Below are 139,606 nucleotides of genomic sequence, written 5' to 3' on the forward strand. Positions count from 1 at the left end.
TGTTTTCTTTTGAAGTTCGGAAGGTTTTACTGGGATTTTGTGGGGATTTTGTGGGATCCTCTGGAATTATTTCTGGGGTTTATTTAGGGGATTTGGAGGCATTTTATTGGAATTGTGGGGGCATTTAGTGGGATTCTTTGGGGATTTGGGTTTTTTAGGAATTTTAGTGGGGATTTGGGGGGGGGTTGTGGGTTTTTTTGGGTGTTGCCAAGATTTCTTTGGGTCTCGTGAGGATTTTGTGGGGCTTCTTGTGGTTTTGGAGACATTTTTGGGGGGGGGGTTGTGGGGTTTAATTGGGATTTTGTGAGCTTTTATTGGGATTCGAGGGTGTTCTAATGGGAATTTGTGAAATTTAATTGCGATTTCATGGGGTTTATTGGGACTTTCAGGGGTTTAAAGCAGATTTTGGTGCCTCTCGGCCCTTCCCCACACCCTGGGACAACTCCAAAGCCACCCAGAATTCCTCTAAAACCCCCCCAAAATCCCCCAAAAATCCCAATAAAAAACTCCTAAACACCAAAGAATCCCACAAAATCCCAGTGGAACACACCAAAATTAAAACAAAAAAAAAAAAAACTCCCAAAAATTTCAATGAACCCCCCAAGAAATAACCACCCCAAAACCCTAAAAAAATCCCCAAAATCCAAAATCATCAAATCCCACAAAACCCCCATAACCCCACAAACCCAGTAATTCTCTCCAAAATCCAATAATTCCCCCTAATCTCCCAACAAAATCCCCCAAAGCCCATAAATGCCGCCAAAATCCCCCCAAAATCCCCCCTGAGCCCCCCAGACTCACCGGGGGCCGTCCTGGATCAGGGGGCACCAGCCGGTGGAACAGGAGCCACTTCAGGGGGCCCGCGGAGCTTTTTGGGGAGGGGGCACCATGGGAGACCCCCCAAAAACGGGGGAGGGGAGCCCCTGTGGTACCCCCTCCCCAGAAAGCCCCCTCCCCCGGTTCAGGAATAGCCAAACTCAAGAAAATGTAAACCAGGCTTGACTTTCCAGAAATTATTTTTGGCCGGGTTTAGCTGCATCCTCCAGGCTCAGGATCACCGGTGTATTTGCAGGTTTTGCTCTGCATCATCAGCCTGCCCAGACTCTGCTCGGTGTTTCACAAATGGAGAAGACAATGGACATTGTGCCAAGCTTCCTTGCAAACAGCAACACCTGCATCAGCATGACAGAAAAGAAGGAAAAAAAAAAAAAAAGAAAATATTCACCGGTTAGAACAGAGCCAGTGTCCCACCATCTTCCCCTCCACTGTTATTATAGAGGCAAACCTGGGCCTAAAGCTTCCACCTCTCAGTTCCTGATGCTGTTTGACTTCAGCCTTGACTCCCCCTGATCTACCTGACTGCTGTCCAAGTGGGGCTGGGGATGCTCAGCCTGGAAAGAGGAGACACTGGGGAGGCCTCACTGCAGCTCTGCAGGACTGGAAGGGTCCCACAGGAAAGACGGGGACAGTGTTCAGCCGGGCCCGTGGCAACAGGACAAGGGGGGATGGCTTTCAACTGCAGGAGGCTGATTGAAGTTGGATCTGAGGAAGCTGCTCTTTTACACTGAGGCTGCTGAGGCACTGGCCCAGGCTGTGGATGCCCCATCCTTGGCAACAGGGCTGTGAGCAGCATGGGCTGGGAAAGATTGCTCAGCTCGGAACAAGATGCTCTTTAGATCCACTGTGATGTCACAGATGTGATGTTCCAGATGGAACCTCCAGCGTCCAGCAATAAGCACAACACAACCACTGGCCCTTGTGTCAGCCCACCCTGTGCCAGCCCTCGTACCAGCTCACCCTTCACCATGCTCCCTGTCACCCTTCTCGTCACCTGCGCCCTGATGCTCCCATCAGTCCTGAAAGCTCTCTGTTGCCTGGATTTTGTCATCCGTCCCTGCAGGATGCTCACATTTGTCCTGAGGAAGGTACGGTGCCATTCCATGGAGGTGGACACCCCCCAGCTGCCCGGCTGGGCTGGAGTTCTGTGGGGATGGGGTGGGACAGGGACCCCACTCTGAGGTGTTGCTACCTCTGCAGGCTGTCACAGACAGAGAGGACGAGATGGAGGTGGACATGCAGGCTGATAGAGAGGAGGACATGGAAGTGGATGGGGAAGAGAGTGGAGAGGAAGAGATGGAGGTGGACATGGAGATTGATACTGAGGAGGAGATGGAAGTGGATGGAGAAGAGAGTGGAGAGGAAGAGATGGAGGTGGACATGGAGATCGATACCGAGGAGGAGATGGAAGTGGATGGGGAAGAGAGTGGAGACGAAGAGATGGAGGTGGACATGGAGATTGATACCGAGGAGGAGATGGAAGTGGATGGAGAAGAGAGTGGAGAGGAAGAGATGGAGGTGGACATGCAGATGGATACAGAGGAGGAGATGGAAGTGGATGGAGAAGAGAGTGGTGAAGAAGAGATGGAGGTAGATGTGGAAGAGGAGATGGACGTGGAAATGGAAGAGTACCTTGAGGACATGGACATTGATGAGAAAGATGAGGAAGAGGCCATGATCTTGGGATGAAGACCAATCCCTGCAGCAGGACAGGCATGTGGTCCCCACAGGCAGAGCGGGTCCCCTGCTGCCAGGCTGGGACTGGGCTGGGTGGTCCCTGCTCAGGGATGTGGGACCCGGTGCATTGGGTTCTGGTGGCCATCCCCAGCCTGTGCTGCGCTTGCTGGGCCAGCCTGGGGGCACATGGAAGAGCCCTCTCTGCCTGATTGGAGTGACTGTGCCTCTTGCTTTTCCTCAAGGATGATGGAGATCCCGGACAGAGATGCCACCCTTTTGTACATACGTTGTGGAGTTTGTTGTTGTCTTTAGGCTATAGGTTTTAGGGCTTCTTTTTGGCTTCTGTAAATACGTTTCATAGACTTTTGTTAGATATGTTCTTGGGTATATATGTTCCATAGATAGTTGTTGTTACAAATATTCTTACAATGTAAATGTGTTCTGTGTTTTCTTTGCTGTTTTTCTGAAAAGAAACAAGCTTTATTTTTCACACCCCAGTTCTCTTTCCATTTGCTAAAGGCACAGGTAGCATTTGCAAAGTTGTGGTTTCCGCTTGCTCCAGGTTCCCAGGGCTGGAGGTCGGTGGGGGCGCTGGTACAGCCACAACCATGTGCTGCTACCCAAACCAGGGTAAGCTGGACCACATGGTGTCGCTTAACGAGGTTTCTATAGCAGCACACAAAAATTAGGTTCCTCAAGAACTGTTATTCCCTTTTCCTCTCGATGCCCTCGGGCTGCAGGTTGGGCACCAAAATCTGTCTTGGTTTGAAAAGACAGGTGTCTGCTAAGGAAGGCAGGAGCCTTCCTGGAAATGGAAAATGTAAACCCCCTCCCTCCAAATTATTATAATTTTGAAATTAAAAGGCTCTCAGGCAAAGATATGGGAATAGGTATAACAGTTCTTTACTAGAAAAACTTAAAAGATAACTGCAATAATACAAACAAACAAAAAAACCAAACTGCTGACAGAGTCAGAACACGACCTGACACCCTGTGGGTCAGGGTGTTGGTAGCAGCACCCCAAACCCAGCTGGGGGAGCGGAGGTTTGGGGGGAACAATTGGAGAGGGGGCACAGGGGGAGGTGGGACCCACTGAGACTCCCCCAGGTCACCCCAGGACCCCCAAGCCCCGTCCCAGGCCCCCCAGTTCCCTCCGCAGCCCCGGCTGAGGGGGGCTCAGCCCAGGAGCCGCCGTCGTTCGGGGCTCCCCCGAGGGCAGCCAACGGGAGAGCTCCCGGCTCAGAGAGGCCCCAGCAGAGGAGGGGATCTTGTCCCTCCTCGAGGGCCCTGAAGGGTCTTCAGGCCCCTCTGAAGAGGAGTTTTTCTCTTTTTAAGGATTTTTGGGGGGACCTCACCATTTCAAGGGTGTTTTTTCCTCCCCATTTTCAGGTGTTTGTGGGGCCACAGCCCCACAAGCCCCTTTTCAGGGGCGATCATGACGGCTTTAAGTGACATTTTTCTGGGGGACTCACTCCAAGCCGCTGTAGGGGATGTTTTGCCCCCCAGGGTGGATTTTTGGGGTTTAAGGGCCCCCGCTCTGGTCGGGTCCCACTCTAACTCCCCTGAAGAGGCCAACACCACTCCTGCTGATTCCGGCAGCGGAGCCCGGGGAGGGTTGGGAGTCCTGGGAGGATTTAGGGGTACCTGGGAGGGTTTGGGGGTCCCAGGAGGGTTTGGGAGTCCCGAGAGGATCTGGGGGTACCCGGGTGATGCCGATGATGGTGATGGGGACCCCGTGCTGAGTATAAACTTCCCTGAAGAATTCCTGGGGGGGTTTTGTCTATCTCCAGGGTTTTTCGGGTCCTGGTGGATTTTGGGGGGATTCCCAGGGGGGTTTTAGGGATTCCCAAAGGGGGGGATTGGGCAATCCCAGGGCGAACCCAAGGCTGGTTTGGGGTACCTGCTGGTGACAGAGATGGGGAACCCCTGCCAGGACCGAACCTTCTCAGGGGGGTCTGGGGCGTGCTGGGAGGTCTTGTGGGAATTTTGATGTCCTGGGAGGGTTTGGGGGGTGTCTGTGTGGGGTTTTTGCGGTCTTGGGGAGTTTTTGGACGGCCCAGGGATGGTTTTGGGGTCCCGGGGAGGTCGGGGTGTCCCGGGGGGTTTGGGGGTCCCAGGAGGGTTTGGGGGTTCCTGGGCGATGCCGGTGACAGAGCTGGGACCCCGTGCCGGGTATGAATCTTCTCACTGCGCATGGGCAGTGTCAGCGTGTTCAGGGAGATCCTGGGGGGCCCGGGGGTCACCCCAAAACCCAGGGGACCCCAAATGCTCAGGGACCCCCCCAAACTCCCCTCACCGTTGGATCTGCTGCAGGCAGGGGGGCACCAGCACTCGGCCCCCACCCCCACCATCACAGGGGGCTGTGGAAGAAATCTGGGGGTGCACGGACAGGTCGGGGGGACCCCCAAAGTCCTGGGAAAGGGTAAACACAGGGGAACTCCCAGGAATCCCCACTGGGGGCTTAGGGGAGATCCAGGAGGAGTTTGGGCGAGCTTAATTGTGTCACTATCGTCAGCAAAGGGGACTGCAAGGGTCCCCGGTGTCCCCATTCCCAGCAAAAGGTGGGAAAACCCAGGCTGGCTGGGAATAGGGGTCCCAGATGTCCTCGGTGTTGAGGAAAGGAAGGGCTGGGCGCTAGGAAAAACAGGAATAGGGGTCCAGGGGGTCTCTGGGTGAAGGAAAAGGGGGCTCTGGGTGCCTGGAGGGCCGGCATGGCCAGGAAAGGGGTGCAGGGCTCCCGGGGCCGCCAGGGGCTGCTCCCAGCAGGAGCCCAGTTGCTGCCAGTCACTCCCCATTATGATACAATTTGCCCCCAGCGCTGTCCCCGTTGTTCCCAGTGCCATCCAGTGTTTTCCCAGTTCTCCCAGTTGCCCCTAAATTAGTCCCAGTCACTCCCAGTACGATCCCTGTATGAGTCCTGTATGATCCCAGTCTCTCCCAGCAGGGCCCCAATCACTCACCCTTGTCCCCAGTTGCCCCCAGCGTGGTCCCAGTTACCCCCAGCACATTTCCAGTGGCTCCCAGTGTGTCCCAGCCCTAGTGCCTGTTCTGGTGCTTTCCATGAACTGACTGAACTCTTGATTTATGAACCAATGCACTAGATGTGGAATCCTCTACACTGAACTCAGAAACAAATGCCCTCTGTCAGAGCATTTTCATCTTCTAGATCACTTTCAAGATGCCCATGGGGATGTTGCAATGATTATCACACAGCTCTCCATTTCTGGCTGCAGGCTCTGCAGATTCTTTCTCTGCATTCAGTCCGGCTTGCATTCCCTGACAATTCCTGGTACCCCCTCATGGTTTCTTAGGGTAAAACAGTAACAATGAAAACCTTACCAATGGCACAACTGCCCAGCCCACAAGGAAAAGAAAGAACAAGCTGTCAAATCCTTCAAACATTTGCCCTGCTATGCTGCAAGAGTTGAGCTGCACACACGTTGTGGAAAGCCAAGAGAAAGTGCAGCTGGTGGTACATCTTGTGACAGAAGCTGCACCTCGTTCTCCAGGAAAGGTTCTTGGAAAGAGCAAACAGGAGTGTGGAGAAGATTCTGGGAAAACTGAAACAGCTTTTAAGAAATGAAATGAAAATGGCAAGAAACAACTGAAGATGTTTTTCTCTGTTTTTTTTATGCTCCTCTTTTCCATCTTGAACTACTGCTCCATCCCCTTAATCCAAATAGATCTCATCTCTAAGATTCATTACTTGGCGAATTTTAGACCCTGTAAAATACCATGAGCTACACACAGTTTCACAGTTTGCCTTCCCCATTTTCGTTTTCTTTTTTTTGGGTTTTCTTTGGGTTTTTTTGTTTTCTTTTGGGTTTTTTTTGGTTTTTTTTGTTTTTTTAATCATTGCTGGAGAGGTAAGTGCAGTGCCTGGGTAAGGTACAAATTCTGCATTCAGGGAATGTGCTCCGATAGGGTTTGATCCTCAGCGGGGACAAGGCACAGCAGCGCTCAAGGGGATACCTATGCCCCTGTGCAGGAGTCCAGACTCTGGGTCTGGGCTGAACAGGGCAAAGTTCCCGTGTTTGGACAGGCTCAGGGGCTGCCCCTGGGGAGCGGGGGGCTGGGCGCGGGGGCGAGCGGGCAACGGAAAAACGGACACGGGGACAAACGGCCCCGGAGCTTCAGTTGCAGCGGCAGCAGCAGCGGCAGCAGCAGCGGCAGCAGCGGCAGCAGCGAAAGCAGATAGTCTATCGACCCCCTCGCACTCCTCTCCCTCTCCCGCTGTCCCGCACCCTCTCCTGCTCTCCCTTTCACGGTGTCCCCTCCTCTCCCAGTCTCCCTCTCCCCTGCTGGCCTGGGCCATGTCCCCAGCCCGTCACCGGCCCCGTCCCCGCCCCGGTTCCTGTCCCCGTCCCCGGCCGTCCCGCCGGGGTCTCGCCTCCGCCCGGCTCTGGGCGTGCTGGCGGTGGCGCTGCTGGGCGGGCATCAGTGCCTGGGGCTGGGGCGGCATCGCCGCCCTCTGGCTCCGCCTGGCCCAAGCCCGGCCCCGGCCCCGACGTGGGCTCCAGTCCCGGCCCCGGCCCCGGCTCCTCCCGGGCCCCGCGGAGGACACACGCGGCGCGGCCGCTCCCGCCGCCCCCGCTGCGGCTTCCCCGGCCCGAGCTCCGCCGCTCGGCACCGCGGTCGCCGGCCCCGAGCCCCCGCCGTCCCGTTCCAGGGACAGAACGCCTCGGAGGGGTCGGCCCAGGGCGCTCGGGGGGTGCTCGGGGGCCGCTCCTGGCCCCGGGCCGAGGGCTGACAGCCGCGTCCCGCCCGCAGGGAAGGCGCAGCAGGGCCTGAAGGAGCGGTACCGGCTGGGTTCGCTGCTGGGCAGAGGCGGCTTCGGCAGCGTCTTCGCAGCCACGCGGCTCTCGGACGGCGCCCCGGTGAGCGGCGGGGCCGGCGGCGGGCACAGGAGGAGGGGGCGGAGGAGGAGGAGGAGGAGGAGGTGGAGGAGGAAGGGAAGGAGGGGGAGGAGGAGGAGAAGGAGGAAGGAAAGGAAGAGGAGGGGGAGGGGTAGGAGGGGAAGAAGGAGGAGGAGGAGGTGGAGGAGGAGGGAAGGAGGGGGAGCATGGGGCTGGGCAGGGCAGGTGGCGAGCTCAGCCCGCTGCTGCTCTTGGCTTGCAGGTGGCCATCAAAAGGGTGCCAAGGAACCGCGTCCGGCACTGGGGCGAGCTGGTGAGTGAGCGGGGCCAGCGGCAGAAGCTGGGCGGGGATGAGCCGAGGCCCGGCAGGGTGGAAGCCACCAGGACACCTCGAGGGAGAGCAGGCGTGGGGCCAGCGCAAGGCGCAGAGCATCCCGGGCCGGGTGAGGGGTTCCCGACCCCCGGCACGGCATCAGCCCCACTGACGGCATCGCGCTCCTCCTGCAGCCCGACGGCACCAGCGCACCCCTGGAGGTCGTGCTGCTGGCCAAGGTGTCCACTGGCTTCCCCGGTGTCATCCAGCTGCTGGAGTGGAAGGAGCTCCCCAGTGACGTCTTGATGGTGCTGGAACGCCCGGAGAGGTGCCAGGACCTGCACCATTTCATTCAGGAACGGGGGTTCCTGTCTGAGGAGTTGGCGCGGGAGCTGTTCCGCCAGGTGCTGGAGGCCGTGCGGCACTGCACCAGCTGCGGGGTCCTGCACAGAGACATCAAACCAGAGAACATCCTGGTTGACCTGGCCACCGGGCAGGCCAAACTGATTGACTTTGGCTGCGGCACCTACCTGCAAGACACAGCCTACACTCGTTTTGCAGGTGAGCCCACGCAGGGGTGTGCTCTCAGTCCCGTCATCTCATGGCCCAACACCTCACAGCCCAAGCTGGGTGTGGCAGCGGGGATTCTCCCTTTTGCTGCCCTTCATGGCACTGAGATTTCAGCTGAGTTGCTTTTGAGCAGGGCTGGGTGGGGAGCCAGCTTCCAGCCCTGCTGGCAGCCTTTGCCCACCACTCTGCCCAGGACTGGGGCTGGGGCTGGGGCAGCAAGCCTGACAAAACACCCGTGGGTGGGGGTAGCAGAGAGGGGGGCCGGAACCTGTGTCCCAGCCGGTTTGGTGTGCAGGTGACAAAGGGCTTGGACTGCTCCACTCACCTGGTTTGGTTTGGATTCATAATGTTTTTGGGGCAGTGCAGGCAGGGAGGATGAGGGCATGGTTTTCCCAAGCAATGAGTGGGTTTTTTCCCGTCATGGTCGGGCCTTGACAGGACTTCTGCTGCCCTCTTCCAGCACCAGTGGCTTCTTTTCCATCCCCGAGTCTGTACACAAGTCCCAGGTGCTGGCGAGAGGGCAGCGGTCACCCCGTGTGCCACTGGGGCAGCCCCCACACACCCAGGGATGCTGGGGCCAGGCTCAGGGAGCAGCAGCGTCCCCCTGATGAACCCCATCTGTATTCCATAGGAACACGGTCATACAGCCCACCAGAATGGACCCAATTTGGCTGGTACTACGGCAAGCCAGCTACCATCTGGTCCCTGGGCATCCTGCTGCACCAGATGGTCTGCGGGGAGCACCCTTTCAGGAGGAGCCAGAACATCAGCTGGGACCATCAACTCTCGCTGCCACAACGGCTCTCTCAAGGTGGATCCTCATCTCTGGCCACGGGGGCAATACCAGTGCTGGGAGACAGCAGCAGCTCGTCAGCATCCCGCTCTGGCAGCTGCTGAGGAGGTGGCACATGTCCTGCTCTCCTGCTCTCCTCCAAAACAGGGAATTGATGGGGACGTTTAGGCCCAGCTCTGAGCACATCCAGCATGGCCTGGGCACGGGAATAGTGGGGCAAAGCCAACAGGAGCCTTCTCCAGCTGACCGGCGGTTTCTGGTTTCTCTGCCCAGAGTGCCAAGATCTGATCAGGCGGTGTTTATCCATGCTGGACTTGGACAGGCCCTCTTTAGAAGAGCTGTTCTGTGATCCCTGGCTGCAGGATATTGATCTGCCCTAGAAGAAGGGAGAGAGCCACAGGCACGCTTTGATGCAAGGCCCTGGTAAGTTACAGCTCCACACATGCCTTGGCAATCAGAAGCAAAGGAACCCAGACATTTTGTCCTGCCTGTGTCACTGCCCAGGGGTCATCAGATGGGAACACGCAGCCCTTGTGCTGGAGCTCAGCTGCTCTGCCCAGCACTGGTGGCCACCATCCGAGCTGGTTTTGCTTGTCCTGGTTCCCTGACAGCTGGGGCCCTGGGCAGAACCCTGACAGCCTGGGCTCACCCCAGGGAAGGAGAAGGAGCCCCTGGAGAAGCTGTACCAGGTGGGGCTGCTGCTGCTGGGGACATGGAGGATGACATCAAGGATGACAACCTCTTCCTCCACCTGGTCACCGGCAGCTGAGGATGATGGACTTTGATTCTGGCACCTTCTCCAAAGCCAGGCTGCACAGGGAATGTGCAGATGAGTCCACACGCAGGGGGATGCTCCCAGATTTGGGCATTGCACAGCCTGGCCAGGAACCAAAGGTTCCCCCCTTTGCTGGGGCGGATGCAGCTGATCCTTCAGTCAGCTGCCAGGCTGCTTTTGGCAGGGCTGTGGGGATGGGCTGGGGTGCTGATGAAATGGGAGTGGGCTCCTGGCCCTGCCAACAGCCCCAGCACCCACCCTGCCCCGGGCTGGGGCTGGGGCAGCCAGCCCGACACAAACAAACCCCCATGGTGGGAGCAGAGGTGGGACTCCAGAACCTGTGCAGGGGCTGCTTTGCTTTGCAGGCAAGGAAGGGCTTGGGCTGCTCCACTGCCCCTGTTTGCTTGGGATCACCGTTATTTTGGGGGGCAGTGCAGGGGGGAAGGGAGGAAAGCCTGGGCTTCCCTCACCTGTGGGTGGGTTTTTCCCTGGCATGCAGGGGTTGGGCCTTCCTCAAGCCCCTGACAGAGATAAGATTTTTGACCTTTTTTCTTGTTCCCGTTTTTGTCTGTAATCTATTTCCAATAATTTGTTGTGTGTTTTTCTAGAGGAAGCGTTCCAGGTGGGGTCCAGTCTGGATGGGGAAGTGCTTGGGAGCAGCTGTGGCGTGGATGGGCCGTGCCCTTGGAGAAGGCTGAGGACATCGTTTGGGACCAGCTTTTCTTCCAGCGTGATGTGGGTCTTGTCTGCTTGGCATGGTGGGATCAGAGCTTTGGGGAGATGGCAGCGAGCACAGGAGCATCCTGCTCTGGGCAGCTGCTGAGGGCTGGATGTGCCGTGGCCAGCTGCAGGCTGGGCACATGTCCTGCCCTCCTGCTCTGCTCCCAAAGGCAGCAGGGATGGGCAGCTCTGGGCACAGCTCTGGGCACGGCCAGCATGGCCTGGGCACCGCGGGCGGCTGGGACAAGGGGACAGGAGCCTTCAGCTGACGGGCGCTTTCTGGTTTCTCTCCTTGCAGCCGGGCTCTGCGGGTGCTGAGGCTGCTCTGGGCTCTGCCAGGGCTCTTCTGGAGCTCAGCACCGGGCTGCAATCAGCCAAAGAAGAAATGGGGTGACCTGCAGCACAGACCTGCTGGAGCATTTCAGCATCACAGCTCAAGTGTGCAGAGTGTACACCTCCAAGGGCAAACATGACACCACCCAAAAATTAAACTTGTTCAATAACTTCTGAAATGAAATCAATCTGGGATGGCCCCAAATGACATTTTGCAGCTTGCTCAAGCTGTAGCTCAGCCCTTCTCTGAACTGTTCTCTCCCCCACCTGCCGTTTACTTCCCAACTGCTCCCTCTTGTCCCCCAGTGAGTTCCCAGCCCATGGCAGTCTCCATCACACTGTCGCCTTCCTTGGTGCCCCTCACCATGAGGAAGGCCGAGCCCCAGGCTTAGGGACTCATCCTGTCACTGGCTGAGGAGCAGCAATGTCTCAGAGCTCCAGTGGGATTTTAGTGTCATTCAGAGCTGCTCTCCAGCCCTCAGCTCTCCTCACTGCTGAGTTCCCACTCCCTTTTCCTCGTCCTTGCAGGAGGATGAGCTCAGTGAGACCCCTTGAGCCTCCCCACTCTTCCCAGCCCACGCACCCACCTCAGTTATGCTGAAGCTGCAGCTTCTCTGTCTCCTGTGGCACACCAGTCCAGTCCCCTGTGCGGGGAGCCCCAGCCCCAGAGCACAGCACTCAGCAGTGCACTCCGGGCTGGAGCAGCTCCCTGCCAGCCCCAGCCCAGGGACCCCTCCAGCCCCGGGGCTTGGGGCACCGTCAGCACCCGCTGCTGCAGCCACCGCTTCTGCTGGCCCTGACAGCAACACCCAAAGTGGGGCTGATCCCGAGGGAGCAGCAGCAGGGCTTGGATCTGATCCCTGGATCTTCGGCTCGGCTTTGGAGCCCTGCCAGCTCCAAACATCCCCCCAAAAAAATCCCAAACTCAGGCACCCCCCAGGATATTTGGGCCGAGCTCCCCCTCCCCGGGCACCTGCGGGATGGGGGCGATGCTCCCGGGGTGCTGCGAGCTCAGGCAGCGCCAGGGCCACGCGATTCCTTCCCTCCTCTCCTCCGGCTGCTCCCTGCTGCCGCTGCGCCTCTTCCTCCCTCCCTCCTCCTCCTCCCCCGCTCCCAGATCCTGAACCGTGAGGGGAAAGGAGCGAGGAAAGGGCGGAACCGTGAGGGGAAAGGGCCGGGGCCAAGGGGACGCACTGTCCTAAAAAAGCCCGGTTTGACCCAAAATCACCCAAAAGGGCATCAAATGCAGCCTACATCCACATGGTTCGGCCTGACATCAACCAAATGGGATTAAAAGTATCCAAAGGGCTCTAAAATCCAACCCAAGGGGCTTAAAACTGCCCCAGGTGTTTTATAACCCTCAAGAAATGGCTTAACATCACCCGTAAATCTTTCAAATGTGACTAAAATCCACCCTGAAAGTATCTGGTCCAGCCTAAAATCATCCAAAGGTATCTAAAATCACCAAAATGTCCCTGACACCAACACAAGAAGACCTAAAATCACCCTAAAAAGGCTTGGTTCAAACTAAAATTGCCCAAAGAAGCAAAAAACCCTACTTAAACGGGCCCAAAACACCCAAAAAAGGGACCTAAAATCACCCACACAGGATTAGGATTCACCCATATGGGCCCAGTTTTTCCTAAACTCACCCAAATGGGCCCCAGCCCCACCCCCATGGGCCTAAAATCATCCAAAGGGGTCTGAAATCCCCCCTAAACCCCACCAGATTCGGCCTCAAATCAGCCACAGGGGCTGAAAATCCACCCGAAAAAGCTCGGGATCCCCGCAAGGGATCTGAAGCCCACCCTAACCCTGCCCGGTTCGGCCCAAAATCCCCCAAAGGGGCCGAGCCCGAGGCCGAGCCCGGGATCGGCTCCGGGGTCGCTCCGGGACCTCCGCTCTCGCTCCGGGCAGTTTTGGCCGCGGCCCCGGACGGGCCTGGGCGGGACCGGGAGGGACCAGGCAGGGCTCGGGAGGGGTTTGGGCATTTGGGGCTTTTTTGGGCTTTGGGGAATCGTGTTGGGAGTTTACAGGGAATTGTTGGGGTTTTTGGGGAGAGTTATTGGGTTTGGAGGCAGTTGGGGGATTTTGGGGAGTTTGGATTTTGAGGGGTTTTATTGGTGCTTTGAGTGAGAAGTTGTTTTCCTGGGGGTATTTGGGGGTTAATTGAAATTTTTTGTGTTTTCTTTAGAATTTTGGAAGGTTTTACTGGGATTTTGTGGGGATTTTGTGGGATTCTCTGGAATTATTTCTGGGTTTTATTGGGATTTTTAGGGGATTTGGAGAAAATTTATTGGATTTGTGGGGGCATTTAGTGGGATTCTTTGGGGATTTGGGTTTGTTAGGAATTTTAGTGGGGATTTGGATGGGGTTTGTGGGTTTTTTTGGGTGTTGCCAAGATTTCTTTGGGTCTCGTGAGGATTTTGTGGGGCTTCTTGTGGTTTTGGAGATATTTTAGGGGGGGGATTTGTGGGGTTTAATTGGGATTTTGTGAGCTTTTATTGGGATTCGAGGGTGTTCTAATGGGAATTTGTGAAATTTAATTGCGATTTCATGGGGTTTATTGGGACTTTCAGGGGTTTAAAGCAGATTTTGGTGCCTCTCGGCCCTTCCCCACACCCTGGGACAACTCCAAAGCCCCGCAGAATTCCTCTAAAACCCCCCCAAAATCCCCCAAAAATCCCAATAAAAAACTCCTAAACACCAAAGAATCCCACAAAATCCCAGTGGAACACACCAAAATTAAAAAAAAAAAAAAAAAAAAACCTCCCAAAAATTTCAATAAACCCCCCAAGAAATAACCACCCCAAAACCCTAAAAAAATCCCCAAAATCCAAAATCATCAAATCCCACAAAACCCCCATAACCCCACAAACCCAGTAATTCTCTCCAAAATCCAATAATTCCCCCTAATCTCCCAACAAAATCCCCCAAAGCCCATAAATGCCGCCAAAATCCCCCCAAAATCCCCCCTGAGCCCCCCAGACTCACCGGGGGCCGTCCTGGATCAGGGGGCACCAGCCGGTGGAACAGGAGCCACTTCAGGGGGCCCGCGGAGCTTTTTGGGGAGGGGGCACCATGGGAGACCCCCCAAAAACGGGGGAGGGGAACCCCTGTGGTACCCCCTCCCCAGAAAGCCCCCTCCCCCGGTTCAGGAATAGCCAAACTCAAGAAAATGTAAACCAGGCTTGACTTTCCAGAAATTATTTTTGGCCGGGTTTAGCTGCATCCTCCAGGCTCAGGATCACCGGTGTATTTGCAGGTTTTGCTCTGCATCATCAGCCTGGCCAGACTCTGCTCGGTGTTTCACAAATGGAGAAGACAATGGACATTGTGCCAAGCTTCCTTGCAAACAGCAACACCTGCATCAGCATGACAGAAAAGAAGGGAAAAAAAAAAAAAAAGAAAATATTCACCGGTTAGAACAGAGCCAGTGTCCCACCATCTTCCCCTCCACTGTTATTATAGAGGCAAACCTGGGCCTAAAGCTTCCACCTCTCAGTTCCTGATGCTATTTGACTTCAGCCTTGACTCCCCCTGATCTACCTGACTGCTGTCCAAGTGGGGCTGGGGATGCTCAGCCTGGAAAGAGGAGACACTGGGGAGGCCTCACTGCAGCTCTGCAGGACTGGAAGGGTCCCACAGGAAAGACGGGGACAGTGTTCAGCCGGGCCCGTGGCAACAGGACAAGGGGGGATGGCTTTCAACTGCAGGAGGCTGATTGAAGTTGGATCTGAGGAAGCTGCTCTTTTACACTGAGGCTGCTGAGGCACTGGCCCAGGCTGTGGATGCCCCATCCTTGGCAACAGGGCTGTGAGCAGCATGGGCTGGGAAAGATTGCTCAGCTCGGAACAAGATGCTCTTTAGATCCACTGTGATGTCACAGATGTGATGTTCCAGATGGAACCTCCAGCGTCCAGCAAAGAGCACAACACAACCACTGGCCCTTGTGTCAACCCACCCTGTGCCAGCCCTCGTGCCAGCTCACCCTTCACCATGCTCCCTGTCACTCTTCTCGTCACCTGCGCCCTGATGCTCCCATCAGTCCTGAAAGCTCTCTGTTGCCTGGATTTTGTCATCCGTCCCTGCAGGATGCTCACATTTGTCCTGAGGAAGGTACGGTGCCATTCCATGGAGGTGGACACCCCCCAGCTGCCCGGCTGGGCTGGAGTTCTGTGGGGATGGGGTGGGACAGGGACCCCACTCTGAGGTGTTGCTATCTCTGCAGGCTGTCACAGAGAGAGAGGACGAGATGGAGGTGGACATGCAGGCTGATAGAGAGGAGGAGATGGAAGTGGATGGGGAAGAGAGTGGAGACGAAGAGATGGAGGTGGACATGGAGATTGATACCGAGGAGGAGATGGAAGTGGATGGAGAAGAGAGTGGAGACGAAGAGATGGAGGTGGACATGGAGATTGATACCGAGGAGGAGATGGAAGTGGATGGGGAAGAGAGTGGAGACGAAGAGATGGAGGTGGACATGGAGATTGATACCGAGGAGGAGATGGAAGTGGATGGAGAAGAGACTGGAGAGGAAGAGATGGAGGTGGACATGCAGATGGATACAGAGGAGGAGATGGAAGTGGATGGAGAAGAGAGTGGTGAAGAAGAGATGGAGGTAGATGTGGAAGAGGAGATGGACGTGGAAATGGAAGAGTACCTTGAGGACATGGACATTGATGAGAAAGATGAGGAAGAGGCCATGATCTTGGGATGAAGACCAATACCAGCAGCAGGACAGGCATGTGGTCCCCACAGGCAGAGTGGGTCCCCTGCTGCCAGGCTGGGACTGGGCTGGGTGGTCCCTGCTCAGGGATGTGGGACCCGGTGCATTGGGTTCTGGTGGCCATCCCCAGCCTGTGCTGCGCTTGCTGGGCCAGCCTGGGGGCACATGGAAGAGCCCTCTCTGCCTGATTGGAGTGACTGTGCCTCTTGCTTTTCCTCAAGGACCGATGGAGATCCCGGACAGAGATGCCACCCTTTTGTACATACGTTGTAGAGTTTGTTGTTGTCTTTAGGCTATAGGTTTTAGGGCTTCTTTTTGGCTTCTGTAAATACGTTTCATAGACTTTTGTTAGATATGTTCTTGGGTATATACGTTCCATAGATAGTTGTTGTTACAAATATTCTTACAATGTAAATGTGTTCTGTGTTTTCTTTGCTGTTTTTCTGAAAATAAACAAGCTTTATTTTTCACACCCCAGTTCTCTTTCCATTTGCTAAAGGCACAGGTAGCATTTGCAAAGTTGTGGTTTCCGCTTGCTCCAGGTTCCCAGGGCTGGAGGTCGGTGGGGGCGCTGGCACAACCACAACCATGTGCTGCTACCCAAACCAGGGTAAGCTGGACCACATGGTGTCGCTTAACGAGGTTTCTATAGCAGCACACAAAAATTAGGTTCCTCAAGAACTGTTATTCCCTTTTCCTCTCAATGCCCTCGGGCTGCAAGTTGGGCACCAAAATCTGTCTTGGTTTGAAAAGACAGGTGTCTGCTAAGGAAGGCAGGAGCCTTCCTGGAAATGGAAAATGTAAACCCCCTCCCTCCAAATTATTATAATTTTGAAAGTAAAAGGCTCTCAGGCAAAGATATGGGAATAGGAATAACAGTTCTTTACTAGAAAAACTTAAAAGATAACTGCAATAATACAAACAAACAAAAAAACCAAACTGCTGACAGAGTCAGAACACGACCTGACACGCTGTGGGTCAGGGTGTTGGTAGCAGCACCCCAAACCCAGCTGGGGGAGCGGAGGTTTGGGGGGAACAATTGGAAGGGGGTGGGAGAGGGGGCACAGGGGGAGGTGGGACCCACTGAGGCTCCCCCAGGTCACCCCAGGACCCCCAGGCCCCGTCCCAGCCCCCCCAGTTCCCTCCGCAGCCCCGGCTGAGGGGGGCTCAGCCCAGGAGCCGCCGTCGTTCGGGGCTCCCCCGAGGGCAGCCAACGGGAGAGCTCCCGGCTCAGAGAGGCCCCAGCAGAGGAGGGGATCTTGTCCCTCCTCGAGGGCCCTGAAGGGTCTTCAGGCCCCTCTGAAGAGGAGTTTTTCTCTTTTTAAGGATTTTTGGGGGGACCTCACCATTTCAAGGGTGTTTTTTTCCTCCCCATTTTCAGGTGTTTGTGGGGCCACAGCCCCACAAGCCCCTTTTCAGGGGTGATCATGACGGCTTTAAGTGACATTTTTCTGGGGGACTCACTCCAAGCCGCTGTAGGGGACGTTTTGCCCCCCAGGGTGGATTTTTGGGGTTTAAGGGCGCCCGCTCTGGTCGGGTCCCACTCTAACTCCCCTGAAGAGGCCAACACCACTCCTGCTGATTCTGGCAGCGGAGCCCGGGGAGGGTTGGGAGTCCTGGGAGGATTTAGGGGTACCTGGGAGGGTTTGGGGGTCCCAGGAGGGTTTGGGAGTCCCGAGAGGATCTGGGGGTACCCGGGTGATGCCAATGATGGTGATGGGGACCCCGTGCTGAGTATAAACTTCCCTGAAGAATTCCTGGGGGGGTTTTGTCTATCTCCAGGGTTTTCGGGTCCTGGTGGATTTTGGGGGGATTCCCAGGGGGGTTTTAGGGATTCCCAAAGGGGGGGATTGGGCAATCCCAGGGCGAACCCAAGGCTGGTTTGGGGTACCTGCTGGTGACAGAGATGGGGAACCCCTGCCAGGACCGAACCTTCTCAGGGGGGTCTGGGGCGTGCTGGGAGGTCTTGTGGGAATTTTGATGTCCTGGGAGGGTTTGGGGGGTGTCTGTGTGGGGTTTTTGCAGTCTTGGGGAGTTTTTGGACGGCCCAGGGATGGTTTTGGGGTCCCGGGGAGGTCGAGGTGTCCCGGGGGGTTTGGGGGTCCCAGGAGGGTTTGGGGGTTCCTGGGCGATGCCGGTGACTGAGCTGGGACCCCGTGCCGGGTATGAACCTTCTCACTGCGCACGGGCAGTGTCAGCGTGTTCAGGGAGATCCTGGGGGGCCCGGGGGTCACCCCAAAACCCAGGGGACCCCAAATGCTCAGGGACCCCCCCAAACTCCCCTCACCGTTGGATCTGCTGCAGGCAGGGGGGCACCAGCACTCGGCTCCCACCCCCACCATCACAGGGGGCTGTGGAAGAAATCTGGGGGTGCACGGACAGGTCGGGGGGACCCCCAAAGTCCTGGGAAAGGGTAAACACAGGGGAACTCCCAGGAATCCCCACTGGGGGCTTAGGGGAGATCCAGGAGGAGTTTGGGTGAGCTTAATTGTGTCACTATCGTCAGGAAAGGGGACTCCAAGGGTCCCCGGTGTCCCCATTCCCAGCAAAAGGTGGGAAAACCCAGGCTGGCTGGGAATAGGGGTCCCGGATGTCCTCGGTGTTGAGGAAAGGAGGGGCTGGGCGCTAGGAAAGGCAGGAATAGGGGTCCAGGGGGTCTCTGGGTGAAGGAAAAGGGGGCTCTTGGGCCTGGAGGGCCGGCATGGCCAGGAAAGGGGTGCAGGGCTCCCGGGGCCGCCAGGGGCTGCTCCCAGCAGGAGCCCAGTTGCTGCCAGTCACTCCCCATTATGATACAATTTGCCCCCAGCGCTGTCCCCGTTGTTCCCAGTGCCATCCAGTGTTTTCCCAGTTCTCCCAGTTGCCCCTAAATTAGTCCCAGTCACTCCCAGTACGATCCCTGTATGAGTCCTGTATGATCCCAGTCTCTCCCAGCAGGGCCCCAGTCACTCACCCTTGTCCCCAGCTGCCCCCAGCGTGGTCCCAGTTACCCCCAGCACATTTCCAGTGGCTCCCAGTGTGTCCCAGTCCTAGTGCTTGTTCTGGTGCTTTCCATGAACTGACTGAACTCTTGATTTATGAACCAATGCACTAGATGTGGAATCCTCTACACTGAACTCAGAAACAAATGCCCTCTGTCAGAGCATTTTCATCTTCTAGATCACTTTCAAGATGCCCATGGGGATGTTGCAATGATTATCACACAGCTCTCCATTTCTGGCTGCAGGCTCTGCAGATTCTTTCTCTGCATTCAGTCCGGCTTGCATTCCCTGACAATTCCTGGTAGCCCCTCATGGTTTCTTAGGGTAAAACAGTAACAATGAAAACCTTACCAATGGCACAACTGCCCAGCCCACAAGGAAAAGAAAGAACAAGCTGTCAAATCCTTCAAACATTTGCCCTGCTATGCTGCAAGAGTTGAGCTGCACACACGTTGTGGAAAGCCAAGAGAAAGTGCAGCTGGTGGCACATCTTGTGACAGAAGCTGCACCTCGTTCTCCAGGAAAGGTTCTTGGAAAGAGCAAACAGGAGTGTGGAGAAGATTCTGGGAAAACTGAAACAGCTTTTAAGGAATGAAATGAAAATGGCAAGAAACAACTGAAGATGTTTTTCTCTGTTTTTTTTATGCTCCTCTTTTCCATCTTGAACTACTGCTCCATCCCCTTAATCCAAATAGATCTCATCTCTAAGATTCATTACTTGGCGAATTTTAGACCCTGTAAAATACCATGAGCTACACACAGTTTCACAGTTTGCCTTCCCCATTTTTGTTTTGGTTTTTTTGGGTTTTCTTTGGGTTTTTTTTTTTGTTTGTTTGTTTTTTTTGTTTTTTTTTTTTTTTGTTTTGTTTTGTTTACTTTTGGGTTTTTTTTTGTTTTTTTTGATTTTTTAATCATTGCTGGAGAGGTAAGTGCAGTGCCTGGGTAAGGTACAAATTCTGCATTCAGGGAATGTGCTCCGATAGGGTTTGATCCTCAGCAGGGACAAGGCACAGCAGCGCTCAAGGGGATACCTATGCCCCTGTGCAGGAGTCCAGACTCTGGGTCTGGGCTGAACAGGGCAAAGTTCCCGTGTTTGGACAGGCTCAGGGGCTGCCCCTGGGGAGCAGGGGGCTGGGCGCGGGGGCGAGCGGGCAACGGAAAAACGAACACGGGGACAAACGGCCCTGGAGCTTCAGTTGCAGCGGCAGCAGCAGCGGCAGCAGCAGCGGCAGCAGCGGCAGCAGCGAAAGCAGATACACTATCGACCCCCTCGCATCTCCTCTCCCTCTCCCGCTGTCCCGCACCCTCTCCTGCTCTCCCTTTCACGGTGTCCCCTCCTCTCCCAGTCTCCCTCTCCCCTGCTGGCCTGGGCCATGTCCCCAGCCCGTCACCGGCCCCGTCCCCGCCCCGGTTCCCGTCCCCGTCCCCGTCCCCGGCCGTCCCGCCGGGGTCTCGCTTCCGCCCGGCTCTGGGCGTGCTGGCGGTGGCGCTGCTGGGCGGGCATCAGTGCCTGGGGCTGGGGCGGCATCACCGCCCTCTGGCTCCGCCTGGCCCGAGCCCGGCCCCGGCCCCGACGTAGGCTCCAGTCCCGGCCCCGGCCCCGGCTCCTCCCGGGCCCCGCGGAGGGCACACGCGGCGCGGCCGCTCCCGCCACCCCCGCTGCAGCTTCCCCGGCCCGAGCTCCGCCGCTCGGCACCGCAGCCGCCGGCCCCGAGCCGCCGCTGTCCCGTTCCAGGGACAGAACGCCTCGGGGGGGCCGGCCCGGGGCGCTCGGGGGTGCTCGGGGGCCGCTCCTGGCCCCGGGCCGAGCGCTGACAGCCGCGTCCCGCCCGCAGGGAAGGCGCAGCAGGGCCTGAAGGAGCGGTACCGGCTGGGTTCGCTGCTGGGCAGAGGCGGCTTCGGCAGCGTCTTCGCAGCCACGCGGCTCTCGGACGGCGCCCCGGTGAGCGGCGGGGCCGGCGGCGGGCACAGGAGGAGGGGGCGGAGGAGGAGGAGGAGGAGGTGGAGGAGGAAGGGAAGGAGGGGGAGGAGGAGGAGAAGGAGGGGAAGAAGGAGGAGGAGGAGGTGGAGGAGGAGGGAAGGAGGGGGAGGATGGGGCTGGGCAGGGCAGGTGGCGAGCTCAGCCCGCTGCTGCTCTTGGCTTGCAGGTGGCCATCAAAAGGGTGCCAAGGAACCGCGTCCGGCACTGGGGCAAGCTGGTGAGTGAGCGGGGCCAGCGGCAGAAGCTGGGCGGGGATGAGCCGAGGCCCGGCAGGCTGGAAGCCACCAGGACACCTCGAGGGAGAGCAGGCTTGGGGCCAGCGCAAGGCGCAGAGCATCCCGGGCCGGGTGAGGGGTTCCCGACCCCCGGCACGGCATCAGCCCCACTGACGGCATCGCGCTCCTCCTGCAGCCCGACGGCACCAGCGCACCCCTGGAGGTCGTGCTGCTGGCCAAGGTGTCCACTGGCTTCCCCGGTGTCGTCCAGCTGCTGGAGTGGAAGGAGCTCCCCAGTGACGTCTTGATGGTGCTGGAACACCCGGAGAGCTGCCAGGACCTGCACCATTTCATTCAGGAACGGGGGTTCCTGTCTGAGGAGTTGGCGCGGGAGCTGTTCCGCCAGGTGCTGGAGGCCGTGCGGCACTGCACCAGCTGCGGGGTCCTGCACAGAGACATCAAACCAGAGAACATCCTGGTTGACCTGGCCACCGGGCAGGCCAAACTGATTGACTTTGGCTGCGGCACCTACCTGCAAGACACAGCCTACACTCGTTTTGCAGGTGAGCCCACGCAGGGGTGTGCTCTCAGTCCCGGCATCTCATGGCCCAACACCTCACAGCCCAAGCTGGGTGTGGCAGCGGGGATTCTCCCTTTTGCTGCCCTTCATGGCACTGAGATTTCAGCTGCGTTGCTTTTGAGCAGGGCTGGGTGGGGAGCCAGCTTCCAGCCCTGCTGGCAGCCTTTGCCCACCACTCTGCCCAGGACTGGGGCTGGGGCTGGGGCAGCCAGCCTGACAAAACACCCGTGGGTGGGGGTAGCAGAGAGCGGGGCCGGAACCTGTGTCCCAGCCGGTTTGGTGTGCAGGTGACAAAGGGCTTGGACTGCTCCACTCACCTGGTTTGGTTTGGATTCATAATGTTTTTGGGGCAGTGCAGGCAGGGAGGATGAGGGCATGGTTTTCCCAAGCAATGAGTGGGTTTTTTCCTGTCATGGTCGGGCCTTGACAGGACTTCTGCTGCCCTCTTCCAGCACCAGTGGCTTCTTTTCCATCCCCGACTCTGTACACAAGTCCCAGGTGCTGGCGAGAGGGCAGCGGTCACCCCGTGTGCCACTGGGGCAGCCCCCACACACCCAGGGATGCTGGGGCCAGGCTCAGGGAGCAGCAGCGTCCCCCTGATGAACCCCATCTGTATTCCATAGGAACACGGTCATACAGCCCACCAGAATGGACCCAATTTGGCTGGTACTACGGCAAGCCAGCTACCATCTGGTCCCTGGGCATCCTGCTGCACCAGATGGTCTGCGGGGAGCACCCTTTCAGGAGGAGCCAGAACATCAGCTGGGACCATCAACTCTCGCTGCCACAACGTCTCTCTCAAGGTGGATCCTCATCTCTGGCCACGGGGGCAATACCAGTGCTGGGAGACAGCAGCAGCTCGTCAGCATCCCGCTCTGGCAGCTGCTGAGGAGGTGGCACATGTCCTGCTCTCCTGCTCTCCTCCAAAACAGGGAATTGATGGGGACGTTTAGGCCCAGCTCTGAGCACATCCAGCATGGCCTGGGCACGGGAATAGTGGGGCAAAGCCAACAGGAGCCTTCTCCAACTGACCGGCGGTTTCTGGTTTCTCTGCCCAGAGTGCCAAGATCTGATCAGGCGGTGTTTATCCATGCTGGACTTGGACAGACCCTCTTTAGAAGAGCTGTTCTGTGATCCCTGGCTGCAGGATATTGATCTGCCCTAGAAGAAGGGAGAGAGCCACAGGCACGCTTTGATGCAAGGCCCTGGTAAGTTACAGCTCCACACATGCCTTGGCAATGAGAAGCAAAGGAACGCAGACATTTTGTCCTGCCTGTGTCACTGCCCAGGGGTCATCAGATGGGAACACGCAGCCCTTGTGCTGGAGCTCAGCTGCTCTGCCTAGCACTGGTGGCCACCATCCGAGCTGGTTTTGCTTGTCCTGGTTCCCTGACAGCTGGGGCCCTGGGCAGAACCCTGACAGCCTGGGCTCACCCCAGGGAAGGAGAAGGAGCCCCTGGAGAAGCTGTACCAGGTGGGGCTGCTGCTGCTGGGGACACGGAAGATGACATCAAGGATGACAACCTCTTCCTCCACCTGGTCACCGGCAGCTGAGGATGATGGACTTTGATTCTGGCACCTTCTCCAAAGCCAGGCTGCACAGGGAATGTGCAGATGAGTCCACACGCAGGGGGATGCTCCCAGATTTGGGCATTGCACAGCCTGGCCAGGAACCAAAGGTTCCCCCCTTTGCTGGGGCGGATGCAGCTGATCCTTCAGTCGGCTGCCAGGCTGCTTTTGGCAGGGCTGGGGGGATGGGCTGGGGTGCTGATGAAATGGGAGTGGGCTCCTGGCCCTGCCAACAGCCCCAGGACCCACCGTGCCCCGGGCTGGGGCTGGGGCAGCCAGCCCGACACAAACAAACCCCCATGGTGGGAGCAGAGGTGGGACTCCAGAACCTGTGCAGGGGCTGCTTTGCTTTGCAGGCAAGGAAGGGCTTGGGCTGCTCCACTGCCCCTGTTTGCTTGGGATCACCGTTATTTTAGGGGGCAGTGCAGGGGGGAAGGGAGCAAGCCTGGGCTTCCCTCACCTGTGGGTGGGTTTTTCCCTGGCATGCAGGGGTTGGGCCTTCCTCAAGCCCCTGACTGAGATAAGATTTTTGACCTTTTTTCTTGTTCCCCTTTTTGTCTGTAATCTATTTTCAATCATTTGTTGTGTGTTTTTCTAGAGGAAGCTTTCCAGGTGGGGTCCAGTCTGGATGGGGAAGTGCTTGGGAGCAGCTGTGGCGTGGATGGGCCGTGCCCTTGGAGAAGGCTGAGGACATCGTTTGGGACCAGCTTTTCTTCCAGCGTGATGTGGGTCTTGTCTGCTTGGCATGGTGGGATCAGAGCTTTGGGGAGATGGCAGCGAGCACAGGAGCATCCTGCTCTGGGCAGCTGCTGAGGGCTGGATGTGCCGCGGCTGGCTGCAGGCTGGGCACATGTCCTGCCCTCCTGCTCTGCTCCCAAAGGCAGCAGGGATGGGCAGCTCTGGGCACAGCTCTGGGCACGGCCAGCATGGCCTGGGCACCGCGGGCGGCTGGGACAAGGGGACAGGAGCCTTCAGCTGACGGGCGCTTTCTGGTTTCTCTCCTTGCAGCCGGGCTCTGCGGGTGCTGAGGCTGCTCTGGGCTCTGCCAGGGCTCTGCTGGAGCTCAGCACCGGGCCGCAATCAGCCAAAGAAGAAATGGGGTGACCTGCAGCACAGACCTGCTGGAGCATTTCAGCAACACAGCTCAAGTGTGCAGAGTGTACACCTCCAAGGGCAAACATGACACCACCCAAAAATTAAACTTGTTCAATAACTTCTGAAATGAAATCAATCTGGGATGACCCCAAATGACATTTTGCAGCTTGCTCAAGCTGTAGCTCAGCCCTTCTCTGAACTGTTCTCTCCCCCACCTGCCTTTTACTTCCCAACTGCTCCCTCTTGTCCCCCAGTGAGTTCCCAGCCCATGGCAGTCTCCATCACACTGTCGCCTTCCTTGGTGCCCCTCACCATGAGGAAGGCCGAGCCCCAGGCTTAGGGACTCATCCTGTCACTGGCTGAGGAGCAGCAATGTCTCAGAGCTCCAGTGGGATTTTAGTGTCATTCAGAGCTGCTCTCCAGCCCTCAGCTCTCCTCACTGCTGAGTTCCCACTCCCTTTTCCTCGTCCTTGCAGGAGGATGAGCTCAGTGAATCCCCTTGAGCCTCCCCACTCTTCCCAGCCCACGCACCCACCTCAGTTATGCTGAAGCTGCAGCTTCTCTGTCTCCTGTGGCACACCAGTCCAGTCCCCTGTGCGGGGAGCCCCAGCCCCAGAGCACAGCACTCAGCAGTGCACTCCGGGCTGGAGCAGCTCCCTGCCAGCCCCAGCCCAGGGACCCCTCCAGCCCCGGGGCTTGGGGCACCGTCAGCACCCGCTGCTCCAGCCACCGCTTCTGCTGGCCCTGACAGCAACACCCAAAGTGGGGCTGATCCCGAGGGAGCAGCAGCAGGGCCTGGATCTGATCCCTGGATCTTCGGCTCGGCTTTGGAGCCCTGCCAGCTCCAAACATCCCCCCAAAAAAATCCCAAACTCAGGCACCCCCCAGGATATTTGGGCCGAGCTCCCCCTCCCCGGGCACCTGCGGGATGGGGGCGATGCTCCCGGGGTGCTGCGAGCTCAGGCAGCGCCAGGGCCACGCGATTCCTTCCCTCCTCTCCTCCGGCTGCTCCCTGCTGCCGCTGCGCCTCTTCCTCCCTCCCTCCTCCTCCTCCCCCGCTCCCAGATCCTGAACCGTGAGGGGAAAGGAGCGAGGAAAGGGCGGAACCGTGAGGGGAAAGGGCCGGGGCCAAGGGGACGCACTGTCCTAAAAAAGCCCGGTTTGACCCAAAATCACCCAAAAGGGCATCAAATGCAGCCTACATCCACATGGTTCGGCCTGACATCAACCAAATGGGATTAAAAGTATCCAAAGGGCTCTAAAATCCAACCCAAGGGGCTTAAAACTGCCCCAGGTGTTTTATAACCCTCAAGAAATGGCTTAACATCACCCGTAAATCTTTCAAATGTGACTAAAATCCACCCTGAAAGTATCTGGTCCAGCCTAAAATCATCCAAAGGTATCTAAAATCACCAAAATGTCCCTGACACCAACACAAGAAGACCTAAAATCACCCTAAAAAGGCTTGGTTCAAACTAAAATTGCCCAAAGAAGCAAAAAACCCTACTTAAACGGGCCCAAAACACCCAAAAAAGGGACCTAAAATCACCCACACAGGATTAGGATTCACCCATATGGGCCCAGTTTTTCCTAAACTCACCCAAATGGGCCCCAGCCCCACCCCCATGGGCCTAAAATCATCCAAAGGGGTCTGAAATCCCCCCTAAACCCCACCAGATTCGGCCTCAAATCAGCCACAGGGGCTGAAAATCCACCCGAAAAAGCTCGGGATCCCCGCAAGGGATCTGAAGCCCACCCTAACCCTGCCCGGTTCGGCCCAAAATCCCCCAAAGGGGCCGAGCCCGAGGCCGAGCCCGGGATCGGCTCCGGGGTCGCTCCGGGACCTCCGCTCTCGCTCCGGGCAGTTTTGGCCGCGGCCCCGGACGGGCCTGGGCGGGACCGGGAGGGACCAGGCAGGGCTCGGGAGGGGTTTGGGCATTTGGGGCTTTTTTGGGCTTTGGGGAATCGTGTTGGGAGTTTACAGGGAATTGTTGGGGTTTTTGGGGAGAGTTATTGGGTTTGGAGGCAGTTGGGGGATTTTGGGGAGTTTGGATTTTGAGGGGTTTTATTGGTGCTTTGAGTGAGAAGTTGTTTTCCTGGGGGTATTTGGGGGTTAATTGAAATTTTTTGTGTTTTCTTTAGAATTTTGGAAGGTTTTACTGGGATTTTGTGGGGATTTTGTGGGATTCTCTGGAATTATTTCTGGGTTTTATTGGGATTTTTAGGGGATTTGGAGAAAATTTATTGGATTTGTGGGGGCATTTAGTGGGATTCTTTGGGGATTTGGGTTTGTTAGGAATTTTAGTGGGGATTTGGATGGGGTTTGTGGGTTTTTTTGGGTGTTGCCAAGATTTCTTTGGGTCTCGTGAGGATTTTGTGGGGCTTCTTGTGGTTTTGGAGATATTTTAGGGGGGGGATTTGTGGGGTTTAATTGGGATTTTGTGAGCTTTTATTGGGATTCGAGGGTGTTCTAATGGGAATTTGTGAAATTTAATTGCGATTTCATGGGGTTTATTGGGACTTTCAGGGGTTTAAAGCAGATTTTGGTGCCTCTCGGCCCTTCCCCACACCCTGGGACAACTCCAAAGCCCCGCAGAATTCCTCTAAAACCCCCCCAAAATCCCCCAAAAATCCCAATAAAAAACTCCTAAACACCAAAGAATCCCACAAAATCCCAGTGGAACACACCAAAATTAAAAAAAAAAAAAAAAAAAAACCTCCCAAAAATTTCAATAAACCCCCCAAGAAATAACCACCCCAAAACCCTAAAAAAATCCCCAAAATCCAAAATCATCAAATCCCACAAAACCCCCATAACCCCACAAACCCAGTAATTCTCTCCAAAATCCAATAATTCCCCCTAATCTCCCAACAAAATCCCCCAAAGCCCATAAATGCCGCCAAAATCCCCCCAAAATCCCCCCTGAGCCCCCCAGACTCACCGGGGGCCGTCCTGGATCAGGGGGCACCAGCCGGTGGAACAGGAGCCACTTCAGGGGGCCCGCGGAGCTTTTTGGGGAGGGGGCACCATGGGAGACCCCCCAAAAACGGGGGAGGGGAACCCCTGTGGTACCCCCTCCCCAGAAAGCCCCCTCCCCCGGTTCAGGAATAGCCAAACTCAAGAAAATGTAAACCAGGCTTGACTTTCCAGAAATTATTTTTGGCCGGGTTTAGCTGCATCCTCCAGGCTCAGGATCACCGGTGTATTTGCAGGTTTTGCTCTGCATCATCAGCCTGGCCAGACTCTGCTCGGTGTTTCACAAATGGAGAAGACAATGGACATTGTGCCAAGCTTCCTTGCAAACAGCAACACCTGCATCAGCATGACAGAAAAGAAGGGAAAAAAAAAAAAAAAGAAAATATTCACCGGTTAGAACAGAGCCAGTGTCCCGCTATCTTCCCCTCCACTGTTATTATAGAGGCAAACCTGGGCCTAAAGCTTCCATCTCTCAGTTCCTGATGCTATTTGACTTCAGCCTTGACTCCCCCTGATCTACCTGACTGCTGTCCAAGTGGGGCTGGGGATGCTCAGCCTGGAAAGAGGAGACACTGGGGAGGCCTCACTGCAGCTCTGCAGGACTGGAAGGGTCCCACAGGAAAGATGGGGACAGTGTTCAGCCGGGCCTGTGGCAACAGGACAAGGGGGGATGGCTTTCAACTGCAGGAGGCTGACTGAAGTTGGATCTGAGGAAGCTGCTCTTTTACACTGAGGCTGCTGAGGCACTGGCCCAGGCTGTGGATGCCCCATCCTTGGCAACAGGGCTGTGAGCAGCATGGGCTGGGGAAGATTGCTCAGCTCGGAACAAGATGCTCTTTAGATCCACTGTGATGTCACAGGTGTGATGTTCCAGATGGAACCTCCAGCGTCCAGCAAAGAGCACAACACAACCACTGGCCCTTGTGTCAGCCCACCCTGTGCCAGCCCTCGTGCCAGCTCACCCTTCACCATGCTCCCTGTCACCCTTCTCGTCACCTGCGCCCTGATACTCCCATCAGTCCTGAAAGCTCTCTGTTGCCTGGATTTTGTCATCCGTCCCTGCAGGATGCTCACATTTGTCCTGAGGAAGGTACGGTGTCATTCCATGGAGGTGGACACCCCCCAGCTGCCCGGCTGGGCTGGAGTTCTGTGGGGATGGGGTGGGACAGGGACCCCACTCTGAGGTGTTGCTATCTCTGCAGGCTGTCACAGACAGAGAGGACGAGATGGAGGTGGACATGCAGGCTGATAGAGAGGAGGACATGGAAGTGGATGGAGAAGAGAGTGGAGATGAAGAGATGGAGGTGGACATGGAGATTGATACCGAGGAGGAGATGGAAGTGGATGGGGAAGAGAGTGGAGACGAAGAGATGGAGGTGGACATGGAGATTGATACCGAGGAGGAGATGGAAGTGGATGGAGAAGAGAGTGGAGAGGAAGAGATGGAGGTGGACATGGAGATGGATACAGAGGAGGAGATGGAAGTGGATGGAGAAGAGAGTGGTGAAGAAGAGATGGAGGTAGATGTGGAAGAGGAGATGGACGTGGAAATGGAAGAGTACCTTGAGGACATGGACATTGATGAGAAAGATGAGGAAGAGGCCATGATCTTGGGATGAAGAGCAATACCAGCAGCAGGACAGGCATGTGGTCCCCACAGGCAGAGCGGGTCCCCTGCTGCCAGGCTGGGACTGGGCTGGGTGGTCCCTGCTCAGGGATGTGGGACCCGGTGCATTGGGTTCTGGTGGCCATCCCCAGCCTGTGCTGCGCTTGCTGGGCCAGCCTGGGGGCACATGGAAGAGCCCTCTCTGCCTGATTGGAGTGACTGTGCCTCTTGCTTTTCCTCAAGGATGATGGAGATCCCGGACAGAGATGCCACCCTTTTGTACATACGTTGTGGAGTTTGTTGTTGTCTTTAGGCTATAGGTTTTAGGGCTTCTTTTTGGCTTCTGTAAATACGTTTCATAGACTTTTGTTAGATATGTTCTTGGGTATATACGTTCCATAGATAGTTGTTGTTACAAATATTCTTACAATGTAAATGTGTTCTGTGTTTTCTTTGCTGTTTTTCTGAAAATAAACAAGCTTTATTTTTCACACCCCAGTTCTCTTTCCATTTGCTTCAGGCACAGGTAGCATTTGCAAAGTTGTGGTTTCCGCTTGCTCCAGGTTCCCAGGGCTGGAGGTCGGTGGGGGCGCTGGCACAGCCACAACCATGTGCTGCTACCCAAACCAGGGTAAGCTGGACCACATGGTGTCGCTTAACGAGGTTTCTATAGCAGCACACAAAAATTAGGTTCCTCCAGAACTGTTATTCCCTTTTCCTCTCGATGCCCTCGGGCTGCAGGTTGGGCACCAAAATCTGTCTTGGTTTGCAAAGACAGGTGTCTGCTAAGGAAGGCAGGAGCCTTCCTGGAAATGGAAAATGTAAACCCCCTCCCTCCAAATTATTATAATTTTGAAAGTAAAAGGCTCTCAGGCAAAGATATGGGAATAGGAATAACAGTTCTTTACTAGAAAAACTTAAAAGATAACTGCAATAATACAAACAAACAAAAAACCCAAACTGCTGACAGAGTCAGAACACGACCTGACACCCTGTGGGTCAGGGTGTTGGTAGCAGCACCCCAAACCCAGCTGGGGGAGCGGAGGTTTGGGGGGAACAATTGGAAGGGGGTGGGAGAGGGGGCACAGGGAGAGGTGGGACCCACTGAGGCTCCCCCAGGTCACCCCAGGACCCCCAGGCCCCGTCCCAGGCCCCCCAGTTCCCTCCGCAGCCCCGGCTGAGGGGGGCTCAGCCCAGGAGCCGCCGTCGTTCGGGGCTACCCCAAGGGCAGCCAACGGGAGAGCTCCCGGCTCAGAGAGGCCCCAGCAGAGGAGGGGATCTTGTCCCTCCTCGAGGGCCCTGAAGGGTCTTCAGGCCCCTCTGAAGAGGAGTTTTTCTCTTTTTAAGGATTTTTGGGGGGACCTCACCACTCCAAGGGTGTTTTTTCCTCCCCATTTTCAGGTGTTTGTGGGGCCACAGCCCCACAAGCCCCTTTTCAGGGGTGATCATGACGGCTTTAAGTGACATTTTTCTGGGGGACTCACTCCAAGCCGCTGTAGGGGATGTTTTGCCCCCCAAGGTGGATTTTTGGGGTTTAAGGGCGCCCGCTTTGGTCGGGTCCCACTCTAACTCCCCTGAAGAGGCCAACACCACTCCTGCTGATTCTGGCAGCGGAGCCCGGGGAGGGTTGGGAGTCCTGGGAGGATTTAGGGGTACCTGGGAGGGTTTGGGGGTCCCAGGAGGTTTTGGGAGTCCCGAGAGGATCTGGGGGTACCCGGGTGATGCCAATGATGGTGATGGGGACCCCGTGCTGAGTATAAACTTCCCTGAAGAATTCCTGGGGGGGTTTTGTCTATCTCCAGGGTTTTTCGGGTCCTGGTGGATTTTGGGGGGATTCCCAGGGGGGTTTTAGGGATTCCCAAAGGTGGGGATTGGGCAATCCCAGGGCGAACCCAAGGCTGGTTTGGGGTACCTGCTGGTGACAGAGATGGGGAACCCCTGCCAGGACCGAACCTTCTCAGGGGGGTCTGGGGGTGCTGGGAGGTCTTGTGGGAATTTTGATGTCCTGGGAGGGTTTGGGGGGTGTCTGTGTGGGGTTTTTGCGGTCTTGGGGAGTTTTTGGACGGCCCAGGGATGGTTTTGGGGTCCCGGGGGAGGTCGAGGTGTCCCGGGGGGTTTGGGGGGTCCCAGGAGGGTTTGGGGGTTCCTGGGCGATGCCGGTGACTGAGCTGGGACCCCGTGCCGGGTATGAACCTTCTCACTGCGCACGGGCAGTGTCAGCGTGTTCAGGGAGATCCTGGGGGGCCCGGGGGTCACCCCAAAACCCAGGGGACCCCAAATGCTCAGGGACCCCCCCAAACTCCCCTCACCGTTGGATCTGCTGCAGGCAGGGGGGCACCAGCACTCGGCTCCCACCCCCACCATCACAGGGGGCTGTGGAAGAAATCTGGGGGTGCACGGACAGGTCAGGGGGACCCCCAAAGTCCTGGGAATCAGGGAACACAGGGGAACTCCCAGGAATCCCCACTGGGGGCTTAGGGGAGATCCAGGAGGAGTTTGGGCGAGCTTAATTGTGTCACTATCGTCAGCAAAGAGGACTGCAAGGGTCCCCGGTGTCCCCATTCCCAGCAAAAGGTGGGAAAACCCAGGCTGGCTGGGAATAGGGGTCTCAGATGTCCTCGGTGTTGAGGAAAGGAGGGGCTGGGCGCTAGGAAAGGCAGGAATAGGGGTCCAGGGGGTTCTGGGTGAAGGAAAAGGGGGCTCTGGGTGCCTGGAGGGCCGGCATGGCCAGGAAAGGGGTGCAGGGCTCCCGGAGCCGCCAGGGGCTGCTCCCAGCAGGAGCCCAGTTGCTGCCAGTCTCTCCCCATTATGATACAATTTGCCCCCAGCGCTGTCCCCATTGTTCCCAGTGCCATCCAGTGTTTTCCCAGTTCTCCCAGTTGCCCCTAAATTAGTCCCAGTCACTCCCAGTACGATCCCTGTATGAGTCCTGTATGATCCCAGTCTCTCCCAGCAGGGCCCCAGTCACTCACCCTTGTCCCCAGTTGCCCCCAGCGTGGTCCCAGTTACCCCCAGCACATTTCCAGTGTCTCCCAGTGTGTCCCAGTCCTAGTGCTTGTTCTGGTGCTTTCCATGAACTGACTGAACTCTTGATTTATGAACCAATGCACTAGGTGTGGAATCCTCTACACTGAACTCAGAAACAAATGCCCTCTGTCAGAGCATTTTCATCTTCTAGATCACTTTCAAGATGCCCATGGGGATGTTGCAATGATTATCACACAGCTCTCCATTTCTGGCTGCAGGCTCTGCAGATTCTTTCTCTGCATTCAGTCCGGCTTGCATTCCCTGACAATTCCTGGTAGCCCCTCATGGTTTCTTAGGGTAAAACAGTAACAATGAAAACCTTACCAATGGCACAACTGCCCAGCCCACAAGGAAAAGAAAGAACAAGCTGTCAAATCCTTCAAACATTTGCCCTGCTATGCTGCAAGAGTTGAGCTGCACACACGTTGTGGAAAGCCAAGAGAAAGTGCAGCTGGTGGCACATCTTGTGACAGAAGCTGCACCTCGTTCTCCAGGAAAGGTTCTTGGAAAGAGCAAACAGGAGTGTGGAGAAGATTCTGGGAAAACTGAAACAGCTTTTAAGAAATGAAATGAAAATGGCAAGAAACAACTGAAGATGTTTTTCTCTGTTTTTTTTTTGCTCCTCTTTTCCATCTTGAACTACTGCTCCATCCCCTTAATCCAAATAGATCCCATCTCTAAGATTCATTACTTGGCGAATTTTAGACCCTGTAAAATACCATGAGCTACACACAGTTTCACAGTTTGCCTTCCCCATTTTCGTTTTGTTTTTTTTGGGTTTTTTTTGGGTTTTTTTTTTTTTTTGTGGTTTTTTTTTTATGTTTTCTTTTGGGTTTTTTTTGGGTTTTTTTTGTTTTTTTAATCATTGCTGGAGAGGTAAGTGCAGTGCCTGGGTAAGGTACAAATTCTGCATTCAGGGAATGTGCTCCGATAGGGTTTGATCCTCAGCGGGGACAAGGCACAGCAGCGCTCAAGGGGATACCTATGCCCCTGTGCAGGAGTCCAGACTCTGGGTCTGGGCTGAACAGGGCAAAGTTCCCGTGTTTGGACAGGCTCAGGGGCTGCCCCTGGGGAGCGGGGGGGCTGGGCGCGGGGGCGAGCGGGCAACGGAAAAACGGACACGGGGACAAACGGCCCCGGAGCTTCAGTTTGCAGTGGCAGCAGCAGCGGCAGCAGCAGCGGCAGCAGCGAAAGCAGATAGTCTATCGACCCCCTCGCACTCCTCTCCCTCTCCCCGCTGTCCCGCACCCTCTCCTGCTCTCCCTTTCACGGTGTCCCCTCCTCTCCCAGTCTCCCTCTCCCCTGCTGGCCTGGCCATGTCCCCAGCCCGTCACCGGCCCCGTCCCCGCCCCGGTTCCCGTCCCCGTCCCCGGCCGTCCCGCCGGGGTCTCGCCTCTGCCCGACTCTGGGCGTGCTGGCGGTGGCGCTGCTGGGCGGGGCATCAGTGCCTGGGGCTGGGGCGGCATCGCCGCCCTCTGGCTCCGCCTGGCCCGAGCCCGGCCCCGGCCCCGACGTGGGCTCCAGTCCCGGCCCCGGCCCCGGCTCCTCCCGGGCCCCCGCGGAGGACACATGCGGCGCGGCCCGCTCCCGCCGCCCCCCGCTGCGGCTCCCCCGGCCCGAGCTCCGCCGCTCGGCACCGCGGCCGCCGGCCCCGAGCCACCGCTGTCCCGTTCCAGGGACAGAACGCCTTGGGGGGGCCGGCCCGGGGCGCTCGGGGGGTGCTCGGGGGCTGCTCCTGGCCCCGGGCCGAGCGCTGACAGCCGCGTCCCGCCCGCAGGGAAGGCGCAGCAGGGCCTGAAGGAGCGGTACCGGCTGGGTTCGCTGCTGGGCAGAGGCGGCTTCGGCAGCATTTTCGCAGACACGCGGCTCTCGGACGGCGCCCCGGTGAGCGGCGGGGCCAGCGGCGGGCACAGGAGGAGGGGGCGGAGGAGGAGGAGGAGGAGGTGGAGGAGGAAGGAAAGGAGGAGGAGGAGGAGGGGTAGGAGGGGAAGAAGGAGGAGGAGGAGGTGGAGGAGGAGGGAAGGAGGGGGAGGATGGGGCTGGGCAGGGCAGGTGGCGAGCTCAGCCCGCTGCTGCTCTTGGCTTGCAGGTGGCCATCAAAAGGGTGCCAAGGAACCGCGTCCGGCACTGGGGCGAGCTGGTGAGTGAGCGGGGCCAGCGGCAGAAGCTGGGCGGGGATGAGCTGAGGCCCAGCAGGGTGGAAGCCACCAGGACACCTCGAGGGAGAGCAGGCGTGGGGCCAGCGCAAGGCGCAGAGCATCCCGGGCCAGGTGAGGGGTTCCCGACCCCCGGCACGGCATCAGCCCCACTGACGGCATCGTGCTCCTCCTGCAGCCCGACGGCACCAGCGCACCCCTGGAGGTCGTGCTGCTGGCCAAGGTGTCCACTGGCTTCCCCCGGTGTCGTCCAGCTGCTGGAGTGGAAGGAGCTCCCCAGTGACGTCTTGATGGTGCTGGAACGCCCGGAGAGGTGCCAGGACCTGCACCATTTCATTCAGGAACGGGGGCTCCTGTCTGAGGAGTTGGCGCGGGAGCTGTTCCGCCAGGTGCTGGAGGCCGTGCGGCACTGCACCAGCTGCGGGGTCCTGCACAGAGACATCAAACCAGAGAACATCCTGGTTGACCTGGCCACCGGGCAGGCCAAACTGATTGACTTTGGCTGCGGCACCTACCTGCAAGACACAGCCTACACTCGTTTTGCAGGTGAGCCCACGCAGGGGTGTGCTCTCAGTCCCGTCATCTCATGGCCCAACACCTCACAGCCCAAGATGGGTGTGGCAGCGGGGATTCTCCCTTTTGCTGCCCTTCATGGCACTGAGATTTCAGCTGCGTTGCTTTTGAGCAGGGCTGGGTGGGGAGCCAGCTTCCAGCCCTGCTGGCAGCCTTTGCCCACCACTCTGCCCAGGACTGGGGCTGGGGCTGGGGCAGCCAGCCTGACAAAACACCCGTGGGTGGGGGTAGCAGAGAGGGGGGCCGGAACCTGTGTCCCAGCCGGTTTGGTGTGCAGGTGACAAAGGGCTTGGACTGCTCCACTCACCTGGTTTGGTTTGGATTCATAATGTTTTTGGGGCAGTGCAGGCAGGGAGGATGAGGGCATGGTTTTCCCAAGCAATGAGTGGGTTTGTTCCCGTCATGGTCGACAGGACTTCTGCTGCCCTCTTCCAGCACCAGTGGCTTCTTTTCCATCCCCGAGTCTGTACACAAGTCCCAGGTGCTGGCGAGAGGGCAGCGGTCACCCCGTGTGCCACTGGGGCAGCCCCCACACACCCAGGGATGCTGGGGCCAGGCTCAGGGAGCAGCAGCGTCCCCCTGATGAACCCCATCTGTATTCCATAGGAACACGGTCATACAGCCCACCAGAATGGACCCAATTTGGCTGGTACTACGGCAAGCCAGCTACCATCTGGTCCCTGGGCATCCTGCTGCACCAGATGGTCTGCGGGGAGCACCCTTTCAGGAGGAGCCAGAACATCAGCTGGGACCATCAACTCTCGCTGCCACAACGGCTCTCTCAAGGTGGATCCTCATCTCTGGCCACGGGGGCAATACCAGTGCTGGGAGACAGCAGCAGCTCGTCAGCATCCCGCTCTGGCAGCTGCTGAGGAGGTGGCACATGTCCTGCTCTCCTGCTCTCCTCCAAAACAGGGAATTGATGGGGACGTTTAGGCCCAGCTCTGAGCACATCCAGCATGGCCTGGGCTCGGGAATAGCGGGGCAAAGCCAACAGGAGCCTTCTCCAACTGACCGGCGGTTTCTGGTTTCTCTGCCCAGAGTGCCAAGATCTGATCAGGTGGTGTTTATCCATGCTGGACTTGGACAGGCCCTCTTTAGAAGAGCTGTTCTGTGATCCCTGGCTGCAGGATATTGATCTGCCCTAGAAGAAGGGAGAGAGCCACAGACACGCTTTGATGCAAGGCCCTGGTAAGTTACAGCTCCACACATGCCTTGGCAATGAGAAGCAAAGGAACCCAGACATTTTGTCCTGCCTGTGTCACTGCCCAGGGGTCATTAGATGGGAACACGCAGCCCTTGTGCTGGAGCTCAGCTGCTCTGCCTAGCACTGGTGGCCACCATCCGAGCTGGTTTTGCTTGTCCTGGTTCCCTGACAGCTGGGGCCCTGGGCAGAACCCTGGACAGCCTGGGCTCACCCCAGGGAAGGAGAAGGAGCCCCTGGAGAAGCTGTACCAGGTGGGGCTGCTGCTGCTGGGGACACGGAGGATGACATCAAGGGTGACAACCTCTTCCTCCACCTGGTCACCAGCAGCTGAGGATGATGGACTTCGATTCTGGCACCTTCTCCAAAGCCAGGCTGCACAGGGAATGTGCAGATGAGTCCACACACAGGGGGATGCTCCCAGATTTGGGCATTGCACAGCCTGGCCAGGAACCAAAGGTTCCCCCCTTTGCTGGGGCGGATGCAGCTGATCCTTCAGTCGGCTGCCAGGCTGCTTTTGGCAGGGCTGGGGGGATGGGCTGGGGTGCTGATGAAATGGGAGTGGGCTCCTGGCCCTGCCAACAGCCCCAGCACCCACCCTGCCCCGGGCTGGGGCTGGGGCAGCCAGCCCGACACAAACAAACGCCCATGGTGGGAGCAGAGGTGGGACTCCAGAACCTGTGCAGGGGCTGCTTTGCTTTGCAGGCAAGGAAGGGCTTGGGCTGCTCCACTGCCCCTGTTTGCTTGGGATCACCGTTATTTTGGGGGGCAGTGCAGGGGGGAAGGGAGCAAGCCTGGGCTTCCCTCACCTGTGGGTGGGTTTTTCCCTGGCATGCAGGGGTTGGGCCTTCCTCAAGCCCCTGACAGAGATAAGATTTTTGACCTTTTTTCTTGTTCCCCTTTTTGTCTGTAATCTATTTTCAATAATTTGTTGTGTGTTTTTCTAGAGGAAGCTTTCCAGGTGGGGTCCAGTCTGGATGGGGAAGTGCTTGGGAGCAGCTGTGGCGTGGATGGGCCGTGCCCTTGGAGAAGGCTGAGGACATCGTTTGGGACCAGCTTTTCTTCCAGCGTGATGTGGGTCTTGTCTGCTTGGCATGGTGGGATCAGAGCTTTGGGGAGATGGCAGCGAGCACAGGAGCATCCTGCTCTGGGCAGCTGCTGAGGGCTGGATGTGCCGTGGCTGGCTGCAGGCTGGGCACATGTCCTGCCCTCCTGCTCTGCTCCCAAAGGCAGCAGGGATGGGCAGCTCTGGGCACAGCTCTGGGCACGGCCAGCATGGCCTGGGCACCACGGGCGGCTGGGACAAGGGGACAGGAGCCTTCAGCTGACGGGCGCTTTCTGGTTTCTCTCCTTGCAGCCGGGCTCTGCGGGTGCTGAGGCTGCTCTGGGCTCTGCCAGGGCTCTGCTGGAGCTCAGCACCGGGCTGCAATCAGCCAAAGAAGAAATGGGGTGACCTGCAGCATAGACCTGCTGGAGCATTTCAGCAACACAGCTCAAGTGTGCAGAGTGTACACCTCCAAGGGCAAACATGACACCACCCAAAAATTAAACTTGTTCAATAACTTCTGAAATGAAATCAATCTGGGATGACCCCAAATGACATTTTGCAGCTTGCTCAAGCTGTAGCTCAGCCCTTCCCTGAACTGTTCTCTCCCCCACCTGCCTTTTACTTCCCAACTGCTCCCTCTTGTCCCCCAGTGAGTTCCCAGCCCATGGCAGTCTCCATCACACTGTCGCCTTCCTTGGTGCCCCTCACCATGAGGAAGGCCGAGCCCCAGGCTTAGGGACTCATCCTGTCACTGGCTGAGGAGCAGCAATGTCTCAGAGCTCCAGTGGGATTTTAGTGTCATTCAGAGCTGCTCTCCAGCCCTCAGCTCTCCTCACTGCTGAGTTCCCACTCCCTTTTCCTCGTCCTTGCAGGAGGATGAGCTCAGTGAATCCCCTTGAGCCTCCCCACTCTTCCCAGCCCACGCACCCACCTCACTTAGGCTGAAGCTGCAGCTTCTCTGTCTCCTGTGGCACACCAGTCCAGTCCCCTGTGCGGGGAGCCCCAGCCCCAGAGCACAGCACTCAGCAGTGCACTCCGGGCTGGAGCAGCTCCCTGCCAGCCCCAGCCCAGGGACCCCTCCAGCCCCGGGGCTTGGGGCACCGTCAGCACCCGCTGCTCCAGCCACCGCTTCTGCTGGCCCTGACAGCAACACCCAAAGTGGGGCTGATCCCGAGGGAGCAGCAGCAGGGCCTGGATCTGATCCCTGGATCTTCGGCTCGGCTTTGGAGCCCTACCAGCTCCAAACATCTCCCCAAAAAAATCCCAAACTCAGGCACCCCCCAGGATATTTGGGCCGAGCTCCCCCTCCCCGGGCACCTGCGGGATGGGGGCGATGCTCCCGGGGTGCTGCGAGCTCAGGCAGCGCCAGGGCCACGCGATTCCTTCCCTCCTCCTCTCCTCCGGCTGCTCCCTGCTGCCGCTGCGCCTCTTCCTCCCTCCCTCCTCCTCCTCCCCCGCTCCCGGATCCTGAACCGTGAGGGGAAAGGGGGCGAGGAAAGGGCGGAACCGTGAGGGGAAAGGAGCGAGGAAAGGGCGGAACCGTGAGGGGAAAGGGCCGGGGCCAAGGGGACGCACTGTCCTAAAAAAGCCCGGTTTGACCCAAAATCACCCAAAAGGGCATCAAATGCAGCCTACATCCACATGGTTTGGCCTGACATCAACCAAATGGGATTAAAAGTATCCAAAGGGCTCTAAAATCCAACCAAAGGGGCTTAAAACTGCCCCAGGTGTTTTATAACCCTCAAGAAATGGCTTAACATCACCCATAAATCTTTCAAATGTGACTAAAATCCACCCTGAAAGTATCTGGTCCAGCCTAAAATCATCCAAAGGTATCTAAAATCACCAAAATGTCCCTGACACCAACACAAGAAGACCTAAAATCACCCTAAAAAGGCTTGGTTCAACCTAAAATTGCCCAAAGAAGCAAAAAACCCTACTTAAACGGGCCCAAAACACCCAAAAAAGGGACCTAAAATCACCCACACAGGATTAGGATTCACCCATATGGGCCCAGTTTTTCCTAAACTCACCCAAATGGGCCCCAGCCCCACCCCCATGGGCCTAAAATCATCCAAAGGGGTCTGAAATCCCCCCTAAACCCCACCAGATTCGGCCTCAAATCAGCCACAGGGGCTGAAAATCCACCCGAAAAGGCTCGGGATCCCCGCAAGGGATCTGAAGCCCACCCTAAACCTGCCCGGTTCGGCCCAAAATCCCCCAAAGGGGCCGAGCCCGAGGCCGAGCCCGGGATCGGCTCCGGGGTCGCTCCGGGACCTCCGCTCTCGCTCCGGGCAGTTTTGGCCGCGGCCCCGGACGGGCCTGGGCGGGACCGGGAGGGACCAGGGAGGGCTCGGGAGGGGTTTGGGCATTTGGGGCTTTTTTGGGCTTTGGGGAATTGTGTTGGGAGTTTACAGGGAATTGTTGGGGTTTTGGGGGAGAGTTATTGGGTTTGGAGGCAGTTGGGGGATTTTGGGGAGTTTGGATTTTGAGGGGCTTTATTGGTGCTTTGAGTGGGAAGTTGTTTTCCTGGGGGTATTTGGGGGTTAATTGGAATTTTTTGTGTTTTCTTTTTAAGTTCGGAAGGTTTTACTGGGATTTTGTGGGGATTTTGTGGGATCCTCTGGAATTATTTCTGGGTTTTATTGGGATTTTAGGGGATTTGGAGGCAATTTATTGGAATTGTGGGGGCATTTAGTGGGATTCTTTGGGGATTTGGGTTTTTTATGAATTTTAGTGGGGATTTGGGGGGGGTTTGTGAGTTTTTTTGGGTGTTGCCAAGATTTCTTTGGGTCTCGTGAGGATTTTGTGGGGCTTCTTGTGGTTTTGGAGACATTTTTGCGGGGATATGTGGGGTTTAATTGGGATTTTGTGGGCTTTTATTGGGATTCGAGGGTGTTCTAATGGGAATTTGTGAAATTTAATTGTGATTTCATGGGGTTTATTGGGACTTCCAGGGGTTTAAAGCAGATTTTGGTGCCTCTCGGCCCTTCCCCACACCCTGGGACAACTCCAAAGCCCCCCAGAATTCCTCTAAAACCCCCCCAAAATCCCCCAAAAATCCCAATAAAAAACTCCTAAACACCAAAGAATCCCACAAAATCCCAGTGGAACACACCAAAATTAAAAAAAAAAAAAAAAAAAAAAAAAAAACACTCCCAAAAATTTCAATAAACCCCCCAAGAAATAACCACCCCAAAACCCTAAAAAAATCCCCAAAATCCAAAATCATCAAATCCCACAAAACCCCCATAACCCCACAAACCCAGTAATTCTCTCCAAAATCCAATAATTCCCCCTAATCTCCCAACAAAATCCCCCAAAGCCCATAAATGCCGCCAAAATCCCCCCAAAATCCCCCCTGAGCCCCCCAGACTCACCGGGGGCCGTCCTGGATCAGGGGGCACCAGCCGGTGGAACAGGAGCCGCTTCAGGGGGCCCGCGGAGCTTTTTGGGGAGGGGGCACCATGGGAGACCCCCCAAAAACGGGGGAGGGGAACCCCTGTGGTACCCCCTCCCCAGAAAGCCCCCTCCCCCGGTTCAGGAATAGCCAAACTCAAGAAAATGTAAACCAGGCTTGACTTCCCAGAAATTATTTTTGGCCGGGTTTAGCTGCATCCTCCAGGCTCAGGATCACCGGTGTATTTGCAGGTTTTGCTCTGCATCATCAGCGTGCCCAGACTCTGCTCGGTGTTTCACAAATGGAGAAGACAATGGACATTGTGCCAAGCTTCCTTGCAAACAGCAACACCTGCATCAGCATGACAGAAAAGAAGGAAAAAAAAAAAAGAAAATATTCACCGGTTAGAACAGAGCCAGTGTCCCGCTATCTTCCCCTCCACTGTTATTATAGAGGCAAACCTGGGCCTAAAGCTTCCATCTCTCAGTTCCTGATGCTATTTGACTTCAGCCTTTACTCCCCCTGATCTACCTGACTGCTGTCCAAGTGGGGCTGGGGATGCTCAGCCTGGAAAGAGGAGACACTGGGGAGGCCTCACTGCAGCTCTGCAGGACTGGAAGGGTCCCACAGGAAAGATGGGGACAGTGTTCAGCCGGGCCCGTGGCAACAGGACAAGGGGGGATGGCTTTCAACTGCAGGAGGCTGACTGAAGTTGGATCTGAGGAAGCTGCTCTTTTACACTGAGGCTGCTGAGGCACTGGCCCAGGCTGTGGATGCCCCATCCTTGGCAACAGGGCTGTGAGCAGCATGGGCTGGGGAAGATTGCTCAGCTTGGGACAAGATGCTCTTTAGATCCACTGTGATGTCACAGATGTGATGTTCCAGATGGAACCTCCAGCGTCCAGCAAAGAGCACAACACAACCACTGGCCCTTGTGTCAGCCCACCCTGTGCCAGCCCTCGTGCCAGCTCACCCTTCACCATGCTCCCTGTCACCCTTCTCGTCACCTGCGCCCTGATACTCCCATCAGTCCTGAAAGCTTTCTGTTGCCTGGATTTTGTCATCCATCCCTGCAGGATGCTCACATTTGTCCTGAGGAAGGTACAGTGCCATTCCATGGAGGTGGACACCCCCCGGCTGCCCGGCGGGGCTGGAGTTCTGTGGGGATGGGGTGGGACAGGGACCCCACTCTGAGGTGTAGCTATCTCTGCAGGCTGTCACAGACAGAGAGGACGAGATGGAGGTGGACATGCAGGCTGATAGAGAGGAGAAGATGGAAGTGGATGGAGAAGAGAGTGGAGACGATGCAATGGAAGTGGACATGGAGATTGATACAGAGGAGAAGATGGAAGTGGATGGAGAAGAGAGTGGAGAGGAAGAGATGGAGGTGGACATGCAGATGGATACGGAGGAGGATATGGAAGTGGATGAAGAAGAGACTGGAGAGGAAGAGATGGAGGTAGATGTGGAAGAGGAGATGGACGTGGAAATGGAAGAGTACCTTGAGGACATGGACATTGATGAGAAAGATGAGGAAGAGGCCATGATCTTGGGATGAAGAGCAATACCAGCAGCAGGACAGGCATGTGGTCCCCACAGGCAGAGTGGGTCCCCTGCTGCCAGGCTGGGACTGGGCTGGGTGGTCCCTGCTCAGGGATGTGGGACCCGGTGCATTGGGTTCTGGTGGCCATCCCCAGCCTGTGCTGCGCTTGCTGGGCCAGCCTGGGGGCACATGGAAGAGCCCTCTCTGCCTGATTGGAGTCACTGTGCCTCTTGCTTTTCCTCAAGGACCGATGGAGATCCCGGACAGAGACGCCACCCTTTTGTACATACGTTGTAGAGTTTGTTGTTGTCTTTAGGCCATAGGTTTCAGGGCTTCTTTTTGTCTTCTGTAAATACGTTTCATTGACTTTTGTTGGATATGCTGTTGTGGTTTGACATGGAAGTGAATTCTTTCAGGAAGTTGGGTCAAACCAATCAGTAGTCAAGTTTGGATATTGGCACCTTAAGTGGCCACTAAAGGTGTGGATACGCCTCTGAGAACACAGGGGGTTAAAAGCAGGAACTCCCAAGAGCTCGCTCTCTTTGGTTCCGGTCAGGGTGCAGTGCAGATCTCCCCTGCCCAGCCATGGGGCTGGGTGGGGGAGGGGAAGCCATGCGGTCTGGTCGAGGTGAGCCGAGGGGGCTAAAGGACTGGAACCGAGCCAGCTCCTGTGGATGGAAGGGTGGAGAGAAGCAGAGATGCCTTTGTCGTTCCCCCCACCAAGAGGGAAGAGACAGAGAGTCCAGACGGCACCTGTAACATTGTCGGCGCGGAGGAGAAGGAGGGGGGGGGAATGCACCCAGCCTTGGCCTTGGGAATCGGCTGCTGGGCAGAGATATCAGCTGTCCAGGGAGTCTGAGCTTTTAACCCTTTCCTGAGAAATGAAGGCTTTGTAAAATATTACTCCTCCTTGATTTGAAGTAGAAGAGAGACAGTCTGGGATCCGAGATGATGGAAGAAGAAATTCTTGAGTTGGAAGGAGATGATGGAGTGGCTTGTGGCTGGACTTTTCTTGTTAGCCATAGACTGAACCAAATTCTCCTGACAGAAGCTGCACTTAGGGGGGTGCCTTGGTGAGCCAAGAGACTTGTATTAGTGATTACCAGCAGAGGATTAGAGAGAACAGAGGAGAATTGGAGGAGAAAGTGTGGAGAAGCCCTCTATCTTCAAGGAAGAAGAGGAGAAGAAGACCTCTGTTCTTGGACCCTCAGCCCCAGGGGAAAATGGGGGGGACTGTAGTCCCGCAATGAGAAACTGAACTGTTGTCTCTTTTGGTCCATGGCAAAGCATCCTTAAAGGAGCCCTATGAGCAGTCTGTCCATGCACGGTGGTGAGAGCACTGTGACATGGAGAGGAGAGTTTCACCACGGCAGATTTTCTCTGGGCAGTTGCCATGTGTGACATGGAAACACAAGGGTGGCAATTGTGTTTCCTGGGGGGTCTGTGGCACAGGGGAGACTCCTGTCTCCCTTGAAAGATTGAGTATTTGAATATCTGAAGGGTGGCAACTTGATCAGGATCCCGGGTGGTGTCTCACTGTGGTTCCATTTGGAAATTAGGTGGGAATTAGTTGGGAGGAGGAAGAGTGTTTTGGAAGGTCTTCGTCCAGGATTGAGTGTCTGTGTTTTTATAGTAGTAGTAGTTTAATAAAGTTCTTTTCTTTGTTATTAAGCTTGAGCCTGCTCTGCTCTGTTCCTGATCACATCTCACAGCAATTATTTTAAAAAGTGCATTTTCATGGGAGCGCTGGCATCGCGCCAGCGTCAAACCATAACATATGTTCTTAGGTATATACGTTCTATAGATTGTTGTTGTTACAAATATTCTTACAATGTAAATGTGTTCTGTGTTTTCATTGCTGTTTTTCTGAAAAGAAACAAGCTTTATTTTTCACACCCCAGTTCTCTTTCCATTTGCATCAGGCACAGGATCCCGAGAGGATCTGGGGGTACCCAGGTGATGCCGATGATGGTGATGGGGATCCCGTGCTGGGTATAAACTTCATGATGAATTCCTGGGGGGGGGTTTGTCTATATCCAGGGTTTTTGCGGTCCCGGTGGATTTTTGGGGGTTCCCAGGGGGGTTTTCAGGATTCCCAAAGGGGGGGATCGGGCGATCCTAGGGGGAACCCAAGGCTGGTTTGGGGTACCTGCCGGTGACAGAGATGGGGACCCTCTGCCATGTAAGAACCTTCTCAGGGGCATCTGGGGGTGCTGGGAGATCTTGTGGGAATTTTGATGTCCTGGGATGGTTTGGGGGGTGTCTGTGTGGGGTTTTTGTGGTCCTGGGGAGTTTTTGGAGTGCCCAGGGATGATTTTGGGGTCCTGGGGAGGTCGGGGTGTCCCGGGGGATTTGGGGGTTCCCGGGAGGGTTTGGGGGTTCATGGGCAATGCTGATGAGAGAGCTGGGACCCCGTGCCGGGTATGAACCTTCTCACTACGCACGGGCAGCGTCAGCGTGTTCAGGGAGATCCTGGGGGGCCCGGGGGTCACCCCAAAACCCAGGGGACCCCAAATGCTCAGGGACCCCCCCAAACTCCCCTCACCGTTGGATCTGCTGCAGGCAGGGGGGCGCCAGCACTCGGCCCCTACCCCCACCATCACAGGGGGCTGTGGAAGAAATCTGGGGGTGCACGGACAGGTCGGGGGGACCCCCAAAGTCCTGGGAAAGGGGGAACACAGGGGAACTCCCAGGAATCCCCACTGGGGGCTTAGGGGAGATCAAAGAGGAGTTTGGGTCAGCTTGATTGTGTCACTATCGTCAGGAAAGAGGACTCCAAGGGTCCCCGGTGTCCCCATTCCCTGCAAAAGGTGGGAAAACCCGGGCTGGCTGGGAATAGGGGTCCCAGGTGTCCTCGGTGTTGAGGAAAGGAGGGTCTGGGCGCTGGGAAAGGCAGGAATAGGGGTCCAGGGGGTCTCTGCGTGAAAGAAAAGGGGGCTCTGGGGGTTGGGAGAGGCGGCATGGCCGGGAAAGGGGTGCAGGGGTTGCCGGTGCCGGATAAAGGGGGTGCGGGGTGGAATCCCGGCCGGGAATGGGGGTGTGTGGGGGGATGGTGGTGCCCGGGAATGGGGGTTCAGGGGCCCCTCAGTGCTCCGGAATGGGCGACCAAAGAGTCCCGGTGCCGGGGTTCCCCCTCACCTCTCGCTGCCCCCCCGGGGCCCCAGGAGCGCCCCCAGCCCCAGCGCTGGAGCCATCGCGCTGCTCCTCCTCACTCCCAGTACGATCCCAGTATGATCCCAGTAGAACTCGGTCACCCAGGAGCCGCTCCCAGTATGATCCCAGGACAGCCCAGGCACTGCCACTCCTGGCATCCCCCCCAGCCCTCTCTGCGTTCCGACCTGTCCCAGCTCCATCCCCGCCCCTCCCGCGGCTTCGGGGGCTTCGGGAGCAGGGGAGGAGGAGGAGGGAGGGAGGAAGAGGCGCAGCGGCAGCAGGGAGCAGCCGGAGGAGAGGAGAGAAGGAATCGCGTGGCCCTGGCGCTGCCTGAGCTCGCAGCACCCCGGGAGCATCGCCCCCATCCCGCAGGTGCCCGGGGAGGGGGACCTCGGCCCAAATATCCCGGGGCTCCCTGGGTTTGGGTTTTTTTGGGGGGGATGTTTGGAGCTGGTAGGGCTCCAAAGCCGAGCCGCAGCTGGCCCTCGGGGGGACATCGGTGGATCCCCGGGAGGTGTTTTCCGGGGGAACCGGTGGGCGGTGAGGGCAGCAGAGCCCCGGCGGGGAGACACCGGTTTTGGGGAGCCCCAGGAGAGCCGCGGCTGCCCTGAGCGGGAGTCCAGAGAGAGAAGAGCCCCAGAAGCCCCAGCGGGGACCCCGAGAGGGGGGGACCCCTGGCAGTGCCGGCACCCCGGCAATGGGGGGTGCCGGGGCTGGAGGGGCGGCATGGCCGGGAAAGGGGTGCGGGGCTCCCGGGGCCGCCAGGGGCTGCTCCCAGCAGGAGCCCAGTTGCTGCCAGTCACTCCCCGTTATGATACAATTTGCACGAGCACAGTCCCTGTTGCTCCCACTTTCATCCAGTGTGTTCCCAGTTGCTCCCAGTCACACCCAGTATGGGGGATGATGTGCCTGGTGTGTTCCCAGTCACTCTCAGACACTCCCAATATTAGTCCAGTCCTTCCCAGTATGGTCTAGAGATGAGACCAGTGTGCTCCCAGTCACTGCCAGTATGAACCAGTTGTGCCCCACATGGTTCCAGTTGCTCCCTTTCACCCTCACTTTTGTTCCAGTCCCTCCCAGTCTCTCCCAGTGTACCCCAGTTCCTTCCAGCATACTCCCAGTCACTCCCAGTTCCTTCCAGCATGATCCCATTTGTTCACAACCACTCCCAGTCAGTCTCAGTGTAGTTGCACTCACTGCCAATATGATCCCTGTCACCTCCAGCATGATCCCAGTTGATCCCAGTAAAAGCCCAGTTGTTTCCAGTCACCCCCAGCATGCACCCAGTGACTCCCAGTTCCTCCCACTTGCTCATAGCATGATCCCAGTTGCTCCCAGTTGCTCCCAGTCAAACTCAGAATGATCCCAGTCATTCCCCGTGTATCCTATTTGCGCCAGCATGGTCTCAATTGCCCGCTGCAGGCTCCTACTCTGTCCCAGTGTGATCCCAGTATGATCCCAATATGATCCCAGTCTCCCTCGGTGTGACCGCAGTCTGCCCCAGCATGGGCCCAGCTGCTCCCAGTATGATCCCTGTAGGATCCCAGTATAACAAAGTGACTCCCAGTGCTGCCATTCCTGGGATCCCCCAGCCCTCTCTGCATTCCCCCCTCCCAGATCTCCCGAGAGGAGCCCCAAGGGCTGGCAGTCCCCTGGCAGGGTCCCCAGCAAGGCCCAGTTTGGATGTGCAGCCCCCAGTTTTCCCAGTTTGCCTCTCCTTTTGCCCGGGCCGGGTTCCCCCCGCCCCCAGCGGGTGGGAGCAGCCGAGAGCCCTGCGCTGCCCATCCCGACCTGTCCCGGCTCCATCCCCGCTCCTGCCGCGGGCTGCCAGGGCTACGGGAACGGGGCACCAAGGGTGTCGCTGCTCCTGGGGAAGGAGGAGGAGGGAGGGAAGAGGAGGCATGGGACGAAGAGGAAGAGGAGGGACAAATGAGGATCAGGGAAAAAAAAAGGAACCATGAGCTGGAGCCCTCCCTGAATTCACAGCCCTGCTGGGACCATCACCCCCTCATCCCATGGGTGACCGGGGATGGGGAGCTCGGCCCAGATATCCTGTGGGGGTCCCTGGGTTGGGTTTTTTGGGGGGATGTTTGGAGAATGAAGAACTGCAAAGCTGAGTGGAAAAGGCCCCTTGGGGGGACACTGGGGGGTCCCAGTGGCAGCTGACAGCAGACGCAGCCTGGAGGAGCAGAGCCCTGTGTCCCCCAGGAGCCCAAAGTGGGGAGCCCAGAGAGGGGGGAGCGATACCATTGTCGGGACCCTCAACAGCCTGGAGAGGGGCAGGGGGGACTCCTTGGAGCCCCTGCAGCCCAAAGCAGAGAAGGAGGGGAGAAGGGACCCTGGGAGCCCAAAAAGCCCTGGCATCCTGTGCCAGGAAGGTGGACAGAGCTTCAGCCAGAGCTCGGAGCTGGTGGGCCATGAGCAGGTTCACCATGGGGAGAAGCCCTAAAAGTGCTTGGAGTGTGGGAAGAGCTTCAGGCAGAGCTCCCACCTGATCCAGCACCAGATGATCCACACCGGGGAATGGCCCTAGAAGGGTGGGGAGTGTGGGAAGGGCTTCAGCTGCAGCTCCCACCTCGTCACCCACCAAGGCATGCACACTGGGGAGAGGCCCTACGAGTGTCCCGAGTGTCAGAAGAGGTTTCAGACCAGCTCCAGTCTCCTCAGGTACCAGCGGATTCACACGGAGGAGAGGCCTTTCCGCTGCCCCAACTGCGGGAAGGGGTTCAAACAAAAGTCCCACCTCGTCACCCACCAGCGCATCCACACTGGGGAGAGGCCCTACGAGTGTCCCCAGTGTGGGAAGAGCTTCTCCAGGAGCTCTACCTTGACCCAACACCAACGGAGGCACCGGTAAGGGAAGCCCTGCAAATGCCTCAGCTGTGGGAAGAGCTTCGTGCCCTGCTCCAACTCCATCCCCCATGGGAGGACCCACTTTGGTCAGAGCCCTGGTGACCCACATTCCCAGTGATCCCTGCTGAGAAGACACCTGGAAGGTGGTCTCCACGTCCTCCTGGATCCCCATAGGCACCTGTATGAACACAGGGGCAGGAACATCCATCAGGACTCTGATCTAAACTGGAAATTCACTGGCAGAAAGCGATTTGTTGACCTTACACCCCAAAGAAATTTCACCCGCTCTGTCCAGTTATTTCTTCTGGTGGCATCAAGCAGTGCTGCATGATCTTGGAGGTCTTTTCCATTTCAGTAATTTCTTTCCTCACACTGTCTAAACAACAAAAACTGGGGTGAAAATAAAGAGATTGAGCAAAGAGATCTAAAGCTGCACCATCTACCTGGATTTGGGGGTGAATTTGGGGTTGGTTCAATAGAATATTTGGGAGGATTTGGGTGTTCTGAAGCTATCAAAGGCAGGGGACATGTCCACAATCTCATAGGTGTGCCGGCAAAAGGTGTCCACCTGAGCCCGCCTGTTCTCCAAGAATTCTAATTGTCTGTCCCAGTCCCTGGCCTGGCTCTCCCTATCCGGGATGTTCCCCCAAAGTGCCCAAATCACTGCTGAAGTGCCCGAGCTGATCCTGGCTGTAAATGTTCCTGTCCACCAAGCTCTCCTGGTCAGTGCCATGGGAGGTGGGAGTTTTGGGGCTCCTGGGCGGACTGGGAAGGGCTTCTGTCAATCCTGTGGGCATTTGTGGCGCTGGCAGGGCGCTTGGCAGGGTCTGTGAGGGAGATTTGTGTCCCTGAAAGGGCTGTGTGGCTTGCAGAGAATTTGGGTGGGTCCTGGGGAAGATGGAAACGGGTTTTGGTGGTTCTTGGGGTCATTTATCTTGCAGGGAGTAGTTGGGGGGGGGTCCTGTCTGGGAGCTGTGGGGTGGTTTGAGGAGTCTGGGAGTGGCTGTGGGGCTGGGAGGGCGTTTTTGGGTGGTTGTGACTCCCCCAGACTCCCAAAGCTGCCACCAGACCCCACCCCCCAAGATACTGCCAGAGGTCAGTGGCTCCATGGTGGGGTTCATCGTCCTGGCTCTGCAGAAGATATGGGGGGGTCCCCGGGGCCGTGTGTGTTCCCTCAGAGCGTGTGTGACACCCCCCATCCCATTGTCACCCCCTTGTCCCTCCCCACAGGGCTCCAGCCCCAGCTCCTGCTCCCCCAGAGGGAATTTGGGGAGGGGGCAGGGGGGTGTGTAGCCCCCGCCGGGGGATGGCCCCGGCCCAGCCCCTTTGTTCAGCACCAAGCTGGGCTCGGGGCCGCAGGAGGAAGAGGCCGGTGGGAAGCAGATCCTGCAGCTGGGACAGTGCTGGGGCTCAGGGCAAGGGCCTGCCCTGCACACCTGGCTCAGGTGTGACCCTGCCCCGGCAAGGGAGCGGGACATTCCCATCCCCAGGGATCAGGGCTGGGAGCAGCACTTGCGGCACGGACATGGAAACACTGGGAGCGACTGGGAGCACACTGAGGGCGTGAATTATTCCCCCGCCTCCACCTTCTCCGGCCGCCCTGCCAGCTGAGAAATGCTCGCTGGGCCTCGGCCTTGGCCAACAGCCCCTGGGCTCAGCTCCTTGGAGCTCATCACAAACACTGTCTGCTCCAGGCACTGCTGCTGCCCAACCAGCTCCTGGCTGCTTTAGGAGCAGCCCCGGGAAGTGTTTTTGTTCCCTCGGTGGCACAACAGCCCTGTTCTCACCCTGCCAAAGAAAGCTGTGGATGCCAAGTGCGGCCAGGATGAAACATTGCTGGCACTGAAGCCCCTCTCTTGGGGCCCTACAGACAGCGCTCCAAAAGGAGCCCCTTGGAGCTCTCCTGGGCCAGCGACTCCCTCGGAGTGGGGCCTCTCCGAGCCGGGAACTCTCCCGTTTGCTGCACTCGGGGATCCCCAACAATGAGGGAGCCTGGGCCGATCCCCCCACTCCTCCAGGCTCAGCCCTTCCCCCGCTGGGGAGATGCCAAAGCATCGGCAGGGAGCATTTCCCTGCCCTCAGGGGAATTTCTCACAGGTGCCTTGCACTGACTCTTTGTGTCTGTGTGCACACAGGAGTGCCTGTGCTCGGGAAATGTGGCAGAAATGCTGCTCTCTGAGGGGTCTGAGTGCCTTGGATAGCTGAGCCAGTCAGGCCTGTCAGTAGGGTTAAATCACAAGGTCTAAGCTAAGTTAAATTGTGCTAAGAGTTGTTCTTTGCTAAGTTGTTACATTTAATATATAAGTCAAGGTGAATATTGTTAAATGTTATTTCTCAGTGAAATTGCAAAGTCATAGGTTATAAGTTAGGTTAAATACTGTAAAGTGCTGCTCTTTAGCTAAATTGTGAAGTTGAAGGTGGAAGTTAAGGTTAAGGTATAAGTTAAGTTCTGTTAAGTTTGAGCTCTGTAAGCTCTTGGGCCTGTATTCCTTTTATCCTTGCCCTCATTTCCTTGTGTCTCACACTCACACAGGGACAGTTCTTGGTTCATTTCTGGTTTGATTGCCTGGATTCTGTTTGGTTTTGTTGTTGCTTTGTTTCCTTGGTGTGCCTGAAGTGTCCAGTCAGGAGCAGAGTGACTCTTGCCAAGGAACTTTGTGGTGCTGTTGCTCAATATTAAATCTGGTTTTTGCTGCTCCCTTGCCGGGGATTTTTTCAGTGCTCTCAAGCCCTCGTTGGTAACAGGGTGAAGGAGCCATGGGCCAGGCTCTGGCCCTGGGGGACCCGGGGACACTGCCGGGGGGTCCCTGTCCCCTGTCCCACCCCCCATGGCCCTGTGTCAGGCTCTGGGCTCGATCTCGTGGAACATCCTCTGGGGGAGGCTGCGGCGCTGGGGGCGGGGGGACCCGGTGGACAGGGGACCCCGCTGTGCACGAGCAGCGTTGGACTTCTCTGGGGGAACTGGGAGGGGGGTCTGGGGCAGAGTCACCTCCCCAGTGACCTCACACAGCCCCTGTGATGTCACACAGACCCTGTGATGTCATACAACCTCCTGTGATGTCACACAGACCCTGTGATGTCACAGAGACAACTCTGAGATGTCACCCTGTGATGTCAGACAGCTGCTCTGTGATCTCACAGAAGACTCTGAGATGTCACCCTGCAATGTCACTGTTTGTTCTTTGATGTGTTGGTACAAAGGCAAAGAGAATAAATGCTTCCAAACTACCATGAATCTCTACTATGTATGGCAAGAAGTAAATCATATTTTGTTTAGCTGCATCTCACCATGGGTAAAGCTGTGCATGGAAAGTGGCTCTCACTGCTAGACAATATTATATAGGCCTGGTGGAAAAGGTTATATTAATAGACCAGCAGGGCCTCTCCGAAAGGACACAGATAACCAGGAATAGAGAAATGAGAAAAACAGAAAAATTACTTTCTACTGTCACAATTTTGTGCCAAAACCTTGGTTATGAGAAGACAAAAAAAGATGTATTGAACCACATGTTTTGCAGTTAGGGACTTCTCTGACTTCAACTCTTCAGACTGAATTGTTCCCCAGGAGCATATAGAAGTGACTGTGTGAAGAAAACTTTTCCAAATATTCCTAAAAATTCAGGAGTACTCTGCTGCAAAATTTCAGGCACTTCAGGGCATTTTCACTTCAAGCTTCAAGCGTTTCTATGGAAATGCTTGAGAGACAGCATACTTCATATATCCAACATCTCTGTTTGCAAAAAGTTTTTATTTCAGATAGGGGTATAGGAAGGACATTCTCTAAATACAGAGGGTTAAATGCAAAGAATGACACATTTCAGGCAATTTGAGAAACTTATTTTCTTTTATTAATTTCTCAAACATAGATATTCAAATATTATTTAAAAGCAGACAAGCAACTACAGTAGGGTATTTCTCTACACTAAGGGTAACTTTGCAGAATAGTTATACACTCACGAGACTAAAGGGCATCTGGAAGGAATGCTAAGAAACTAGTCTAATTAAAGCTACAGCTCATTAAATGACTACACTAAGTCCCTAACAGACTAGGTTGCTGTCTTTGAGATATTTCAAGCAACCTCCATCAACTGCACTGTTCTTCTGTGAGGATGTGCAGGTGGAGCCAGTTTCTGCCTCATAGACTTAGGCAACAGCACTGTGGTAACTGGAAGGTGAAGGGCAAGGCCACTCAGAGATGTGTCTGCACAACGAATCCATGTGCTGCAGCATCTTCCTTCCGCAGGAGCAGGAAAGCGGCTTCAGGATTGCCAGTGACAAATGCAACAATTATGCAGCGTTCACGTGGCTGCCATCGGGTGTGACCCCCCCAGCACAGCTCTGTGCAGGGAACTCCTCTCAGTGGCTGGAGAGCAGCGTTCGGAGGCGAAATCGCAGCCGACCATAAGCTTTCAGTGCCTCTAGGTGGGCAGCAGGATCTCGGGCCAGGTGCTCAAAGAGGTTAGGTGGCTGAAGCCTTTGCATTGGTGGCGGCAAGCTGATCTCTGCAGGAAGCCTCCCGTTGCCTAGCACAAAGTGCTCCAGGTGTTTCAAGTGCAGGCAGCGGCGCAGGTACGCCATGACGTCCCACAACCGCTGTGCAAATTCCCTCCTGCGCCACCGGGACAGCGGTACGGTGGTCAGCACGTGCATGACCACAGTCTTCCAGGTAGAGCTGGAAAAACCTGTGCCCCTCAGGATGCAGGTGAAGACCTGCAGGCATTTCAGGTGCAAGCTCTGGCACGGCATCTGCCTGGCGATGTGCTGCAAGAATTTTGCCTCTGCCACAGCATATGTCTCAGGCCATGCTGTGCTTGCGATGATGTTGGCCTCGGCGGGCTGACTGCTCACAAAGATGCTGGAGTTGCCTTTCTGGGCCTCTGTGGGATGGCTGACCACAAAGATGTCAGAGTCCCCTTGGCGCACCCCAAAGAGCATCTCCACCGTCAGGCTCTTCTTGCCTTTGCTCAGCTGGAATTGGCAGGACCGGCTGCAGGGCTGAAACACCAAGTGCCATGAGTATGACTGAGGCACGTGCAGCCACGAGCATCTCACCAACTGGTAGAACCAGCGGGAGGTTTTCTCCACATCCAGGTAGGAGCCGGTGCAGAGTGTCTCTAGGAGGCTGCGCTTCTGCTCCCGCCACAGCTCCTCCTGCGAGTGGTGCAGGAAGCACAACAGCTTCTCGCCCAGCCGCTCCCTCTCGCACAAGCACGCAAGCTCCACACGGACGCTGAAGGTCCTTGTTGCCATCTGCCCTGCACTGTTCAGCTCTAGGTGGAAGACGTGCCCTGGCGGGGGATTCAGTGGGACCAGCACGTGGTACACACCATCCCACCCACGGGGACTCCAGCCCTCAAAGGCACTGCCCACCCCGATGGCTTCTTGAGGCACCGGGTAGAAGCTATTGCTCACGCTGTCCACAAAGACACGCGTGAAGCTCTCCATCAGCTCAGCTACCACTGAGCAACCTCTCTCCAGGTCCTCCACAGGCCACTGTATGCCATCCACTAAAAGGATGCCTTGCTCATTCCCAGCATCCTGAGTGTCTTCTCTGTCTTCGGGTCCACCATTGCCGCTCTCTTCCTTGCCACCATCACTGCCAACTTTTTCACTGGCAGCCACGTTACCTTGTTTGTCTTCTTTTCTATCCTTGTTCTTGTTTCCCTCCACGTTCACATCACCCTGTTCTTCAGCCTCGTTTCTATCATTGCCATCTTCTTCTGTAACATCCTTATTTTCTTTCTCAGGTCCAGCAAAACCATTATGGGCACTTTCATTCCCGCATTTACTGCTATCTTCCTGCTCAGTCACATCTCTGCTTCTCTGTTCACTGGCATCACTGCTTTCCTGCACCTTCACATCCATGTATTTTTCCTGTCCATCTATGTTGTCTTCACCTTCATTTATGTCATTGTTGTCGCCCACCTTTATAGTCACACTACTGTTTTTTTCTTCATTTCCATCTCCTTCTTCTTCCTTTCCAGTGTCCTTGTCTTGCTCCACCCGCACATCCTTGTGTTCTCCTTCATTTGCTTCATCTAGGTCTTCTTTATTTCCAACAACATGGCCAGGTTCTTCTTCATTTTCGTCACCACAACTGTCTCCTGGCACATCCCCATCACTCCGTCCCTCATCTTTCTTTAAATCATGTCCATTGTCTCTGTGAACATCACTGTCTTCCTTCACCTTCACATCGTCATTGCCTTCAATGGCATCATCACTGTCTCCTTCATCTACAGCCACAGGACTGCCTCCTCTGTCATTTTCAGTGCTGCTGTCATCTGCCTCCACAGTCACGTCAGTGTTTTCTCCACCTTCCTCTGGATCAGTGCTGTTTTCTTTCTGTTCTGTTCCTTTCTCATCTCCCAAGGTCTTGCAGGAGCTCTGGTCCTTGCTGCTGCTGCTGCTGGTGTCACAGCTCCTTCTCCTGCAGCTAAACCACAGGCCCAAGAAGAGCAGGACGCCAGCAAGAACCCAGACCGGCCACTGCTGCAGGGCACCAAAGAGCACGGCTCCCCAGCCCTCGTCCTGCTGCTCCAGGGGCCCCCGCTCCAGCTCCTGCAGCAGCTGAGCCATCTCACGGTCCAGCAGCTCCTGACGCTCCTTCATTCGCTGGTGCGTGGCCTCATCCAGCCCATCCCCAGCCGGCTGGGGGTACTGGATCAGGCTTTGCACGAGCACGAAGAGCAGTGACAGTAAAGCCATGGTCTGCAGGAGGACACACAGAAGGGGTTCAGTGGGGCCGGAATGGAGACGGACAATGAGGGGCAGGAGCAGCAGGGATGTGGCAGCAGGAAGGAGAGGGCCCCCGGCAGCTGGCAAGGCCTGCACCGCTGCCCCAGCAAGCAGCGCGCCCTCAGCGAGGCGCTCCCGCCGGGGCTGGGCCCTGGATGCGGGGGCAGCCCCAGGTACCGGCGCTTCTCCCCCAGCCCTCCTCCAGCCCCCAGCCCCGTCTCCTCACTGCTGTGCACTCACCGCTTGCCCAGGCTCTACTGGGGCAGTGGCACCCGCTGGGGCCTTTTCTAGCTGCCCCCATTGTGACACGGCGCCTGCGATGTTTCAGAACCCAGAGCGCGGCACAGGCCAGCCCCGCCCGCCGTCCCCAGCCCGGTCAGGGAACTCATCGTGGCCCTGGGCACCCCGAGCCCCAACAGACACCAAGTGCAGATCCATCACTCGGGAACCTGGGAACACCAGAGCTTCCCTTGACAGAGCAGGCACAAGCACCCTCACACACAACCCTTGTCAAATTCAAATTTGGGTGACATGACCCAGGGATGTTCTCAGTGTACAAGTGCAGGCTTTTATTTAATACTGGTGGGGGACATTTTTTATTAGTAGTATTTATACTTATTACTTTGGCGTAGGATGTCATGTAAGCTAATGCTCTGTTACAGATTTAGTGAGATTTCTTTCTTTCTGGAAGAAATCCAGGCTGCTTGAATGATGCACAGGAAGAGTTAATACCATCCTAAAAAGGCCAAATAATTTAATTACAAAATTTTGATGCCTTCAATAACCTCTTAGCTCTCAAACTCTGTGGTTCAACACTGTGCAAAATTCTGGTATAGCCAGGATTTTGTTCAGAAAGTAGAATGTCTGTGTTTTCAAATTGGTGCAAAGATGTACCTCTGTCACTCCCACCATCTTCAAAATTGTCTCCCTTAAACAGTCTTAGCCAATCTCTTTGACTGATAAAGGAACTTCTGTCTCTTTCTGCTATCTCTTTGTGTATTTATCTCCAAAGGACTGTGAGTACAGGAGAGATTATACTCCTCGACCTTTCTTTGGGGAACTCATCTCTAAATGGAACTGCAGAAATGGGGAGGGAGGAAAGGGAAGCAGGATGTGACTTGAGTACCTGCATCGTGACCACAGATGGCCACTGCTAGACAGACACTGACGTCAGGCTGATCACGCTCGCCCATTGGTGTGTAGCAGAATAATGTTGGGATTGCTAAAACTGCTCTGAATTGGATTTGCTTAACAGATGTCATTAGTAAAAGTATTCCAATAAAGAGTTTTAAACTCTCTTCCGAGCTGATGCCACTTATCATGTATCTTCCCAGCATTCTTCTAGGGAAGCTGTTTTTGATGTTGTCCCTTCCTTCTTTTTACAAGGGAGCAAAAATTATTTGCCAAGTATCACTCTTCCAGATTTGTTTCCTCTCATTTTCCAAGATTTAATAAAGTGAACACTCAGCAGAATAGTTCTGTGTTTTTTGAACACAATTCTTCCTTTACCCAACTGAGGCCCTTCTGTGACCATGAAAACACAAAAACTGTTGTGAGCTACAGTTTACACTTAAGAGGTTGATATGGGTCAGTTCTCCCAGGTTATTCTTAGTTCATCTGCTAAGTAAACTGTTGATGTCAGTGACTGGAAGCTGCTCTCCAGGACATTATATATGTACATATATATGATAATTATATGACAAAAAATGCAACATATAGTTGGATCTGACCTTCAAGTTCACTAGCTTAAAAAAAAGAAAAAAAAAAGTCTGTAAGAAATGTGCTGGTTTTTCTATTTATAAATGCCTTCACATTTATATTTAGTTTATGCACATACAAGAGCCTTTCCTTGCATGGACAGCAGTGCCCATCCATCATCAGTCTCGGGTATATTATAAGTCTCAATGATAACTGCCTCCAGAAAGCATTTTTGAGACAAAACAGGCAAATTCTTTTGCGTAACTATACAATCTTCCAGTAGTAGGATCTTCACTCTCACATAAACACTTCATGTTTTTCCGCAAATAATCTGAGATAGATTTTTCTGAGAGATAACAAACCACCAAAAATTAATTAAATAACAAACAAGAGGAAAACACCATTTCTTCACTCAACACACTTTCCTTGTTTTTCATAAGCATTCAGATTTACAGCTGCTGATGCGACCACAGGAGCAGGGCTTTGTCTGGTTTTGCTTCCTTCTTCCAGCAGAGCAAGCACAGCTGCAAAATGCAAATGTTTTTTTTTTCCTGAGACGGCAATCAATCTTCTGGTTTGGCTATAGTCTACTTTTCCCTATAAAATAGAACCTAGAGATACACTCAGAAAATATGTATGGAAGTACCTCTCAATTAATTAAAAAATATTATTACCCAGAAGATAGAGACATGACTGTCTACACTGTATGAATTGAACTTATATGAATTAGGACACAGACTCTTCCATTCTTTAGTAACAAAACTGATGCTGTCCTGAAAATGACATTAATGAATGAGACTGGTATATGAAAACCTTCTGCATCTGCTCTAGACGTTGGAATGAGCATGTTAAATGATGCAGCAGACAAGTAGGATGCACTTCTTAGGGAAGTTGAATGTCACTTCTGTGCTTAAGGAGTTCTGCAGTTTGGATGAAGGTCACAGGCTATGTCCAGGTGCACGAAAATGAATGATAAATACACACAGTTCTCTTAGACTGAAAGCAGAGCTAGACAAAGAGTATGAAAATCAGGAATAATTCATCCCCTGGTTTTCTAAAGATGTCAGTCTTCTATTAGAAGACAGTTTGTTAGCTCCTCCATGTATTAAAGCTATAACATAAATAGAGTATGAAAATCAGGAATAATTCATCCCCTGGTTTTCTAAAGATGTCAGTCTTCTATTAGAAGACAGTTTGTTAGCTCCTCCATGTATTAAAGCTATAACATAATAATAGAAGCACCTCAAACTTGTAGAAGTATCTAAGATGCATAGATTAAGTAAGGTCTCTGCAGAGCGAGCACCCTAAAAACATCACAAGAGCAAGCAGTGACAATTTCTGGGATAGTAATGACATGAATCAGTATCTAAAAGTTAAGTATAAGTGAAGAAGAGAATTTTTCAACTAATGGATCAGGGAAAATGTGGGAACAAAGGATATGTGATTAAAGATCACAGTGTATTATATTAACAGAGGTGGAGAATATATGACTTTGATTCTGTATTACAATATATTTCAATTGAGTTGTGTGTAGCTTTAGTTTTATACATGCACAATTTTTTAGAACACATTTTTAGAGTAGGGCATGCAATAAAGGAAATGCATTGTATTGCATTGATCCCCACATGACTCCCTGGAATATCTTAACATTTCCAGCACAGATTCCCACTTCTGAAGATGAAAACCCAGAGAAGATGAAAACCTGTAACTGCCATTAAGAGAAGGTCTGAAATTTTAATTGCTGTCTGAACACAAAGGAGCTGTGACATGCTGTGGTTTCTTGAAGCACTCCTGCAGTTACAGACACATCTTTAACTACCCCACCCTCTCCCTCTTCCCCATCCACCATTGACTGATGCAGCTGGGAGATTCAGTAACTGTGGAGCAAAATCTTGCTTACTTTCAGCTCTCCTGCCCCAGCAAATGCTCAGCTCTTCTGGGAAGATGGACCTATGCCATAAACACACTGCACCTGGAAGAGAATGAAAACTTCCCTTCAAACACACACGTGACCAGGTTTCTGGAACTGCCTGATGTTGCCAGTTTTCGTCTGTTTTCCACAAAGAAGGGAAAGAACTTTGTATTCTCCTCCTCATGATATTTCAAGTCTTAATTCCAAAGAACAGAGATGCCAGGACTTGTCAGTGACATGACTAACAATCTTATGAGAACTGGCAAGACAGTTCATTTCTCCTACATCTTACAGAAACCTTGGAATTATTTTGTCTGAAACACTTGGGGTAAAGAAGATGGACTTAATTCTGATAACTTTATTGAATATTCAGTACATCTGACATCCCGATATCAACAACAAAAATATGGTTTAATTATGATAAGCCATACCGGTATAATTTACAATATGTAAGTGTGAAAAAACTGCAATGAATTTTTTCTTGATCCATGTGGAAAAATACACACCTTCCACCCCCCCAAAAAGGTAAGACAAGGCACAATAAATTCTCGTAATTCTCTTTCTTCTGGTTTTTGAGTTCCATCACAGCTCTCCAAATTAAGATTTATGTGCTATTTTGCATCTGTATCTGTTGTTGCTTTCCCCCCTACAGGGATATAGGTGGATAAGTTTGGACAGGAAACGGTATCCCTCAAGCCAAACTGAAAGGTTTTCTAAAGTTGCTAATAAAAGTTTGGGTCAGGGCCTAAATATCAATCATCTGCTCATTGTCTTTTTAAACGAGCTCAGGCATTTTCCCAACCACTCCCAGCAGGTCTCTGCCACTATTCTAAACTAAGATTTCAGACATTTCTTTTTTTCCTGTGTTGACCTCAATATTTTTTTTCTCCCCCTCTCTACCTGCCAGGTGCATCCATCAGGATTTTGCCAAAGGCTATCTGCTTTTGAAGTTGAGAGGAATTCACTAATCGTGAGTGTCAAATCCACAATAAATGCCACTGCCATATGGTATGTGCTGCTTTTGGGAATTATCTCAAAAGGCCTAGCTGTGAGAAGGCTGGCTGTATGTTAGGAGGGTTTTACTGCTAACTTTCATAACTCATGTCAGGTTTTCAGTTTCGGTATTCATTGGCTTCAGTGAGTGCAACTGTTTCCTGAATTTATGAAAATGTTGTCAAGATCCCTTCATGTACTTCCTCCGTCTCTCTCTCACAAACACATCCAAACACATCTCTAAACAGTGGAATAGCATGCACAGTGGCATGCAAATCTAGCAAAAGAGAAGCTTGTAAATAAATAGCATGACATTCTGCTTACTCATTAAATTCATCTGGGTGCTAAACTCATGACAAACGTATCATAAGCCCCAATGAAGGGTTTACAGCCTGTCCCATCACACCATCCTGAGTGCAATTCTGCCATGCATAGGAAGACATAAGTTTGAAAAACAGAGCAGAAATAGCTCCTGGAAGGGCAGGGTGCTGACATAGATGAAACGTAACTAACTGGAGAGCATTTGTTTCAGCTGAAGAAGACATCATCAGTGTCACATCTCTGTGCCTGTGGAGGTGTAATCTACATTCAAAGCAACAAGAAATCTATCTCCTTTAAAAAATTGTCCATTAATACATAAATGTGTCTGTGTTGAAACTCCTCAGATACCATTCCCAACAAGAACTACACACAAGACTAAGAAATTCCACAGAGAAACACGATTTGGTGATCCAAAGAGGCAAGGAGAAAGAAAACCACATATGTGGAGTTTAACATACCAACGTAGTGATAGAAAAAGAATTACAAAAATAAATGTCAGTCCCCTTGAAACACTTGAGGCAGCGCTCTCAACCTTCTCTGATGCTCTAGGAAGATGTGAATGTCCTCCATGTCTCACATCATCCCCACCAGCCACATGGAAATATCTCCAATGCAGCTCGGAGTGTTTCAAGTATAACTCCCCTCGAATTTATGTAGTCTGTTAACATCCTCTTGGAGCAAACAGAAATAATAGTTTAAAAAGACAGCTCTATTTCAGAAACATGTGCCTCTACACGACAAAAAAACCCCAGAATTTAATACCGTCCCTAGGCAGAATTCATCCATCTTTAAGGCTTCTATTTTGTATGTCTGTTTTGTTTTCCTGGTAAGTAATACAAATGAACTGCTGGCAACATCACATCAAAACAAAAGCAACAGAATCAGAAAAAAACACTGAAAAGTTTACCTTTCTAGGAAAGCTTCAGTCTTGGGATATTTTGTTTTGACACTCCAGTGACTGGAAAGAATAGCATCACTAAAGACAGCAGGCTGTAGGCATGTGGCAGTTGCAAAGTTCTCATTCTGCTCTCTTCTTCTGCATCTTCTTTTGCACTATCTCCCCACTTTTCAAACAACCCAAGTTTTATCTGGAAGAAAAAAAGGAAAACATCTGTAGACCTGCATTACTGCATAAATAATAATTCTGTAAGCAAGCCAGACCTACCTTTAAAGAGCAGCTCATTTAATTTCTTTGCTACAAAAGTATTTTTTTCCCCAGTACAAGTAAAAATGTTTTGTTTCTTTAATACTAAATTTACACATTTTGACATTGGAAAAATATGTAAACTTTTCAACACCAGTGTCTAGCATAGCTGAAGTTCAAGCACAAATTAAATTAATACAGTATCCACACAAAGAATATTTGCCATTCAAAAGTGACCACGCAACTTGTTAGTTCATACCAGTCGACTGGATATCTTAATGTTTTATAACTTTTTATCTCAGTACAAAAGCTATTTTATGTTTATGCTATGACTAGAATGAACTGTAAGGTCTCAGATGCCATGGGGGTACAAGCAGCGTTAACAATGAGTACATACCCATCAAAACTTTCATGAATAAACTAAGAAAATTGGGTAGAACAAGCAGTTGTGTTTAGTTTTAATAGAAAAAAAGTCAGTGCAGATGATGGATTTAAAAGTGCTTTCAGTATGATATTTCCAGCAGAATAACTGCAACTCATCCACCAAAACATCCTATAAACTTTAGTGAGTGTTTCAGGCTGGGGTCAATAGGCTGATATGAGATTTTGTTAGCACAGTGTGCAACTAAGCCAGCTTTGCAGCACTTTTCACTTAATAAGTGTCATTCATAGTCCATAAATCTTGAAGTGTTTTACAAATGAAAGCAATTATCACTGTTCTTATCTTCCCTATGCAAAAACAGAACCAGAAAGCTGCAGTGAACCTATTTCCTCAAGGTCACACAGCACAGTAGTTGAAAAGAAAACAGCAACAGCAATCCTGGTGTCCTTTGTACCCAGCTATCAAGGATCTCTTTTGCCCAATAACTCCACTTTTGCACAAGAAATTATTTTAAATGGCGTCTTGAGTTCTGAAGGCAAAACTTGATGGTTAATAAATCACAGAGATCAGAGTATGAAAATACTTGTAAGACCAGATCCTTCCTCCTGCAAGTGCATGATGCTAGAGGTCAAGGGAGACAGCTGGTGAAATTAAAAATATCAGTGTTTGAGTAATGCTGTAAAACCAAGGAGTAAAGAAATGTTATGGTTAGTTGAGAGATTAATGGCTCATGACTTGCCATGAAAATTATTTTCTGAAAGGTACTGGAACTGCCTGATTAAAAGAGCAATCCTAGCGCCCACGTCAGCCAGCACTTGCACAGACATCAAAGGAGAGGCTCCTTACAAGCCCATGAGGGATGCAGCACAGCTCGTGGCCCCTGGTCTAGCATTTGAGCTCCTGCAGCCCTGGGTCAGGCAACTCTGAGCTACAGCAGCACCCAGAACCATGGCATGAAAGGATGGAAACAGTTTTCTCCAACAGAGGAAATCTCTCTCAGATGAAACTTGGGCTTTCTGAGCCTCCAGAACTTCTGTTAATAGTAAAAGACAAAGAAGTGTGCAAGAAGAGCACGATGGTGAAAGAGAAAGAGGGAAATAATTTGTAAAATGCCCAAAGCGTAGCTCCTATTACAGAACACTGAGCTTCTTTCTTTTCAGTCCCCTCTTCAACACTGACATTCAGTGTCCGAATGTACTACTCTAGGCCAAGGGGAGTGCATGTTCATGAGATGACACGGCGAGAAAACAGACAAACATGAAATGCCTGTTTCATCTTTCCCTTCCCTTTATTACAGAATGAGATCTGAAGAGAAGGCCCTTACTTCTTCTGTGCCAACACATCTATTTGAGGGTGCACCACAAAAGACTGATGTGGATTGGACTATCGTAGGGTTAAACTGCCTTTAAAAAATCTATTTAGGGGGAAGAAGGGCAACAGAGGGGAGGGGAGGAGGGGGAAGAATATATGAAGGTGAGACACCAGCCCTGTCCATCTTCAGCAGGATGATAGTGACAAACCATACTTCAAAAAGAAGCAATTAAGTGGGAGCCAGTCTCACTGCAAGCATATTGAGACGTCATGGCCTGAAGGTCTGGGCCTCAGACAACAGGGAATTCACCAAAGGATTTGGGGTTCATTTTCTTGAGGCAAATTACTGTGAAGAATCAAGACTAAATTTGACTAAAAAACCAATTTTGTCGATGCACTGTCATTTGCTGAATTGATTGAGAATCAGCACCAAACTCAGGCCTTTGGCCATAGCTCACAACCTCACTTTTTCATTTAGGCATTTTTTGCTAATGGGAACCTTCAGGTTTTCTTTGGTGTTTTTTTTTTTTCTCCTCTTTTCCCATTTATTTGAATAATGTCTCTGAAAAACCATTTGCCTTCACAAGGCGGTTGGTTAGTTTACACTGGAGGCAGCTGCTCTGTGAGCTCGAGTCAACCCAGTCTTCAGATTCATTGCAATCTGGCCAGATTGTCACATATATTTTTAGTTTATGATGATCCTCTAATACAATTCCAGCTTCCACACAGAGTCCTTCCAACAGTCTAGCTCAGGTTAATGAACTTCAGGCCAACTAACTTGCCATTAATCTTCAGGAAATATCCTTCCTCTCTGTAACATAAGCAATGTCAATCAGTGTCCTGTGCTGAAAAGACCCACAGTCACACTGATCAGAAGCAAACAGTCCCATGAGCAGAAATAAAACATAAATCCTAAAAGCAAATTCTACTACCCCGTTCCTTCCTCCCCTCAAAAGTAAGAAGAATTTGGTCAGACAAGAAAAAATTACTGGTTTGTTCAGTTCTTTGATACTTGAGCTAAGGACCAACACCTTCTAAAACTTCCTCACCATGAACAGATCCAAAATAAATGAGGAAAAAGAGTCTGAAAAGAAAAATGTTGAGGCTAAAGCTGCTTCCCCACCTTGGCTTCAGCTAGGAAATAGCACTGCACTGTGTTAATTATCACCTGCAAGACCGACCAGGGAAGGAAGCCATGCACACACCTCGTGGAAACGGGGGCATTTCCAGCAGAATAAAGGAGCTTTTATTTGCCCCATGTAGGGGCGGGAGGCACAAGGCTGAGAGGGGCTGAGCAGCCTGGCTCCATCCTGCTTGGACCTCCCAGCGGGGCCCATAAATTGGGACCGGGCTGTGGGTGACGCTGCCAGAAGACAGAAAGTGGAGCTGCGGGTGGGTTGCCATCCTGACAGAGAGAGGGGCCAGACCTGACTGGCACATGTGCCATGGCACATCCCGAAACGAGGTGTCACCTCCCCGCAATTGGTCACATCTAGTGGAGCCTATAAAACAGATTGCTCCGAAGCTACTGTCTGAAACAAGAAAACCTGGAGCCAATTTACTAAACATAATTTATTCCAGGCCCTTTGTGCCAATAAACAGAGCTCTTCAGCCTTCTCAAACACACAGACAGTAAGGAGCTCTGTGCTTATGGGAGCTTTTTCAGATCGTTCAGCCCAAACCTATCTAAATGCAAAATCTTGCATTCACAAATACTGTGTAGTTTCCGACTTCTCCTGGCGTCAAGACGTCCAGAGCTGAAATGACTGTGACCCATCTGCAAACACACACTTTTTAAACTGTATTCAGGAAACTCTCGGTTAATTCTGTGAAAAAAGCCTTTATGGAATTGGAGGATAATTTAAAACCTGTTTCCAGCACTATTTTTCCAAGGTCATTTTAAAATTCAGAATTTTATATTCCAATAAAGAGTTGTGGCTCAGTTTTAGTGAATCTAATAGCAATGCTGCAAATTGTGACAACTGAAAATCTAGAGCTATAAGCTCTAGATAAAATCTAGTCTCTCTAAGCTTATAAATCTAGCCACTATAGCTTATAAAATCTAGTCACTATAAGCTTATAAGTTAATTATAAACCTAATAAGTAAGTTGCCTAAGCCACGTAGCTTCAATACGTAATTTTCTATCACTGATGCAAGAGTTCTTCTTTCTTCTTCTCATCTATCCTTGTTTGACATCTTGTGGTTTTATTTTATTTTGGTCAATGGAGTCAGAAGAGAGCAAAAAATAGCATGAGTGGCCTTTCAGACAAATATATTGCTTTAAAAGATTTAAAACTAACCAGCTACAATAGAAACAAAAATTACCCCACCTACGATTCATATTTATTGAAAGGTACATTATCTCTTTATCATCTCTTTATTAAGAGATAAATATCCGTTTATTTAGGTAGATTATTTTCTACTATTACAAGTAGAAAATCTATATGCACACACATTTAAAGCACGTTATTTTAACTACAAGTATACAGATATGTGTGTCCAATGCATTATGCAGATATCTCACCTTGAAATTATCATACAAATTCCAAAAGAAAAATTACTGTGGTTGTCTGCTGTGTGGTTCAAAACTGTACTATAATCATGAACTGGATATTGAATTGCCTTTGTTAGTAAGAGGGAAAATTGTAAGCATACATGGCTTAGATTAGTAACTTAGAAAGTCAAATAGACTAAAAATAAAATTACACCTTCAGACTTACTTAACAATCTTAACTTAGTTCTGCAGTAACAAAGATGACATTGATCCAGAGCATAATGAAACTATGTTCTTGTACCCCTTAGATAGATGGTCTGTTTATTATTTGGCAGAAGATGCTTTTCTCTTCATTGTGAAATCTCAGTTAAAGCTAACTCCATCCAAGAACTGGTAAGCAGTATTATTCATCACTATTCTCCTACTTATTAAGTAGGTTTTGTGCTGTTTATAGTCCAGAAAATGTTCCCTTTCAGGATTCAGAAAAATACTGCTTTTTACACAAACCCCAGATCAGCATTACCTCACTTCCCAACACCAGGAGAAATTAATGAATAAAAATACAATGGTACAATCAAAAAGCATTATGTGAGCCTGCAGTAAGTGATTTTTTTTTTCATTTTATGTTGCATAAATCACTGGGTTTAGTCTACCTGGTTTAGATGAGGTTTTGCCATGCAGCAGTCTTCGCTATTGTTAAAATACCCAAACAATTAGCAGAGACTCCTAAGAAGCATAACCCAGCTTACACTGAGTTTTGCAAAACTATAAAGGCTTTAACTTTTACTGAGCTCCTCACAGGATTTACACACCATCTATTCAACACCAATAACTTGGCAAGAAAAATCACTGCTGTGACTCCCACTTGAGAAAAACCAAATCGAGCAAAGAAAAATGAAGGGTCTGAGAGACAATGAGGACACAATTGAGGGAACAGAGTCAGCAAAAACATCTTCTTGCAGAGAACCATCTGATAATAAATAAAGCTCTCCAATGGAGAGAGAAAATACATTTGAGGATTACACTGGATTTTTGTTGAGATGAACTCAAGCTCAAGTAAAAAATGGTGACTAAGGAAGTGAAATGAGAGAAGAAGGAGGAAGGAACTCCCTTACTTTGTTCACTTTTTCATACTTTTCAGCATCTTTCTGAAGGGAATCTGCTGGTGGAAGCATTTCCAACAGGCATGTAGTCTGTTTGGAGATAAACACTGGTTGAAATGGTAGAAACCTTACAGAATGGTCTGTGTCACATTGCTCTGAAGAGCTCATCTGACCATGAAATTTACTGTTGGGCACCTAAAATTATACACATAGGAAACGAGCACTTCATCCTCCAAAGATATCAGGATATTTTTCAGGTCAGTGTCAGTGAGGTCAGGATTGCACTCAAAAATTTCACACAGACATGGAAGTAATCTTTTCAGAAAGTGACAAATAGACAGCCATGCACACAGACATGTTATGTATCATTACAAACGGTGATTCCGAGAAATTTTATCTGTGGCATTCTATATTTTGGACATGTAACACATAAATCCAAGACTGATGATAAAGCAAATGCTATTCTCTAACCCTAATTATTTGTATATTGTGTCTCCTCAAAAACAAACAAACAAAAAACAAAAAACCCCACCCAAAAAACCCCCAAAAAACAACCAGACTCACTGCTTTCTACATTCTATAGGCTGTTTCTCAAACACAGTATCTATTGTTCAAGAAAAAGGATAGGATGGAAAGCAATTTGTCATCTGAAAAGTGTATTTCCAAGAGGAGGTAGGGACATAAATAAAATGTCCCACCAGTCAGATGTGAAGCTGGGATCTTTGCACAGAAATATCAACACGCCTTTCACTCTATAGTTAGATGCATATGTATCTCTTATGGATTCTTTTTCCTCATTTCCTCTTGTTTCCTTTGGGGAAGGAACTATGACTTCAGGTATTACGTCGATCAAAACAGCTTTCTATCGACTCTTTATTTAGAAAGACATGAGAATGCCCTACAAGTCTGATCATTAAAAAAAAAAAAAAAAAAACAAAACCAAAAAAAACCCAAACAACAAAACCCGAACACAAGCCAAAGAAGAAGGCAGTGTAAGGCACGATTCAGCAACACATAGGAATCAAAAGGAGCCCTAAGCCAAACCTCCGTGTTACATTATTTTAAGTACAGCATGTTTCCCCAGCAGACCAAAAAAACCACTAATGCTATGAAAAGTGATTCTAAGATGAGTTTTGTAATTCTGGTATCAAAGAAAAGAAAAAAAGCAGTAGCATGAAAATTCCCAGAGACATTAATGAAAACGTAGACTAGATGGTAAACCAGGTACTGTGACATCTGAAGCGTTTCAAAGAGAGACAGAGAATTTTCCTCTGAAATGTCTGTCACCACCTGCAGCACTTAGGGTGGTTTGGCTCAGCTCTGAGTGAAGGAGACAACACTTGCAGGAAGCTCTGCCTGTGGAACAGCCTTGGCCTGCTCTTGAGAAAATACTGGAAAGCCAGAAAAATGTCACAATGGCCATCAGAGAAAACAAATGCTCATTTTGGGGAGATCTGCCTGAGCATTTAAAATCTAGCAGATGGCATTTGTCCTGCTGCAGCCTGAATTACCCTCAGGCAGCACTGTCAAGCCACCTAAACCACTGACCCTGCAACCACCATTCTTCTGCTGGAAGAAACATAAACCTACCTTGGCCAACACAAAGGAAGGATTACAATCTCATTTTCACCTCCAGGAATTCTTGCCAGTGTTTTGCTATGGAAAAACCGTTCTCTGCTATTTCCTTTCATAGGAGACCTTCCAAAATATGCAGGAGTGAAGCATCGGTCCTCTAGCAGGGACCAGAAGTCTGAACTGGCTGATATTTTTGGGCATTACCAGTAACTAGTGGCAATGGTGTATTCTACAGATTAGTTACTTGAACTTGCCCTATCATGACTTTTGTACATTTGTGAAAAACCCAGCTTGAAGGGACAGTATTGCAGCACTCTGGTGAAATCTGTGATATATCAAATCCAGACTTACAGCTCTGCAGGACACAGCAGGAAGGTGGATAGCAGTGCATACTCTGAAAGGGAACAGCCTGTGAGTTTCTGCATGGATACATCTACAGATGCAAGTAGGTGGGGCTCTCCTGTCCTTGATCCAAGCAATCCAGACCTCAGCCAGATCCTAGTGCTGTATGGCTCCATTAATTGCACACTATACAGCAATAGATTACACATTTCAGCCATACACACATCTGAGGCACCACCAGACAGCCAACTCTGTGTGCAGGCACAACCTGCAGATCATGCACACAGTCACAACTCAGCAGACCCTACTAAATCAAAAACTCAACCAAAACAACCCTAAAACAAACCCTCCCCAAAGCAGAAAGAAATAAAGGAACAAAGATTTACATTTACATAAATATTTAAAAGGTAAATTTCATTTCACAGCTAATGCTTTATTGTACTAAAATTTGTAGCTATATTATCTCATGTAAGCATTAATGTATTGCCCAACAGTTTGTAATTTTGTGTAAATGCTTGCAGGCACTCACAGCTGTATCTAAAGTCTGTGAGACTCTCCGATAAAAACAAAATGTTACAAATGTTAAGTAGAGGCAACTGCATGTTGTAGTTGGCATCTTAATATAATAAAACATTTTTTTATTATTTCTATTTTACAAATCCTGAAAGCATGTTTCCTTAACTGCCAGTACTATTTAGTTTATTGTCAGCTGTGTAGAAGTCAAATCATAACTTTCAAAATATTCAGGCTAATGCAGTTTAGCAATGGTTAAAAAATGTGTACTTCATATGGCAGCTGGGCTTTGATCAAATCTGTTTGCTGTATGTCCAATGGCATATTTTACTAAAATTCCTTTCATCAACGTATGGCTTCATTATTTGATGCACTGTCAGTGAACTCTGTGCAGCACAGTCTGCAGGATTTCATGTATAAACTACACTGTAGGGAAAGACATGCCAGAAAGATTTTAATTTCCACTTCCAACAAATTGATTTAATAATTCATTACTATATTCTTGAAGTCTACTGGAGAAGGGTTTTTTTAATGCATTGTCCACCTAATTTTGGATCAACATTTTGTGCAGCTAAAATGTAAAGTGATACACATATGAACATGTACACTGCAGAACAGTGATTATCTGTTGGCCCAATAACCCAGTTATTTTATTGTTAGACTGAACACATTTGCTTTCTTCCCGTTTTTTTTAAACATTTGATTTCATTTAAATTTGGAGTATATGTGACAGAGAATCAGCAGAGCCTCGATAAAAAATCCCACTTGTGGAATCTTAGGATTCCAAGGTCAGTCTTTTGTCTACAGCGCGGGTTTGCTATCAGAGTCTGGGTGGGATTATAAAATCACCAGGAGAAAAGAGCATGAACAAGTTCTGCTTTGGCAGTACCTCAGGGCTTTGAGGGAGAGGGTTTGTGGTGCTTACTTGCTCACAGGGACACACAGAAAGAGTTGAAATGATAAAAATAGTCCAAACACTTTCGATATTGGAAGGAAAACATGAGTCACTGGCAGCTAGCACCTCAGAAATGTGCAGCTTTTGCTCCTATCTTCCACCTGAGAGCTTCCTAGGCGGGGGCGATTCTTCCAATTGCATCAGCGTGGCCATGGCTGGAAAGGGCAGTGAGCAGATGGATTTAGCTTCTCCTGCCAGCCCCTGAAATGCCAGTTGTCATTTGTGCGCGCTGAGGATTCTGCTTCAGACTCTGAACTTGTGCAGCTGCTCCTCGGGCGCTGCTCGCACGCAGGCGCAGCGGTGCTGCAGCGGCTGTCCCGCACACAGGGAGGGCTCTGGAGCCTCCCCAGAGCCACCAAGGAGCGGAGGAGGGAACGTGCCTGGGATCTGCTGCAGGACCGTGGGGCTGCGGGGGATCCTTCGGTCTCTTTGATGGGCGAGGGAACGGGGCAAATGGAATCAAGGTGAGACAGGGATCAGACAGCCCCACGCCAGGCAGCGCTTTCTCTCACCTGGGCTCCTCTGAGTTGAGCAAGCTCATGAAGCCTGCGGAGCAAATGAGACCTGGGAGGGAAGGAAAAGGCTGTCTGGGAAGGAGTCAGATAAACCCGTGAGGGCATTTCTCTTTCCAAGGGGCTCCTGGAGAGACAAAGGAGACCAGAAGGATGTCCCATCTCACGACATTTCCTGGGATATGCTTCCGTGGTGGCCTTGGCAGTGTCAGTGGTCTCAGGTTGTTGGGAGGACTCTACGATCTTAAAGGTCTTTTCCAATGGAAACGGTTCTGCAATTTTAAACCTCCATTCCTGCTTTTGAACGATACAGTCCCAAATAGACCCCCATTTGTGTTTTTAAGGAATTTAGCATCTGCCTTTCCTTGAAAGTAATAGAAATCAGGCTTTAAATGCTCTCAAAACACTTTAATTCCTTGCTGTTAAGCTGTGTATTTGAGCTGAGGTGCTTTTGTACAGAAAGGTTTGAGCATGGGATGAATGCAGGAAATTCAGCTGCAATGGCACTTGTTTCATCTGCTTTTCTTCTTCCTTTCCCCATGGGTGGCCGATTTGGCAGTATTTGTCTTGTACTTTGAGTTCCAGCTCAGACTTGCTGATGGATGTGCTGTAAAATCTTAACTACCCCTATCTACTGAAAAATGCTTGCAGACTGGTGGGAATTGCTAGAGACAAGGCTTACAAACCAATCTCCTCTATGATTAGCCCAGTGTCCCTGCTTAAATCCAGGTATGCTTGTACTAGAAAGGAGTGAACTATTCTAACTCACTTGCCCACTCCCCCTCCCACTTTAGTGGTTTTTTTTTTGGTTTTTTGTGGTTTTTGGTTGGTTTTTTTTTTTTTTTTTTGTAGCTCTTGGGGCGAGTCCTGTGTGCCATTCCAATTCTTTCTTATCAAATGCGTGAAGGCAGGATGCTGCTGTAGCAGCAGCCTGAATTCAGTGGGAACATGTCCAAAGCACTGGGTCTCACAGCAGTGGGTATCGTGAGCGACTTGCCTTTGCTGCCATGGCCATCCAGCCATGGGGAGAGCAGCTGCTGGGGCTTCCCCCATTCTGCCAACAGCAGTCTGCCTCCAGCATGTGGACTGTATGGCCATGATTTTGGCAGAATGTGGAAAATGCATCGTTTGAATGTATTTTGATGGTGTCTGACATCACCTGACTGGAGCAGTTTGGTAGGCAGGACGCCCTGTGGGCAGGGCCATGGCAGGGATCGGTGGCTGGCACTGTCACTGGCAGTGTTATTTTTCCAGACAGGTTCCTGGTACAGCTGTGGGGAAGGGCACCAGCAGCTGTTTCAACCCAGCAAGCAGCAGCACATGGAGGAGACCCTCATCTGCAAAGAGCCCGTCACCCCCTTTGCTGCCCCCATGGCAGCACAAGATGATTCTGCCGCAGGTGAAGGGCTGCAGCATGACTGGAGACTCCTTCAGCCAGGACTTGTTGCAATCTCATTGCTGCAGCTGTGCCTGGAGGATGTTGGCCTGCAGCGGTGCTGCCGATGCCCAGGAATGCTGCTCGGCCCAGAGAGGCAGAGTGTGTACAAAAGCTGCGTTCAAAGCGCAGATCGCGAGACTCCGGAGCCGCTGGCAAGTGCAGCGGCTCTTCTTCATTCCATGCAGGTGAGAGCCCAGCCTTGGAGCCTTTCCCTAGGGACAGGGAAACGCTCTGAGTATAGTTCTGAATTTTCAGGGACAGTCCAAATGAGAATTGTTTTGAGGCAGAAGTTGTAATGTTGGGTTGGGGTGTGTCTGCAGGAAAGAAATTGGAGCTAAACCCCTGCCACAACGAAGGAGAATTTTGCATGGCCAATTTACACCCTACAGATCCACTGATCATACTGGCCCACTGAATACTGGGGGCATCTAATGCAGAGTGCAAAGCTTCTTTGAATAGATAGGAGAGATGAGACTTGAAGAAATGATTTTGCGGATGCAAAAAAAAAAGGATCAGACCCATGGGTCCCATGGCTCAGGCTTAGTTGTGCCAAATCAAGCATGATTAGTTTTATCCGCTCTGTTGGAGAGTATTCAGAATGACCTGCCTATTGTGCTATTTCCATAAAGAAAATTTTGAATTGTCAGGAACTGCCAAGATCAAAAATGTTTTGAGGCAGATCATGTTTATGTTGGGTTTGGGTGTCTCTGCAATAAAGAAAGCAGGGAATAAAGCCCTGGAACAATGAAGCAGAGCAAAAGTGGAACGTTTGGATGGTCAATTTGTTCCCTACAGCTATCGGCCAGCTGAATTGTGGGGTCATCTACTGGGGAGTGCAAAGCTTCTTTTACTTCCACCGCCTGGTGCCATTGTTTGTGTCCCACCACTTTGTTTGATGTGAAGAGAAATAAACAACATCCCACACCAACAAGCTTCAACCCAGAACTGAGTGGGAATTACAGAGAAAAAGGCCTTGAAAAGGAGCTTTGGAAAGGGTCTACTTCCTAGACAGTGTGAAGCCCCCAGGCCTGGCCTGGCTGGGCTTAAGGCTGCCTGCTGTGGAGTAGGGAAGGGAAAGGGATGGAGTTGGGGTGGGGTTTTGCAGCCATGGAAACCAGAGAACCACTGGCGAACGTGTCACAAAGGGGCAGCCCCACGCTGGGGTTGTGAAGGTTTTGGTTGACATGACCACAGCGGCAGGAGACGCGTCTGGCTCTGCCTCTCTGTGCCGACCGCTGGCGATTGGAGTCACCCGACCTTGTTCTAAGGCTGGGCACCAAGCTCCCGTCGCTGTCTACTCTGAGAGCCTTCCCAGATTCAAACCCAGATACTTCTGCGAGGCAGAAGCACGGGTTCAAACATGGATTTGACCAGAAAAGGAAAGACCACTGAAGGAAAAGGTGAGGATAGAAAGAAGCTGAATGGCCGGAGTCAAATGGAAAAAAATCCCACCAGATTTCAGGGAAAACTGGTCCATGGGGGTCAGTGCTGGCTCTGTGTCAGAGTAGGTGGCTGACAGATAGAAAGGATCCTGCAGGGACGCCCATGGAATCACAATATTCTATCATGAGTTTACTCTGCTTTCCCCTTTTGACAGTAGCCAAATCATTCGTACTGTCAGCCAGGACAGGGACTGTGGCCAAAGCTGACCACAGATTGGATGTGGTCATGAGATGCAAGTCCTGTTGCTTTCATTGCCATTAATGTTGGGTCTCACTACAGATAAATTTCCCATTCTTCCTCTGCTTGCTGATCGGGGCCAACCCTAAGGATGGTATTACGGTGCTACAGAAACACCACTAAGGCCTGCCTGCTTGCTGACAGGTCTTTGTGGTTTGCAGAGCTAGCAGTCACAGCTGTGTGGGTTTTTCCCATGGATTCACGAGGCGGCTTAAAGAAGGAATCTTTTTTCCCCTCTTATCATTGGAGCCTTCAACCTTTCCCTTCAGACTTGCTAACTCAATACTGCTCAAAGGAATTAAATGCAGGCTAGTTCCATGAATAATAAAACCAAAGAAATTGTCTCAATAACTAACAATTATTCCCCTTGAGTGCCACACCCATTAGATGTGCTGATGATAAAGGTGGGAGTTCACCTAAGTCACTTCTTCCCTTGTGAGCATGGCTCAGGCTCACACAGAGGTGAGGGGGGAGCTGGGCCCATCTCTGGTGGGAGGAAGGGTCTTGTGGCAGCCCAGAGAGCCTGTGCACATTCCCAGGGAACAGCCGTGCCCTGCGTGTGCCCCCTGCATGGAGCTGTGCTCTCCCAGTGCCCCGTGTAGCTGTAGGGCTGCTCAGCTGTGGGGCAGGGAGAGGAGCAGGAGGGTGCATGTGCAGCTGAGCCATTCCTGGAAAGCACAGGCCTCTGGGCTCCCTGCTGTCCCAGGGCAGCCCAGAGGCCAGGCTGTTCCTGTGGTAGCTCTGTGGAAGTGGGTCAGGGTTTTCCCCTGGCCTGCCTCCAGTGTCTGCCAGCAGGAGCATGTTTCCCTGGGCAGCTGTTTAGAAGTTGGCAGGAAATGCGTCCCATGAAATACGGAGCTTCAGATGCTTTAGGTTTGCATTGCGGCCTCTGTTACATTTTGTGTCTCCACTTTGCAGGCCTGACTGGCTACCCTCTTGCCAAGAGGTTTTCCCTGGCCAGTCCCTCTATGCTCCTTCCCTCCAAGCCATTGCCTCCCATCCAGAAGAGCTCTCCTTCTACCATGCCAGGCCAGATATGCAGCGGAGAGCAGGAAAATGGGAAAAATTGCAGCAGCTATGATGAGGACCATAGAAAAAAACAGGAGCTGAGTTCAGAGGGAACAGGATGTAAGGTAAGAAGGCCAAGCTAAGGCCAGTGTGGAAAATTTTCAGTATGTGTGCAGTCAGCAGAGTTCTGAGAGCTTTTCCCTGACAGGAACTGACCCCTTCACTGAAGGTAGAACAGGTTCTGCTCTGGCTCTTCAGCTGGACCAGAAATGGGATGGGATAGGAAGGAAGGGTGTGCATCTGCCCCTACTGCCTCCAGCCCCATTCCTGGCCATGGCATGGGGGCCCTGGAGGAACTTGGGCAGGCAGAGACCTTCCAGAGAGCAGCAGGGCAGGGAGCTCTGCTGAATTTCCTAAATGCCAGTGAGCCTGAGATGATGGATGTGTGGGGGCTGGAGGGCAGTGAGCATCCTGAGAGCTCAGCAGCATCTGGGCTCAAAGGCTGCTGAGGAACTGCAGGAGGGAAGGGCAGCAGCAGGAGAAACAAGGGGCTTGAGAAAAGCAGGTTTGGACATCCTGCAGAATGGCTTTGTGGGGACTTGGCTGGAGATCAGCACTGGCTGTTAGGTACCTTAGGGGCGGGGAGAAAATAGTGATCTAAAGCCACCCCCATGCCATCCAAAAGGCCAGTGGCACCTCAGAAACATCTTGATGTCAAACATGGGAATGCCAGCTGGGCATGTAGCAACTCTTGGAGAAAACTGGGCAGAAGGGGAGAGGTGGCAAATATGTGACAGGGGCTGTCCCTCACCACTTCCCTTTCCTAGGTCACCTTTCCCCATCCTAGGCCAAACTGCTCCATCAGTTTGACTTTTCCTGCCAGGTCCCAGTTAAATGCATGGCTAAATGTCTTGAGGCATGAGTGGAGGCAAGGCTGGAGGCTTGATCTGAGCACTGTGTTCTACTCTTTCCAGACATCCTCGCCCTTTTTCACTGAAGGGGTCATGAAGAAGGGCTCATTGGGACCACCCTTGATCCCCCCCATTCGCAAGGCAATAAGTCCCCCTCTCGGCAGTGCTGCCGGATCTCCGCAAAGCTCTCTGCAGCTGGAATTCCAGGAGTCCCAGGAGATGAGGTAAGCCAAGGAGTCTGCTGCTGCAGTGTGCTGATCACCTCTCTCTTCCCATCTCGTGTGGTAATTTTGCACAGTCAGGTGTCCCATGTATTTAGGCAAACCTCTGTGTATTCCCCATTATGCCCATCTATGATGATCCAGCACAATGTGAAAGCCAGCACCGATGTCCCAAGAGCAGAGGTGGTGGTGAGGAAGAGGAAGCAGGGCTTCAAAGCACCTCAAGATGGGTCCTCTGCTGGACTAGGCTGTTGATTCCCTCTGTAATGGTTGTGGTGTCATTTGCCAACTGAATTGCATGGGTCTGGATCCTGCAGATCTTTGCATTCTCTGATCCTTGTCTGTCAGCTTTTGCACCCCTGAGGATATGTATGGGCCAATAGAGGCTACTGGAGAGGTGTCTGCAAATTTGAATGCTGCTTCTGTAATCATCAGGTGTAACTTCATTGTGCCTGGGCCTGCACTGTGAAATGAGATCCCAGATAAGTTTCAAGGATGTATAATGCAATCAACATTTAATATTTTGATCTGCGCTTAAGATCAAAAAGAGCAAGGTGCTAGAGAAGAGTTATAGGACTGTACCTGATGGAAAGATATTGGCTTGGATATGCCTTAGAAAATGTAGCTGTCAAACATATCCGAGTGATAAAAATAAAGAAATAGACACAGAAGTATCATTCCTATAGAAAATCTTTGGTAGGGCCTTTTTAAAGTGCAATCTGAATATCCTCCCCTAGCAGCTGAGTTGGAAAAAGCCTGTTTGTTCTTGAAAGTGTCAGGAGGTGTAATATCATTCCCAGGAGACAGCAGGGCTCTGACCACATGTAGCATGAGACTGTCGCCAGGGTAAGGCACGAGCAGGCAAAGTCAAGCTTTGGCAGCTGTATAAAAGTAGCTGCCCTCCACACAGACTGGTGTCTCAGCTCAGCAGCTCTTGCTGCTTCAGAGAGGCTGTAGGAGCCACTTGGCTCAAAAAGGAGAGACAGCAGAATTGGGGAGTTACGATGCAAGCTGAACAATGACTGCTGGTGGTGGGCAAGAGGAGGCAGGGATTCAAAGCAGCTCAAGATGGGTCCTCTGCTGGACTTGGCTATTGTTTCACACCGAGCCTGGCCAGCTCTGTGTGACTCCAGCAATGGAAAGCTTAAGGACAATGAATTAGCTCTGCATCCTCTTAGGTTTATGTGTTGCATTTCCTCCTTCATCAGAGTGACCATGCTGAGAAGGTTTGCCTCCTTTCATGATACACCCATTCCCTCCATTCTCTTTCTACCTCCTCATATGTTCTTTTGGCCTCTATCTTCTCCAGGCCAACATCCAGCAGCAGAAGCAAGGAGGAGAACTGTGAACATGCAGGTAGGTACAGGGCATGTCTGTCCTAAAATACCATTGTACTCTTGACTCAGAGGTGACATTTGGAAAGCTTGGTTGAAACCCATTCTTTTTAAAATTTCTTTAAATCTGTTTCAATTCCTTGATGGGCTCAATGGACTCTGCCAGAGCCCAGGCACTGGGAGTGTTCGCTGGTGGTGCTGTGGAAATTCCTCCAGTGTGAAGTGTTGAGTGGCAGGAGCTGGAGTGGTACCTTGGGGCCCTGGAAATGCAGTGCAGGAAAAGGAGACATTGCTCTCCATCCTGCACATGCCTTTTCTCTCCCTGCAGCCTTTCTAGCGTCACAATTAATAAGGAAAAAGAAGGCATTTTGCATGAAATGGGCAATGTTCCCACTCCATCCTCCTGCTTTTGAAGCCGAAAACATTTCCTTGGGGCAATTTCTGAGCTGAACCCTTTGAGATCCCAAGGAGATTCATGGACATTGCCTGGTTTTGTATTGGCAGAAATAGGAAAACCTCCTCTGACAGAATGTCCTTCTCAATTTTCCAGTTAGAGAGAAAGGGCCTTCCAAATGGCTGCAGCCTGTGCAAGGTCTGAGTTTGTCATCCTCTGAGAGCACAAGCCCAAAGCCACCTATGGCAGGTTCATGATGACAAACCTCTTCCCAGGCTCTCTCTGCCTGTGTCAGTGTTGCAGGCTGAGGCTGGGGGAGGAAATGCCTTCTGCCTTGTCCCCCCTCCCTGCCTTGCCTGATCCCTGACAAGTGGAATAGTGCCAGACAAAATGCGGTCTCTGGTGCATCTGGGTCAGCCAGTGCTTTCAAGTTGAAAGCCTCAAAGTCTGTTGTTGTTCCTTTGCCATCTCTGGGTGTGTAATGATAGGAGAGATGAGACTTGAAGAAATAATTCTGCTGATGCAGAAAAAGGGATCAGATGCCCTGGTCCCTTTGCTCAGGGTTAGTTCTGCCAAATCCTGGGTACGACCCCTTTGGAATGACTCCTTAATTGCTGATATGCAGCTGGAATGCTTAGTGCAGCTAGGGAGAAGTATTGCTCAGTAAGTAAGGTGACATTTTTTTCTGGGTTAGTTCTGACTAGATATGCCGCATCTCATTAAACCTTACCTTTCTCCCTTTTATTACTGATCCGAGCATTCTACAGAGTGAAGGAATCCAGTTTTAAGACAGGTATTCCTCTCAGGCATGCTTGGCTGCCATATGAATTTATCCTCTGTGAAGCCATGTAAAGAATTACTTCTCTTAGTTCAAACAACTCTGTTGCAGAGTATTTCAGAATGACCTGCCCCCTGCTACTTCTCTTAAGGAAATTTTGAATTTTCAGTATTAGCCAAGATAGAAATATTTTGAGGCAGATCATGTTTACTTTGGGTTTGCGTGTCTCTGGTGAAAAGCAAGCAGAGAATAAACCCCTTGAACAAGTAAGGAGAGCAAAAGTGGAACTTTTTGAGGACCGCTGTGTTCCCTACAAATACAGGCTCACAGCATCCTGGGCAGATCTGATGGAGAAAGAAGAGCTTCTTTTGTGTCACACACCTGGTGCCATTGTTTGTGTCCCAGCACTTCTTTGTTGCAAAGAGTAGCATAAAAATCCCAAAAGTGCAAAACCCAACCTAGAATTGAGTGGGACATACAAAAACAAAGGCCTTGAAAACTACTTTTGAAAACAATTACTTCCTTGACAGTGTCAGATTCTAGAGACCACTGTGAATTTCCGATTGTTTGGAAGAAAAGGGCTCCTGTAGTAGATGGGAGGCAACGGGCAACACATGAAGTAGTAGAACCCTCCTCTCCTGGCTTGCCAGCTCCATATTGTTCAGAGAAATTAAACTGATGCTAGTTTCATGAAAAATAAAAAACCAACCAATCTTTTTGGGAACTCAAATACACTTTGAATCCTTACCCATTAGATGGGTTGATGGTAAAGGGATGAGTTCAATGAATTCACTTCTTCTCTTGTACCTGCATTACAGTTTCTTCTGAGTCTACAACAAAAACGCAGAGGAAGAAGGGAAAGAGCTCATGCTGTAAGATAGGAGCTGGGATGCCTCTGCTCCCAAGGAAACTCGCTGACCTGTTCGGTTTGGAGACTCATGTGCCGAACCTCGGCCTTGGCAATGGAGGCCTCGGCCCCCGGCCGGCTCAGGGGGACTTGGCCCAGGAGCCCCAGCAGAGTCAGCGGAGCAGCGCTGGCCCCAGGGCCACTGCCAGGGAGGACAAGGTGAAGGCTGAGCATGGCTCAGCCTCACACAGAGGTGAGGGGGGAGCTGGGCCCATCTCTGGTGGGAGGAAGGGTCTTGTGGCAGCCCAGAGAGCCTGTGCACATTGCCAGGGAACAGCTGTGCCCTGCGTGTGCCCCCTGCATGGAGCTGTGCTCTCCCAGTGCCCCGTGTAGCTGTAGGGCTGCTCAGCTGTGGGGCAGGGAGAGGAGCAGGAGGGTGCATGTGCAGCTGAGCCATTCCTGGAAAGCACAGGCCTCTGGGCTCCCTGCTGTCCCAGGGCAGCCCAGAGGCCAGGCTGTTCCTGTGGTAGCTCTGTGGAAGTGGGTCAGGGTTTTCCCCTGGCCTGCCTCCAGTGTCTGCCAGCAGGAGCATGTTTCCCTGGGCAGCTGTTTAGAAGTTGGCAGGAAATGCGTCCCATGAAATACGGAGCTTCAGATGCTTTAGGTTTGCATTGCGGCCTCTGTTATATTTTGTGTCTCCACTTTGCAGGCCTGACTGGCTACCCTCTTGCCAAGAGGTTTTCCCTGGCCAGTGCCTCTATGCTCCTTCCCTCCAAGCCATTGCCTCCCATCCAGAAGTGCTCTCTTTCCTCCAAGCTCAGGAGGAAGCTGCCACCTGTCTGCAGAGTGTTTGAAGAATAGGATTTATGTGTTAGGCTTCATAGTTATAGATGTACATATGTTCTGATCTTTAGATGTAGTTTTGAATAAATGTGTTTTGATTGTATCTTTAAATTTTGATGACATATTTTTAATTGCATATATTTTATTTTGATGACTAAAAAAAGGTAAATAAATAAATAAAATTTAAATAAACCAAGAGGAGAGCGTGAGACCAGGACCTGCTAGCCTAGTGATTTTGGCAGTGCAGCTCACTCCATGAGCCATTGTTTCACCACATCCTTTCCTCATTGGGCCTCTCCTCTTCCTCTTTTGCCATGTTTTCTTTGTGTCATTTGTGCTGCTCTTTGTTACTTGGCATTACAGCGGGGCCACCTGTTGACCACTTTGGGGGACAATGGATCCAAAAGATCTTGTATAGTCCAAAGTTTTCTACCTAGATGTGTTCTGTGCTCACAAAAGGCCCGAGCAAGGAAACAAAGAGAAGTGTGCCCAAATCCCAAAGCTTTGCCCCTTTGCAATCTCACACAGATCTGGCTCACAGGGGTCTTCAATCACAATTTCATAGGTAAGAAGAGGTCATGTATTTCACTGGGAAAAGATGCACTGCTTTGGAAAAGTCATCTGTAGGTACATTTACCTGGAACAGCAGTCCAACTGTGTTGTTTGCACCCTATTTGCAGAAGGATGAATGCACTGTGAGGCCAGTAACAAGTGCCAAGGGTTCCTCAAATCTATACCGCAGCCTGGGTGCCATTCAGCCCAGAGCCAGGGAGTCATTTGTTCCCATGGACCAGTGCTTGCCAGTGTCATGAATTTCTGCAGATCTGGAAGAAACAATTCTGGATTCAGCTCCCGCTGTTGGTGGGCTGCATGATCATTGACAATGCTGCCTTTCCAGAAATTATTCGGCAGTTCCTTTCATAGTCACTTGAAGCTTTTAAACTTCGCATTTCAATTTGCTTTGCCTTAGGGAAAACCACTTCTGGGCCCAGTGCAAACTGTAACCTTTGACAGCAAAGTCCTCATGTTTGCCAGCTTCTGATGTCACAGAAGGGCATGTGAATGTGTTAATTAGGTTGTCTGAAAGCAAAACTTGATGTCACCTGCTGCATGTGTTTGCTTAGCTCTGGGTCTAGTCCTGGCCTAGTAAAGCCCAGGCAGAGTGGCATGTTGCAGGGAAAACTAGTCCGTGAGCTTATGGGGTTGCCATCACCAGAGGAGTGAATGTGTCTTTTGGGGATTTCTCTGGAGACAAAATTATTGCTTGGATGTGCAGGGCTTGGAAGGGGGAAATGCTGGGGTGGGAGTAGGGACAGAGACTGATTGATTGTCAGCCATGAAGGGTCTCGATGTTCCTATCGATTCCAACTGCATGAGGAGGTACTTGGATTCAGTGTCACTTGGAGATTGCACATAGCCATGTATTAACAGGAAGAAAAAACCTAAACAGGACCTAAAACATGTTTTCTCACTGTCTTTTTAAAGATGATATATTCGGTTTGAATACACTTCAAGCCTCTGGAGCAGGAACATACTGGGGATGACTGGGATATACTGAGAGAGACTGGGAATCACAGGGATCATACTGGAGGCTCCTGGGGTCATGCTGGCATCGACAGGGAGCAACTGGAATCACACGGGGGGCCACTGGCATCATACTGGGAGTGACTGGGAGCAACTGGAGTTAGACCACAACTGACTGGCATCATACTTGGAGTGACTGGGATCATACCAAAAGTAGCTACAATTGTACTGGGATTGCAGTGGCTGTCAGTGGACCCTGACTGGGGTTACTGGGAGGTACCAGGCGCATGCTGGGAGCCAACTGCGCACACACTGGGAGGAACTGGGAGCAACTGGGAATGACAGGATGCATGCTGCAGCACCTGCAGCTCCCCGGTGCCGGTGCCGCTCGTTGTGCCGGCTCTGGCGGTGCCGAGATCCTGGCTTGGCTCCGGCTGCCACCCCTGGCAGCTGCAGCTCCGCCCGGCCCCGCTGGAAGGGGATCCCATCCAGGGACCCCATGGACACGAACTGGGGGAACCCCAGGCCGGGCTCCAACAGCGCCACAGGCAGGGAACGCGGCGACAGGAGAACTGGGGGGACAAGGAGATTTGGGGGCTGGCGGGGCACGGGGGAGAGAATAGGGGAACAGGAGAGCTGGGAACGGGGTTTGGGGGTTCCAGGACTGAGAAAAGGGGAGGCTGGGGTGGGTAGAGGTGGGACGGGCGGGGTTAAGGGGGTTCCTGTATCCAGGAAAGGGAGCTCCACGGGTCCCCAGTGTCCCCATTCCCAGCAAAAGGTGGGAAAACCCGGGCTGGCTGGGAATAGGGTTCCCGGGTGTGCTCGGTGTTGAGGAAAGGAGGGGCTGGGCGCTGGGAAAGGCAGGAATAGGGGTCCAGGGGTTCTCTGGGTGAAGGAAAATGGGGATCGGGGGGCTGGGAGAGGCGGGATGGCCGGGAAAGGGGTGCGGGAGTTGCTGGTGCCGGATAAGGGGGTGCGGGGTGGAACCCAGGCCGGGAATGGGGGTGCGGGGGGATGGCGGTGCCCGGGAATGGGGGTTCAGGGGCCCCTCGGTGCTCCGGAATGGGCGACCAAAGAGTCCCGGTGCCGGGGCTCCCCCTCACCTCTCGCTGCCCCCACGGGGCCCCAGGAGCGCCCCCAGCCCCAGCGCTGGAGCCATCGCGCTGCTCCTCCTCACTCCCAGTACGATCCCAGAATGATCCCAGTACAGCCCAGGCACTGCCACTCCTGGCATCCCCCCCAGCCCTCTCTGTGTTCCGACCTGTCCCGGCTCCATCCCCGCCCCTCCCGCGGCTTCGGGGGCTTCGGGAACGGGGGAGGAGGAGGAGGGAGGGAGGAAGAGGCGCAGCGGCAGCAGGGAGCAGCCGGAGGAGAGGAGAGAAGGAATCGCGTGGCCCTGGCGCTGCCTGAGCTCACAGCACCTCGGGGAGCATCGCCCCCATCCTGTTGAGGAATGGTTCCAGGAATAGGGTCATGGATCGATGGAACAGTTATTCCATCAATCCTCTGTTTGAGACCCCAGACCTGAGCTCTGTGCCTGGGAGGACCTCTGGCCTGGGAAACTGGCCTGGGAAACAGCACTGGCCTGTGAACAGTACACTGTGCATGTACAGATAGCAAAAGGCAGAATATCCTTGAGATATGAGTTGTACAAGAACAGGATGTAAAACAAGATGTACTTAGCAAAGTAAAAAGCTAGCAGATGAAAAACTTAGCTACAGCTGAAACTGCACGTAGAAGAACATAGAACAATGAACCTTTATGAATTGACCAAGGAGAGCTTGTTGCTAATATTGCTTGCAAAAGACTATATAAACTGACTGGATCTTTGAATAAACTGGAGCTTGCTTATCAATCATATTGGTTGCGTGCTTGTCTTCCCTCACTGCCCGCGGCAATATTTGGTGCCCGGAACAGGGACCCTTGCGACCCTCAGGGGTCTCGGTGCCTCGTGGACCAGGACGGTGGGACCGGTAGCACCGAATAAGCAGCGTTCGGAGGGCTAAAATTTCGACTCGATGCTGGCATAAGGAGTCGTCTCGAGCCTTGGTCAGAGCAAGACTCGCCGTCCGAGGAGTCAGGACAAGACTCGCTGTCTGGGAAGAGCTGGTGAGGTACAAAGGCTGCACTTAAGGGTCAGATTATGGAAAGTGAAGTAGCTCTTCAATTACTTAATAGTTTCTTAAAGAAACATGATTTAGCTGATATAGATTTAGAGAAAGATCCGCCGTCTTTGTACGCCTATGGTCGGGCTCAGGGCTTATTTAAAGCCTCGGGGGATCTCTTTGATGTAAATGAGTGGCGTGAATTAGGAAATATTCTTTGGTTTAAAGTGATTGATGATGACAAAGTTGCTCGAAAGTTAATGAGGTCGTGGCGCTTGGTCTTAAATTGTTTGCAGAGGTATCAGGCAGAAAAGAAAGTTGCTGCTGTTGCTACTGCCACTCTAGAAGGGGTTAAACCAGGAATGCATTCTTTAGGGGTTGATTCCAATCCTATTCCTCCAGTAAGAAATATTATTGAAATTAAGAGCAGACAGAGTGATAAACAACCTACTGCTCCTCCTGCTCTTAATCCTGTCTTTAATGCTGCTCAGTCATCCACAGATCCTCTCCCTGGAAATGAACAATAATAAATAATGAAAAAATCCCAGAGGGTGACAGAGAGCAGCTACAGGATGAAACTGTTCAGAACAATCACAAAAAAGTTTTAATGACATCTGCTGGTGATTCTTTTAAGCAAGAACATCCTAAAAATTTACCAGTAATACACAGAATAGATTGGTTAAGTATCCAAAAAGAAGCAATAAATAATAAGGATTATGACATGTGTTCTGCTATTTCTGACATAGATTGCCAATCTTTTCCTGTTGTTTATACACCAAATGCAGGAGGGGGTCAGACAGGCAATTATCATCCTGTGGATTGGAAATTGCTTTCACAATTGAGAGCCACAGTTAATGAATGTGGAATACACAGGGAACCTGCAAAGCAAATGATTAATTACATATGGAGCTCAGGTTTGCTTCTTCCAGAAGATATTAAGGGTATCATGAGAATGATTATGACGCAGTCTCAGTTGATGCTGTGGCAGGCTCATTTGCATGAATTATGTAATCGTTTTGCTGAAACTCCACGACAACGGAATGACCCTTTATTTGGGGTAACTGTTGTTGAGCAATTAATGGGTATTGGGCAGTTCACTACAATTGAAATGCAGGCACAGGTAGGGGCTGAAGTATTAAAGGCTGCTATGCGATTAGCTAAAGAAGCACTCTCCAGGGTTAAGATAAAACCAGTATCTCCTTCTTATATGTCTATTAAGCAAGGCAGAGATGAGCTTTTTACTTCCTTTGTGGATTGGGTGACTGAGGCTATCAATTTAGCTGATGTACAGGACTTTATGAAGGGAGCCCTATTAAGACAGTGTGTTTTAGAAAATTGTAATGCCTCCACTAGAAGTATTCTTAACACAATGAGCACTGATGCAACAGTGGAGGAAATGTTAGAAAGAATGTCGAGGGTTCCTGCAGGTTCTCAGGCAATGTTAGTAGAAGCACTCAGGGATATAGGGAAAGATTTGGTGCAAGCCCAAACACAAGCCTTTGCTGCTCTGACTCCATTACAATCAGCAAATAAGTTTAAGCAACAACCTCGTATAAGATGTTACCGGTGTGGAAAAATGGGACATTTTCGTCACAGCTGCAGAGAAGGGACAGTATGGTGTAACAAATGTTCTGTGAACTCTCATTCTACTGAAGTTTGTAGGCGATCGGGAAACGCGAATCGGAGCGCGAAGGGCCGCGGCGCGAAGATCCCAATGGCGGCTCCCGTATGGTGTGCTCCAGAAAACTACAACCAGCCAGCTCTCTCCAGCCAGACACAAGAGGGAGCTTCGGCCTGGACCTGGCAACCACAATAAACATTACCCTGATTGATCAAAAGCCTGTAAAAATCCCTACTGGGGTCAAGGGACCGGTAATGCACAAAGATAAACCTTGTGGTGCTCTTCTTTCAGGTCGATCATCTACTGGTTTGAAGGGTCTTTTTGTGTTACCTGGTGTTATTGATGCTGATTTTACAGGTGAAATTCTTATTGTTGCTATGATATTTTATCCTCCTTTGTTTATTTCTAAGGGCAGTAAAATCGCTCCGCTAGTGCCTACATTACAGTTGACAGAAGCTGCCTCGACCACCATACAGCAACAACGGGGGTCGGCAGGATTTGGATCTACAGGAGGTATGGCACTTCTTTGTCTTCCCATGGAGGAGCGGCCCAAAGCTCCTGTTATTTTTTGGAGAATGGTCATCAAAAGCTGCAGCTAATGGCACTCCTCGATACTGGAGCAGCTATCACTATCATCAGCAAGGACTGTTTGCCTACCTCTTGGTCACTTTCTCCTATGATTGCTGGAGTTGAGGGGGTAGGGGGGTCTGCTTCAGTTTGCCGCAGTAAGGACAAAAATTGTTTATTACTAGATGGTCGCACTTGTGTACAATTTCTTACTGTTATGCCATTACCACCTAAAATTGAAACATTATTTGGCAGAGATATCCTTATGCAATTAGGAGCTCGCCCGGTGACAAAAGATTGTTTTTAGTAGCGGTCACTACTTGGGCTTTCCCGATCCCCTTAACCTGGAAATCTGATGATCCAGTATGGATCGAGCAGTGGCCGCTAAAAAGAGAAAGCCTGCAACAAGCACATGTTCTGGTTAATGAACAACTGAATCAGGGGCACACTAAACCTTCTACTAGTCCATGGAACACTCCAATATTTGTAATCAAAAAGAAATCTGGTAAATTTCGTTTGCTTCATGATTTATGTGCAGTCAATGCCCAAATGGAGGCAATGGGGGCACTACAGCCAGGCCTCCCCAATCCAGCCATGTTACCTGAGGGTTGGAAACTCCTTATCATTGATTTAAAGGACTGTTTCTTTACAATTAACATCCATCCAAATGATACTAAACTATTTGCATTTACATTACCTTCCCTGAATCGTGAGGCACCTGCAAGTCGGTATGAATGGGTGACCCTTCCTCAAGGGATGCGCAACAGTCCTACATTGTGTCAGTTGTTTGTGGATGCCGCCTTACTGCCCATTCGAACTGCTTGTCCTAATATGATGATATATCATTATATGGATGACATTTTGTTTGCACAGGAAGCTCCATTTACTACTCAGCAAGAGGCCTTTATTTTCACACAGCTACATAATCACAATTTATGTGTTGCCCCAGAAAAAATTCAGCATTCTGCACCCTGGAAATATTTGGGCTGGGTAATTTCTGATATGCACATTCAGCCACAAAAGGTTGCCCTGCAACTTGATTTGCACACTCTGCATGATATGCAGCGATTCATAGGTGACATTCAGTGGCTCCGTCCAGTTGTTGGTATTTCAAATTATGAACTTGATGAATTAAAACCATTGCTAAAAGGTACAGATCCTGCTGCACCTATTCAATTGACTGATAGGCAGCGTGCAGTTGTGGCAAATATTGCTGATACTGTGGCCCAAAGAGCTGTTGATCGTAGAAATCCTGACTTACCTATAGACATTACTATTCTGTCTCATCCAAAACACCTTATGGGTGCTCTCACTCAACAGCTAAAAAAACAAAAGAGGAAAACAGCAGGATACAAAGGTGTTAGAATGGGTGTTTGGACCTTTACAGCCTTGTAATTCTATTCAACCACGTGTGGAGGCACTTGCACTCTTGATTCGAAAAAGCCGGAAAAGGGTGGTACAGATTACAGGGGAAGAGCCACAAAGAATTTTTGTTCCGATAAAACAGGCTGATTTAGACTGGTTTTTACAACATTCTTCTGAATTACAAACTAGCATTTTAGACTCTAATGCTGAAATTCAATTGTCATCGCTGTCTTCACCTGTTTTACCTTGGGTCTCCTCACAAAATTGGCTGTTACGGCCAAAATATTGTGAAACACCATTGATTAATGCTGTTACTGTGTTTACAGATGCAGGTCACAAATCTCGAAAAGCTGCTCTTACCTGGAATGAACAGGGACAATGGAATCATGTCATAACAGAGGGTCAGGAATCAGATACTCTACAGACATTGGAACTTTCAGCAATTGTGTGTGCATTTTGTCGATGGATGCATGATCCTATAAATGTTGTGTCTGATTCTTTGTATGCAGTTGGGGTAACGCAGCGTATTGAGGATGCTCTGTTGCGAGAAGTGCAAAATCAGCGCTTGAATGCACTTTTCGCACAGTTGCAGTCTGCAATACGACAAAGATCTGCTCCATATGCTATTTTTCACATCAGGAGTCCTAAGTGGGTGGAAGGATTAGGAGAAGGTAATGCTCGTGCTGATAGACTGGTGTCAATAACTGTACCTATGGACAATTTCACAAAAGCATGCAATGCCCATGCCTCGTTTCATCAAAATGCAAAAGGGCTACAGCGTTGCTTTGATATTACAATAGAAGCAACTCGAGGAATTGTCAGAGCATGTCCAGACTGCAGTCATCACAATGGACCGGGTCTCGGCCTGGGGGTAAATCCTCAAGGTTTAGGCCCGAATGAATTGTGGCAAATGGATGTGACTCATGTAACTGAATTTGGGCGCTTAGTTATGTCCATGTAGTTATTGATACTTACAGTCATTTCATTGTGGCTTCGCCACAAGCTGGAGAAAAAGCAGTTCATGTCATTCGACATTTAACACTGTGTTTTGCTATTTTAGGGGTACCTGAAGTTATCAAAACAGATAATGGACCTGCATATGTAGAGAAGAAAGTTAATTGCTTTTTGCAATTATGGGGTGTTAAGCATGTTACAGGTATACCACACTCCCCTACAGGTCAAGCCATTGTAGAAAGGGCAAATCAAACTTTAAAACAATACCTTGCAGAATTTAAAACAATTACTGATCCACAGGAGAGATTGGCAAAAGCATTATTCACTTTAAATCATCTTTGTATATTTGGTGTTCATGATATGCCCCCTGCATTTGTACATGGAACACTTGCAAAACAAAATGATACAGAAAAATCAATAACTGTAATGTATAGGCATCCTGCTACAAGGATTTGGTCAGGACCAGCACCTGTAAATTACATGGGTAGAGGTCATATGTGTGTATCCACACCTACAGGTCCCTTGTGGGTTCCTAGCAAGTGGACACGTCCAGCTACAACACGGCCACCGCCAGCACCTCCACAGCCACCACTGACACCTCCACCGATGAACGAAGGCTCCACCAAAGACGACTACGGCTTGAGCCTATTTGTCAAGAACTAAATAATGTTTTAAAGACTAATATTCTTTGGACTAAATATAACCTAGAAGGAGGACACTATTTCTAGACAGAATAATACCTTTGATTTTGCTATTGTCAATTTTGCTGTATGCTGATGCTTGGGCTCCTACACAACCAAAAACAAACATATGGGTCACTATGGCTAATTTGACAAATCAGAGTACTATCTGTCTGTCTTTATCTTCACCTGGAAATCCATTTTCTACCTGTTTAGTAGGGGTACCTGTCGAAAATTGGCCTTGCCCTCAGAAGATATCAACCTGTAAGGTAACACAGCCTCAATATAATGTGGATAACTGGGATTCTTGGGTTCCTTACCTTCCTCTTGCTTCTCTTGAGCCACAAGAGTTAGAGCTTTTGGGATCAGTGAAGGCTGATGCATGCATTATTTTTAATTGGGCTAGTGTACAGCAACAGAATCTCAACAGCAGGTATTCAATTTCAGCAAATTCCAGCCTTCCAATACATAGAAATTCCTCTTATTGGTGTAACTACACTTCAGCACATGTCTCAGTTTCCTCTACATCTCCACTGCAGCTACCTACTGGGTATTTTCTCATTTGTGGAGATCGTGCTTGGTCTGGTATACCTTCTAGACTTAAAGGAGGTCCCTGCACTATTGGACGACTGTCTTTATTGACACCAAATATGTCTATGATATTAAAAGTATCCGGACATCATAGACAAAAAAGGTTGACCCATGCATCTCAGAGTGACTGCAGAGATGATATAAAGTTTTAGTCCCCAGGAGCAATTATAACTGCTTCTATTTTTGTTCCTGGTGCTGCAGCAGCTAAGGCACGAGCTACACTGAACAGATTAGGTTGCTGGCTTGCCAAACAGACTAATGCTACATCTGCTGCATTGTCTAATCTTTTGCTGGATGTTGATTCTGTTAGGCATGCTACTTTACAAAATCGTGCTGCTATTGATTTTTTACTATTGGCCCAGAGACATGGTTGTGAAGATTTTGAAGGTATGTGTTGCATGAATTTGTCTGATCATTCAAAGTCAATACATAAACAAATCAGTGAATTGCACAGGCTTACTACTCAGTTACAACAAGCAGATGGATTTGGATTAGATGACTAGCTTAAATCATTGGGCCGGGGACCATGGTTTCTTTCTATCAATCAATATTTGATTATGCTCGGTTTAGTGATTTTATTGTTTGTATGTTTATTGCCATGTATTTGCATTTGCTTACAGAGGGTTATGCATCAAATTGCTTCATCAGTTACCAATCAAACAATGCTTGCACAAAAGAAAAACGGGGGAATTGTTGAGGAATGGTTGCAGGAACAGGGTCATGGATTGATGGAACAGTTATTCCATCAATCCTCTGTTTGAGACCCCAGACCTGAGCTATGTGCCCGGGAGGAGCTCTGGCCTGGGAAACTGGCCTGGGAAACAGCACTGGCCTGTGAACAGTACACTGTGCATGTACATATAGCAAAAGGCAGAATATCCTTGAGATATGAGTTGTACAAGAACCGGATGCAAAACAAGATGTACTTAGCAAAGTAAAAAGCTAGCAGATGAAAAACTTAGCTACAGCTGAAACTGCATGTAGAAGAACATAAAACAATGAACCTTTATGAATTGACCAAGGAGAGCTTGTTGCTAATATTGCTTGCAAAAGACTATATAAACTGACTGGATCTTTGAATAAACTGGAGCTTGCTTATCAATCATATTGGTTGCGTGCTTGTCTTCCCTCACGGCCCGCGGTAATACCCGCAGGTGCCCGGGGAGGGGGAGCTCAGCCCAAATATCCTGGGGGCTCCCTGGGTTTGGGGTTTTTTGGGGGATGTTTGGAGCTGGCAGGGCTCCAAAGCCGAGCCGCAGCTGGCGCTTGGGGGGACAGTGGGGGGTCCCCAGGAGGTGTTTTTGGGGGGTCCTGGTAGGCGGCGCTGGCGGCAGAGCCGCGGCAGGGGCACACCGGTTTTAGGGAGCCCCGGGAGAGCCGCGGCTGCCCTGAGTGGGAGCCCAGAGAGAGAAGAGCCCCAGAAGCCCCAGCGGGGACCCCGAGAGGGGGGGACCCCTGGCAGTGCCGGCACCCCGGCAATGGGGGGTGCTGGGGCGGGAGGGGCGGCATGGCCGGGAAAGGGGTGCGGGGCTGCCGGGGCCGCCAGGGGCTGCTCCCAGCAGGAGCCCAGTTGCTGCCAGTCACTCCCCGTTATGATACAATTTGCCTCCAGCACAGTCCCTGTTGCTCCCACTTTCATCCAGTGTGTTCCCAGGTGCTCCCAGTCACACCCAGTATGGGGGATGATGTGCCTGGTGTGTTCCCAGTCACTCTCAGACACTCCCAGTATTAGTCCAGTCCTTCTCAGTATGGTCTAGAGATGAGACCAGTGTGCTCCCAGTCACTGCCAGTATGAACCAGTTGTGCCCCACATGGTTCCAGTTGCTCCCTTTCACCCTCACTTTTGTTCCAGTCACTCCCAGTCTCTCACAGTGTACCCCAGTTCCTTCCAGCATATTCCCAGTCGCTCCCAGTTCCTTCCAGCATGATCCCATTTGTTCACAACCACTCCCACTCAGCCTCAGTGTAGTTGCACTCACTGCCAATATGATTCCTGTCACCTCCAGCATGATCCCAGTTGATCTCAGTAGAAGCCCAGTTGTTTCCAGTCACCCCCAACATGTACCCAGTGACTCCCAGTTCCTCCCACTTGCTCATAGCATGATCCCGGTTGCTCACAGTTGCTCCCAGTCAAACTCAGAATGATCCCAGTCACTCCCAGTGTATCCTATTTGCGCCAGCATGGTCTCAATTGCCCGCTGCAGGCTCCTACTCTGTCCCAATGTGATCCCAGTATGATCCCAATATGATCCCAGTCTCCCTCGGTGTGACCGCAGTCTGCGCCCACATGGGCCCAGCTGCTCCCAGTATGATCCCAGTACGATCCCAGTATAAAAATGTCACTCCCAGTGCTGCCATTCCTGGGATCCCCCAGCCCTCTCTGCGTTCCCCCCTCCCGGATCTCCCGAGAGGAGCCCCAAGGGCTGGCAGTCCCCTGGCAGGGTCCCCAGCAAGGCCCAGTTTGGATGTGCAGCCCCCAGTTTTCCCAGTGTGCCTCTCCTTTTGCCCGGGCCGGGTTCCCCCCGCCCCCAGCGGGTGGGAGCAGCCGAGAGCCACGCGCTGCCCATCCCGACCTGTCCCGGCTCCATCCCCGCTCCTACCGCGGGCTGCCAGGGCTGCGGGAACAGGGCACCGAGGATGTCGCTGCTCCTGGGGGAGGAGGAGGAGGGAGGGAAGAGGAGGCATGGGACGAAGAGGAAGAGAAGGGACAAAGGAGGATCAGGGAAAGAAAAAGGAATCATGAGGTCGAGCCCTCCCTGAATTCGCAGCCCCCCTGGGACCATCACCCCCCATCCCATGGGTGACCAGGGATGGGGAGCTCGGCCCAGATATCCTGGGGGGGTCCCTGGGTTGGGTTCTTGGGGGGGATGTTTGGAGAATGAAGAACTGCAAAGCTGAGTGGAAAAGGCCCCTTGGGGGGACACTGGGGGGTCCCGGTGGCAGCTGCCAGCAGAGGCAGCCTGGAGGAGCAGAGCCCTGTGTCCCCCAGGAGCCCAAAGTGGGGAGCCCAGAGAGGGGGGAGCGATACCATTGTCGGGACCCTCAACAGCCTGGAGAGGGGCAGGGGGGACTCCTTGGAGCCCCTGCAGCCCAAAGCAGAGAGGGAGGGGAGAAGGAACCCCAGGAGCCCAAAAAGCCCCGGCATCCTGTGCCAGGAAGGTGGACAGAGCTTCAGCCAGAGCTCGGAGCTGGTGGGCCATGAGATGGTTCAACATGGGGAGAAGCCCTACAAGTGCTTGGAGTGTGGGAAGAGCTTCAGGCAGAGCTCCCACCTGATCCAGCACCAGATGATCCACACCGGGGAATGGCCCTACGAGTGTGGGGAGTGTGGGAAGGGCTTCAGCTGCAGCTCCCACCTCGTCACCCACCAACGCATGCACACTGGGGAGAGGCCCTACGAGTGTCCCGAGTGTCAGAAGAGGTTTCAGACCAGCTCCAGTCTCCTCATGCACCAGCGGATTCACACGGAGGAGAGGCCTTTCCGCTGCCCTAACTGTGGGAAGGGCTTCAAACAAAAGTCCCACCTCGTCACCCACCAGCGCAACCACACTGGGGAGAGGCCCTACGAATGTGGGGAATGTGGGATGAGCTTCAGCTGCAGATCCCACTTGATCTGCCACCAGAGGATCCACACTGGGGAACAGCCCTATGAGTGTGGGGAATGTAGGAAGAGCTTCAGCCAGAGGTCCCCCTTGATCTGCCACCAGAGGATCCACACTGGGGAACAGCCCTATGAGTGTGGGGAATGTGGGATGACCTTCAGCCAAAAGTCCCAGCTGATCATCCACCGATAGATCCACACTGGGGAGAGGCCCTACGAGTGTCCCCAGTGTCAGAAGAGGTTTCAGACCAGCTCCAGTCTCCTTGTACATCAGCGGATTCACACGAAGGAGAGGCCTTTCCGCTGCCCTAACTGTGGGAAGGGCTTCAAACAAAAGTCCCACCTCGTCACCCACCAGCGCATCCACACTGGGGAGAGGCCCTACGAGTGTCCCCAGTGTGGGAAGAGCTTCTTCAGGAGCTCTACCTTGACCCAACACCAACGGAAGCACCGGTAAGCGAAATCCTGCAAATGCCTCAGCTGTGGGAAGAGCTTCGTGCCCTGCTCCAACTCCATCCCCCATGGGAGGACCCACTTTGGTCAGAGCCCTGGTGACCCACATTCCCAGTGATCCTTGCTGAGAAGACACCCGGAAGGTGGTCTCCATGTCCTCTTGGATCCCCATAGGCACCTGGATGAACACAGGGGCAGGAACATCCATCAGGACTCTGATGTAAACTGGAAATTCACTGGCAGAAAGCGATTTGTTGACTTTACACCCCAAAGAAATCTCACCCGCTCTGTCCAGTTATTTCTTCTGGTGGCATCAAGCAGTGCTGCATGATCTTGGAGGTCTTTTCCATTTAAATATTTTTTTTCTTCACCCTGTCTAAACAACCAAAACGGGGGTGAAAATAAAGAAATTGAGCAAAGAGATCTAAAGCTGCACCATTTACCAGGATTTGGGGGTGAATTTGGGGTTGTTTCAATGGAATATTTGGGAGGATTTGGGTGTTCTGAAGCTATCAAAGGCAGGGGACATGTCCACAATCTCATAGGTGTGCCGGCAAAAGGTGTCCACCTGAGCCCGCCTGTTCTCCAATAATTCTAATTGTCTGTCCCAGTGCCTGGCCTGGGTCTCCCTATCCAGGATGTTCCCCCAAAGTGCCCAAATCACTGCTGAAGTGCCCGAGCTGATCCTGGCTGTAAATGTTCCTGTCCACCAAGCTCTCCTGGTCAGTGCCATGGGAGGTGGGAGTTTAGGGGCTCCTGGGGGGACTGGGAAGGGCTTCTGTCAATCCTGTGGGCATTTGTGGTGCTGGGAGGGGGCTTGGCAGGGTCTATGAGGGAGATTTGGGTCCCTGACAGGGCTGTGTGGCTTGCAGAGAATTTGGGTGGGTCCTGGGGAAGATGGAAACGGGTTTTGGTGGTTCTTGGGGTCATTTATCTTGCAGGGAGTAGTTGGGGGGGGGGGTCCTGGCTGGGAGCTGTGGGGTGGTTTGAGGAGTCTGGGAGTGGCTGTGGGGCTGGGAGGGCGTTTTTGGGTGGTTGTGACTCCCCCAGACTCCCAAAGCTGCCACCAGACCCCACCCTCAAGATACTGCCAGAGGTCAGTGGCTCCATGTTGGGGTTCATCGTCCTGGCTCTGCAGAAGATATGGGGGGGTCCCCGGGGCCGTGCGTGTCCCCCCAGAGCGTGTGTGACACCCCCCATCCCATTGTCACCCCCTTGTCCCTCCCCACAGGGCTCCAGCCCCAGCTCCGTCTCCCCCAGAGGGAATTTGGGGAGGGGGCAGGGGGGTGTGCAGCCCCCGCCGGGGGATGGCCCCGGCCCAGCCCCTTTGTTCAGCACCAAGCTGGGCTCGGGGCCGCAGGAGGAAGAGGCCGGTGGGAAGCAGATCCTGCAGCTGGGACAGTGCTGGGGGTCAGGGCAAGGGCCTGCCCTGCACACCTGGCTCAGGTGTGACCCTGCCCCGGCAAGGGAGCGGGACATTCCCATCCCCAGGGATCAGGGCTGGGAGCAGCACTTGGGGCACGGACATGGAAATACTGGGAGCGACTGGGAGCACACTGAGGGCGTGAATTATTCCCCCGCCTCCACCTTCTCCGGCCGCCCTGCCAGCTGAGAAATGCTCGCTGGGCCTCGGCCTTGGCCAACAGCCCCTGGGCTCAGCTCCTTGGAGCTCATCACAAACACTGTCTGCTCCAGGCACTGCTGCTGCCCAACCAGCTCCTGGCTGCTTTAGGAGCAGCCCCGGGAAGTGTTTTTGTTCCCTCGGTGGCACAACAGCCCTGTTCTCACCCTGCCAAAGAAAGCTGTGGATGCCAAGTGCGGCCAGGATGAAACATTGCTGGCACTGAAGCCCCTCTCTTGGGGCCCTACAGACAGCGCTCCAAAAGGAGCCCCTTGGAGCTCTCCTGGGCCAGCGACTCCCTGGGAGTGGGGCCTCTCCGAGCCGGGAACTCTCCCGTTTGCTGCACTCGGGGATCCCCAACAACGAGGGAGCCTGGGCCGATCCCCCCACTCCTCCAGGCTCAACCCTTCCCCCGCTGGGGAGATGCCAAAGCATCGGCAGGGAGCATTTCCCTGCCCTCAGGGGAATTTCTCACAGGTGCCTTGCACTGACTCTTTGTGTCTGTGTGCACACAGGAGTGCCTGTGCTTGGGAAATGTGGCAGAAATGCTGCTCTCTGAGGGGTCTGAGTGCCTTGGATAGCTGAGCCAGTCAGGCCTGTCAGTAGGGTTAAATCACAAGGTCTAAGCTAAGTTAAATTTTGCTAAGAGTTGTTCTTTGCTAAGTTGTTAGGTTTAAAATATAAGCCAAGTTGAATAGTGTTAAATGTTATTTCTCAGTTAAATTGCAAAGTCATAGGTTATAAGTTCGGTTAAATACTGTAAAGTGCTGTTCTTTTGCTAAATTGTGAAGTTGAAGGTGGAAGTTAAGGTTGAGGTATAAGTTAAGTCCTGTTAAGTTTGAGCTCTGTAAGCTCTTGGGCAGAATCTGCTCTATGGCCTCATACCCGACTCTGTGATGTCACAGTCCACTCTCTGATGTCACAAAACCCTCCCTGTGATGTCATACTGCCACTCTGTGATGTCACAGCACACACTTTGACCTCACTGCCCGCTCTATGATGTCATACAGCCGTGCCATGATGTCACAGCCTGCTCTGTGATGTCACACAGTCCCCTCTATCACGCCTTAGCTGCTTGATGACCTCACACAACAAACTCTGTGATGCCATAGCCCAATCTGTGACAGCAGCACCTCTGTGGCTGTGTCATGGAGGCACAGAGCAGCTGTGATGTCAGAGAGGGGCTGTGTGACAGCACAGCGTGGGTTGTGTGAGGTCACAGATTGGGCTGTGACATCACAGAGCTTGTTGCATGAGGTCATCCTCACGAGGGGATCCTGCGGCCCGAGCATAGCATTCCTTTGCACTGCGCTGGCCGCCAAACGAGCCCACTTGGCCTCAAAAACCTCAAACTGCACAGAGTCAAAAAGAGAACGTGCCAAAGAACGGATGTCGGAAGGTGTCAGCATCTCAGCAAGGAGCATTCCGATCGTCTGCGTAACTTCAGCAGACCCGACACCATGCTGGGCAACGGTGTCACGGATTTCTTTCACCATCTTTAACGATAAAGGCTGATGGGTGCCGTGAGTAACGCCCCTAAGCACAGGGAAAGCCTGGGAACCCCCTGGCAAGGTCGCATCACCTGCCGTGTCCCGTCCCGTGGGCTCCACAGGGACAGCAGCAGCCGCCTGACTGCGAGGCAGCGCAGCATCACTTGACACCACGCTCCCCGCAGCATCAGCAGAGCCAGAGGAGCCTCCTCCGCGATCCTGCAGGCGCTGCGAAGAGGCAGATTCGCACATCTCCTCAGCCTTATCCAGGACCTCCTGCCAAAACCGCCCGCGGTGCCTCGGACGCACGGTCACCTGGCAGGCGGGGAGGGTCCACAAAGCCGACGGGGAGGGTCCGCGGCCACGGGAACCCACCGGCCTCCCGCCGGCCGCGTCAGCAGCCGCGCTCAAGGTGAACAGCCCCGCGCCCCGCCGCAGCCTCAGCCCCCGCGGCAGGCGGGGGAGCGGGGCCGAAGCAGCCGGCAGCTCGGCGGTGCCGCCCGCCGCAGCGCTGGCAGAGGGCACCGCGGCGGACACAGGCGCCGGCGCGGAACGCAGACCCGGCGCGGCGCCCCCCGCCCCCGGCGCGGGGCAGGGATGGGGCGCAGAGAGAGACGCGGTGTGCGGAGCCGCGGCACCGCGGGCCGACACGAGGGAGCCCGGCACGGCCCAAGGAGCGGCGGAGCCGTGCCGCGGAGCCGCGCAGCGGGCACCGCCCCCGCCGGGCGGAGCGGGGCGGGCTGCCCGCCTGCTGGGCCGGGGCCCGACGGAACAGCGGCCAGCGCCCCGGCTCCGGCGGCTCCCACTGCCGCCGCACGCCCAGCAGGCTGCGCAGGCTCGGGAACCGGAGACGCCGCTGCCCCGCAGGACGAGCCCGGGGTCGGAGCGGGCGAGCCCGCTCCCGCCGCCCCCAGGGCTATGTCGTGGAAACATTGACATGACAGCTTTTACTGAGGATAGCTCTGTGGAAAATCAGAAGTGTGGCAGCTTCACCATTTGTTAACTAGACCAGAAACTCAAGGGGAGAATGACTTGCAAGAGAAACTGTTTTGAAGGCCCAAATAGCTGTTTTTTCACCACTCTGACCCCTTCCCCTGCTGAGCAGATTGATAGCCCAGATCCCAAGGTGCACTATTTCCACTCGAGCAGAGCCTCCTTGAAGGTGTTAATGGCTGACAACGTTTTCGTGTGGAGCAAGGAGATGTCTCCTCCCTGTTAATTGCAATCGATGTACGATGTTTCTCTGTCAAGCACTGAAATGCTTTAAAGAGAAGTGTTTGATTCCTGGTTTAAAGAACTGTTTCAGCCATGACCTGGGAGGCAGAAGGTGTCTCAAGGAATGCTCTGGAGTGCTTTATGTAGGAGTCAGATAACGGGATTGCAGTGGCCCCGCCCAGGGAGGAGGTAGGGTGGATGTTTGCTGCTGTTTTAAATGTGTGAACAGGTGATAAGGAGCAGCAGAAACACGGGGTTTACAGATCCATTGATTATGGGATCACTCCATTCAGCCAAGTAAAGGTTTTTGTGATTTAGACAATTAACCTCTGAAAGGAAGAAAAAAAATAAAGGTTGAAGAAGATACAGATGGGCACAAACACAGGAGATGAGCACTGATTTTAGGGTATGGGGAGAAGCAGAAGAAGGCAGTTTGAAGGAAGATGAGGGAAGCTCTCAGGGTGTCAAGAGGCCCTTGAAAGGGACCCATCTGTCTGCAATTTCCTGCCCTCTCAGGTGGAAGGAGTGATTAATGACCAGGAAAGGATATGAGGGATGTGTAGAGAGCTGAGGGTCTTTTGCAGAAGTTTGTGAAGCTTTAAGTAGTCTGCTGAGTTTCTTGCAGCAGAGAAGCTGAGCCTTGGTTGTTGGTAAGCTTTGAGAAGCTGATGTTGAGCTATCTCAATTGAAAGAAAATCTGCTGTGGTCTGAAATGTTTTCTACCACTGAAGAACCAGTACTGGGGTAGAAATGTGCTCTAACCAGGTAGGAAGCTTTTCTCTTTGTGGGGCAATGTGAAGTGGAGAATGAGAGAAGACCTAGTAAAACTGGGAGGGGATAAGGCTGGAAAACTGTGTGCTGAGATGTTGATTGGAAAATACAGGGATGGGGCAGCAAATGGAAGTTGCTGTTGGAGAAGAATAATATGATTGTGTTAGAAAGCTAAGTTTTTGGGACATGGCCTAGAGAAATGAAAGAGCAGGCAGGGGGAAATGTGGGAGAAGGTGAGGTTTGTGCATTGGGGCAGTACAATCCAAATAATAGGTTTTAATAGTGGTTTAAGATCCAGGACTGGCTAAAAAGCCACTCTAGAAGAAAAAGAACATTTCACTCTTTTAGATGCAAATAGCTGGATTGATTTCATGCAAAGAGAGAAACATGATCTTTTTGAGAAAGAGTGTTGGTTTTGTTCTATTGGGGATTTTGGACTTACTGATGTAGAAGCACTGGCTGGTAACAAGAGATGCAGACAGAGGATCAGAGCCAGGATAGAAGTAAAACAGCCTGATTATGTCTTGGTAAAAGAGCTTGGTGGAGATGATAAGGAAACACATTGGCAGATATTAACACTATTAATTAACATTCAGCCTTCATCTGCATGAAGAACTATCTCACAGTATAATTTGGTAGTGGCAATGGAGATGAAGAATAGATGCAAGATTGGATGCAGCTGGCAAAGAGCACCCTAGATCCTCAGGATGAAGGATAGTCTGCTGGCTGTGATGCAAGGCATCAAGGGGGAGAGGAGCTGTAATAGGAGGGATCTGGCACTTGAATGAAGAGAATCAATCAGTGGTTGGTAACTGGCCATGGTAGACATCTGGCAGCATTGCTGTACAGCTGTGACCCTTGCATCTGGAGACAGTTACATGGGTTTGTGTCCAAAGCAGGAGTTTCAACAGGAATCTGAACTCAAGTGCAAAGTCATTCCTCACTGACTGATGTGTGTGCAGTAAGACAAGGGTGAACCAGAGCAAAGCTCCCCCCTGGCTGCCTGCTCTGGCAGTTTTAGGATCATGTTGGCCAAAGGAGCAAGCCTGAGGGTGCCATCACGGTGGGGATATATCTGGCATGGTGGAGGTGGATTCAACTCCAGACCTGTCACCTGTCCCCACTCCTTGGTGATGAGCAGTGACACAGCCATGGCTTTGCCTGTGGATTTGTGGCTTTCCAACCTTCCTTTGCTTGCCCTTAGAAGAAAGACATGAGATGGCTTTGTTCTAAAATTAAATAGCTTTGTTCCATTGCCAGTGAAGAAAAAAGCAAGAGTTCATTTTTTTCATCTCCCTTAAAGGATGCCAAACATGGACTGAATTCCTCAGGGCATCTGTAGCATTGCCACTCTGTCTTCTTGTTACTCTGACCATCTTCATCTCTGCAGAGAGCGCGGGACTCCAGGACGGTTTGGATGGATGAGAGTTCTCTGAAGTCAGGTCTTGGAAGATGTGGTTTATTAAAAGGGGTGAAAGGCCCTGCTTGGAGTTGCCAGGCCCAACTCGTGGCAGGCCCAGGGAGAGAGGGAGAGGGAGAGAGCGAGGGTTCCAGGTGAGGGTCCCAGGGGAAGGTCCAAGAGAGCATCCAGTCTCTCAGGCACACCTTATCAGGGGGCTTCAAGGTGGGCTGGAGCAGGTCTTGGGCCAATGGGGTCACAGATATCTGATACTTCAGGGGAGGATCACAGGTGTGGGATGAACCATACATTGGGGGTGAGACAGAGCATTCCATTTGACCTTTGGACCTATCTGCAGGTAAAGGGCGTTGTTTAATCAGAAGGGGGGGTTGCTTTCAGCCTGGCTATACTATTATTTTCTAGTTATTCAGTAGTCAAGGTTTGTTATTTCAAATCTAGTTCTCATCTCAATGTCTGTATTTTCCAAATCTTTTGCCAGGCAATCATATTTATAAGGTTTTCCTATTTCATCTTCCCCAACAAGTGACCCCAAAACCTGAGGGACTGAGGGGACTTGTGGGATTTCAGAGAGGTTTTATGGGATTTTAGTGAGAACTTAAGGGATTTCAATGGGATCTTATGGGATTTTAATGAGGTTTGATGGTATTTTTTGGGGGATCTGATGGGATTTTAATGGGATTTAAGGGATTGGGATTAGGGACCAATTCCCGTCAGAGCCCTTGAGTCCAGACATATGGGAATTTATGGGCGGAATATTTATGGGAGGTTTTCACTGGAATTTTTGGGAGGGTTTATTGGGGATTGTGAGGAGGATTTTGGAGGATTTTTGCAGGAATTTTTTTGAGTGATCTTTGTGGGATTTTTGGGGTGGATTTTGTGAGATTTTGTTGGGGTTTGGTGGGATTTTGAGGGAAGTTTTTGTAGGGATTTTTTGGTTGGATTTTCTCAGACTTTGGGTGGGATTTGAAGGGACTTGGGAGCATTTTTGGGGGATTTGAGAGGGGTTTGGTGGGATTTTGGTGCAGATTTTTTGAGTGGATTTTTGGTGGAGTTTGGGGGGTTTCTGGGGAAATTTTTGTGGGATATTTTGGGTGATTTGGAGGGATGTTATGTGTGGATTTTGTGTGCTTTGGAGATTTTTGGGGGGATTTTTGTGCAGATTTTTCTGTGTGGATTCTGTGGGATTTTCATGGGGATTTAGTGGGACTTTTTGAGAGATTTTTCTGTGGGATTTAGGGGGGATTTGGGTCTGATTTTCGTTGGGATTTTAAAGGATTTGTGTGGGCTTTGGGGCGATTCTTGTGGGGATTTTTAGTGGGAGGATTCTATGGGGGATTTTGGGGCACTTTTGTGGAATTTTGGTGGGGCTTTACCTGGAACTTTGGGTGGATTTTGTGGGATTTTTGAGGATTCTTTGTGAAAGTTTTGCGGGCATTTGAGGGGATTTTTGTGGAATTTTGTTGTGAATTTTTTAGTGGGATTTTTGATGGGATTTTTGGTGAGGATTTTGAGGAGATTTTTATTGGATTTAGGTGGGGTTTCTGTGGGGTTTGGGAAAGACTTTTGTGGGATTTTGGGGTGATTTTTGTGGTTTTTTTTGGGATTTTGGGCGATTTTTGTGGGTGTTTTTTTTAGGATTTTGGGGGATTTTGGACAGATTTTTTTGGTGTGTATCCAGAGTGACTTTGGGCAGATTTTGGGCCTGATTGGGGCAGCTTTGGGGCTGATTTTGGGGTTTTTCTCCCGTTTCCCCCAGCTGTGGGAAGCCCCGAAGCACATCCTGTTCCTGCCCGAGCTCCCTGAGCAGCCCCAGGAGCTGATGCTCTCCGTGCTCCTCAGCCAGTGAGGTCTGGGGCAGTCCCGGCATTCCGGGCATTCCGGGGATTCCAGCCGGGCTTTGGGGCACTTGGGGATTTTGGGGCTCGGGGGGGAGAGAGGATGAGGGGGGCTTGGGGCTGGATGTTTTGGGAAAATATCGGGATTTTTGGGGGGAATATCTGGTTTTTAGAGGGGAATTTCTGGATTTTGGGGGGAAAATACCAGATTTGGGCGGGGAGGGGGGGAATAACTGGGTTCTTAGGGGGGAATTTCTGGATTTTGGGGGGAAAATACCAGATTTGGGGGGGGGGGAGGAAATACTGGACTTCTTAGGGGGGAATTTCTAACGTTTTGGGGGGGAGTTACTAGTTTTTGGGGAGGTATTTCTAGATTTTTTTGAGGGGGAATTTCTGGATTTTTTTGGGAATGTTTCTGGATGGGGAACGGGGTTTGGTTTGGATTTTTTTGGGGGGGAATATTTCTCGATTTTCTGGAGGATTTTCTTAGTTTGTTGGGAATGTTCCAGGATTTTTTGGAGCATCATTTCTGGATTTCTTTGGGGAAAATTTCTGAATATCTGGGGGAATATTTCAGGAATTTTTTTTTTTTTTTTTTTTTTTTTTTTTTGAGAGCATTTCTGGATTTGTGGGGAACATTCCCGGGTGTCTGGGGGAACATTCCCGGGTGTCTGGGGGAAGGTTCCCAGCTGTCTGGGGGAAGGTTCCCGGGTGTTTTCGGGCTCTCCTGACCCCGTTCCCATCCCAGGTTCCCGGGTTCAGGAGCTGCGCTGGTGCCCGGGCGCCGCGACATCGCCTTGATGCAGTTGGACACCGGGGTGCAGGCGGGCGCCGCCCGCGAGGTCCTGCAGGGCTTCAGCATCACCCAGAGCAACGCCATGGAGATCTTCACCAAAAAGTTACCCAAAATGCCCAAACCCCTCAAAAATAACCCCAAACTTAAAAAAAAAAAGGGCCTGAAATACCCAAAAATCCCAAAAAAACACATCAAACCCACCCCTAAATAGCCAAAAACCGCCCCAAGCACCCCAAATCCCACCAAACCACCCCCAAATCCCATAGAAATGTCCTGAAATCCCACCAAACCACCCCAAAACCCCTCAAAACTGCCCCTGAATACCCTAAAGCTGCCCCAAATCCTTCAAGCTGCCCCAAAATCCCATAGAAACACCCTAAAGACCCTCCAGACCAGCCCAATATCCCATAGAAATACCCTGAAATCCCTGAAAACCACCCCAAAATCTTGTAGAAACACACAAAATGCCATAGAAGTCTTCCCAAATCCCATAGAAACACCTGAAAATCCCTCAAAACCACCCCAAATCCTTCCCTGTCCACCCCAAATCCCCTTTTCCCACCCAGGATCTTTCCCCATCCTGAATCCCCCAATTCCCAACCCAATCCCCCTTTTTTCCCCAGCGTTGGACCCAGGGTCTCTCTGCAGACATTGCACCTGGAGCTGCCCCAAACAAACACCAAATAAACCCAACAAACTCTAAACAAACCCCAAACAACCCAAACAAACTCCAAATCACCCCAAATAAACCCCAAATAACCCCAAACAAACCCCAAATAAACACCAACAAACCTCAAATAGTCCAAACAGACCCCAAATAAACCCAAACAAACTCCAAATAAACCCAAATAACCCCAAACAGACCCCAAATAAACCCAAACCCCACTGTGCTCCCCAGGCTGGAGTGGGTTTTGGGGGGGGTGGGGGATTGGGGACTGGGGGGGTCATGACCCCAAACTTTGGGGATTGGGGGTGTTTGATCCTAAAATTTGGGGTTTGGGGGGGGTTTGACACCAGGGTTTGGGATTTGGGGTTTTTGACCCCAGGATTTGGGGATCAGGGGGTTTGACCCCCAAACTTTGGGATCAGGGCGGTTGGGCACCCCAGATGTTTCAAACCCCAGGATTTGGGGTCAGGGGGATTTAACCCCATCGTTTGGGAATTGGGGAGTGTTTGACACCCCAGGATCTGGGATTTGGAGGGTTTGATCCTAAAATTTGGGGTTCGGGGCTGGGGGGGTGGGGTAGGGCTTGACATCCCAGAGTTTGGGTTTGAGGGTGTTTGAACCCCCAGGATTTGGGGTCGGGGGGAGTTGACCCCAGGATCTGGGGTGTTTGACCTGCTGGGTTTGGGGTCGGGGTTGAGAGCAGAGCCATTTCCTGGAAACAGCGGCGGGACCGGGACTGGGAACAGGATCGGGATCGGGAATGGGAGTGGGATCGGGGTCGGGAATGAGATCGGGAACGGGAACAGAAATGGGAATGGGATTGGGATCGGGAACAGGATCAGGAACGGGATTGGGCTCGGGAAGGGGAGAGGCCCTGGCCCAATAATGGACCCCTCCCCCAGGGAGCGACCCTGCCCCAATCCCGGGATGGACCAATCCCCTCAATCCCAGACCCCTCCCCAATTCCCAAACCCTCCCCAATGCCAGCCCCTCCCCCAGTCCCAGACCCCTGCCCAGTCGCTGAACGGACCCTCCCTCAATCCCAGCCCGCCCCGATCCGGATCGGAGCCATCCCCGGAGCCTCCCCCATTCCCGGACCGGACCCTTCAATCCCTTTTTGGGGCGGCTCCTGCCGCTTCCAGCCCATTTTTGGGGGATCCAAACGGCTTCGGGGACCCTCCCCACTTTGGGGGTGTTGGGGTGGCCCCAGGGCCGCCCCGAGGGCCGAGGGGGGATGGAAACCCCCAAAGCCGGGGGGCTCCTGGGGGTCCCCAGTTCCCCCCGTCCCCACTCCAAAACAGCTCCTGGCCAATCAGAGCGCGCGGCGCTGCTGACAACTCAGTTGCCGGGCCGGCGATTTTCAGCCAATCAGCGCCTGCGATAGCTCTTACTCATCGGTTGCCAGGCAGATCACAGCGCTTCTCAATGCGATAGCCAATCAGAGACTGCGCGGGGCCATTTCTAGCCAATCAGAGCGCTTGTTCTCGATGACTCCTCAGTCGCCAGGCGGACCCGCAGCGCCCAGCGCTCCCCGGGAGCGGAATTTGGGGAGGGGGGAGGTGACCCTGGGGATGGGGATGGGGCGTGCGGGGGCAGCTGGGGCCGGACTGGTGGCACTGGTGGTGCTGGGAGCCCCCCCGGCCGCGGGGGTCGCGGTGAGAAGGGGTCGGGGGCCCCAAATTAAACCAAAGAGGGATCGGGACCCCCCCACGGAGCAGGAGGGGCCTGGAACCCCCAAAACCAAACACGGGGGAGGGGAGCGGGGATTTGGGGAACGATGGGGAAGGCGGGGGAAAGAGGGGGATGGGACACCCAAAAAGGATCAAGACAACTGGAGGTGGCCACCTTTATATGTGGATGGTAGCCAATGGTAGCCAATGCTTTTTCCCAGTCCATGGGATCCCAGTCTGTGCAATCCCAGTCCATGTGGTCCCAGTCCATATAATCTCAACCCAGTTTATCCCAGTGTGTACCGTCCTGATCCCTATGGTCCCATTCCATATGGTCCCAGTCCATAGGATCTCAGTCCAGGTGATCCCAGCCCATGTTTGATCCCAGTCTGTGTGGTTCTGCACACACTGCCAGGGTCTGAAATTCCAGTCACCAGCCAGGAAAAAATGTTCCTACCCTTGAATGTCCTTGCTGTACTCTCAACGAGTTATAATAAAACTAAAAATCAATAAATTTTAATTTAAATAAAATAGAATAAAAATGAAATTAAAAAATTTCAACTCTTACATACAGTACTCCAATAATGATTTAACCCAAAACCACCTTTTGCTGGGAATGGAGACACCGGGGACCCTTGGAGCCCCCTTTGCTGACAATAGTGACACAATTAAGCTCGCCCAAACTCCTCCTGGATCTCCCCTAAGCCCCCAGTGGGGATTCCTGGGAGTTCCCCTGTGTTTACCCTTTCCCAGGACTTTGGGGGTCCCCCCGACCTGTCCGTGCACCCCCAGATTTCTTCCACAGCCCCCTGTGATGGTGCGGGTGGGGGCCGAGTGCTGGTGCCCCCCTGCCTGCAGCAGATCCAGCGGTGAGGGGAGTTTGGGGGGGTCCCTGAGCATTTGGTGTCCCCTGGGTTTTGGGGTGACCCCCGGGCCCCCCAGGATCTCCCTGAACACGCTGACACTGCCCGTGTGCAGTGAGAAGGTTCATACCCGGCACGGGGTCCCAGCTCAGTCACCGGCATCGCCCAGGAACCCCCAAACTCTCCCGGGAACCCCCAAACCCCCCGGGACATCTCGACCTCCCCGGGACCCCAAAACCATCCCTGGGCCCTCCAAAAACTCCCCAAGACCGCAAAAACCCCACACAGACACCCCCAAACCCTCCCATGACATCAAAATTCCCACAAGAGCTCCCAGCACGCCCCAGACCCCCCTGAGAAGGTTTGGTCCTGGCAGGGGTTCCCCATCTCTGTCACCAGCAGGTACCCCAAACCAGCCTTGGGTTCGCCTTGGGATTGCCCAATCCCCCCCTTTGGGAATCCTGAAAACCCCCCTGGGATCCCCCCAAAAATCCACCGGGACCCCAAAAACCCTGGATATAGACAAAACCCCCCCAGGAATTCATAATGAAATTTATACTCAAGACGGGGTCCCCATCACCATCATCGGCATCACCCGGGTACCCCCAGATCCTCTCGGGACTCCCAAACCCTCCTGGGACCCCCAAACCCTCCCAGGTACCCCTAAATCCTCCCAGGACTCCCAACCCTTCCCGGGCTCCGCTGCCGGAATCAGCAGGAGTGGTGTTCGCCTCTTCAGGGGAGTTAGAGTGGGACCCGACCAGAGCGGGGGCCCTTAAACCCCAAAAATCCACCCTGGGGGGCAAAACATCCCCTACAGCGGCTTGGAGTGAGTCCCCCAGAAAAATGTCACTTAAAGCCGTCATGATCACCCCTGAAAAGGGGCTTGTGGGGCTGTGGCCCCACAAACACCTGAAAATGGGGAGGAAAAAACACCCTTGAAATGGTGAGGTCCCCCCAAAAATCCTTAAAAAGAGAAAAACTCCTCTTCAGAGGGGCCTGAAGACCCTTCAGGGCCCTCGAGGAGGGACAAGATCCCCTCCTCTGCTGGGGCCTCTCCGAGCCGGGAGCTCTCCCGTTGGCTGCCCTCGGGGGAGCCCCGAATGACAGCGGCTCCTGGGCTGAGCCCCCCTCAGCCGGGGCTGCGGAGGGAACTGGGGGGCCTGGGACGGGGCCTGGGGGTCCTGGGGTGACCTGGGGGAGCCTCAGTGGGTCCCACCTCCCCCTGTGCCCCCTCTCCCACCCCCTTCCCATTGTTCCCCCCAAACCTCCGCTCTCCAAGCTGGGTTTGGGGGTGCGGCTCCCAACACCCTGACCCACAGGGTGTCAGGTCGTGTTCTGACTCTGTCAGCAGTTTGGTTTTTTTGTTTGTTTGTATTATTGCAGTTATCTTTTAAATTTTCCTAGCAAAGAGCTGTTATTCCTATTCCCATATCTTTGCCTGAGAGCCTTTTAATTTCAAAATTATAATAATTTGGAGGGAGGGGGTTTACATTTTCCATTTCCAGGAAGGCTCCTGCCTTCCGTAGCAGACACCTGTCTTTTCAAACCAAGACAGATTTTGGTGCCCAACCTGCAGCCCGAGGGCATCGAGAGGAAAAGGGAATAACAGTTCTTGAGGAACCTAATTTTTGTGTGCTGCTATAGAAACCTCGTTAAGCGACACCATGTGGTCCAGCTTACCCTGGTTTGGGTAGCAGCACATGGTTGTGGCTGTGCCAGCGCCCCCACCGACCTCCAGCCCTGGGAACCTGGAGCAAGCGGAAACCACAACTTTGCAAATGCTACCTGTGCCTTTAGCAAATGGAAAGAGAACTGGGGTGTGAAAAATAAAGCTTGTTTATTTTCAGAAAAACAGCAAAGAAAACACAGAACACATTTACATTGTAAGAATATTTGTAACAACAACTATCTATAGAACGTATATACCTAAGAACATATGTTATGGTTTGACGCTGGCACGATGCCAGCGCTCCCATGAAAATGCACTTTTTAAAATAATTGCTGTGAGATGTGATCAGGAACAGAGCAGAGCAGGCTCAAGCTTAATAACAAAGAAAAGAACTTTATTAAACTACTACTACTATAAAAACACAGACACTCAATCCTGGACGAAGACCTTCCAAAACACTCTTCCTCCTCCCAACTAATTCCCACCTACATTCCAAATGGAACCACAGTGAGACACCACCCGGGATCCTGATCAAGTTGCCACCCTTCAGATATTCAAATACTCAATCTTTCAAGGGAGACAGGAGTCTCTCCTGTGCCACAGACTCCCCAGGAAACACAATTGCCACCCTTGTGTTTCCATGTCACACATGGCAACTGCCCGGAGAAAATCTGCCGTGGTGATACTCTCCTCTCCATGTCACAGTGCTCTCCCCACCGTGCATGGACAGACTGCTCATAGGGCTCCTTTAAGGATGCTTTGCCATGGACCAAAAGAGACAACAGTTCAGTTTCTCATTGCGGGACTACAGTCCCCCCCATTTTCCCCTGGGGCTGAGGGTCCAAGAGCAGAGGTCTTCTTCTCCTCTTCTTCTTCCTTGAAGATAGAGGGCTTCTCCACACTTTCTCCAACTCTCCTCTGTTCTCTCTAATCCTCTGCTGGTAATCACTAATACAAGTCTCTTGGCTCACCAAGGCACCCCCCTAAGTGCAGCTTCTGTCAGGAGAATTTGGTTCAGTCTATGGCTAACAAGAAAAGTCCAGCCACAAGCCACTCCATCATCTCCTTCCAACTCAAGAATTTCTTCTTCCATCATCTCGGATCCCAGACTGTCTCTCTTCTACTTCAAATCAAGGAGGAGTAATATTTTACAAAGCCTTCATTTCTCAGGAAAGGGTTAAAAGCTCAGACTCCCTGGATGGCTGATATCGCTGCCCAGCAGCCGATTCCCAAGGCCAAGGCTGGGTGCATTTCCCCCCCGCTCCTTCTCCTCCGCGCAGGCAAAGTTACAGGTGCCATCCGCACTTTCTGCCTCTTCCCGCTGGGGGGGATGACAAAGACATCTCCACTTCTCTCCACCCTTCCATCCACAGGAGCTGGCTCGGTTCCAGTCCTTCAGCCCCCTCGGCTCACCTCGACCAGACCGCATGGCTTCCCCTCCCCCACCCAGCCCCATGGCTGAGCAGGGGAGATCTGCACTGCACCCTGACCGGAACCAAAGAGAGCGAGCTCTTGGGAGTTCCTGCTTTTAACCCCCTGTGTTCTCAGAGGCGTATCCACACCTTTAGTGGCCACTTTAGGTGCCAATATCCAAACTTGACTACTGATTGGTTTGACCCAACTTCCTGAAAGAATTCACTTCCATGTCAAACCACAACAGCATATCCAACAAAAGTCAATGAAACGTATTTACAGAAGACAAAAAGAAGCCCTGAAACCTATGGCCTAAAGACAACAACAAACTCTACAACGTATGTACAAAAGGGTGGCGTCTCTGTCCGGGATCTCCATCGGTCCTTGAGGAAAAGCAAGAGGCACAGTCACTCCAATCAGGCAGAGAGGGCTCTTCCATGTGCCCCCAGGCTGGCCCAGCAAGCGCAGCACAGGCTGGGGATGGCCACCAGAACCCAATGCACCGGGTCCCACATCCCTGAGCAGGGACCACCCAGCCCAGTCCCAGCCTGGCAGCAGGGGACCCGCTCTGCCTGTGGGGACCACATGCCTTTCCTGCTGCTGGGATTGGTCTTCATCCCAAGATCATGGCCTCTTCCTCATCTTTCTCATCAATGTCCATGTCCTCAAGGTACTCTTCCATTTCCACGTCCATCTCCTCTTCCACATCTACCTCCATCTCTTCCTCTCTAGTCTCTTCTTCATCCACTTCCATATCCTCCTCCGTATCCATCTGCATGTCCACCTCCATCTCTTCCTCTCCACTCTCTTCTCCATCCACTTCCATCTTCTCCTCAGTATCAATCTCCATGTCCACTTCCATTGCATCGTCTCCACTCTCTTCTCCATCTACTTCCATCTTCTCCTCTCTATCAGCCTGCATGTCCACCTCCATCTCGTCCTCTCTCTCTGTGACAGCCTGCAGAGATAGCAAAACCTCAGAGTGGGGTCCCTGTCCCACCCCATCCCCATAGAACTCCAGCCCAGCCGGGCAGCCGGGGGGTGTCCACCTCCATGGAATGGCACCGTACCTTCCTCAGGACAAATGTGAGCATCCTGCAGGGACGGATGACAAAATCCAGGCAACAGAGAGCTTTCAGGACTGATGGGAGCATCAGGGCGCAGGTGACGAGAAGGGTGACAGGGAGCATGGTGAAGGGTGAGCTGACACAAGGGCTGGCACAGGGTGGGCTGACACAAGGGCCAGTGGTTGTGTTGTGCTCTTTGCTGGATGCTGGAAGTTCCTGCTGGAACATCACATCTGTGACATCACAGTGGATCTAAAGAGCATCTTGTTCCGAGCTGAGCAATCTTTCCCAGCCCATGCTGCTCACAGCCCTGTTGCCAAGGATGGGGCATCCACAGCCTGGGCCAGTGCCTCAGCAGCCTCAGTGTAAAAGAGCAGCTCCCTCAGATCCAACTTCAATCAGCCTCCTGCAGTTGAAAGCCATCCCCCCTTGTCCTGTTGCCACGGGCCCGGCTGAACACTGTCCCCGTCTTTCCTGTGGGACCCTTCCAGTCCTGCAGAGCTGCAGGGATGCCTCCCCAGTGTCTCCTCTTTCCAGGCTGAGCATCCCCAGCCCCACTTGGACAGCAGTCAGGTAGATCACGGGGAGTCAAGGCTGAAGTCAAACAGCATCAGGAACTGGGAGGTGGAAGCTTTAGGCCCAGGTTTGCCTCTGTAATAACAGTGGAGGGGAAGATGGTGGGACACTGGCTCTGTTCTAACCGGTGAATATTTTCTTTTTTTTTTTTTTCCCTTCTTTTCTGTCATGCTGATGCAGGTGTTGCTGTTTGCAAGGAAGCTTGGCACAATGTCCATTGACTTCTCCATTTGTGAAACACCGAGCAGAGTCTGGGCAGGCTGATGATGCAGAGCTGTCACAGACAGAGAGGATGAGATGGAGGTGGACATGCAGGCTGATAGAGAGGAGAAGATGGAAGTGGATGGAGAAGAGAGTGGAGACGATGCAATGGAAGTGGACATGGAGATTGATACAGAGGAGGAGATGGAAGTGAATGGGGAAGAGAGTGGAGAGGAAGAGATGGAGGTGGACATGGAGATTGATACTGAGGAGGAGATGGAAGTGGATGGAGAGGAGACTGGAGAGGAAGAGATGGAGGTAGATGTGGAAGAGGAGATGGACGTGGAAATGGAAGAGTACCTTGAGGACATGGACATTGATGAGAAAGATGAGGAAGAGGCCATGATCTTGGGATGAAGACCAATCCCAGCAGCAGGAAAGGCATGTGGTCCCCACAGGCAGAGCGGGTCCCCTGCTGCCAGGCTGGGACTGGGCTGGGTGGTCCCTGCTCAGGGATGTGGGACCCGGTGCATTGGGTTCTGGTGGCCATCCCCAGCCTGTGCTGCGCTTGCTGGGCCAGCCTGGGGGCACATGGAAGAGCCCTCTCTGCCTGATTGGAGTGACTGTGCCTCTTGTTTTTCCTCAAGGACCGATGGAGATCCCGGACAGAGACGCCACCCTTTTGTACATACGTTGTAGAGTTTGTTGTTGTCTTTAGGCCATAGGTTTCAGGGCTTCTTTTTGTCTTCTGTAAATACGTTTCATAGACTTTTGTTGGATATGCTGTTGTGGTTTGACATGGAAATGAATTCTTTCAGAAAGTTGGGTCAAACCAATCAGTAGTCAAGTTTGGATATTGGCACCTAAAGTGGCCACTAAAGGTGTGGATACGCCTCTGAGAACACAGGGGGTTAAAAGCAGGAACTCCCAAGAGCTCGCTCTCTTTGGTTCCGGTCAGGGTGCAGTGCAGATCTCCCCTGCCCAGCCATGGGGCTGGGTGGGGGAGGGGAAGCCATGCGGTCTGGTCGAGGTGAGCCGAGGGGGCTGAAGGACTGGAACCGAGCCAGATCCTGTGGACAGAAGGGTGGAGAGAAGCAGAGATGCCTTTGTCGTTCCCCCCGCCAAGAGGGAAGAGACAGAGAGTCCAGACGGCACCTATAACATTCTCGGCGCGGAGGAGAAGGAGCGGGGGGGGAATGCACCCAGCCTTGGCCTTGGGAATCGGCTGCTGGGCAGAGATATCAGCCATCCAGGGAGTCTGAGCTTTTAACCCTTTCCTGAGAAATGAAGGCTTTGTAAAATATTACTCCTCCTTGATTTGAAGTAGAAGAGAGACAGTCTGGGATCCGAGATGATGGAAGAAGAAATTCTTGAGTTGGAAGGAGATGATGGAGTGGCTTGTGGCTGGACTTTTCTTGTTAGCCATAGACTGAACCAAATTCTCCTGACAGAAGCTGCACTTAGGGGGGTGCCTTGGTGAGCCAAGAGACTTGTATTAGTGATTACCAGCAGAGGATTAGAGAGAACAGAGGAGAGTTGGAGGAGAAAGTGTGGAGAAGCCCTCTATCTTCAAGGAAGAAGAAGAGGAGAAGAAGACCTCTGTTCTTGGACCCTCAGCCCCAGGGGAAAATGGGGGGGACTGTAGTCCCGCAATGAGAAACTGAACTGTTGTCTCTTTTGGTCCATGGCAAAGCATCCTTAAAGGAGCCCTATGAGCAGTCTGTCCATGCACGGTGGGGAGAGCACTGTGACATGGAGAGGAGAGTTTCACCACGGCAGATTTTCTCTGGGCAGTTGCCATGTGTGACATGGAAACACAAGGGTGGCAATTGTGTTTCCTGGGGGGTCTGTGGCACAGGGGAGACTCCTGTCTCCCTTGAAAGATTGAGTATTTGAATATCTGAAGGGTGGCAACTTGATCAGGATCCAGGGTGGTGTCTCACTGTGGTTCCATTTGGAAATTAGGTGGGAATTAGTTGGGAGGAGGAAGAGTGTTTTGGAAGGTCTTTGTCCAGGATTGAGTGTCTGTGTTTTTATAGTAGTAGTAGTTTAATAAAGTTCTTTTCTTTGTTATAAAGTTTGAGCCTGCTCTGCTCTGTTCCTGATCACATCTCACAGCAATTATTTAAAAAAGTGCATTTTCATGGGAGTGCTGGCATCGCGCCAGCGTCAAACCATAACATATGTTCTTAGGTATATACGTTCTATAGATAGTTGTTGTTACAAATATACTTACAATGTAAATGTGTTCTGTGTTTTCATTGCTGTTTTTCTGAAAATAAACAAGCTTTATTTTTCACACCCCAGTTCTCTTTCCATTTGCATCAGGCACAGGATCCCGAGAGGATCTGGGGGTACCCGGGTGATGCCGATGATGGTGATGGGGATCCCGTGCTGGGTATAAATTTCATGATGAATTTCTGACGGGGGTTTTGTCTATATCCAGGGTTTTTGGGGTCCCGGTGGATTTTTGCGGGTTCCCAGGGGGGTTTTCAGGATTCCCAAAGGGGGGGGTTGGGCGATCCCAGGGGGAACCCAAGGCTGGTTTGGGGTACCTGCTGGTGACAGAGATGGGGAACCCCTGCCAGGACCGAACCTTCTCAGGGGGGTCTGGGGGTGCTGGGAGCTCTTGTGGGAATTTTGATGTCCTGGGATGGTTCGGGGGGTGTCTGTGTGGGGTTTTTGCGGTCTTGGGGAGTTTTTGGAGGGCCCAGGGATGATTTTGGGGTCCCGGGGAGGTTGGGGTGTCCCGGGGGATTTGGGGGTTCCCGGGAGGGTTTGGGGGTTCCTGGGCGATGCCGGTGACAGAGCTGGGACCCCGTGCCGGGTATGAAGCTTCTCACTGCGCACGGGTAGCGTCAGCGTGTTCAGGGAGATCCTGGGGGGCCCGGGGGTCACCCCAAAACCCAGGGGACCCCAAATGCTCAGGGACCCCCCCAAACTCCCCTCACCGTTGGATCTGCTGCAGGCAGGGGGGCACCAGCACTCGGCTCCCACCCCCACCATCACAGGGGGCTGTGGAAGAAATCTGGGGGTGCACGGACAGGTCGGGGGGACCCCCAAAGTCCTGGGAAAGGGGGAACACAGGGGAACTCCCAGGAATCCCCACTGGGGGCTTAGGGGAGATCCAGGAGGCGTTTGGGCGAGCATAATTGTGTCACTATCGTCAGGAAAGGGGACTGCAAGGGTCCCCGGTGTCCCCATTCCCTGCAAAAGGTGGGAAAACCCGGGCTGGCTGGGAATAGGGGTCCCAGGGGTCCTCGGTGTTGAGGAAAGGAGGGTCTGGGCGCTGGGAAAGGCAGGAATAGGGGTCCAGGGAGTCTCTGGGTGAAGGAAAAGGGGGCTCTGGGGGTTGGGAGAGGCGGCATGGCCGGGAAAGGGGTGCGGGGTTGCCGGTGCCGGAAAAGGGGGTGCGGGGTGGAATCCCGGCCGGGAATGGGAGCCTGGGAGGATGGTGGTGCCCGGGAATGGGGGTTCAGGGGCCCCTCGGTGGTCCGGAATGGGCGACCAAGGAGTCCCGGTGCCGGGGGGCCCCCCCACCTCTCGCTGTCCCCACGGGGCCCCAGGAGCTCCCCCAGCCCCAGCGCTGGAGCCATCGCGCTTCTCCTCCTCACTCCCAGTACGATCCCAGTATGATCCCAGTAGAACTCGGTCACCCAGGAGCCGCTCCCAGTATGATCCCAGTACAACCCAGTCACTGCCACTCCTGGCATCCCCCCCAGCCCTCTCTGTGTTCCGACCTGTCCCGGCTCCATCCCCGCCCCTCCCGCGGCTGCGAAGGCTTCGGGAGCGGGGGAGGAGGAGGAGGGAGGGAGGAAGAGGCGCAGCGGCAGCAGGGAGCAGCCGGAGGAGAGGAGAGAAGGAATCGCGTGGCCCTGGCGCTGCCTGAGCTCGCAGCACCCCGGGAGCATCGCCCCCATCCCGCAGGTTCCCAGGGAGGGGGAGCTCGGCCCACATAGCCCGGGGCTCCCTGGGTTTGGGTTTTTTTGGGGAGATGTTTGGAGCTGGTAGGGCTCCAAAGCCGAGCCGCAGCTGGTCCTCGGGCGAACATCGGGGGGTCCCCGGGAGGTGTTTTTGGGGGATCCCAGTGTGGGTGGCGGCAGAGCCCCGGCGGGGGGACACCAGTTTTGGGGAGCCCCAGGAGAGCCGCGGCTGCCCTGAGCGGGAGCCCAGAGAGAGAAGAGCCCCAGAAGCCCCAGCGGGGACCCCGAGAGGGGGGGACCCCTGGCAGTGCCGGCACCCCGGCAATGGGGGGTGCTGGGGCTGGAGGGGCGGCATGGCCGGGAAAGGGGTGCGGGGCTTCCGGGGCCGCCAGGGGCTGCTCCCAGCAGGAGCCCAGTTGCTCCCAGTCACTCCCCATTATGATACAATTTGCCCCCAGCATAGTCCCTGTTGCTCCCACTTTCATCCAGTGTGTTCCCAGTTGCTCCCAGTCACACCCAGTATGGGGGATGATGTGCCTGGTGTGTTCCCAGTCACTCTCAGACACTCCCAATATTAGTCCAGTCCTTCCCAGTATGGTCTAGAGATGAGCCCAGTGTGCTCCCAGTCACTGCCAGTATGAACCAGTTGTGCCCCACATGGTTCCAGTTGCTCCCTTTCACCCTCACTTTTGTTCCAGTCCCTCCCAGTCTCTCCCAGTGTACCCCAGTTCCTTCCAGCATACTCCCAGTCACTCCCAGTTCCTTCCAGCATGATCCCATTTGTTCACAACCACTCCCAGTCAGCCTCAGTGTAGTTGCACTCACTGCCAATATGATCCCTGTCACCTCCAGCATGATCCCAGTTGATCCCAGTAAAAGCCCAGTTGTTTCCAGTCACCCCCAGCATGCACCCAGTGACTCCCAGTTCCTCCCACTTGCTCATAGCATGATCCTGGTTGCTCACAGTTGCTCCCAGTCAAACTCAGAATGATCCCAGTCACTCCCAGTGTATCCTATTTGCCTCCAGCATGGTCTCAATTGCCCACTGCAGGCTCCTACTCTGTCCCAGTGTGATCCCAGTATGATTCCAATATGATCCCAGTCTCCCTCAGTGTGACCGCAGTCTGCCCCAGCATGGGCCCAGCTGCTCCCAGTATGATCCCAGTACAAGCCCAGTATAAAAAAGTCACTCCCAGTGCTGCCATTCCTGGGATCCCCCAGCCCTCTCTGCGTTCCCCCCTCCCGGATCTCCCGAGAGGAGCCCCAAGGGCTGGCAGTCCCCTGGCAGGGTCCCCAGCAAGGCCCAGTTTGGATGTGCAGCCCCCAGTTTTCCCAGTTTGCCTCTCCTTTTGCCCGGGCCGGGTTCCCCCCGCCCCCAGCGGGTGGGAGCAGCCGAGAGCCCCGCGCTGCCCATCCCGACCTGTCCCGGCTCCATCCCCGCTCCTACCGCGGGCTGCCAGGGCTGCGGGAACGGGGCACCGAGTGTGTCGCTGCTCCTGGGGGAGGAGGTGGGGGGAGGGAAGAGGAGGCATGGGACGAAGAGGAAGAGGAGGGACAAAGGAGGATCAGGGAAAGGAAAAGGAATCATGAGGTCGAGCCCTCCCTGAATTCGCAGCCCCCCTGGGACCATCACCCCCTTATCCCATGGGTGACCAGGGATGGGGAGCTCGGCCCAGATATCCTGGGGGGGTCCCTAGGTTGGGTTTTTGGGGGGCATGTTTGGAAAATGAAGAACTGCAAAGCTGAGTGGAAAAGGCCCCTTGGGGGGACACTGGGGGGTCCCGGTGGCAGCTGACAGCAGAGGCAGCCTGGAGGAGCAGAGCCCTGTGTCCCCCAGGAGCCCAAAGTGGGGAGCCCAGAGAGGGGGGAGCGCCGTCATTGGCAGGACCCTCAACAGCCTGAAGAGGGGCAGGGGGGGCTCCTTGGAGCCCCTGCAGCCCAAAGCAGAGAAGGAGGGGAGAAGGGACCCCGGGAGCCCAAAAAGCCCTGGCATCCTGTGCCAGGAAGGTGGACAGAGCTTCAGCCAGAGCTCGGAGCTGGTGGGCCATGAGCAGGTTCACCATGGGGAGAAGCCCTACAAGTGCTTGGAGTGTGGGAAGAGCTTCAGGCAGAGCTCCCACCTGATCCAGCACCAGATGATCCACACCGGGGAATGGCCCTAGGAGTGTGGGGAGTGTGGGAAGGGCTTCAGCTGCAGCTCCCACCTCGTCACCCACCAAGGCATGCACACTGGGGAGAGGCCCTACGAGTGTCCCCAGTGTCAGAAGAGGTTTCAGACCAGTTCCAGTCTCCTTGTACATCAGCGGATTCACACGGAGGAGAGGCCTTTCCGCTGCCCTAACTGTGGGAAGGGCTTCAAACAAAAGTCCCACCTCGTCACCCACCAGCGCATCCACACCTGGGAGAGGCCCTACGAGTGTGGGGAATGTGGGATGAGCTTCAGCTGCAGATCCCACTTGATCTGCCACCTGAGGATCCACACTGGGGAACAGCCCTATGAGTGTGGGGAATGTGGGAAGAGCTTCAACCAGAGGTCCCCCTTGATCTGCCACCAGAGGATCCACACTGGGGAACAGCCCTATGAGTGTGGGGAATGTGGGATGACCTTCAGCCAAAAGTCCCAGCTGATCATCCACCAATAGATCCACACTGGGGAGAGGCCCTACGAGTGTCCCCAGTGTCAGAAGAGGTTTCAGACCAGTTCCAGTCTCCTTGTACATCAGCGGATTCACACGAAGGAGAGGCCTTTCCGCTGCCCTAACTGTGGGAAGGGCTTCAAACAAAAGTCCCACCTTGTCACCCACTGGCGCATCCACACTGGGGAGAGGCCCTACGAGTGTCCCCAGTGTGGGAAGAGCTTCTCCAGGAGCTCTACCTTGACCCAACACCAACGGAGGCACCGGTAAGGGAAGCCCTGCAAATGCCTCAGCTGTGGGAAGAGCTTCGTGCCCTGCTCCAACTCCATCCCCCATGGGAGGACCCACTTTGGTCAGAGCCCTGGTGACCCACATTCCCAGTGATCCCTGCTGGGAAGACACCTGGAAGGTGGTCTCCATGTCCTCCTGGATCCCCATAGGCACCTGGATGAACACAGGGGCAGGAACATCCATCAGGACTCTGATCTAAACTGGAAATTCACTGGCAGAAAGCGATTTGTTGACTTTACACCCCAAAGAAATCTCACCCGCTCTGTCCAGTTATTTCTTCTGGTGGCATCAAGCAGTGCTGCATGATCTTGGAGGTCTTTTCCATTTCAATAATTTCTTTCCTCACCCTGTCTAAACAACCAAAACTGGGGTGAAAATAAAGAAATTGAGCAAAGAGATCTAAAGCTGCACCATTTACCTGGATTTGGGGGTGAATTTGGGGTTGGTTCAATAGAATATTTGGGAGGATTTGGGTGTTCTGAAGCTATCAAAGGCAGGGGACATGTCCACAATCTCATAGGTGTGCCGGCAAAAGGTGTCCACCTGAGCCCGCCTGTTCTCCAAGAATTCTAATTGTCTGTCCCAGTGCCTGGCCTGGGTCTCCCTATCCGGGATGTTCTCCCAAAGTGCCCAAATCACTGCTGAAGTGCCCGAGCTGATCCTGGCTGTAAATGCTCCTGTCCACCAAGCTCTCCTGGTCAGTGCCATGGGAGGTGGGAGTTTAGGGGCTCCTGGGGGGACTGGGAAGGGCTTCTGTCAATCCTGTGGGCATTTGTGGTGCTGGGAGGGGGCTTGGCAGGGTCTATGAAGGAGATTTGGGTCCCTGACAGGGCTGTGTGGCTTGCAGAGAATTTGGGTGGGTCCTGGGGGAGATGGAAACGGGTTTTGGTGGTTCTTGGGGTCATTTATCTTGCAGGGAGTAGTTGGGGGGGGATCCTGGCTGGGAGCTGTGGGGTGGTTTCAGGAGTCTGGGAGTGGCTGTGGGGCTGGGAGGGCGTTTTTGGGTGGTTGTGACTCCCCCAGACTCCCAAAGCTGCCACCAGACCCCACCCTCAAGATACTGCCAGAGCTCAGTGGCTCCATGTTGGGGTTCATCGTCCTGGCTCTGCAGAAGATATGGGGGGGTCCCCGGGGCCGTGTGTGTCCCCCCAGAGCGTGTGTTACACCCCCCATCCCATTGTCACCCCCTTGTCCCTCCCCACAGGGCTCCAGCCCCAGCTCCTGCTCCCCCAGAGGGAATTTGGGGAGGGGGCAGGGGGGTGTGCAGCCCCCGCCGGGGGATGGCCCCGGCCCAGCCCCTTTGTTCAGCACCAAGCTGGGCTCGGGGCTGCAGGAGGAAGAGGCCGGTGGGAAGCAGATCCTGCAGCTGGGACAGTGCTGGGGGTCAGGGCAAGGGCCTGCCCTGCACACCTGGCTCAGGTGTGACCCTGCCCCGGCAAGGGAGCGGGACATTCCCATCCCCAGGGATCAGGGCTGGGAGCAGCACTTGGGGCACGGACATGGAAACACTGGGAGCGACTGGGAGCACACTGAGGGCGTGAATTATTCCCCCGCCTCCACCTTCTCCGGCCGCCCTGCCAGCTGAGAAATGCTCGCTGGGCCTCGGCCTTGGCCAACAGCCCCTGGGCTCAGCTCCTTGGAGCTCATCACAAACACTGTCTGCTCCAGGCACTGCTGCTGCCCAACCAGCTCCTGGCGGCTTTAGGAGCAGCCCCGGGAAGTGTTTTTGTTCCCTCGGTGGCACAACAGCCCTGTTCTCACCCTGCCAAAGAAAGCTGTGGATGCCAAGTGCAGCCAGGATGAAACATTGCTGGCACTGAAGCCCCTCTCTTGGGGCCCTACAGACAGCGCTCCAAAAGGAGCCCCTTGGAGCTCTCCTGGGCCAGCGACTCCCTCGGAGTGGGGCCTCTCCGAGCCGGGAACTCTCCCGTTTGCTGCACTCGGGGATCCCTAACATTGAGGGAGCCTGGGCCGATCCCCCCACTCCTCCAGGCTCAACCCTTCCCCCGCTGGGGAGATGCCAAAGCATCGGCAGGGAGCATTTCCCTGCCCTCAGGGGAATTTCTCACAGGTGCCTTGCACTGACTCTTTGTGTCTGTGTGCACACAGGAGTGCCTGTGCTTGGGAAATGTGGCAGAAATGCTGCTCTCTGAGGGGTCTGAGTGCCTTGGATAGCTGAGCCAGTCAGGCCTGTCAGTAAGGTTAAATCACAAGGTCTAAGCTAAGTTAATTTGTGCTAAGAGTTGTTCTTTGCTAAGTTTTTACATTTAAAAAATAAGCCAAGTTGAATATTGTTAAATGTTATTTCTCAGTTAAATTGCAAAGTCATAGGTTATAAGTTCTGTTAAATACTGTAGAGTGCTGTTCTTTTGCTAAATTGTGAAGCTGAAGGTGGAAGTTAAGGTTGAGGTATAAGTTAAGTCCTGTTTAGTTTGAGCTCTCTAAGCTCTTGGGCCTGTATTCCTTTTATCCTTGCCCTCATTTCCTTGTGTCTTACACTCACACAGGGACAGTTCTTGGTTCATTTCTGGTTTGATTGCCTGGATTCTGTTTGGTTTTGTTGTTGCTTTTTTTCCTTGGTGTGCCTGAAGTGTCCAGTCAGGAGCAGAGTGACTCTTGCCAAGGAACTTTGTGGTGCTGTTGCTCAATATTAAATCTGGTTTTTGCTGCTCCCTTGCCGGGGATTTTTTCAGCGCTCTCAAGCCCTCGTTGGTAACAGGGTGAAGGAGCCCTGGGCCAGGCTCTGGCCCTGGGGGACACGGGGACGCTGCCGGGGGTCCCTGTCCCCTGTCCCGCCCCCCATGGCCCTGTGTCAGGCTCTGGGCTCGATCTCGTGGAACATCCTCTGGGGGAGGCTGCGGCGCCGGGGGCGGGGGGACCCGGGGGAACAGGGGACCCCGCTGTGCACGAGCAGCGTTGGACTTCTCTGGGGGAACTGGGAGGGGGGGCTGGGGCAGAGTCACCTCCCCAGTGACCTCACACAGCCCCTGTGATGTCACACAGCCCCTGTGGTGTCACAACCCACTCTTGGATGCCACATAGCTCCCTTGTGATGTCATAGGCCATACTCTGCGATGTCTCTCTGTGATGTCACAAAGCTGTGCTGTTACAGAAGATTCTGTGATGTCAGAAATTCACCGTGTACTACGATGTCACAACGTCATCCTGTGACATCACAGTCTGTTCCATGATGTCATAGCCTGCTCTATGATGTCACACAGCCAACTCGGTGATGTCACAACCCACACTCTGATGTCACAGAGCCACTCTCTACATGAGGGCAGAGTCTGCCCTATGGCCTCACACTATGATGTCACACCCTGCTGTGTGATGTCACTAGCCCCTCAGTGATGTCACAAAACCCTCCCTGTGATGTCATACTGCCACTCTGTAATGTCACAGCACACACTTTGACCTCACTGCCCGCTCTTTGATGTCATACAGCCATGCCATGATGTCACAGCCTGCTCTCTGATGTCACACTGTCCCCTCTATCATGCCATAGCTGCTTGATGACCTCACACAACACGCTCTGTGATGTCATAGCCCAATCTGTGACCTCACACAACCCACGCTGTGCTGTCACACAGCCCTTCTCTGACATCACAGCTGCTCTGTGCCTCTGTGACACAGCCACAGAGGTGCTGCTGTGACACAGCCCCCTCTGGGACACCCCACAGCCCCTGCCAGTGCTGAGCCCCTGTGAGCTCTGTCTGCGCCCTGCTCGTGTCCCTGGGATGCCCTGGCAGTGCCCCAGCCCTGCTGGGCTGTGCACAGGAGCTGCTCCTGGCCACAGCTGTCTCTCTGCAGCGCTGCCCTTGCCAGGAGCTGTCTCTGGGCCAGGAGCCTGGCCCAGCTCAGCAGCACAGACACAGCACCAGGACGTTAATGACCCTCTGGGGCTTTGGTGCTGTTTGCATCGGACCCAGACCTCAGAGTGTGCTCAAAGAACTTCTCAAGAACTCAAAGTCAGACTCAAAGTCCAGACTTTCTTTAACTTTTAATGGGTCCCACTGAGGAACACAACTCATGTGAAAGTGTCCCCGGGTTCCCGTTAGAGCAGAACACTGGAGGCAGTGATGACAGCTGGGGACAAACAAGGCAAAGGTGTCTCTGGTGCTGAGCAAACCTGGATATCACCATGGTGTCCTTGGACCTGCATTGTCACACTGACCCACGGTTCCATGAGGTTCCCCAGTGTCACCATGGTCACTGTCAGAGGCTGGATGAGATCAGTGTCCCGAGACACCTTGGGTTGAGCTGTCAATCAGTCCCACAGCTGGGACAGCGCTAACCCGGCTCTGAACGCCCGAGCAATCACAAGTCCCAGCTGGGGGGAGGCCCACGAAGGCCCAGGGGCTTAAAACCAAGGAGCACAAGGTCAGCCCCTGCTATGGACTCTGCCTTCTCCTGGGGTTTGTGTCGCACCCACACTGGAACCCCAGGAGCTGGGAGCCACATGTGTGTCTTTCTGTGGAGCTTCTGTCTTTCTGTCTTTCTGTCTCTCTGTCTCTTTCCTCTCCTTCTAATGCTCTATGGAACATTTTTGGGTCCCTGAACAACTGAAGTGTTTAAGGCTGAGAGGTCCAGCTTGTTCTGGTGCTTTCCATGAACTGATTGAACTCTTGATATATGAACCAATGCACTAGATGTGGAATCCTCTACACTGAACTCAGAAACAAACTCCCTCTGTCAGAGCATTTTCATCTTCTAGATCACTTTCAAGATGCCCATGGGGATGTTGCAATGATTATCACACAGCTCTCCATTTCTGGATGCAGGCTCTGCAGATTCTTTCTCTGCATTCAGTCAGGCTTGCATTCCCTGACAATTCCTGGTAGCCCCTCATGGTTTCTTAGGGCAGAACAGTAACAATGAAAACTTTACCAATGGCACAACTGCCCAGCCCACAAGGAAAAGAAAGAACAAGCTGTCAAGTTCTTCAAACATTTGTCCTGTTATGCTGCCAGAGTTGAGCTGCACACAAGTTGTGGAAAGCCAAGAGAAAGTGCAGCTGGTGGCACATCTTGTGACAGAAGCTGCACCTCGTTCTCCAGGAAAGGTTCTTGGAAAGAGCAAACAGGAGTGTGGAGAAGATTCTGGGAAAACTGAAACAGCTTTTAAGAAATGAAATGAAAATGGCAAGAAACAACTGAAGATGTTTTTCTCTGTTTATTTTTATGCTCCTCTTTTCCATCTTGCACTACTGCTCCATCCCCTTAATCCAAATAGATCTCATCTCTAAGATCCATGACTTGGTGAATTTTAGACCCTGTAAAATACCATGAGCTACACACAGTTTGCCTTCCCCGTGTTTTTGGGTTTTTTTTGTTTTTTTCCTTTTTTAATCATTGCTGGAGATGTAAATGCAGTGCCTGGGTCAGGTACAAATTCTGCATTCAGGGAATGTGCCCCAATAGGGTTTGATCCTCAGCGGGGACAAGGCACGGCAGCGCTCAAGGGGATACCTATGCCCCTGTGCAGGAGTCCAGACTCTGGGTCTGGGCTGACCAGGGCAAAGTTCCCGTGTTTGGACAGGCTCAGGGGCTGCCCCCGGGGAGAGGGGGGCTGGGCGCGGGGGGGAGCGGGCAACGGAAAAACGGACACAGGGACAAACGGCCCCGGAGCTTCAGTTGCAGCGGCAGCAGCAGCGGCAGCAGCAGCGGCAGAAGCGACAGCAGCAGCGGCAGCTAAACAGATACTCTATCGAGTCCCTCTCGCATCTCCTCTCCCTCTCCCGCTGTCCCGCACCCTCTACCGCTCTCCCTTTCCCGGTGTCCCCTCCTCTCCCAGTCTCCCTCTCCCCCTGCCGGGCCATGTCCCCAGCCCGTCCCCGGCCCCCGGCGGGGCTGCCCCGTCCTCATCCCCGTCCCCGTCCCCGGCCGTCCCGCCGGGGTCTCGCCTCTGCCCGGCTCTGGGTGTGCTGGCGGTGGCGCTGCTGGGCGGGCATTGGTGCCTGGGGCTGGGGCGGCATCGCCGCCCTCTGGCTCCGCCTGGCCCGAGCCCGGCCCCGGCCCCGACGTGGGCTCCAGTCCCGGCCCCGGCCCCGGCTCCTCCCGGGCCCCGTGGAGGACACACGCGGTGCGGCCGCTCCCGCCGCCCCCGCTGTGGCTTCCCCGGCCCGAGCTCCGCCGCTCGGCAGCGCAGCCGCCAGCCCCGAGCCGCCGCTGTCCCGTTCCAGGGACAGAACGCCTCGGGGGGGCCGGCCCGGGGCGCTCGGGGGGCACTCGGGGGCCGCTCCTGGCCCCGGGCCGAGCGCTGACAGCCGCGTCCCGCCCGCAGGGAAGTCGCAGCAGGGCCTGAAGGAGCGGTACCGGCTGGGTTCGCTGCTGGGCAGAGGCAGCTTCGGCAGCGTCTTCGCAGCCACGCGGCTCTCGGACGGCGCCCCGGTGAGCGGCGGGGCCGGCGGCGGGCGCAGGAGAAGGGGGCGGAGGAGGAGGAGGATTAGCAGGAGGAGGAGGGGGAAGGAGAAGGAGGAGGAGGGGGCGGAGGAGGAGGATGGGGCTCGGCGGGGCGGGTGATGCGCTCAACCCACTGCTCTCCCTTGCTTGCAGGTGGCCATCAAAAGGGTGCCACGGAACCGCGTCCGGCACTGGGGCGAGCTGGTGAGTGAGCGGGGCCAGCGGTAGAAGCCGGGCCGTGCCGGGTGGCGAGGAGCCGGGGCCCGGCAGGGTGGGAGCCGCCGGGAGCCCTGCAGGGAGAGTGGGCATGGGCTGAGCGGGGCATGCAGAGCATCCCGGGCTGGCTGAGGGGTTCCCCAGCCCTGGCACAGCCTCAGCCCCACTGACGGCATCGCGCTCCTCCCGCAGCCCGACGGCACCAGCGCACCCCTGGAGGTCGTGCTGCTGGACAAGGTGTCCTCTGGCTGCACTGGTGTCATTCAGCTCCTGGAGTGGCTTGAGCTCCCTGACAGCGTCGTGCTGGTGCTGGAGCGTCCGGAGCGGTGCCAGGAGCTGTCGGGTTTCCTGGCGGAGTGGAGGTTCCTGCCCGAGGAGGAGGCGCGGGGGCTGTTCCGCCAGGTGCTGGAGGTCGTGCGGCACTGCACCAGCTGCGGGGTCCTGCACAGGGACATCAAGCCTGAGAACATCCTGCTCGACCTGGCCACCAGGCAGCTGAAACTGATTGACTTTGGCTGTGGCGCCTTCCTCCAAGACACAGCCTACACCCAGTTTGCAGGTGAGCTCTGCCGGGGGATGCTCCTGGGCATCTCATGGCCCAGCCGGGGTGCAGCCCCAGGGCTCCCCCTATTGCAGCCGGGATGGGATTAATGCTAGAGCCAAGCTGATTTGGGTGGGGGTGTGAGGGGGGGGGCAGCTCCAGCCCTGCCGACAGCCTTCAGCACCCACTGTGGCCTGGGCTAAGGCTGGAGCTGGGGCAGCCAGCCTGACAAAAACCCCAGTGGGGGTAGCAGAGAGGGGCGTCTGACCCCGTGCCCTGGATGGTTTGGTGCGCAGGCGAGAAGGGCTTGGACTGCTCTGCTCCCATTGTTTGCCTTGACTGGTTAACATTTTTGGGGGGCCGTGCAGGCGGGGAGTGGAGCGGGCTTTCTCCACCACTGGATGAGTTTTGCTTTTGTGTGTCATGGTTGGGCCTTCCCAGGATTTCTGCTGCCCTCTTCCAACACCAGTGGCTTCTTTTCCAGCCCCAAGTCTGTACACAAGTCCCAGGTGCTGGTGAGAGGGCAGCAGTCACCCTGTGTGCCACTGGGGCAGCCCCCCCATGCCATGGGGTGCTGGGGCCAGGCTCAGGGAGCAGCAGCGTCCCCCTGATAAACTCTGTCTGTGTTCCAAAGGAACCCTGTCCTACAGCCCACCAGAGTGGATCCACCACCAACGCTACCACAGCGAGGCAGCGACGATCTGGTCCCTGGGCCTCCTGCTGTACCACCTGGTCATGGGGAAGCACCCGTTCAGGAGGGGCCAGGAGATCATCTGGGGGCGGATCTTGTTCCCACGACGGCTCTCTCAAGGTGGATCCTCATCTCTGGCCACGGGGGCAATACCAGTGCTGGGAGACAGCAGCAGCTCGGGAGCATCCCGCTCTGGCAGCTGCTGAGGAGGTGGCACATGTCCTGCTCTCCTGCTCTCCTCCAAACACAGAATCCATGGGGAAGTTTAGGCCCAGCTCTGGGCACACCCAGCATGGCCTGGGCATGGGAATAGGGGGGCAACTTCTCCAACTGACTGGTGATTTCTGGTTTGTTTCCCCAGAGTGCCAGGATCTCATTAAGAGGTGTTTGTCCATGCAGCCCTTGGACAGGCCGTCCTTAGAAGAGCTTTTCCGTGATCCATGGGTGCAGGGAGGTCCTCTGACCTAGAAGATGGGAGAGATCCACGTGCACAGTTGGATCCAGGGGCCAGGCAGGTAACAGCTCCACACATGTCTTGGCAATCAGTGGCAAAGCCAACCAGACTGGTTTTGTCCTGCCTGTGTCACTGCCCAGGGGTCATCAGATGGGAACACACAGCCCTTGTGCTGGAGCTGAGCTGCTCTGCCCAGACCTGGTGGCCACCATCCGAGCTGGTTTTGCTTGTCCTGGTTCCCTGACAGCTGGGGCCCTGGGCAGAACCCTGACAGCCTGGGCTCACCCCAGGGAAGGAGAAGGAGCCCCTGGAGAAGCTGTACCAGGTGGGGCTGCTGCTGCTGGGGACACGGAGGATGACATCAAGGATGACAACCTCTTCCTCCACCTGGTCACCGGCAGCTGAGGATGATGGACTTTGATTCTGGCACCTTCTCCAAAGCCAGGCTCCACAGGGAATTTGCAGGTGAGTCCACACGCAGGGGGATGCTCCCAGATTTGGGCATTGCACAGCCTGGCCAGGAACCAAAGGTTCCCCCTTTGCTGGGGCGGATGCAGCTGATCCTTCAGTCGGCTGCCAGGCTGCTTTTGGCAGGGCTGGGGGGAAGGGCTGGGGTGCTGATGAAATGGGAGTGGGCTCCTGGCCCTGCCAACAGCCCCAGCACCCACCCTGCCCCGGGCTGGGGCTGGGGCTGGGGCTGGGGCAGCCAGCCCGACACAAACAAACCCCCATGGTGGGAGCAGAGGTGGGACTCCAGAACCTGTGCAGGGGCTGCTTTGCTTTGCAGGCAAGGAAGGGCTTGGGCTGCTCCACTGCCCCTGTTTGCTTGGGATCACCGTTATTTTGGGGGGCAGTGCAGGGGGGAAGGGAGCAAGCCTGGGCTTCCCTCACCTGTGGGTGGGTTTTTCCCGGGCCTGCAGGGGTTGGGCCTTCTTCAAGCCCCTGACAGAGATAAGATTTTTGACCTTTTTTCTTGTTCCCCTTTTTGTCTGTAATCTATTTTCAATAATTTGTTGTGTGTTTTTCTAGAGGAAGCGTTCCAGGTGGGGTCCAGTCTGGATGGGGAAGTGCTTGGGAGCAGCTGTGGCGTGGATGGGCCGTGCCCTTGGAGAAGGCTGAGGACATCGTTTGGGACCAGCTTGTCTTCCAGCGGGGGATGGCGTGAGGTGGGTCCGGTCTGCTTGGCATGGTGGGATCAGAGCTTTGGAATAAGCTGGAGTTCAGCACTGCTGACATCCTGATCCAGCCAAGAGTTGCAGAATTCTTTTGCACATCCCGAATGTGTTTGCAGGCACAGCACCTGCAGTGCTGACACACCAGTGCACGTGAATAACTCTGTTACTCCCTCACCGAAGTTGGGCTCTGCCCCAGAGCAAGGTGCTCCAGCCCTTTGCTCCTGGTTCCTGTGGGGAGCAGCTCCCTTCCCTCTGGCTGAGCTGCTCAGGCAGAGCCCGGCAGCTCCTGGCCCTGCAGGGCTGAGGCTTTTCCCCGTTGCTGGGCACAGACTGATGGAGCAGCACCACTGAACACGGGGGCACACAGGGACCAGCAGCAGCTGCCTTTGGCCACCTGAGGCTCCAAGGCCCAAACTCAGAGCAGACAGGGCTGGAAGAGACTCACAGGCTCCCTGCTGGCTGTGCTGCCCCACTTGTGCCCACCTGGGAGCCCCCAGGGCCAGCAGGGACTTGAGATGGCAGCCCTGGGCTCCTGGAGCTTGTGCAAGGAGCGGGGCTGGGGACTCCCTGTCCATGGGGAGCTTCCAGATGGAAAAGGCTGCTGTGCCCAGGCAGCTCCAAGGGTAGAGAAAGGAGGGTCTCGACCACGGGATCTGTGCCAGTCCCACAGTCCTGGGCAGCAGCCACCGAGCCCTGGGGGAGCAGAGGACACAGCAAGAGGGACAAAAGCAGGCAAGGTCAGAGACTGGAGAGAGCCAGACCCGGCAGCAGGAACAGCTGCTCCATTGCACTCTTGGAGAAAGCTCTTGGCTGGTTCAAAGCGCTGAAAGGCGTGCAGGGCAGAGAGGAGGCCACACCAAACACTGCTCCTGTTTCCACAGCCTCCCCTCTCCGTGTCCCAGAAGGAATTGGATGGACTGTGCTCTTCTCTCCGAGTGTCTGGTTCAGCACAAGTGGCTGAGCACCAGGAGCTGAAGGAGCTGAAGCCTCAGGCCTCAAGAGCTGGGCCTGAGGAGACTTTGTGAGCAAATGAATGCTGCTAACATGGACCTGGCTGAATGCAGCAGATGGAATCATGGAATCACAGAATCCTTTCTGTTGGAAAAGACCTCTGAGCTCATCCAGTCCAGCCGGTCACCCAGCAGTGTCGAGCCCAGCACTAAACCACGTCCCTGAAGTGCCAAGGCCTGGACAACAGCCCTGAGTGAGGCCCTGAGCCAAAGGTGGCCTCTGGATGAACCTTCCAACCAAAGGTTATCTTTGTATCTGCTCACTTGTCACTGTAGAGCAGGACGGGAACGAAAATGACTCCAAATCAAAGGCAAAGAGAATGAACTCCGATCTATTTCAAATGCACCACTCCATTTATAGAGAACATCGTGCGGACTGATTTCATTGGTCTTAGAGTAAAAACATCTCACACCACTGGTGTGCAGTGAATGACGCACGGTGGCAGAACCCATCTATAAACAATGTGAACAACAAGATCGATTAGAGAATTATTTACATTCTTTCCCAGCTGTCTCCCAGGCTCTCGCCTGGTTAGAAAACCTTCTCTTTTTTTCTCTGACTGAACTGAGAATATCCACACCCTGCTTTCTGGGATTTCTGGCTCTGCCTCCTGTCCCAGAGTTTGGCAATTCCCCTTGCACAGCGTGCTGAACTCTCCATGACCAGCTGGAGGGGTTTCTCAGCTGCAGCGTCCTCTGGCACGGCACAAGAATCTGCCTCCAATTAGCTCGGGAGCGCAGCTCCAGACACATGGGTTTGGTTGAGTAAATGCTATTTGTTTGGTGGGTAATGATGTTTTTCTAAGCTTATGCTTTATTCATAGCATGAGTGACATTTCTGCAAGAGGTAGTGATGTGTCTCTGAGTCTTAGTTCTGTTCTGGTTTTGGAAAATACACTTCAAACAGCTATAGCATTAAACATTAGATAACCGGCGTATGAGTAAAATTACAGTAATAACTAGGGGCTTATGAATGAAATGAAATAAATATAGACACTAGGTTTTAAAAACAACAGGGCTTTACTATGATGGAAGAAATAATTTCGATTCAAGGGTGGAATAGATCTTGGTTTTGAATTTAATTATATGTTACAGTTTTGCAATTATCATTGTTGGATTACTCATGGGATTAAAATGCACATCTTTTAAAATGAAAGGTAGAAATGCAGCTTTTTAAACATTTCATTTCAAGATCATTAGGTACATTATTACTTCAGCTACAAGACAATTTCATTTTTGCTCTGATCCTCTTTGATTTCTAACAGATAGGAAACAGCCTTCAGTAGTCTCTCTTCATAGTGTTTCTTTTTCTGTATTCCCATGTCTTGGACTAAATTGCTTCTATTGAAGATCTGCAGTGGCCCAAATGACCATATTTGAGCTCTGAATTTGTTGTATCTCTCTTCCTGTTTTTTCTTTTGGCCTGTTTTCAGATTAATAATGTGAGACTAGATAAGCTTCTTGGAAAAAAAAGAGTCTATTTCATCATGTTAACCCAATAATACTATCAGGCAGCATCAAACAAAAAAGCTGTGTGTTCCTCCAGAGCCCTGAGACGAATACCTTTTTTGAAACATGGAGATTTATATTCCTGTGGAAATGTAAGTGATATCAAGGGCAGCAGATTTTGAGTGCAGCTGTAGTTACCATTAACAGAGGTTAAGTATTTGAAGGAATTTTGATATTTTAGCCATGGTTTATTATCAAGGGTCTCTTGTGTGCAATATGCCAACCAGAACATAGATGACCATTGATTGCTATATTTGGCTTCATTAAAAAAAAAAAAAAAAAGAAAAAAAAAAAAGAAAAAAGAAAAAAAAAAAAGGAAAAAAAGGAAGAAATCTTCTTAAATGCATTATGTTTTTAATATTTAAGAAGTAAGTTCATGGAAACCTGGAAACTCATACTCAGGTGCTGTGAATCACAAGAGTTTCTTGTGGAACAAAGCACAGCCATCTATACTGTGTATGTATCTGAGTGTGCATGGGTTACTTTTTTGTGAATCATGCATCTTTTCTATCTTTAGATTGTTATTAATAGGAGAATTTTAAAATTCCTTTCACATTGATAGCCAGAATTTTGGATCAAATACATAGAAAGAAATACAGAAGTGTGGGCATTTCTGAGGTTCTAGAGTTCCCCATATGACCAAGCAGTAGAGTTTATAATCTCTGTATTTTAACTTTCCTTGTCCGGTAATATGGACTAGAAAAATAAGATTTGTATATAGAGTCTAAAAGCATAGAAGATTAATAGTTTGAAGTACTGCCTTCAGCTTTCACAAATTTCATGGAGAAGTGAAGACTAACAACATTAAGGAGGTGTTCAATAGCTCTGTGTGATTGACCAAAGCAGTTTCATTAGATTTTCTTTTCCCTCTTTTTTTTTTTATTAATTTAAGCTGTGCTTTTGCCAAATACCAGTCTCAGAACTTTGCACCCTACATTCTGACAAGAGGCAGCAGTATAAAAGAGGTGGGAAGAGAGGCTTTAGTAATATATTTTCTCCTTTTGCCATTCTCCCAAGGCAAAACCTGGAGTCTTTCTGAAGCCATTGGCCAGCATTTACTCTTAATCTCCAGCCTGTATCTACATATTAATTTTTTAAAAATTGTATTCAATGGATCATGTAAATAAGTCTGCTGTCCAGCAATTATTCATGTAAGATGCAATGCAACCAAATTGTATTGTGATTTTCCTATTGCAAAATCTTGTCCTTTTTAAAAAATTTACTAATATTTTTATTTTTCTGAAGGCAGAGTGGATGCAGACAATGTACCTGCAAAAGTCAGAGAGATTGCAGACAGAGTTTCCAGTTTTTAAGTTTCCAGGGCTTTGTGTATTCAGATTCAGGCATTCTAACTTTGAACATGCAGCCATTTAATCTTGCAAAGACAAAGGTTGTATTGGCATGGAAGCAAATACAGAAATGCACTCTGTAAGGCCATGAAAGAATGTCACTGCATTACAGCAGCCTAACAAGTTATCATACATCAGCTGAAGCATTGTAATTGTCTGTCTATGCACTTGAGCTTGCCCAGAGCGAGGTAAACATCCATATACTCCAGGGATTACCCATTAAATGAAGCATTATGGTTTAGTACTGAGAAATCTCTGCTGTCCTTTCATTATTTTCTACTTAAATGATAATTTTCTTCTGCATAACAGTAAGTTTTAATTACGCGATTTGCTGTGTGTGTATGTTGGATGTTTTTCAGTTGCTCATGCAGACTGTAGACAAACACATACATGTGTGCACACACAACATTTTCCCTGCTATAATTTGGTATTTCTGGCACTTTGCAATAGTAGGGTCAAAGCCAAACTGTAGCTACCTCTGGAAAATCTTACAAGTAGCTGTAATTGAAAAAGGCAGTATAACTTTTCTGTTTTAAAACCTAGTGGAGACTTTTTTTCGGAAAATCCAATGCTTTTCATCATTGCTTCAATGTGAGTTTTTGATGAAGTCATGGAACTTTTGAATGTGTGTATTTTTTGAAACAATTCTGAAACTCATTAGGCAGTAACAGAAATGCCTTTACATTATCGTGATCCACTGCTAACTCAAAATTTGACTTTTGATAGATGTAGTAAAAATAATGAATTTATTCTGAATTCTAAGTAAGTAAATACAACTAATTTGATCCTCCAGGATAATTACAGTTTATAATACTGAATTGAAAAGTTTATTGTGGTTGTAAAACAAAAGGAACTTTTTGATAGGGCTTACTGTTGTAGTTCTGTGAGATGTAATCCTTTTGGATATTTCCTACCCCTCATGATTCACTCTGTTGCTAATGAAGCTGTATTCTGACAGGCCTTTAAATTAATGCCTATGCCTGTATGAAGCACAAGTATGGAGTACATAAAGTACAATTGTTTTAAGTATTTATATTTGTCTACTGATGCACTAGAATCTAACAAACTCAAAGGAGGAATCACTTTCACGAGCTGTAAATTTCAAAAGTTCTGACCTATTGACTTCATGAGAGTAAAAATTCTCCAGTGGGAGTAAGATGTTCATCATGCCTTAACATAAAGTCCAGGAGTCAGGGAAATGCCTGTCTGGAATAAACAAGCAGCTCATCCAGTCTGCCATTCTGGCACCAAGGGCGGGTAAGACCAGATGTTTCAACGGAAGGCATAAATCTTCACAATTTTACTGTTCTGTATTGCAAGATGATGTTTCTTACATCAGTCACACCTTGAAACCTGAAGATTAATAGAGCTTATAACTCTTACTTCCTCATAGTCAGTTTATAACATAAATCTTAAAGCACATTTCTTAAATTATTCAGTAATTTTGAAAGCAGATTTTGAAGATATATTATCAAGTGGTGCAAAAGTAAAACGCTTCACCTCCATGCTGCCTTTATTAGAGTAAAAGTTGTGAATATGAGAAATCCTGGTCATTTCAGTAAACTAAAAGTGAATTTTACTGCAGCGTGAGAGAGGCAAAGGGCCTTGTCAAGGAGAGATGTGACAGATCTCCCCAGCTGCTGGGTGCAGGGATGCCTTTTCCATCCTACCTGCCTGCAGGTACTCACCAGTTCATGTGTGGGAACCCTTCTGCTACCAATCCTGAGCCACTGATGGCTGTGAAACTGAAGGGTTTGTCTTTCACTGATCTCAGCTCTGATTTTGCCCCATGTTTGCCAGCCTTGGCAAATGCTTACTCTGTTGAATTGAACTTAGTTTGTTCAAAGCTGATCCTGGATTCTCACCAAAGATTTAGTTGTGAAATATCTCATCTTGTGCAGTGACCATAGCAAGATATTTCTCTTTGGCAGCAAACACTCATTAGAACTGATGACTACTATCACCTTCTTAACTTTCTCTTGACCAATTTTCACTTAATTTCCCACTCACTCTGTGAGACAATTATACAAAATAAATAATGAGGTAGCATGTGTAATGCAGCTAATGTTGAAACAGTTGGATGAGCATCAAACTAAATCCGAATTTTCCTTTTTTTATTGCCCAATGGGAGCTACTTTCTGGCTAATGTTATGAAGGTGGTGGTGTATGAGGGGAAATTAATACATTATCACATTGCACTATTGGTATTGGAAGTGGTTCTTCACACATTGGGTAGCAGACATATAAACTTGTTTGCCAGATGGTGTTGCAGATGCAAGAATTTTACAAGGGCTCAGAGGGATGCTGGACAAGTACTTGAAAGTGATATCTACTTGGGGGTTGCAAAATAGACAGGCCACAATAGGCTCAGGAAATCTCCTGAGCTGAAAATAGATGGAGAGGAGGGGGGGCACTAAGGGTAGGGAAATATCGTATATAAATGTTCTATATTTATTCTTCTTGCTGTTGAAAAGAGACTACTAGACTGGATGAGCCTTCAGTTTTGCCATTACAAACATTTTTATATTCTTATTTAAGTAACAAGTTGTTGTGTGAGAGGATTTTTCTGGAACAGGAAATTAATGTTGAAGGTGGAGAAAACCCAGAACTGCTTAAATGTAGAAAATTAGTAATATGTTTTGTGATCCATATTGCTAGGGAAAGAAAAATGAGAGACCACTTTAATGCTGAAAGAATATCAAATGTGAATACTTTCTCAGTTACTGACTGCCTAAGTTTGCAGTCTTGCCTTTTTAGCTTTTATATTTCACCTTATATTACCGTCAGGAATAGATCGTCATTGTTTTGTGGTGACTTCTACTGGTAGTTCACCAGGTACATATAGCAGGCATTTTCTGGTCTAGCTGTCTGTCTCCTACATCCTACATGCTTCTTTCTGTGGTAGAACTTAAGTTCCGTAACTTGCACTACAGTACACATATACTATTGATAAAGGAAAAAACGGCTGCAGCACTATGTCTGCTAAAGATATTCTTCTTTTTCAGAAAGCAGATCCTTATGTGGAACAATTAAAGGAGACATGGTCAAGTTATAGTTCATGGGTCAGTTTAGTGTCTCATGATACTGAAATTTTTTTATGCACTTACTTTAATCTTGTTTTTTTTCATTTGTCTCATCCTTCATTGGGGTTGGCCTTGCATGCTGAATTCTTTTCTTTTTATTGCTTTATGGTTTTTAATGCCTGCACAAACTCCTCTGAAAAACAAGAGTGTGGTTGAAGTGCCTCTAAAGAAACAGAGATGCCAGGGCTTGAGTGGGCTTTTTGAATTCACTCACTCTGCATGTCCTGACTACCAGAGCTGGGTTATAACTTGTAAAAGTCACTAGAAACAGCTGACTTTCTTATCATCCATAAAATTTAAATTTGCATCTGGCAGACTTTTTGTTGCCAAAAAAGTTTAGGAAAAAAGTTATGGTTATCATTGTTATTATTGCCCTTCTTAATTTTATTATGATTAATGATGATGTTGAAAATTATAACTGTCCTTGCTCCCAGAATTGCTCTACTTGATATTAAGAAGGCCAAAACTCTGCTGCAGTGGTTTCTTTTGCATGTTTTAATGGGTAATATCAGCTACAGACTTTTATCAGCTGCCTGAAGTTACTGCTTGCTGATCATTAGATTGACTACAACCCATGAGTTTATAGATATCCTGAAACCATTCAAGAATAAGTTCTGCGAGAAGGTATTTTTCCAGAAAATCTATCTGTAAGAAAAACTGCTTTTTGCATCCTGCCAGTGTATTAGTGGTGTGAGACAATAGCAATTTAACAGTCATTTTCTTGGTACAAATTATTAGTCATCTTTGTTCTTTTGAGGAGATATTTTCAGTGGTTTGGGTTTGGGTGGGTTTTTTTTTGGGGTTTTTTTGTTTTTTTTTTTTTTTTGGCATTAATGGCACTTCTGTCACCATCTGGCTTAGTCAATTACAGATCTCCAGAATAACAAAACTCACAGTTTGCATGTATGTCTCTGTTTTTCTTGGGGTCCGGAGAAATGTGACTATTCTGCATTTCCTAGAAAGGGAGTTGTGAGACCTCAGCCCTCATTGCACATTACACAGAAAGAATCTGTAATGAGCTCTTTCTGTGCCTCAGGAGGAGCACAAAGCAGCTGGAGCAGGACTAAGAGTCCAGACAGCTGAGCTCAGTGGGGATGGAGGATGGTCAGCACTAGAGAGAAAATGTTCGATAGCTTGTCAATTCATGACCCTGAGGTCCGAGAGGCTTCCATTCCCTCGGACAAATGCTGATCCCCATTAATATGAATGGCTGAACTTCATTTGACATCAGTCAGTCCAGGGTCTGAGTGCAAGTACATTATTCCCCGTGCCATTAATGCAAGTCACATACCCCAGCTAGGCAGATAAGGGAAATAGAATTTTCAGTAGTCATTGTTGTTTTGCTTTGCAGTACTGTGTGGAGGTGGTCAACTCCTCATGCGTGATTATCTTCAAGATATTTGTTGCACTTTATAAAGTTCATCGGCAAACTTGTGCTTGCTTCTTAAAAGTAGTCTGCTGTGTCATGTAGCCCATTTGACTGGGTAGAAAGAAGCATGTCATGTTTAAGATAGTGACACTGATAATTAGCTGTTAGTATCTAATTCCACTTCTTTTTTTCACTTCAATTCCTCCTAGAATATCTAGTGAGTACATTTAGCATCAGTTTCCCCAGCAGAAATAATAGGCACACATTTTCTTTACAATGACTCAATGATGTATGTACTAGTTACTGTTATATTTTAAGTTGAATGTATGAAAGGTATTATATAAGTTTTGAAAACTACCTTAATAGTGTTTTATTCTTCTCTAGGCACAGGAATTTTGATTTTGTATTGTCATTTAAATAGACAATAACTAAAAATGAAGGCTTTAGTTTCTTAATTGGTTGTCACATATCTCATTTTAGGGGTGGTTACCATTTAGTGTGCTAAAAGGATCCGAAGACTCAGATTCCTTTTGAACAGCCAATATCTAGTTTTTCTGATGATTTATTCATAGCAGTTAGGTTTTGGCAATTCCCTGTGAGGAAATTGCCCTTCATAGGATCTGCCTATGTAAGGTTGTTGTATAATGCATGCTCATTTGCTTAGTTGTATTTGTAAGCTCCAGCTGTGCCCATCACTTGCTAAATCTGTCATTAAAGGATTTTGTTTTTAATTCTGCCTGGCTTTGTTTTCAGATGTCTCTGAATTCCTTCCTGTGTTGAGTCACAGCTGTGAAAAGAGAAATCTCCCTCTTTAATTCAAGGGGTCAGTGGTTTAAAAGCACTAAAGCCTGGTGGGGAACAGCTTAAGGAAGGTTGTTAATCATAGTGATCCCAAGACTTCATAAACTTACACAAGGCTCATCTGACAGGCAGAGTCCTGGATATCTTCAAGCCCTGGTTTCTTTGAGGAGCAGCTGTTTTGCCAGGGAGTGGAATCCTCTATGGAACAAGCACCTGTGATGGGTCTTTGCCACCTGCTCAGCTGTGGCTATAGGAACACAGCTTAATCTTCTTCACCAAATTTCTTTTTCTAGCTAAGCCAGCATGCAGCCCAATTCCTTTCTAGTAGTTTTTTTTTTTCCCTGCAATGTTGAGAAATATTTAATGTGGTAACTACAATGGCTTCCACTTCTTGGTGTCACTGGGACATAATAGACGGGCAGGAAAGAGCTGCTGATCTGGATAGAAAAGAGAGGTCAGGAGGGAACACACAGATGGTCTTGTGTGCTGGGCGAGCAGAAGTCATTGGCGTGGTTTGGGTGTCAATAATTCATCCAGTGGCATTTTTCACCCAGCTTCTTCAGACTCCAGTGGGGAAATCTTGGAATAAATCCCCCTCTTGTCTCCGTGCAGGCAAAAGCCTTATTTCAGATACCATGTTAATAACTTTGACACTCAGCTGTGGGCTTAGTTTTCACGGGATGGGCAAACCAGGACCATGTGGGTGAACTGTACGTGGAAGCTGTGAGATACTGAATTAAGTGATACAGCTAATGCAGTGCCTGTACCTATGCTGTGTGTACTCCACTTGTCCTATGCACACATTGCTATTCTTGGTACAGGGGTTGATTATCTGCCTATGGATCAGTTCTTGAATTGCTTCAGCTTTTGGACAGTGTTATAAAAGAAAAGTGATCCTGTTTTCAGTCAGATTTTAATAGTGAAGTAGTTAATTCGTAAGCAGCTCAGGTAGACATTGCCCTTATCAGAAGAGTCCTTGGGAAGATAAGGTCACTAGAGAGTAGAAAAAGTCATTTGATGGCTGTCAGACATCCAAGTTTAAGTGGAATGGTGTTGGATGTTGAGCAAGACCTTCAGTGTGTGATTCAGTTCAGTTATTAATTTGTCCATTAACTGCTAAAGGGAATAGTAGAAAAATTAGGATTGAAGGAGACATGAGGAAGTCATATGATTTTGTTTGTATTTCAAAGGATGGATAACTTCAGCTTTGGATTAGATTGCTTAGAGCTATGTCCAGTCAAGCTTCAAATGTCTGCAAAGATGGAGAATCCACAATTTCTCTGAGCTCCTGTTCCAGTGTTGACAATCCTTTCATTCCTTGAGCAATGAAACCTCAGAAGTCCCTCAAGATTGAGATTGCCTCATCATCTTAGGGGACAAATGACTTAGGGGAAAAGGAAATGAGAAGTGTTTTACATCCTGCCTTTTTAATATTGGTCTTCTGGTTATGGAAACTAACTGGTTAACCATCTAAATTTTTCCTTTTTTTTTTGGTGAAATACTGATTCATCCTTGCACACTGTGTCCTCACAAGACACAGGAAAGTTTTTGTGATTTTAAACTAAAGTGGAAGTATTTCTGTGTTGAATGGAGGAGGTGATGCATGAATTCTTGGTTTCTTTTTCAGTATGGCTGTTTCAGATTCCAGGAACTGTCATGATAGCACCCCTCATAAAGCAGCTTAAAAATAGCAAAACAACTATTGCACCAAATATAAAGTGATTCCTGCTGTGTCACAAACAGAAAGGTTTTTGAAGCTCTGAATAGATAGCAGCATCTTGTAACCCTTGAAAATGGTAAAATTGATGATCAGAGGACACAGGGCTGTTAAAGCTTTGATGACCTGCTGTCTGAACCCATACTGGCAGTGTGTTTTTCCTTACACAGCTCTGTGAAGTTCTTTATAGAAAATGAAACTGTGATTGCTTGTAATTTTCTGCAGTTTGCACAAGCACTTAAATCACAAATAAAACACTGTAAAAAGTGGTATGTGAGTCATGGATCTCCCTGCAGGAGTTCCAAGTCTGTTGTCCCTGTGGAGAAGGTTGGCTGTGTGACTAGGGGGATGTGGGTACTGGTCCTGACGGCTAGTGTGATGTTATCCAAGGGATGTCATCTCCTATGGCAGCATTAAAAGAAATCCAGCTACCTCTAACAAGGATAGAGGGTAGAGAATGGAGACATTAAAGCTTTTAAAGTGCTCAGATGCTGTGATGATGAGTACCTGAGGGAAACCCATCAAGAGGAGCAGGTCCCCATTGAGTCAATGACTTGTGTAAGCTCACAAGTGGGATTTTTATAGAGGCTCTGCTGATTCTCTGTCACATATACTCCAAATTTAAATGAAATCAAATGTTTAAAAAAACCAAGAAGAAAGCAAATGTGTTCAGTCTAACAATAAAATAACTGGGTTATTGGGCCAACAGATGATCACTGCTGTGCAGTGTACACGTTCATATGTGTATCACTTCACATTTTAGCTGCACAAAATGTTGATCCAAAATTAGGTGGACAAGGCATTAAAAAAACTCTTCCCCAGTAGACTTCAAGAATATAGTAATGAATTTTTAAATCAATTTGTTGAAAGTGGAAATTAAAATCTTTCCGGCATGTCTTTCCCTATAGTGTAGTTTATATAGGAAATCCTGCAGGCTGTGCTGCACAGAGTTCACTGACAGTGCATCAAATAATGAGGCCATACGTTGATGAAAGGAATTTTAGTAAAATATGCCATTGGATATACAGCAAACAGATTTGATCAAAGCCCAGCTGCCGTATGAAGTACACATTTTTTAATCATTACTAAACTGCATTAGCCTGAATTATTTTGAAAGTTATGATTTGACTTCTACACAGCTGACAATAAACTAAATAGTACTGGCAGTTAAGGAAACATGCTTTCAGGATTTGTAAAATAGAAAAAATAAAAAAAATATTTTATTATATTAAGATGCCAACTACAACATGCAGTTGCCTCTACTTAACATTTGTAACATTTTGTTTTTATCGGAGAGTCTCACAGACTTTAGATACAGCTGTGAGTGCCTGCAAGCATTTACACAAAATTACAAACTGTTGGGCAATACATTAATGCTTACATGAGATAATATAGCTACAAATTTTAGTACAATAAAGCATTAGCTGTGAAATGAAATTTACCTTTTAAATATTTATGTAAATGTAAATCTTTGTTCCTTTATTTCTTTCTGCTTTGGGGAGGGTTTGTTTTAGGGTTGTTTTGGTTGAGTTTTTGATTTAGTAGGGTCTGCTGAGTTGTGATGGTGTGCATGATCTGCAGGTTGTGCCTGCACACAGAGTTGGCTGTCTGGTGGTGCCTCAGATGTGTGTATGGCTGAAATGTGTAATCTATTGCTGTATAGTGTGCAATTAATGGAGCCATACAGCACTAGGATCTGGCTGAGGTCTGGATTGCTTGGATCAAGGACAGGAGAGCCCCACCTACTTGCATCTGTAGATGTATCCATGCAGAAACTCACAGTCTGTTCCCTTTCAGAGTATGCACTGCTATCCACCTTGCTGCTGTATCCTGCAGAGCTGTAAGTCTGGATTTGATATATCACAGATTTCACCAGAGTGCTGCACTACTGTCCCTTCAAGCTGGGTTTTTCACAAATGTACAAAAGTCATGATAGGGCAAGTTCAAGTAACTAATCTGTAGAATACCCCATTGCCACTAGTTACTGGTAATGCCCAAAAATATCAGCCAGTTCAGACTTCTGGTCCCTGCTAGAGGACCGATGCTTCACTCCTGCATATTTTGGAAGGTCTCCTATGAAAGGAAATAGCAGAGAACGGTTTTTCCACAGCAAAGCACTGGCAAGAACTCCTGGAGGCGAAAATGAGACTGTAATCCTTCCTTTGTGTTGGCCAAGGTAGGTTTATGCTTCTTCAGTAGAAGAATGGTGGTTGCAGGGTCAGTGGTTTAGGTGGCTTGACAGTGCTGCCTGAGGGTAATTCAGGCTGCAGCAGGAGAAATGCCATCTGCTAGATTTTAAATGCTCAGGCAGATCTCCCCAAAATGAGCATTTGTTTTCTCTGATGGCCATTGTGACATTTTTCTGGCTTTCCAGTATTTTCTCAAGAGCAGGCCAAGGCTGTTCCACAGGCAGAGCTTCCTGCAAGTGTTGTCTCCTTCACTCAGAGCTGAGCCAAACCACCCCAAGTGCTGCAGGTGGTGACAGACATTTCAGAGGAAAATTCTCTGTCTCTCTTCGAAACCCTTCAGACATCACAGTACGTGGTTTTCCATCTAGTCTACCTTTTCATTAATGTCTCTAGGAATTTTCATACTACTGCTTTTTTCTTTTCTTGGATACCAGAATTACAAAACTCATCTTAGAATCACTTTTCATAGCTTTAGTGGTTTTTTTTTGGTCTGCTGGGGAAACATGC

At 51.8% G+C, this 139,606-nt stretch overlaps 1 protein-coding gene and 1 pseudogene across 1 annotated transcript; one reads left to right on the forward strand and one right to left on the reverse strand.

Moving 5' to 3' along the window:
* The first annotated feature begins 43,944 nt into the window (after positions 1-43,944).
* Positions 43,945-116,687, forward strand: LOC137467415 (zinc finger protein 850-like; annotated as a pseudogene).
* Positions 51,918-54,936, reverse strand: LOC137467416 (inositol 1,4,5-trisphosphate receptor-interacting protein-like 1). Its single transcript, XM_068178918.1, has 2 exons — positions 54,912-54,936; positions 51,918-53,794 (listed from the first exon to the last, which is right to left on the reverse strand). Exons 1-2 carry the CDS (start codon positions 54,934-54,936, stop codon positions 51,918-51,920), a joined length of 1,902 nt encoding a protein of 633 aa, XP_068035019.1.
* Positions 116,688-139,606: the final 22,919 nt, after the last annotated feature.

The sequence above is a fragment of the Anomalospiza imberbis genome, unplaced genomic scaffold, assembly GCF_031753505.1.
Source record: "Anomalospiza imberbis isolate Cuckoo-Finch-1a 21T00152 unplaced genomic scaffold, ASM3175350v1 scaffold_62, whole genome shotgun sequence".
NCBI lineage: Eukaryota > Metazoa > Chordata > Aves > Passeriformes > Viduidae > Anomalospiza > Anomalospiza imberbis.

What these genes read in the sequence shown, in the direction of transcription:
- LOC137467416 (XM_068178918.1), bottom strand. Translation starts at nt 54,936, where the DNA reads ATGACATCCTACGCCAAAGTAATAA. An exon ending in ATCCTACGCCAAAGTAATAA is followed by an intron (nt 53,795 to 54,911) that starts GTATAAATACTA and finishes CTGTGGCTGTAG; the next exon opens with ATGAAGGAGACAGTGATGAT.